The 130214-nt window shown below is 42.9% G+C and overlaps 3 protein-coding genes across 3 annotated transcripts; all 3 read left to right on the top strand.

Annotated features, from left to right (window-relative positions):
• Nucleotides 1-17080: 17080 nt before the first annotated feature.
• YJEFN3 (YjeF N-terminal domain containing 3) lies at nucleotides 17081-48074 on the top strand (the record flags this gene model as incomplete). Its single annotated transcript, XM_081314296.1, has 6 exons — nucleotides 17081-17145; nucleotides 29056-29164; nucleotides 32905-33015; nucleotides 38603-38716; nucleotides 43882-44032; nucleotides 47875-48074. The coding sequence occupies 6 exons, from the start codon at nucleotides 17081-17083 to the stop codon at nucleotides 48072-48074; spliced, it is 750 nt and encodes a 249-aa protein (XP_081170422.1).
• A 3409-nt stretch (nucleotides 48075-51483) lies between these two features.
• On the top strand, nucleotides 51484-83445 carry LOC308659841 (cartilage intermediate layer protein 2-like; the record flags this gene model as incomplete). Its single annotated transcript, XM_081313865.1, has 9 exons — nucleotides 51484-51643; nucleotides 61567-61668; nucleotides 63048-63311; nucleotides 67368-67559; nucleotides 72282-72440; nucleotides 73294-73608; nucleotides 78030-78138; nucleotides 80433-80590; nucleotides 81062-83445. The coding sequence occupies exons 1-9, from the start codon at nucleotides 51580-51582 to the stop codon at nucleotides 83443-83445; spliced, it is 3747 nt and encodes a 1248-aa protein (XP_081169991.1). The 5' UTR covers nucleotides 51484-51579.
• Nucleotides 83446-102625: 19180 nt separating this feature from the next.
• Nucleotides 102626-129804, top strand: CACTIN (cactin, spliceosome C complex subunit). The gene is made up of 10 exons (XM_081324429.1): nucleotides 102626-102785; nucleotides 105148-105628; nucleotides 108133-108228; nucleotides 113371-113516; nucleotides 119349-119511; nucleotides 120909-121023; nucleotides 122609-122801; nucleotides 125613-125750; nucleotides 127316-127587; nucleotides 128920-129804. The coding sequence occupies exons 1-10, from the start codon at nucleotides 102667-102669 to the stop codon at nucleotides 129408-129410; spliced, it is 2214 nt and encodes a 737-aa protein (XP_081180555.1). The 5' UTR covers nucleotides 102626-102666; the 3' UTR covers nucleotides 129411-129804.
• The last annotated feature ends 410 nt before the right edge of the window (nucleotides 129805-130214 follow it).

Below are 130214 nucleotides of genomic sequence, written 5' to 3'. Positions count from 1 at the left end.
AGAAGACAACTGGTAACCAATGCAGCTCACGGAGCAGAGGTGTAACATGGGAGTACCGGGAGACTCCTAACACAACTCTCGCGGCTGCATTCTGTACCAGTTGGAGCCTCCGAGTGGTCCTCAAGGGCAGCCCCATGTAGAGAGCATTGCAGTAGTCCAGACGAGAGGTCACGAGCGCGTGAGTGACCGTACATAAAGCATCCCGGTCTAGATAGGGCCGCAACTGGCGCACCAGGCGAACCTGGGCGAAGGCCCCCCTAGTCACAGCTACTATATGGTCTTCCAGAGTGAGCCGTGAATCTAGAAGGACTCCCAAGTTGCGAGCCCTATCTATGGGGGGGGTAATAGTTCACCCATGGAAAGAGATGGAATGTTCTGAATAAAAAGTCTACAAGAAAACCACCAAGCTGAGAGAGTACCAGGACCCCACAGTTCAACCCTGAGCTACAAATATTATCTTCTATTGATTCCTAGCTGATATGTCGGTCAAGAGGTAGAGATAGCTCTAATTTGCACACACTTATTAGAAAATTTAGACTTTCTGGATGCCATAAAACTTTTAACTGTGGACAGTGTCTGTGTATGAATGGTCTCTGGCATTTGACTTGCCCAGGGGTGCATTTTGTGAATGAAGGTATTTAAATCTCTTAAAAGCCTGTATTTTAACCCAGCTTCCCTCTATGTTCTTTCTTTTAAACAAAAAAATGGATCTGCTCTTCTGTAGCAATATAGATAGAGCTACTACATGCATTTCTCTGGCAGAGAAGCCAAGGCAGAAAGCATGCTGTCTTATCTTAGAAATAGCGGTAGGATTGATGGACAAAATGTGAACCTACAATATTTGAATTTAAATAAAAGGGCTTCAAAAGCAAAGAACCTGTGTGCATTTGTGGGGATTTGTTTTCCTGAGGGATCCAAAATTAAGCAAACAGGAGTATTTATTTTAAGAAATAAAGTTGGCTGTTGTAGCTATACAAAGTCCCACCTCTTTTCACGTGTGCCATAAAAAGGAGGCAGGGCTTGCGTTGTGTGGTTGCAGCTGCCAACATTTTTTTTGACAGCTGTCACAAACGGCAGAGGTTGTGTATCAGGGTAGCGAAGAGTGCACCAAGAAAGATTTCACTTTGTAATTCAGGCAGTTTCATTCTGAGAGAGGAGAGCAGCTGAGAAAAGCTGTATAAAAACAGTCTGTGTTCATGACAACATGATAAGCAGAACACCAAACACATGGCTCATTATGAGTCAAAGTATGAAAATCACAAAACACACCATTTACCTTTAAGCTTCAATGAAATTTAAAACCCATGATTGAGCACGAAAACTGCTGGTAGCAGTCGCAAGCAACTTTGCTACATAGGTAATCTTGATTTACGATGACAAGTGGAACTAGAATTTCATTTGCTAAACAAGGCTGTTTTAAATGAGCCACACTTTTTTTGCCACAATTCTTAAGTGAATCATTCAGTTGTTGAGCAAATCCAGCTTCCCCCACTGACTTTGCTTGTCGGAAGTTAGTTGGGAAGGTCACAAATGGCAATAGCATTTAGACTTACATACCACGTCACAGTGCTTTACAGCCCTCTCTAAGCAGTTTACAGAGTCAGCGTATTGCTCCTCCAACACTCTGGGTCCTCATTTTACCAACTTTGGAAGGCTGGAAGGCTGAGTCAACCTTCAGCCGGTTGGGATTGAACTCCTGGCAGTGGGCAGAATTAGCTTGCAATATTGCATTCTAACTTCTGCCTCGCCATGACGATCACATAACCCTGGGAATCTACAACTATTGTAAATACAGGCCAGTTGGCTAAGACCTGAATTTTGATCACCTGACCATGGGGATGCTGCGATGAACATAAGTGCAAGAACCAGTTGTAAGTCACTTTTTCAGTGCTGTTGTAACTTTGAACGGTCACTAAACAAATGGTTGTAAGTCAAGGACTGCCTGCATTTAAGTGCTATCCACCCACTATAGCTGGTTTACTTAACCAGGGCTTATTCAATAATGCATTATGGAGCCTGCACACAAAGCCATCAGTCATGGTTTACAACCCTAGCAGCTAAATTCCCATAGCTCCTTGAAGCCCTAAACTGAATTACATGATGTTTTGGGCTGTCTTTCCTCCTGATGTTGCTAAAATATAGTTCTTGCTGTTTTATCTTGAGGAGCCTGGAAAGCCACAGCTGCCTGTTGCCTACTCCCTGTTTAAAAGTAGGGCAAGGCCTGGGGCAAGGCTCCAGCTTAATTGTGCCAGCAACTCCACCCTTTCAAATTTTAACAGGAGAGGCATCTGTCTCATAATTTGCAGCCAAGAAAGCAGGTGTTGGAAGCTATTCACCTGGGAGTGTTTTTCAGCAGCTCTATATTGGAGCAGCAGAGAGACTTTGGTTAACGACTGGGGGTTACTCCTGCTGCATTTGTCTAACATGCTGGGCTAAATGATGGTTTGTTTGTGGCACTCTGCCTGACAAGCTTCACCATGCTAACACTGCAATTTCTTAGCTTTGTACCGCACAAAGCCATAAATTAACCACACAGGCGGGATTTCCTGAACACCCTGGGCTAAAGTATGCTTGGGAAGTTTCTGTGTTATGCAAAAGGAGGGTTGTGTTGCATGAGTTCAGCCAAGTTAATTCAGTAGGCTTGTAACAATGCTTGTAAAGTCAGTGCTGGACTGTGTTCACAAATTCAGCTGACTACGTTTGAGTTTACTCGAACCCAGCTTTGGTGGTGGTTTATGGTCCAATATGTTGTGCAAACTAGGAAAATTAGATTGAGCCAGCCTTATCTCATGGAAAAATGTGTTTGTAGAACTGCAAATTAGAAGGGACCTTGCAAATCATCCTTGCACGTTGCAGGAAATTTATGTTGTATAAACACAGTTTTAATACAGTGGAACAATCTGCTGTACTTATGGAAGTCTTGGGTTGTCAGCCTTGCAAAGCAGTCCAGATAAGAAACACACCCAGAATTACTAACTCTCTAACTTTATGGTTGGCACATTAATCGATAATTAATGCGCATTCTGTACAGTACATTAACAGAATCTAGCAAATCTGAAAGTATATCTCTTCCCTCCTCACTTTTATAGTCCATGAAACTAGGAAACTAGGAACTCATGAGATGTTTGCCATACCCTCATTCCTTTTGTGGACTCAGATTTCATTAATAAGACCACTGTGCAATCTGCAATTCTTCCATCAATCTCCTAAAATCATTTCCCACATACTATTACAGGTAGTCCTCAACTTAGGAACACAATTAAGCCCAAAATTTCTCTGCTGTGTTGCTGTTTATCCTACTCAGCAACAATATGAAAAGGCTGATTATTCTTTAGCCTCAAAAATCAGTTTGCATGCTTTGAGTCAACTCTGCGTTTTGAATCACACCTTCAAACATTCCCGATTGGCTTCTGGGTGAGAACTGGAAAATTGTGTGATTGATCATCCTTAACATTCAGAGACACAAGTTGCTATTCCACATTCCACTTCCTGCAAATCAAAAATGGCAATATACACATAGACTTAGAACTTGACTTTCTGTCTATGGTAGGGTTTGTCAACCTTGGCAACTTTAAGATTTCTGGACTTCAACTCCCAGAATTCCACAGCTAGCAGCTCTTAAAGTTGCCAAGGTTGAGAAACATTGATCTGCAATGTAAAATGTAGGATCTTAAAATCTGAGTTGCAAAGATATCTATTTGGGTAATAAAACCTCTACCACAAAACAATCAAACTCAGAGAGTACCAAGGATTCTATACTGATGGACGAATTCAAATTTTCTGTATCACTTTGCTGCCCTTTAGTGATCATTCAGATGATCAGCAGCCCAGACAGGACAGGTCTAAAATAATATACAGCAATAAATGGGTGAACAAGCTTGTGACTCAGCAGCATGTGTGAATCTAGTCTTTTCTAGCCTGGTACCAGTTGTTCTAACATGCAACTTCCAGAATTCCCAGTCAGGTTTAGTCCCAATGCATCTGGATGATGCTGTGCTGAAACAAGAAGTGAAAATTGTTGAGCCTTGGTGGAGCAGTGGGCTAATGCCTCCTTAAGTAACACCAGCTGCCTGCAATTAGTGCAGGTTCGAGTCCCACCAGGCTCAAGGCTGACTCAGCCTTCCATCCTTCCCAGGTAGGTAAAATGAGGACCCAGATTGTTGGGGGCAATAAGCTGACTTTGTAATAATGCCGCTTGGGGGGGGGCGAAAGCCCTAATAAGCAGGCATATACATAGAATGAAGGCTATTGCTAAGCACATTAGTTTGTGCTTAAATTGTAAGCCGCCCTGAGTCTTCGGAGAAGGGCGGGATATAAATGGGATTAAAAAAAAATAGTTCAAATATTTAATTATACCAGAATAGCTGCATTGGACGCTAGCTATAGGCTATATCTGCAACCAACATAAGCACAGTTTTAAAGTCTTGTCCTTCTCCAAAAGGGGACAACATTGGGATAGCATCTCAGGATAGTCAGCAGAGGCATATTACTGCTGATATTTTAACCGCTTTCCAAAAACACAGAGAAACAGATAAGAAGAAACTCTTTCAGTGTATTCCAATTATGCCTGTGCAAAGCATGATGAACACAGATCCATGCCTGGGAAATACATCTGAAAATACTGAGATTCTAATCAGCAGTAATCCAATAACCTCCTTTGTTGTCATTATCAAATGGATGCTGGCCTTTCTGCAGCATTCAGGATATGGCGTATCTTTCTCCAAGTTTTGTATACTTGGAAGGACAATTCACTTTTCCTGCTGATTGAGATGGGAAAAAAGGGCTTCCTGTTTGCAGAAACACAACCCAGGGGGAAATAGTATTTCCTTTGTTTAAACCAGGGCTTTTTTTCCTCATAGAACGCTCAGAACGGTGTTCCAGCACCTTTTTTTTGCAAAAAAAAAACCCCACAGTTCCCTTATTGGCTTTCCTAAGCCTATTGCAGGGCTAGGCAATCTTGGCCCTTTTTTATGACTCGTGGACTTCAACTCCCAGAAATCCTGAGCCAGCCATGCTGAGGGGAAAGGGAGAGGTTTCCAAGCTGAGACATGCTGGCTCAGGAATTCTGGGAGTTGAAGTCCCTGAGTCATAAAAGAGCCTGCACTAGAGGAGGACATTAAAATTATTTACAGGATTACTTCTTTAGGAACTAAACTTTTAGAATCTAAAACAGCTAATTCAAAAAAGCCAACAGGAAAGAACCTCACATTTTTCATCTGCTTCTGTCTTTTGGAAGGTAAAATTAGATAACAAAATAATCTATTTCTTATGTTAACGTGTCTGCAATGAAATCAAAGGTAACAGGAAAGAAATGAGAAACATTTTTCTCAATGTAATATGTCTAATTTAGCTGATTCTAGAAAAAAAAATAGTATCTTTTGTACACTCTTGAAAACTATTTTGAATCTAAACAATTCTTAAGAATGAAATATTCTTAATTTGGACTTTACTTTTACTGTTTGGACTGTTGTGTGTTTTGAAAAACAGATTATTTAGAATCTAGTTATGTTGCACTTCAGTCTTTAAATAATTAACCTAGTATATACATAACAATATATGATGTTTTCCCTGGTGAGCTTAACATCAATAACAACATTTATTAAAAAGGCTAAAATAATTTCTGGTGGTATTATCTGTATATTAAAATTTTGGACAAGCAGTGATCATGTATCCTAGCAAAAGATGTTACATATGTGCATAAGCGTAGTCAGTAGCATATGCCTTTTTAAAAATATAAAACATGCAAAGAAACAAAAATAAGTCCAAAATATCTGTATTACATCCAGAAATGCCAACTTTGCAACCAATATTTCTCATCCATAACTATGGCACCCTAAGGATACCTGCATACATGCAAATGCTTCTCTGGGATCAGTAACACAGCAGGGATTGCTTTTTCCTTCCAGTAACATATACCTAAAACCAGTTTATTGCATTTGGCAATTGTACTAAAAAAATAATAATCTCATTGTCAACCAATATAAATAATTTAATTTGAAATCAAGTGAAAAATTGATTTAAATTATTTTATTAAAACAAATTAATGGCAATTCTTTTATAAGAAGTTGCCTCAAACAAAATGAGTTTGACATGCCTGCTCTAGATAGTTGAATGCTCCAAAATAAATTCTAGACCAGGCCTCTACATGCAGCCTACCAAGCACCCTTGGACAGAGCATAGACTTTTTTTTTAAAGTAATAAAATCACCACCACTGCCCTGAAAGTCATGTTGCCTAGTGCCTCCATGGCTTACCATGACCACGAGCTCCAACACTGTAGATGCTCCTCTAGTCACCAAATCATTGATTAGCCCACCAGCATTCCTTTGCAGACCACAAAGATTTTTAATTTATCAGTGTGGGCCTTTCCCTTCTATAAGTTGCACAGATCTCTTCTAGATTTTCCTCTTGCCTTTCCGAGTTAACTCCTTGGTCTGTCATTGAGCAAGAATTGACTTTGTAGGGAAGCATATTATCATTTGATATATATTTAACATATGTTCTACCTTTATTTACCAATTATATAATATTTGTATGCAATCCACATGGCGAGGTTTGGGGCAACTTACAATAGAAAAAAATATTTTTAAAATCATAAGATTAAAACATGAAAACAGGGCTTTTTTCTCATACAACACTCAGAATGGCGTTCCGGCACCTTTTTTTGCACACACAAAAAAAGCTTTTGCACAAGCTATGCTACTCTTTCTATTGGCTTTCAAAAGCTTATTGGCTTTCGAAATCCAATAGGAATTGCTGCTGAGCACGCCAAAAGACCTGGCTGGCAAACGTTGCACCGGCTAGTTGTCTGCAGCGAAAGCAAGTAGGCAGGAACTTTGCATCCCTCCATGCTGCCCAACTACACCATCTCAACTAGGTAAGTAAGAGAGGACAAGGAGTGGGAGGTAAGATCTGCGGAGTCCATGTGCACTCCTTCCTTGTGCTCACCCGTGTCAGCCAGGCTGGTGGCCTACCTGGTGCTGGCCCTGCGCCACCGTCGCCTGGCCCTGCGTGCCTAAGTGGCCGCCCTGCATCACCTGGCCCACACCACCTCCACTGCCCGCCCCGCACAACCCCGCCATATAGAGCGGGCTCTGCTGCTCCCACAGCACCAGCTGCGCCGGCTCCAGCCCAAGGGGGGGAGCCCACCGCCAACACCCTTTGCACCTGTGACTGCAGCAGCGCCGCCCCCCACCCCCCGCCTCCTGCACCCGCCAAGATGAGAGTTCCAGCACCTTTTTTTTTTTAGAAAAAAAGCACTGGTTTAAACACAAGCAAGGAGGTGGATTTTCCCATCAACTGTACTTGGTTGTTACCCTTTAATTATGGCAGAGTGCCTCTGCCATAGCTTCACATAACAACCCAGAGTAGTCCTTTGGTTACAGCACACAGTTATCTTAGGCAAGATCAGGGGCCTCCAAATTTGCCAACTTACCTATTTTACAGTGATCTTGGAGACCAAGGGCCACAAAAGCTATCAAAATCTGTAAAAACAAACATCCTGTCTTATCTTTCTATATGCTACCAAAATTTTCCCTGTAACCTTTAACTGGGCCAAATGGTGCACCTGCGTAAGGCAAAACCTTTTGAAGGAAAGTAACTCAAATGGGCTAATTTACAGAATGCATCCAAAATCCAGGACCCACGTCTCCCATGGAATTAAAATTTGACAAACTTTATAAACAAGAATCTGATCTACTAATGGTCTTCAAATCTGATCTACTTGTGGACTTCAACTCCCAGAATTCCCCAGCCAGCCCCAGAATTCCTCAACCAGCCAGCTCGGGGAGCTGAAGTCCACAAGTCTTAAAGTTGCCAAACTTGGAGACTCCTGGACTGGATAACCAGTGACTTGTTGAGTCATCATTCCAGAGATATTTCCTTACCAGATTCCTCAAGGCCTTCAGCAATGACAGAACTTCCTATGTACTGCAACTTCACTGAAAAAGTTGAGACATATTCAGAGATGGATCTGCATTGAACGAAGCCCATGGTGAACTTTATAACACAGTCAAACATCCTCACAGGAACTATTTTATGACATTTTGTATTATGTCATAGTATGCTTTATGATAGTTTTATAAACTTTGCCAAATTTTAATTCCATAGGAGTCCCGGGTCCTGGATTTTGGATTCATTCTATAAATTAGCCCATGTGAGGTACCTTAATTCAAAAGGATTTGCCTTATGGTGCATCGTTTTGCCCAGTTAAGAGTTACGGGAACCAGAATTTTACTAGCATACAGAAAGGTGGATGGGATGGTTGTTTTTATGAATTTTGATAGCTGTTATGGCAGGGAGGATTTGCCCTGATGTTTTGTAGAATTACCATGTGTGGGCTGCAGAAATCCAAACTATCACTAGGTAAAGGTAAAGGTTCCCCCGCACATGCGTGCTAGTCGTCTCCAACTCTAGGGGCCGGTGCTCATCTCCGTTTCAAAGCCGAAGAGCCAGCGCTTGTCCGAGGACGTCTCCGTAGTCATGTGGCCGGCATGACTGGACGCCAAAGGCGCACGGAACGCTGTTACCTTCCCACCGTAGTGGTCCCTATCACTAGATGGCAGCAAACAGAGATGGAAAACTGACTATAGTTTATTAGCTTTTGCAGTGATCTTTCCAGCCCAGTCTAGTTATGCTAATAACTTATTGTATTCATGTATTCCTGGTTTTGATTTTTTTTTATTTTGGTTTAACATATTTGAATGGTCCATCTAGACTCGTAGGGGTAGGCAACCTTGGCTCTTTTATGACTCGTGGACTTCAACTCCCAGAATTCCTGAGCCAGCATGGCTCAGCTTGGAAACCTCTCCCTTTCCCCTCAGCATGGCTGGCTCGGGAATTCTGGGAGTTGAAGTCCACGAGTCATAAAAGAGCCAAGGTTGCCTATCCCTGATAGAATCTAGACTAGCATTCTTTTTGCACACTGGTGCATCCCTTGTCTTGAAAACGACATAGGAAAGAAAGCAAAGGGCGATGTCATTATCATCCCCCCCTTCCTCCCACCCTCCCTCCTCCTCCTCCTCCTCCCCCCTTCCTCCCACCCTCCCTCCTCCTCCTCCCCCTCAACCAGAACAATGCATACGGCTCTTCCCTCATTAACTATATCAGGGGTCTTCAAACTTGGCCCTTTTATGACTTGTGGACTTCAACTCCCAGAATTCCTCAGCCAGCTTTGCTGGCTGAGGAATTCTGGGAGTTGAAGTCCACAAGTCATAAAAGGGCCAAGTTTGAAGACCCCTGAACTAAACTCTCCTACCGTTAGGCCGCGGCTCCTTTAAGAAGGGGACGAACTACGTCACTAGACTGCTAATAACTCCTCTTGCGTTACCTTCGTAAGCTCAGAAGGCTGGCTGCTTTAACGTTCCAAATTCGAACGTCGTTGATCGGCGAAAGGGCGTGGTCTGTCAGAAGACTTGGAGGCTACTCGCATTCGCTCTGGTTGTTTTGTAAACAGGTCTCGGGTTAACGGGGCCGCGCTAGATAAGCCATCTTACAGTCGTCTTAAAACGACACTTTTTTTAAAGGAAGTTAAAGGGGGGAAAAAAAATCTCCCCTCCCCGTTTTCTCTCCTGCACCTCTGAGGGTTCGCCTGCCCTAACGTGTTCCAATGTGCGGGTCTTCGGTGTGTGCTTAGCGGTCTTTTGTTATTTTGTGGGTTAAGCCAAGTTCTCTTCCGTCTCTAGTGCAGGGACAAGCATATTCATATTTACGCGTATTTATCATACAATCCCGACAGGTCCAAGGTATAAAGAGTACTGTATGGACTTCTGTATTTTTAATTTTAAGAACGGGAGGCGCTCCCCTCTGCACGAGATCTAGCCTTCGGCTATCCCATGCTAATTTTATTTATTTATTATATTTTTATACCGCCCTTCTCCCGAAGGACTCAGGGCGGTGTACAGGGCAATAAATATAAAAACGGAATACAAAAGTTAAAAAACGATTAAATATTAAGCCCAAGTTTAAAACAGTAATTAAAAACGTATTAAAACCCCAACCCTAACCCATCAAACCAGGTCAGACTGCTCGAATAAATAAGTTTTTAGATCGCGCCGGAAGGAGCAAAGGTCGGGGGGGCCATCCGGAGCTCAACCGGCAAGCAGTTCCACAGGTCCCATGCTAATTTGTCAGGGGGATAACAGAAAATCAGACCTTAGAAGGTTTCTAGTCCAGCCCCCCTGCTCAAGCCGGAGATCTTGTACCATTTCAGACAAAAGCCTATCCAATCTCCTCTTAAAAACTTCCAGTGATGTAGCACCCACAACTTGTGGTGGCAAGCTGTTCCATTGGTTAATTGCTCTCACTGTCAGGACATCTCTCCTTCTTTGTAACTAATTTCCATGTATTGCTTCTTGTCCTGCCTTCAGATGCTTTGGAGAATAGGTCAAGGTTGACTCAGCCTTCCATCCTTCCGAGGTAGGTAAAATGAGGACCCAGATTGTTGGGGGCAATTAAGCTGACTTTGTAATAATGCCGCTTGGGGGGTGTATGAAAGCCCTAATAAGCAGGCATATACATAGAATGAAGGCTACTGCTAAGCTTGTAAGCCGCCCTGAGTCTTCGGAGAAGGGCGGGATATAAATGGAATTAAAATAAAATAAATAAAAATAAATAAATATTGGAAGACATCTAGCTCCTTATTTGAGGGGACCTTGGTGCTCTCTGATTTTGGTTTCCTTGCAAACGTTTCTTTACCCCAACTGTGTAGCAACTAGGTGCCAACTTGTGAACTAGCACTGACAATGTTATCTAATTTGGATAATAAACATCCAAGCTCAGAGAGCACCAAGGACCTGTCATTTCATCCCTGGGCTACCAATGTTCTCCGTTATGAGTAGCTCCGTATGTATGTATGTATTTTATTTATTACATTTATATGCCGCCCACCTCACAGTTGAGCAAATCTTTGCAGGTCTTAAAACTGTTCCCTGTTCCCCTTCATGACTTTGGCTTGGTTCTGTTTGGCAGTATTGATCATTAAAGAGGCAGTCCTTGAGGAGAAAGGAAGTCCATCTAAAGTTAGAACAATTAATCAGTGGAACAACTTGCTGGAGGTTTTTAAGAAGAGACTGGACAGCCATTTGTCTGGAATGGTATAGGGCAGGGGTGTCAAACTCAATTTCATTGAGGGCCACATCAGCATTGCGGTTGCCCTCAAGGGGCCGGGTGGGTATGGCCAGGGTGGGCGTGGCCTACTGGGTGGGCGTGGCTAGAGTGCGTATGGCCTACTGGGTGGGCGTGGCCAGCTCTACATCGTTCGCATCAAAGGTGCCTATGGGGGCCTGGGCAGGAGTGGGACAGATCTGAGGGTCTCTGGCAGAAGGAGGGTCTCTGGGCCAGGGCCAAGGCAGTGGGGGCCGTTCCCTCACTGTTTCCAGGATGGCTTCGCGGGCCACATGAAACCACTTCGCGGGCCGGATCCAGCCCCTGGGCCTTGTGTTTGACATGTCTGGTATAGGCTTTCCTGCTTGAGCAGGAGGTTGGACTAGAACAGGGGTAGGCAACCTTGGCTCTTGACTTGTGGACTTCAACTCCCAGAATTCCTAAGCCAGCCATGCTGAGGGGAAAGGGAGAGGTTTCCAAGCTGAGCCATGCTGGCTCAGAAATTCTGGGAGTTGAAGCCCACGAGTCATAAAAGAGCCAACGTTGCCTACCCCAGGGCTAGAAGACCTCCAAGGTCCCTTCCAATTCTGTTATTCTTTTATTCTGTAAGGAGGCTATGAAAATTATGGGGTTCAGCGGCACCAACTGGGAGCTGAGCTGGTTCCTGAGCAGTCCCTTCTTCTTCCTCCCTGGTGCCTCATTGCTTATCTTTACTCCACCAGCGCTTCATTCTACCTTACCCTCAAAATAGATTGTATTCCCCGATGCTTATTCTTTGACTTTTCTTTGTTTACTAAAGTAGCTTGTTAAGACACGCAGTGGTGTTGCTGTGCTTTACTAATGAAAGAGAAGATGAAAGGGCACTTTGTACAATAATACTGTATGGGGACCCAGTTATATGAGGGTGTCATCTGGAATTTGTCATGATACACTTATCTTTTCTGTAAACTTTCTCTTTACTTCAAAGACTGTCTTCTGAGAGATTCAGCAGATGCTATCCAACGCTTTTGAATATGCTAACACCCACGAGACCTCATAAACTAGGACGTTTCTTTGAAAGAAGTCCTGTGCTGACATAGTACACTTGGTGGAATTGTTAATATAGACTAGAGGGATATCTAGAGCTAGAGTATTACTGGCAAAATTCATTGTATTATAGCTGAGGAAATGCTTTTGACCCTTTTAAGTATTTGAGGGCATGCGTGGTAAGAAAATATGGAACAATTAGAGTTTGATAGTGGTCAAGTGTTCAACTATGGTGCTGGAGAAGAATCCTGCGAGCCCCTTGGACTGCAAGGCGATCAAACCGGTCAGTCCTAGAGGAGATCAACCCTGACTGCTCTTTAGAAGGCCAGATCCTGAAATTGAAACTCAAATCCTTTGGCCACCTAATGAGAAGGAAGGACTCACTGGAGAAGAGCCTAATGCTGGGAAAGGTTGAGGGCAAGAGAAGAAGGGGACGACAGAGAATGAGGTGGCTGGATGGAGTCACTGAAGCAGTAGGCGTGAGCTTAAACGGACTCCAAAAGATGGTAGAGGACAGGAAGGCCTGAGGAACGTCATCCATGGGGTTGCGATGGGTCGGACACGACTTTGCAACTAACAACAACAACAACAACAAAGTGGTCAAGAGTTTTATTCAACAAAGTCTGGATTGGACTCCGGCTTAATCGTATCCTTATTTTTAGGAAAAATGTAGAGCCATTTGAACTTTGATGTTGGAGAAGTCTCCTGAGAATATCATGGACAGTCATGAAAAGAAATCATTGAACAAATCCAACTCAAAATTCTCACTTAGAGGCACAAATGACCAGACATAAAATTGTTCTACTTCAGACACATTATGCAAAGACTTAGGTCTGTGGAGAAGTCTATAGTATTGAGAAAAAGGATGGAAAGAAGAGGATGAACAGCAGCAAGGGGGAATGCAAACTGATTATGGGGGTAGTGGATGCACTACTGGAAGACCTGAAGGACAAATTGGGAATAAATTATCCTATCTTCAGTCCTACGAATAAGAAAGTACTCCCTCTTTGAGTTCTATGATTTTATGTATCAGGACACAGTAAAAATCATCTGGTCCTTAGTTCTTAAAAGTAGGTAGATAGAACCTCAGATGAACAACAACGCATGACATATTACACCATGTCATCATTTACTTTACAACAAGAAAAGTTGACAATGACTGTATGTAATTGCCAGGAGTCAACTTAGACTTGATATTCAAAAGCACTCAAAGAGTTTGGTTGGACCACAGTGTGGTGCGGCAGAATTTGCTTGCCATTTCTACAGCCATTCCTACCTTAGAAATCGTGAAAAGCAGTTCCTGAATTCAGGATCTGGAAATACTTTCCACACCTTTTTCTAATTGTCAACTCTCAAACACAGAAGGGAATGGCTAGGTTCATGTGTTAGGCAAAACTATGGTTTCTTTTAGCCAGGGTATTTTAGGGAAACTATGATGGATCTTATTCACAGATAATACATAAGATGTACAGTACAATACAATCTTGTCTGGAACTCAAGGAACATGATGGGTTAGCACAATATGTGAAGATAGAGAAAATCTAGGATAAATGTGGGCTAATCCTATACCTGTTGGTACAGATGTAGATTATTCTGCACAAGTGATCCTGGATAGTCCCTGCTCATGTACATCAGCATCAAGGAATTTAATCCAAGAATATAATAAAAAACAAAGAGAAATCGTAATTGCAGCAAGGTGTATTATTTAATGCATTAAACATCATAACAGGCTCCAACAATTATGTACTGCAGACAGTTAAATCAAGATAATAGAAAATAGCTTGTCTATTTATAGGTTATGGAATAAATGCAGAAACTCCAGTTTCTGGAGGATGGTTTTCACTACATTTAACTGATGAAATCACACATGTTGAAAAAGCAGCAAAACTTTACTCTTTTACACATGTGTATTCCCTTAAGATCTTCTAACAGATGTTCTTTGTGGGTTGTTTGTGATCTTGTAGCGGAGCTTATCTTGGTCCTGTCTGGAACTAGACAACACAGGTGGCTGATTTGTACAGACCATCTTTGTTTCCTGCAGACTCGGGAAGAAGTGGCTGACATGGGCACAGATTACAAAAGCTTCACAACAGTAAAGGCAGATTGCTAAAATAAATTTTAAGCAGAGCAAGTCTCTGATAAAGAACATGAAATGTTTTGTGGAGAGATTGACAATTAACCAGTGGAACAGCTTGCCTTCAGACATTGTGGGCGCTCCATCACTGCAAGTTTTTAAGAAGAGACTACTAGACAGTCACTTGTCTGAAATGGTAGAGGTTCTCCTGCTTGAGCAAGGGGCTGGACTAGAAGACCTCCAAGGTCCCTTCCAGCTCTATTCTTACTCTTATTCCTACTCTACTCTACTCTACTCTACTCTACTCTACTCTACTCTACTCTACTCCATCCATGTATATCCCGAGACCTTTTGCAAACTGCCTACATACACAGATAGCAAGAGTCTGCAACTGACGGGGGAATTCTGGAAGCTGAAATCCACACATCCTGACCTCTTCAAAGAAATTATTTCTAAAGCTTTTCTCGTGTGCAAATCATCTTGTTTCCTTCCACCAGGAGTCACTCTCAATTCACAATTCTTTCTCCATGGGTAGCGACTCACACAGTCTGTGTCTCCTCCGAGCTGGGAAGAACACGTTTGCAAGCATTGCTTGTTCAGACAGAGCTGAGATTTTTCTGAATAAAATCCTTCAGTGCTGTTGATTAATTACCCTCACCTTTCTATTTTAGGAAGTCCCCCTCCTTTTTAAAGCCCTAGTCCGCAACCTGTTGTAGGAACTGACTGACAGTGTCCCATTCATTGAATTTTAGAGAAGTGAGGGACCAGATTTCTCAGTTTGGAATAAAAGCATATGTATTACTGAACAAGAGCCCTAATTTATGGGTTACCATCCGCCCCCCCCCCCGCACTTTTTGAGCATGGGAAAACTAATCCACATAGTTTGTAGCAGGAACATGTTCTGCCCAGCTCTGATTGGCATGGACCTATGATGCCATTTGTACTTTTTTATCTTGCAGATTGTCTTTTGATGCAGGTTGGCCCTTAAAAATATGTTTTTTGTTCTAGAAAGAGAGAGAAAGAAAAAAAAGATAAGCACTTTAAGTGGAAAGAACACATAAGGGATACCTGTAGATGGTGGAAGTGGAGAAAAAAAGTTTATCAACTGTAAAAAGGTAAAGGTAAAGGTTCCCTGCACATGCGTGCTAGTCGTTTCCGACTCTAGGGGCCAGTGCTCATCTCCGTTTCAAAGCCGAAGAGCCAGCGCTTGTCCAAGGACGTCTCCGTGGTCATGTGGCCGGCATGACTAGACGCCAGAGGCACAGAGAGCGCTGTTACCTTCCCACCGTAGTGGTTCCTATTTTTCTACTTGCATTTTTACGTGCTTTCGAACTGTTAGGTTGGCAGAAGCTGGGACGAGTAACAGGCGCTCACTCTGTTACGCGGCACTCGGGATTCGACCCGCCAAACTGCCGACCTTCTGATCGACAAGCCAGCAAACAATTTGCAAGTGAACCAAGTTAGAGGAAAATATGAAAATTTGCTTAGGTGTCACGTAAGCCAGATGAACTGTGGACCGTGTTCTCACAGATTTATACCGACTGAAAAATACTTATGCAGACTTATACAGCTGCCACATTCCCCCCACCACTAACCATGATCATTGCATTTGGGACATTTTGCAACAGGTTGATCTTTATGGCTGATTGCATTTAACCACCACCACACAAAAAAAAAGTAAAAAAAAATGGGTGCAGTAAAATGATGCCTCAACTTACAACTGCAAAGGCTTACAACTAATTCTGGGCACAGTTATAGTCATGAGTTGAGGATTATCTGTAATAATATCTCTATTTGGTGATTTTTGCAGCTTGCTGACTCTGTCTCTGTGTGTGGGGGTGGGTGGTGTTGGTGTTGACCTGATTCTTTCTCTCTGTGAACGCAGCTGCTTGGCTTCCCCCATTTTGCTCACTATTGCACTGTTACTTCATTCTTTTTCTTGAATCTTCTCATTAAGCAGCAAGTTGGTTAAAAACTGATCAGCGGAAATGAGAACAATAATAATGATAGCAAAGGTTGATGTTCTAAAAGAAGCATCTGAACAGAAGTAGAATACATATAGGGCTATTTAATTAGATTGTCTAAGAATGTGGAACACTCAAACAAACATTATGCCTTTGTTACTATAAATAAGTTTAAACCAGGGGAAGTAAAAAATACATTATCAAAAATTTCCATTTGGGGGTCAGTTTTTTCAGACCTGTTGTGTAGCACATCTGCCACCTTAAGGTGACGTTCAAATCATTTCCTAGGTTCTTGCTACAGGTAGAGCCCCCAATTAAAAAAACCCTATCAATTCTTTATGTCTCAAAGTGCCATTTGGGTGACCATTAGGCTGACGTAGGATCCTATGCAATGGTCTGAGTGGCGATTGATCTTATTTCCATCAAAGTTATGGTCTGAAAAACCTGGGCAACTTTCCAAGACCACCCCATAGACTAGAGGTCTCCTGGGCATCTGCCACTCCACCTTCTCTTCCAAATCTTCCTTGCCAGCCTGAGTTAGAGAGCAGAGGATGCAGAAGATAAGCCACCCTAATCCCCCCCCTTTTGAGAACAAAAAGGGTTAACTACCTCCCCTCCCCCCAGCTCTGCTTTTCCATTGGGTGACTGCAAAGCATTTTTCCCCCCTTTGATTTCTTCAGAAAAGCCAGCCAATCAAGCGCCATTGTGCTCCTGGGGTGCCCACATTGGTGAAGCTGCCAGCCGGGAAGGAATTGTTACCGCTGCCCATTTCATTTCATCTCTTCTCATTACTTCTCTCCATCTCCTGTCAGCCCTAGAGGAGAGAAGGGAGGAAGCTGTCGAGGGTCTTTTGGGGGCCCCGGGGGGGGGAGCAGGCTCCCCAGGTGTAAACTTGGAAAGCCAGCCTTCCTGCCATGGAGAAACCCACTTGCAACTCGACTCACAGCAAGAAGGCGATCCAGCCCCTTCATTATCTTAGGTAAGTGGTTGTGCACTGAAAGGAGTGAACCAGTGCCCTGTTTCCCCCCTCCCAGCAGGGCTCCTGTGCCTTCTGGGATGGGAGGCAGAGGGGGGGGGTGTCACTGTGCCTGTTTTTCTGAGTTCAAAGGGATGATCTTAGTTTGGATGCTCATTGTCCCAGGGTACCCGCATGGGAGTATCCTAGCTGGAAAGGGGCGTTCAGACACCACCTGGGTTATTGAGGAGCCCTTGATGGAAAACCGGGGCTTGGACCAAGAGGAAAATCAGTCTGGTGAACGTTGCATCCTATTTGCATGTGGGGAGAATGTTATTTTGGGGTTGCATAGTCATTCCCTGAGCAGTGGGGGATAATGCACTGGTTGAGATGAACGAAGAGCAAAATTGTTGTTAGTTTCTCCAATACGAATGAGCAAATCAGTAAAATATGATAGTATCAGCTCTGACCCCTTTTTTCCCCTCCCCCCCTCCACTTTTTTCCTTACACACAGTTGCATGGTGCAAGTGTCATTATTGTGCTAGTGGTTAACATTTTCGAGTAGGACCGGGGAGCTTCCCGCTTGGCCCCTAAGTTTGTTGTTGAGTTTGGGGGGGCCTGTCCCCACCGAGCTAGGCTGAGCAGAGTAGAAAGGAAGGATGCAGACTAAAAATAACTGGTTAAGTCTCTTTTGCACACCTGACATGCATTCACGAGCGATGCACGGTGCAGAGCAGAAGGATGCAGTGGTCACTGTTTGCAAGTTTTCTTTCTCTGCTTAGTAGCTCCACAAACACATCCCCCAAACCTCTAAAAACAAAAGAGGAGATGGCTTTTTAACACCCCCCTCCCCCATTTCCTGGAGCAGGATGGCAACCAGAATTGTTCCACCCTCTTTGCAATTTGACAGGAGAGTTGTGTGAATAGCTTGGTGTACCCCCTTGCCACCGATCACCATAGTGACCATCAGGAAGCCACGTTCATGAGTGAAATGTGGGTGGTGAGGTGTGCAAGGAAGGGTGGGGGGGCATTTTCTTTCTAATGCTTAACCATTTGGTTGCTGGCGAAGGCTGGCATCCTTCTGAATCCAAGCTTATAGAGTTGATTTTAATTTTAACTGCTGGCTAGAATTTTGTCTTCCACGGATTTCCCAGAATAAGATGTTTCCAAACCAGAAAAAAAACCTGCAATGGTGGGGGGGGGGAACCCAAAAAGAAAATATCTTTCAAGGGAGAAGAAAAAGGATCGGCACCCCAAAGCTCACACATTTATATAGAATAGGTCGATGCACTTCCATGCAGTTAGATGCACTTTCATGCAGGACTGCAGTTTGCAAGAGGGCCAAGAACTCCCTGCCGTTGAAACAGTCTTGAGCAAAATGCAAACAACGACGCTTAAGAAAGAAATCTTTTTTTAGGAGAAATTCTAGGATAGGGTTCCCTGGTTTTGCAGCAAAATGGGGAGGAAACACCCCCCCCACCACCACACTCTGGACATCTCACAGTTCTACAAAACAGCTTCTAGGGCTCAGGGAAGAGACATTGTGGTGGAAGGTTCCTTTTAAAAATAAAAATGAAGTGTTACTGTTATGATGGGCAGCCCAGGGATTAGATATCCAGAGGTACAGAGAACCAGTGGCTTTAGAGCAAACAGAAGCAATCAGGAATCTGCTTGTGCACTGCTGCTGCATTGTTTGAATCGGATTACTTCTCTTTAAAAAAAATAATCCTCCTGTTTCCCCCGTTACTGTAGCAACAGATCCAAAGGATCTATCGAGCTGGAATACTTGTTTTGGGGGGAACTCTTTTTCAGAAAGACAAAAAAAAGTCTCTGGAAGTGCTTTCCAGCGAAGTGGGTGACAGAGAAGAGTGCAGATGGTTCTTTTCCAATTGCATCAGCTGGAGATTATGGGAATCAAAGTCAGATAAGGGACGATGATATACAAATGAACATTAGTGCAAATAGTCCTTGATTTATGATCACAATTGGGACCAGAATTGCTGTTGCTAAGCAAGTTGTTAAGTGAATGTTGTGGTCATTAAGCAAATCCATCTTCTCCCATTGACTTTGCTGGTCAGGAAGGTCCTGAGGTCCTGCAAGCATCATAAATACAGCTGCCAGTTGCCAAAGCCTGAATTTTGGTCACACAGACGTGGGGATGTTGCAACAGTCATAAGTCACTTTTTTCAGCACCATTGTAACTTTGAGTAGTCGCTTAACTGAATGGTTGTAAATTGAGGACCACCTGTATTTTTTGTAACCATTTCATCCAACATTTCACATGTCAAAGCAGTGATTATTTTTTTTAATGCTCATATTGTTATGACCGTATTTTGAAGTCCCTAATTTTTGAAAACTCCATCCTGCCCCCTAATTGTCTGTTTATTCTGTAACCACAGCGACTTTTATTCGTTTAACATAATTTGCCCACAGATTCAATGATCAATGAAGTTATCAGTGATTCAGAATCAGCTGCAGTGCATGAACATGGCTGGCTAAGCATGAGTTGATGCCTGACAGTCCATGAGCATTGATTCATATGGATATGCACCTGTCGTGGAAAAACCCAATGGAAAAGACAAGAGACAGCAGCACAAAACAATAATTCTTACTTTTAAGATTCAGGGGTTTATTTTGCTAATGATTTGGAACATAGCAAGCATAATAACACAACATCACTTACATTAATAACCCATTGCAATGAGGACCAAATGGCAATAGCAGATTCCAAAAGGACAGCCAATGGCAAATCAATCAGGTCCAGTCCCAACCCTTTATACCCTTTCTCGTTCTAAGACTGTAGTCAGATGCTCCGCTGACTTTTCCTGACTTTTTACTGACCTTCTGCTGAATATAACTTTCCACATATACCTGTGTATATTGGAACCCGCATCCATCAGCTACTTTCAGTTACCTATTTCTTACTGTTCCAGTTCTTATGTTCGAAATATATTTGAAACAAGCAAGCTTAGCAAAATCATATTAAATAAAATACAATTGCAAAGTGCAAAATGAAGCATAGCACAGTCTGGTTCAATACTTTGTCCATGAGGCCTGATTCAGTTTACCTGGGCCTAAACCTTGCATAAAAGAACAATAGCCAATATTTTCATTTTCCACACACCCATCCATCTCTTTAACTCTTAAACACCCAAGGGTTGTGGCAAAGGAGCCGATCTTTCCTGAATAAGAAACCTGCTCAACAGATGTGCAAATTAAATAGACAATCATAAGGACAAAATTGTGACAATAATTTACTTGAGAATGTGGGAGTCACAGAAGACCCCTTGTAGGCATAGAAAGCAGATAACAGAGTTGGAAGAGACCTTAAAGGTCTTCTAGCCCAACCCCCTGCTCAGACAGAAACCCTATACTATTTCAGACATGTGGTTGTCCAATCTGTTCTTAAAAACTTCCAGTTTTGGAGCACCCACAACTTCTGGAGGCAAATCATTCCACTGATTGATTGTTCTGTCAGGAAATTTCTCCTTAGTTCTAGGCTGCTTCTCTCCTTGATTAGTTTCCATCCGTTGCTTTTTGTCCTGCCTTCAAACGCTTTGGAGAATAGGTTGACCCCCGTCTTCTTTGTGGCAGCCCCTGAGATGTTGGAACACTGCTACTCCATAAGTGGTTCACAAGACTGGCAAATGTTTAGGAGGGAGACAAGGGAAAATGATGAGGAATAGTTAAGAAATTATGGGCAACGTATCTCACATTTATTTATTTTGTTCAGCGTATGGCATATCATACATGGACTAGCTAGATTCCTCCTAGATTAATAAAACACAATAAAATGTAAATATTAAAAAGTATGTTCAAATACCAATGTCTAGGCCATCTAACCATTGAAGCGCAGCATCGTTTATATGAAAAAAAAAATCAGATACTGGACCGGTATATGCCCTCAGCTTACATCCAGTAACAATGTGATCTACAGCAGTAGCCCCTAAGCTTTTGAGTGCCTATGGAGGTTGGTTTTTCTGCGGACTGGTGTGTGTGTGTGTGTGTGTGTGTGTGTGTGTGTGTGTGTGTGGTTTCTCGTGTTGCCCAGATCCCGCTCCTGCGTGGATGGGGCTTTGCTTGCTTGCGTGGCCTGGTTCCTGGTGGGTCGTGGACCAGTGCTGGTCCATGGAATGGGGTTGGTGACCCCTGATCTACAGTTTGACATGGGACACCACAGTTACACTGAGGGGAGGATACAGTGAGTTCTGGCAGACTTGGTGTGAAGTGTGTGTATAGGTACATACCTCTCAACTTTCAGCTTACTATTTCTTGCAAAATTGTGTAAGCCCCCCCACCCCAAGGCTTTTTAATTAGAAATATTAGAGTAGGCGGAATATTGACTAAACGGCCAACACGCATAGTCCAACTAACAGCTCGGCACATTCTGTACGTTCCCTCTGGCTTTCCTAGGGACTGACATATATTGTGCACAGAAAAGATAAATATGCTTACAGGTAGTTCTCGACCTATGGTACGTTCATTTAAAAACCATTCAAAGTTATGATGGCATTGAAAAGAAGTGATTTGAGACTGGTCCTCGTTTGACTGTTCCAGCAGTCCTACAGTCACATGGTCAAAAATCGGTCACATGGCAACCAGACTGTATTTAGTACCGTTGCAGCCTCCTGGGGTCACCTGATCTCCATTTGTGACCTTTCCAGGGAGCTTTCGACAAGCAACATCAGCGAGGAAGCTGGATTTGCTTAACAGCTGTGGGACTTACAGGTAAAACTCGAAAAATTAGAATATCGTGCAAAACTTCATTTATTTCAGTAATGCAACTTAAAAGGGGAAACTAATATATGAGATAGACTCATTACATGCAAAGCAAGATAGTTCAAGCCGTGATTTGTCATAATTGTGATGATTATGGCTTACAGCTCATGAAAACCCCAAATCCACAATCTCAGTAAATTAGAATATTGTGAAAAGGTGCAATATTCTAGGCTCAAAAGTGTCCCACTCTAATCAGCTAATTAAGCCATAACACCTGCAAAGGGTTCCTGAGCCTTTAAATGGTCTCTCAGTCTGGTTCAGTAGGAATCACAATCATGGGGAATACTGCTGACCTGACAGTTGTGCAGAAAACCCTCATTGACACCCTCCATAAGGAGGGAAAGCCTCAAAAGGTAATTGCAAAAGAAGTTGGATGTTCCCAAAGTGCTGTATCAAAGCACATTAATAGAAAGTTATGTGGAAGGGAAAAGTGTGGAAGAAAAAGGTGCACAAGCAGCAGGGATGACCGCAGCCTGGAGAGGATTGTCAGGAAAAGGCCATTCAAAAGTGTTGGGGACTTTCACAAGGAGTGGACTGAGGCTGGAGTCAGTGCATCAAGAGCCACCACACACAGACGGATCCTGGACATGGGCTTCAAATGTCATATTCCTCTTGTCAAGCCGCTCCTGAACAACAAACGTCAGAAGCGTCTTACCTGGGCTAAAGAAAAACAGACCTGGTCTGTTGCTCAGTGGTCCAAAGTCCTCTTTTTTGATGAGAGCAACTTTTGCATCCCATTTGGAAACCAAGGACCCAGAGTCTGGAGGAAGAATGGAGAGGCACACACTGCAAGATGCTTGAAGTCCAGTGTGAAGTTTCCACAGTCTGTGTTGATTTGGGGAGCCATGTCATCTGCTGGTGTTGGTCCACTGTGCTTCGTTAAGTCCAGGGTCAACGCAGCCGTCTACCAGGAGATTTTGGAGCACTTCATGCTTCCTTCTGCAGACGAGCTTTATGGGGATGCTGACTTCATTTTCCAGCAGGACTTGGCACCTGCCCACACTGCCAAAAGCACCAAAACCTGGTTCAATAACCGTGGGATTACTGTGCTTGATTGGCCAGCAAACTCGCCTGACCTGAACCCCATAGAAAATCTATGGGGCATTGCCAAGAGAAAGATGAGAGACATGTGACCGAACAATGCAGAAGAGCTGAAGGCCGCTATTGAAGCATCCTGGTCTTCCATAACACCTCAGCAGTGCCACAGGCTGATAGCTTCCATGCCATGCCGCATTGAGGCAGTAATTGCTGCAAAAGGGGCCCAAACCAAGTACTGAGTACATATGCATGCTTATACTTTTCAGAGGTCCGATATTGTTCTATGTACACTCCTTGTTTTATTGATTGCATGTAATATTCTAATTTTCTGAGATTGTGGATTTGGGGTTTTCATGAGCTGTACGCCATAATCATCACAATTATGACAAATCATGGCTTGAACTACCTTGCTTTGCATGTAATGAGTCTATCTCATATATTAGTTTCCCCTTTTAAGCTGCATTACTGAAATAAATGAACTTTTGCACGATATTCTAATTTTTCGAGTTTCGCCTGTACTTAATTGTGGCCAAAAGGATCGCAAAATCAGGTGCACCTCACTTAACACGCACATCGCTCAGCAATGGAAGTGCCGTCTCAGTTATGCTCGTAAGTCGAGGACTATAAATTCCCAGTCAACTTCTATATCTCTAGGAAGTCTTGATGAACGTGCATATCTCTGATGTATTTTGTCCCTAATTCAGGCAATGGTTACAGACTCCCTGCTTAACACATAATCTCCAAAAAAAATGAAACATTAAATTGCTGCAGGCTGGTTTTAAATGAGAGTGAGCAGGTTATAAATGCAATAAATAATTTGTTTTGCCTCAGGCTCAGAAATAACAACCACAGTAAAGTCTGCAATGTTTAATCATCCTCCAGAAACTCTTCTAGCTCCTCTCATTCAGCTAAATAGTGGAGAAGAGCATCCATGTATACAGCTTTATTTAAAAAAAACAAAAAAACTACTACTACTACTGCTTAGGGACTGCTTGCTGGTCACCTGGACAGTGTGAAGAATGTAAACCAGCCTAAAGCAGAGAGAAGATTTCATCTTATGTTCCTGTAGCAACAGCCCTGATGCTTACAGGGGGAAAAAAACCCAATTTCTTTCTGTGCTCTAATGTTCCGATGCTGTGAAAGGTGGAAGGAAAGATAAGAAGAAGATGACCAGCGGCAATTGGATGGACTCGGTTATAGTGGCAATGGGGCCACCATTGAGAGACTGAAGGGACCACCTTAGGGATAGATCTCTCTGTGTGGTTGCTAAGAGTTGCACTGACTTGATGGCACATAGTCAGTCAGTCAGTCAGTCGTCAATTACTCTGTTAGCTGGTCATTAGTAAATAGCTGAGAAGGAGGAGATGGACAGTTGTCATCTGCTGCTCTGCCCCTTTATCTCCACCTCAGTTGTCCTTTACGGAACAGCTGTGTAAGTGGCAAGAAAGGGGGGGTAGGAGGAGGGTGTGTGTGCTTTCTCTGTTCTCACACATGCATGCATGTATTGTTTTCATTCAATCATTTAATATTATTGCACTTCCTATGGCTTAGCCACTCATTCACAAACAAGCTAACCTAACCTTGTTCAAAAGTCAGCTCCGTGTCCTGGGCAAACTCTAGTTTGCGAGGCTGGGTTGATCAACTGGCAATTATAGGCCTGCCCCACCTCCCCCTGCCCCACCCCCAATGTTGAAGCCATTAGTGTCAGCCTTCCAAGATAAACCAGACAAGAAACCCAACCAGATGAGATAAATCCTGCACGGGGTTGGACTAGAAGACCCCCGAGGTCCCTTCCCACTCTGTTATTCTGTATTCTGTACTTTATTGTAAGCCTGCATTAATGGAATCTTGCAAGTCTGAGAGTACAAATCTCCCACTGACTCTTTTCAGAGCCTGATAAGTTAGAGAGGATTCTTCCTGAGTTTTTCTCTGAGTTCTTTCTGTGGCTGAGGACTCCCTCATTCTTGTCTATTCATTCCCTAGGCATCATCTCTTTCTCCAACTCTCATGCTCTTTCCCACATACCATTACAATCAGATCTCCCTGAAACCATGATGGCTGGAAACTGATAGCATCATGGTTGGTTTTTTTACTGTTCTGAATGAGAACGTCATGAAAACTATACTGTAGACTTGTGAGAGATTGTGGGATGGAGGTTTCGGGGAGAAGAGGCAATAAAGAAACAGGGCCCTTAATGCATTCAGCAGCCCAGGCGCGGGAATACAGCCAGGTTTTTAGGACCTTACAAAAGATTGGGCCTTTCTGATCTCTGAAGGTTTGGTTAACTTATTCCTAAATAGGTGTTTTCCTATGTAAATTACATCAAACAGAAATCAACTTCCTCCTCTTATTTTAAAGCACCATGCACATGCCTACCCTCTTCTCTGCTTCATTCCATCCACTTCAGCCCCCTTGCCCTTCCACCATCATGTCTACATTCCCATTTCATCTCAGCACTTCTCTTCTGGCTAGTAGGCTCCTAGCTCTGGCACGGTGAGCTCCTTTTGTCTCTTCCTCCTACAGTCTTTGACTTCTGTATCGCCCAGTCTTGGGACCTCTTTGAAAGCTTGTGGCATCCACCTTGAAAAGTTTCTCAATTCTCCCCCATGTCCCATAGGGAAGACCTACCGGTATGACCGTGTTTCTCAACCTTGGCAGCTTTAAGATGTACGGACTTCAAGTCTCAGAATTGAACTCTGGGAGTTGAAGTCTGCACCTCTTAAAGCTGCCAAGGTTGAGAAACATCAATCTTCGAGCATGGATGGCCTGTGGACCAGAAGCTTCTCCGGTGAGTTCTGGAAGGAAAGCAAATGCAACCAGTTTGGGTGATCACACTTTGAGATCAATGAAATAATCTTCGCTCCCAGATTTCCATTTGATCCTTCTGCACTTATTTAACGCTGTTCCCATAGATTAGTCTTCCGGAAGTGGGTCCCCAAGGCTGCCTCCAGACCCAGCTCATTTTGCTTTCCCATTTAGGTTACTGTTTCCTAACAATGATGGTCAGTAATATGACCTTTCTCCTTTTTGATCCCTTGTGTTGAATGTACTGACATATATGAACAATTCTTTCCATCCCTCACCCCGGCCCTTACACTGCCTGCCAGGGATTTGGGGGGCTGTGAGCCAGGAGTAGAACAATTGGAGTATTGTCTCCATTTTTGCCATGTACAAATTCCTGTCTGTGGCTTCTCTCGTTCCAAAATGGAAAGCCCAGAGGTAACTCTAAGGGAAGAGAAATGGGGTGAGGGGAACAGTCTGTACCAGTTTTTGTCCAGAAGCCAGATGACCTGATTTTGGCTTGTGCAATTAAAATGAATATATGTATAATATATTCACACACACACACACACACACACACACACACACATTACACACAGATGCACGTACACAGCCAAATGCTTTTTATTGCCTAAATGCAAGCCTAATTAAAAGGTCAGTTCTACAGGTTGAACAGAGAAACATGACAGATTGAGGGCATATATACAGGAGGATAGCCATTGCTGCATTTTCACCCAGTGGTAAATGCCCAACTGTTTTAATAAGGGGGGGGGGAAAGTCTTCAGCTGTGTTACTTTATCATTCACTGAACAAAATTATATAGTACTGTATGTGAACATCTGGATAGCTGGTGTAGAAATACGTTATACAGGTAGTCCTCGACTTACGATTACAATTGAGCTCAACATTTCTCTTGCTGAGCAAAACAGTTGTTAAAGGAATTTCCCCTCATTTTACGTCCTTTCTTGCCACCGTTGTTAAGCAAATCCCTGCAGTTCTTAAGTTAGTGACACGGTTGCTAAGTGAATTTGGCTTCCCCATTGTCTTTGCTTGGCCGAAGGTCACAAAAGGTGATCATGTGTCCCCGGGACACTGCAACCATCATAAATATGAGTCAGTTGCCAAGTGTCTGGATTTTGATCACGTGACCATGGGGATGCTGCAACGATTGTAAGCCTTGGTGGAGCAGTGGGCTAATGCCTCCTTAAGTAACACCAGCTGCCTGCAATTAGTGCAGGTTCGAGTCCCACCAAGGCTCAAGGTTGACTCAGCCTTCCATCCTTCCGAGGTAGGTAAAATGAGGACCCAGATTGTTGGGGGCAATTAAGCTGACTTTGTAATAATGCTGCTTGGGGTGTGTGTGAAAGCCCTAATAAGCAGGCATATACATAGAATGAAGGCTACTGCTAAGCTTGTAAGCCGCCCTGAGTCTTCGGAGAAGGGCATGATATAAATGGAATTAAAATAAAAATTAAAAATAAAAATAAGTGTGAAAAATGGTCATAAGCCACTTTTTCCCTTGCCATTGTAACTTTGAATGGTCACTAAAGGAACTGTTGTAAGTTGAGGACAACCTGTGGGCATTTTCAGATCACTGGGCCATAAAGCAGCACACAAGGTGACACTGGTAGCAATTAGACACACAAATCATGTTGAAGTTGTTGTTTTTTTGTGTGTGGTGTCTTTCCAACGCAAATGTCTACCACACTGATGTAGAGCAGGAATTTAAGCAAAGAGTGCATTTGGTTGTTGAGGCGTATTTGGTTGTTGAGATGCAAATGGATAAGACAAGGAAATGGCCAGTGTCAGTAGGATAGTGATGATAGTAATTAAATTTATTTTAAATCTGATGTCAATAAATGTAACTGAATTAAATTCAAGTAATATGATTACTCACAATCTACTTAATCTTTCTTTTATCATATGGAAAATAACAACTAAACATAACATTTGGAGTTTTTTTAAGTGTGGGCCACACTTAAATCACTACCACATTTGTAACACTAACCAACTGCACTCAATATGTTGTCCTCAATGGAACTGGATTCTACATGGACAGAAATATGCAATGGCATACCCCAAGGCTCTGTCTTAGGCCCAGGACTCTTTAATATCTTCATTAATGATTTAGAGGAGGGGATAGAAGGAGAACTCATCAAATTTGCAAATGACATGAAGCTGGCAGGAATAGCCAATACTCCAGAAGATAAACTGGTACAGAAGGTACAAAAGGATCTTGACAGACTTGAAGAATGGGCCCTATTTAATAAAATGAAATTGAATGGTGAGAAATGTTTCTTGCCTACGTTTGGGCAGAAAAAAAACATATGCAGAGATATAGAATAAGAAATACTTGGCTCAATAGTAATAACTGCAAAAGGGATCTTGGAATTCTAGTGGACAATCACTTAAACATGAGCCAGTAGTGTGTTGCAGCTGTCAAAAAAGGCTAATGTGGTCCTAGGCTGTTTTAACAGAAAGACAGGATTAATATCACATGAAGTGTTAATACTACTTTATGATGCCCTGGTAAGATCACACTTGGAATATTGCATCCAGTTTTGATTGCCATGATAGAAAAAAAGATGTTGAGGCTCTAGAAAGAGTGCACAGAAGAGCAACAAAGATGATTAGGGGACTGGAAGCTAAAACATACGAAGAATAGTTGCAGGAAATGGGTATGTCTAGTTTAATGAAAAGAAAACTAGGGGTGAGGTGAAAGCAGTGTTCCAATATCTAAGGGGCTACCAGAAAGAAGACGGGGTCACCCTATTCTCCAAAGCACCAGAAGGCAAAACAAGAAACAATGGATGGATACTAATCAAGGAGAGAACCAACCTAGAACTAAGGAGAAATTTCCTGACAGTTAGAACAATTAATCAATGGAACGACCTGCCTCTCGAAGTTGTGGGTGTACTATCACTGGCGGTTTTTAAGAAGAGACTGGACAGCCATTTGTCTAAAATGGTATATAGGGCAGGGGTAGGCAACCTCAGCTCTTTTATGACTCATGGACTTCAAGTTGAAGTCCATGAGTCATAAAAGAGCTGAGGTTGCCTACCCCTGGTATAGGGTTTCCTGTTTGAGAAGGGGGTTGGAGTAGAAGACCTCCAAGATTCCTCCCGTTATTCTGTTACTGCCTATGTTTGTCCTAATATCTGGAATTTACAATTAAACTATCCCTGAATGTGGACATTCTGTCAGATCATTTGGTAAGAAATGCATCAGACTATTCCTCCAGTGCTTTGATTACAGCCTAGCTTTTGAAAGAACACGCAAATGGAATTTTCGGGAGAAATGTAACTGTGGTTCCCCTTACCCTTCCTTCTTCTGCAGCAGAGCGGAAGCCACAGCTATTGAGAAGGAGCTGCTAGAAGAGTTTAAATTTGGACATCAGCAGTTAATTGAGATCTGGGGTCATGCATCTGCCATGGCAGTGACCAAGGTGAGTTCAAAGTATTCACAATAGCTAACGAAAGCTTTCCAGATTACTGAATATAATGCAAGGAACCTCACTATGAAGGACCTGCTTCAAAGAATCTTAGTTGGCTGCCTGGCTGTAAGGGTAGCTGGGCAGCTGGATCTAGGCCAGAGTTTCCCAATGTCAGCAACTTTAAGAAGTGTGGACTTCAACTCCCAGAATTCCCCTGCCAGTCAGGGGTCAACTTCCTTTCTGGAAACTGAAGTCCACATATTTTAAGGAGGAGGTAAGGGTGGAGGGATGTGGTGGCTCAGTGGGTTAGGACGCTGAGCTTGTCGATCAGAAGGTCGGCAGTTTGGCGGGTCGAATCCCGAGTGCCGTGTAGCAGAGTGAGCGCCTGTTACTCGTCCCAGCTTCTGCCAACCTAGCAGTTCGAAAGCACATAAAAATGCAAGTGGAAAAATAGGGACCACTACGGTGGGAAGGTAACAGCGTTCCGTGTGCCTTTGGCATCTAGTCATGCCGGCCACATGACCACGGAGACGTCCTTAGACAAGTGCTGGCTCTTTGGCTTTGAAACGGAGATGAGCACCGGCCCCTAGAGTCGGAAACGACTAGCACGCATGTGCGGGGGAACCTTTACCTTTAAGGGTGGAAAGTACAGATCTAGGAAACAGCAACAGTGATTTCAAGTCAGGGTTGTTGAGGAAATAGTTTTAGGTTTAAGGAGAAAAGTGACTGCATGTAGATAGAACAGAATATTTAGATGGTTTTGTGGGAATCAGTTTTTATAGGTAGACCTTGACTTACAACCAGAACTGGGATCAGAATTTCCACTGCTAAGCAAGGCAGTTGTTAAGTGAGTTGCCTGTGATTTTACAACCTTTTTGGTTGCAAGTGTGAGAACTGGATCCATGTCATTTTTCCCAGTGACTTATTGAAAAGTGTAACTTTGGTCACTAAACAAATGGCTGTAAGTTGAGGACTATCTGTAGATCCTCCTAGTTCTGAACCTATGTACCATTGCAGAGTTTTTGTTCCTTCCCCCTTGGATAAAAATAATCTAAGGACTGTAGGAAACACAAACTGCTGCCACATTTCAACGCAATTGCAATTTCCCTTAATTTCATCAAGCAAAGAACACATGAAAAATGATTGATTTCCAATGACTAATTGAGATTCTAAAACAAGGTGTGCCAAGCCAAGCTTCTGGAATTCTTTCTGAACCCTTTAGCGACAGTGGCCATAAAGAGGCCTCTCCAGTTTTCTGCATAACAAGATTTTCTTCTAGGACCTAATCAAGGTTCATGCATACACATTGCTTGTCTGCAAGCATCTAATCAAGGCATGTGTAGCATCTGTGTAGGTGTGCTTGCTAATGCAGGTGCACCTATTACTTTTGCTCACACGACTAGAAGTGAGAGGACTTGAAGCCATTGCCAAAATCCCAAATCACCACCCAACCACCTCTTTCACAGAGGTGCACGGCTAGGCTTTATCAAATTTAAGAATTTTAAGACATGTGGACTTCAACTCCCAGAATTCCCCAGCAGGAGTTGAAGTTCACATGTCTTAAGGTTGACAAGTTGAAGAAAGACTTCAACTAGGCTGATCAACTCCATTTTCAAACTAACTCTTGCCAGATTTTCCTCTATAAACCCAATCTGGTTCCAAGCAGCATACATAGGAGTGGTGGTCAAAAAAGGCAAGATGTTGGTCGCAGCAATGTGATTAAAGCCCCATCCCTTTATATGTTTGTTTGTTTCCTGATTTAACCTCCTGCAATAGATAGAGTCTCAGCAGGTTACAGTCTTAAACACAAACCACTGCAAAGCATTTTTATAACCATCAATAATAATTGAAAATAAATAATAATAATAATAATACAGTCCATCAAAAGGCAATAAACCCAGAAGGAGCCATCTCTAATTCAAATACTGTTTAAATCTCTGTTTTTAAGCATCTCTGCAAGCCTAGGAAGGTAAGGGTTTATTGGATTTTGGAGAGAGAGGCAGGGAAATCTGTAGCCTTGGCCCTGTCAGAATGACAGTGTTTTCTTCTGCAGAGGAATACAAAATCGGGAGACCAAAATTGGAGGACAAGTAGCAATGGCAAAATTGTCAGTTTATATATCCATAACAGAAGCTAACTCAATTTAAGCATGAATAGCTCCCATAGTTGCCACACACAGCCAGACAAATAGAGATATTTGGAGCAATATTTCTAAGAAGACAGTCATGAGACCAATAAAAAATAACAAATAACATGATTTAAGCAGATATTCACTGCAACCCGCAGCGCTCAGTGCCCATTGTAAAGTACAAATATTTAGGTCAGTGGTTAGTAAACAAATGGGGAGGGAAGGTAAGACAGCATCACTAAAAAAAAAATCTATTTAAAAGAAATCAGAAAAATTTGCTGAGCTTCACCTTGCAGAAAAGAGACGTGTAGGGAAACTGTTACAGGTAGTCCTCTGCTTATAGCCATCCATTGAGTGACCATTTGAAGTCAGAACAGCATTGAAAAAAGTGGCTTATTACTGTTTTTTACATGTACAACCGTTGCACTATTCCCATGGTCACGTGATTAGACTTTGGCATGTACTTATGACGGTTGCAGTGTCCCGTGGTCATGTGGTCACCGTTTGTGACCTTCTGACAAGCAAAGTCAATGGGGAAAGCCAGATTCACTTAGCAACCATGTACTAACTTAACTGCAGTGATTCACTTAATAGCTGTGGCAAGGAAGGTTGTAAAATGGGACAAAGCTCACTTAACTATTTCACACAGCAACAGAAATTTGGTGTTCAGCTGTGCTCGTAAGTTAATAATAATAATAATAATAATAATAATAATAATAATAATAATAATAATAATAATAATAATAATAATAATAATATGATGATGATGATGATGGTGGTGGTGGTGGAAGGGACCTTAGAGGTCATCTAATAATAATAATAATAATAATAATAATAATAATAATAATAATAATAATAATAATAATAAAGTTGGAAGGGACCTTGGAGGTCATTTAGTCCAACCCCCTGCTCAGGCAGGAAACCTTATACCATTTCAGGCAAATGGCTCTCCAGTCTCTTCTTAAAAACTTCCAGTGTTGGAGCATTCACATCTTCCGGAGGCAGGTTGTTCCACTGGTTAATTGTTCTAACTGTCATCTAGTCCAACCCCCTGTCCAGTCTCTGCTTAAAAATTTCCAGTGTTGGAGCATTCAAAGCTTCTGGAGGCAGGTGGTTCCACAAGTTGAGCCAAGTGTCCACATTTTGATCACATAGCCACGGGGATGCTACAATGGCTGTAAGTGTGAGAAACGGCCATAAGTCACTTTTTTCTGTGCCATTATAACTTCAAATGGTCAGTAAATGAATGGTTGTAAGTGGAGGACTACCTGTATTCAGTCAGCATTGCAACAGCATCAACTGTTTAGCCAGGATTGGAGAATGTATAATTGGGTATCATCGTTTATTTAATTGTATAATTCAATTTGTTATACCGGCTGATTCCCTACCACACTGGGAGACTTTTTATCAATTTCATGAACTTCTTTCATTTGCTAAGTTGAAGAAATGTAGTATATAGTTTGTGTGCTGTGACCTGTGTTGTAATTCTGCCCTCTTCCTGATCTAAGCTTTAGTTTTAAGAACGCTGTGAACCTGAACAATATTCTTCTTCTTCTTTTTGGGGTGGGTGGGTTTGGGGGGTTTGTGCACCTTCATTTGCTGTTTTTTTTTTTGTTTGTTTCAGGTTTTTCCCCGGCAGTCTTTCTCAAAGAAGCAGCCGACACTGCTGGTGATCTGTGGTTGTGAACAGAATGGGGCAATCGGGTTGGCATGTGCCCGGCATCTGCGTGTATTTGTAAGTATCCAATTAACTCTGAATGCCATGGGGATGAACCACCTATAGATCGTGGAACAGATTTATTTATATCTTGCTTTTATTATTTTTATAAATAACTCAAGGTGGTGAACATACCTAATACTATCCTCCTTCCTCCACTTATTTTCCTGACAACATCCTTGCAAGGTGGGTCTGAGAGAGAGTGACTGGCCCAAGACCATCCTGTTGGCTTTCATGTCTCAGACGGAACTAGAACTCACAGTCTCCTGATGATTGGCCCAAAGTCACCCAACTGTCTTTCATGCCCAAGGCAGAACTGGAACTCACAGTCTCCTTGTGATTGGCCCAAAGTCACCCACCCAGCCAGCTTTCTTGCCTGAGGTGGTACTAGAACTCACAGACTCCTCTTTTCTAGCCTGGTTCCTTCACCACTAGGCCAGTGAATGAATTGTTGTTGTTAGCTGTGAAGTCATGTCCGACCCATCGTGGCCCTATGGACAACGTTCCTCCAGGCCTTCCTGTCCTCTACCATCTTCTGGAGTCCATTTAAGCTCACGCCTACTGCTTCAGTGACAGCATGGGTCTTGCCGTGCACAAGCTATTTATATTCCTGCAAAGAGTTCCCCTGGCTGAGTCTCTGCCCCACTACCTTGAGCTTTTTAAATGCAGATTCTTCCAATCAAGACTCCCTCCAAAATCATTTATCTGCAGTTATCTGCATTAAAGCCAACAATGCTATCGAGAAAGCTTGCCCAAGGCTTTCTGACTGCTGTAGCAAACTTTGTAACTTGCTCAATGGCAAACATTTCTCACCCATTAGCAGGATTGCTACTACCTTGGTGTCCATATACTGTATTCAGGACCAAACAGGATACATTTATTTTAATTGTACATATTTCCCTTAAAAACTACATTTGTACAGTTGCTATTAAGCCAAGAATTGTATCACATAATTCATTGATTTGGCAATTGAATAGATCATGATGTTCCCATGCATTTAGTAACTCCAGAAGTCCAAATTTAGATTTGTTTGCTTAAGAATAAGGATTAAACAAATGTTCCTGCAATCCTGTACAATATTTAAAAATATATCTTAAATGGACAGATTACAAAATTTGGATTACAGAATTTCTGAAGACCACCACCAACACCCTAGCTTTAAATGTCTTTACAGAATCTTATTTTCCGAGGCAAAGAGGTCTTCTTCTCGGTATAAAAGGCCCAGATATATTTCAGAATCTAACACATAGATTTCTGATTGTTGGATTAAAACCAAGATGAAATGTTCAGGGTCTTATGTAACCAATAAAAGTGCTGGAAATGATCTTCTGAACTTCTCCTATGCTACCAATTTCAGATTTTTAATGTGACAGAAAGAAAATAAATAAATACACAGGGAAACTGATGTAAAACAATTTCAATTAAATCAAATTTTATTTTTGCTGTGGTCCCCTCACTTTTTGCTACTCTTCCTCCAAATATTAATTAAACCTTTCCCTGCTTAAATTTATGAGATTAGCCCAGAACATTTAGATCAGTGTTTCTCAACCTTAGTGACTTTTAGACAAATGGACTTCAACTACCAGAATTCCCTGGCCAACATGGCTGGCTGAGGAATTCTGAAAGTTGAAGTCCACTAATTTTATACTTGCTAAGGTTAAGAAATCCTGGTTTAGATACTGTCACCTAGCAGGGCTAGAATTCTTAATATATAGTTCTATCATCAAAGTATTGATAAACTCATCTATCAAAACAAGGCTTTGTTGATAGATAAGCAGTTATCCCCTTCATGGATTACTGCCTTGTCGTGGCGAAGGGGCTTGTGTAATTCAATGAAGCTATGAGCTATGCCGTGCATGGCCTCCCAAGACGGACAGGTCATAGCAGAGAGTTCTGACAAAACATGATCCACTAGAGAAGGAAATGGCAACCCACTCCAGTATCTTTGCCATGAAAACCCCATGGACAGTACCAAAAGGAAAAAAGATATGATGCTGGAAGATGAGCCCCTCAGGTTGGAAGGCGTTCAATATGCTACTGGGGAAGAGCAGAGGGCTAGTACTAGTAGCGCCAGAAAGAATGAAGTGACTGGGCCAAAGCCAAAAGGATGCTCAGCTGTGGATGTAGCTGGTGGTGAAAGGAAAGTCTGATGCTGTAAAGATTTTTTCTCCATAGGAACCTGGAATGTAAGATCCATGAATCAAGAAAAGCTGGACATGGTCAAACAAGAGATGACAAGACTGAACATCGACATCTTAGGAATCAGCGAACTAAAATGGACAGGAATGGGTGAATTTAATTCAGATGACCATCAGGTATACTACTGCGGGCAAGAATCCCTCAGAAGAAATGGAGTAGCCTTCATAGTCAATAAAAGTAGAAAAAGCAATACTGTCTGAGGAAGCTTTGCAAATAGCTGAGGACAGGAGGGAAGCGAAAGGCAAGGGAGAAAAAGAAAGATACACCCAATTGAATGCAGAATTCCAGAGAATAGCTAGAAGAGATAAGAATGCCTTCTTAAATGAACAGTGCAAAGAAATAGAAGAAAACAATATAATAGGGAAGACTAGAGACCTCTTCAAGAAATTGGAGATATGAAGGGAACATTTCATGCAAAAATGGGCATGATAAAGGACCAAAATGGCAGGGACCTAACAGAGGGATTAAGAAGAGGTGGCAAAATTACACAGAAGAGCTATACAAGAACAAGCTTAACGTCCCTGATAGCCACGATGAGCTGGTCACTGACCTCGAGCCAGACATCCTAGAATGTGAAGTGAAATGGGCCTTAGGAAAGCTGAGCAACAACAAAGCTAGTGGAGGTGACAGTATTCCAGCTGAGCTATTCAAAATCTTAAAAGACGATGCAGTAAAAGTGCTACACTCAATTTGCCAGCAAATTTGGAAAACTCAACAGTGGCCACAGGATTGGAAAAGATCAGTTTACATTCCAATTCCAAAGAAAGGCAGTGCCAAAGAATGTTCAAACTATCGCACCATTGCACTCATTTCTCATGCTAGTAAAGTTATGCTTAAAATTCTACAAGCTAGACTCCAGCAGTATGTGGATCGAGAACTACCAGAAGTACAGGCAGGATTTCGAAGAGGCAGAGGAACTAGAGATCAAATTGCTAACATATGCTGGATCATGGAGAAACCTAGAGAGTTCCAGAAAAACATCTACTTCTGCTTCATTGACTATGCTAAAGCCTTTGATTGTGTGGATCATAACAAACTGTGGCAAGTCCTCAAAGAGATGGGCATACCAGACCATCTTATTTGTCTCTTGAGAAACCTATATGCGGGCCAAGAAGCAACAGTGAGAACTGGACACGGAACCACTGATTGGTTCAAAATTGGGAAAGGAGTCCGGCAAGGCTGTATACTGTCACCCTGCCTATTTAACTTATATGCCGAGCACATCATGAGAAAGGCAGGGCTAGATGAATCAAAAGTTGGAATTAAGATTGCCGGGAGAAATATCAACAACCTAAGATATGCAGATGTTACGACTCTAATGGCAGAAAGTGAAGAGGAACTAAAGAGCCTCTTGTTGCGAGTGAAGAAGGAGAGTGCAAAAGTTAGGTTGAATCTAAACATTAAAAAAACCAAGATCATGGCATCTGGCCCTCTCAATTCCTGGCAAATAGATGGGGAAGAAATGGAGGTAGTGACAGATTTTATTTTCCTGGGCTCCAAGATCACCGCAGACAGGGACTGCAGCCAAGAAATTAAAAGACATTTGCTCCTGGGGAGGAAAGCCATGGCAAATCTAGACAGCACACTAAAAAGCAGAGACATCACCCTGCCAACAAAAGTGCGTATAGTCGAGGCTATGGTCTTCCCAGTTGCAATGTATGGCTGTGAAAGTTGGACCATAAGAAAGGCTGAGCACCAAAGAATTGAAGCCTTTGAACTATGGTGCTGGAGAAGGCTCCTGCAAGTCCCTTGGACGGCAAGGCAATCAAACCGGTCAGTCCTAGAGGAGATCAACCCTGACTGCTCTTTAGAAGGCCAGATCCTGGGGTTGAAACTCAAATACTTTGGCCACCTAGTGAGAAGGAAGGACTCACTGGAGAAGAGCCTAATACTGGGAAAGGTTGAGGGCAAGAGAAGAAGGGGACAACAGAGAATGAGGTGGCTGGATGGAGTCACTGAAGCAGTAGGCGTGAGCCTAAATGGACTCCAGAACATAGTAGAGGACAGGAAGGCCTGGAGGAACGTTGTCCATGGGGTCGTGATGGGTCGGACACGACTTCGCAGCTAACAACAACAACAAAGAATGCAATAAGATTTGTCTGGCATGATCTGTTTTTGAGAAACCCATGTTGGCTTTTGGTTATGAATTTGTTTGCCTCTAGGTGTTTGCTGATTTGTTGCTTGATTATCTTTCCCAGAATCTTCCCAGGTATTGAGGTCAGACTGATAAGTCTGTAGTTTCCTGGATCCGTTCCCCCCCCCCTCTTTTTTTTTTAAGATGGGAACTTCATCAGCTTTTTTGCAGTCCTCTGGAAAATATCTCTTTGAGACAAACTAAAGAGAATGATCTTTCCTTTTTGGGAGCGCTAAATGTCTTTGGTATTTGAAATCTGTCAATCCAGTTTCTCACCATTTCATATCTGAGTAGACAAAACTGCTTGAATTGATATCCAGTTAATACACCTGATGGTGCATAAAGAAACTCTCATTAGGAATTTCCCAGTAGCAGTTTGCAATTCTTCTTTCATTATTTCCTCACCTATATTCTCTTCTGTCTCCTGCCTCTTGAATTTTAATTTAATTGGAATGATTTCTGGGATTAAACACATTCACATTACACCACTTTACAATGCCTTGGTAAGGCTACACCTGGAATACTGCATCCAGTTTTGGTCACCATGATGTAAAAAAGATGTTGAGACTCTAGAAAGAGTGTAGAAAAGAGCAACAAAGATGATCAGGGGACTGGAGGCTAAAACATATAGCGAAGGGTTGCTGGAATTGGGTATGTGTAGTTTAACTAAGAGAAGGGTGAGGGGTGACATGATAGCAGTGTTCCAATATCTCAGGGGCTGCCACAAAGAAGAGGGAGTCAAGCTATTCTCCAAAGCACCTGAAAGCAGGACAAGAAGCAACGGATGGAAACTAGTCAAGGAGAGAAGCAACCTAGAACTAAGGAGAAACTTCCTGACAGTTAGAACAATTAACCAGTGGAACAACCTGCCTCCAGGAGTGGTGAATGCTCCAACACTGGAAGTGTTTTTAAGAAGAGACTGGACAGCCATTTGTATGAAATGGTATAGGGTTTCCTGCCTGAGCAGGGGTTTGGACTAGATGACCTCCAACGTCCCTTCCAACTGTTACTACTTCTTCTTCTTCTTCTTCTTCTTCTTCTTCTTCTTCTTCTTCTTCTTCTTCTTCTTCTTCTTCTTCTTCTTCTTCTTCTTCTTCTTCTTCTTCTTCTTCTTCTTCTTCTTATTATTATTATTATTATTATTATTATTATTATTATTATTATTATTATTATTATTATTATTATTATTATTATTTTATTAGCTTTGGTTATAATGAGGGAAGTGATTGCCCATGATGCTTATCTGCAGTCATCTCTTGTTTTCTGTTCCAGGAATATGAGCCAACCATTTTCTATCCCAAAAAGTCTTCTAATCCTCTCTACAGAGATTTCACCACACAATGTGAAAAGATTGACATTCCTTTCCTTTCCTACTTGCCAACTGAGGTAAGGCGAGACACTTAATCGCATTTGGGAAAGGAAGCCAATTACAGTAAAAATCCTCTTATTTCTAGCTTTCACACGTATTAATGGTTCTATTCTACCTTCAGAATTATGTGGGCCGAGACTTACATTTTAGCATCTCAGCAAGCACAGGCAGTCCTTGACTTACAACAATTTCTTTAAGGACTGTTCAGAGTTACAACAGCAATGGAAAAAGGTGACTTATGGCCATTTTTCCCCAGCACCATTGCAGCATGGCTATGGTCATGTGATCAAAATTCAGATGTTTGGCAACTGGCTCATATATATGACCGTTGCAATGTACCATGGTCACATCATCAGCATCTTTTGAGACCTGACAAGCAGAGTCAATGGGGAAGCCAGATTCACTAAACAACTGCAGTGATTTGCTTAAAAACTGGCAAGGAAGGTCGTAAAACGGGGTAAAACTCACTTAACAATTGTCTTGCTTAGCAACAAAAATTTGGGGCTCAGTTGTGGTCATAAGTCAAGGACTACCTGTAAAATGATCTAGATCTCTTTTTCAAAAGATCTGTAGTTAGCTTCTGATTAGAAAGACGTTAGGATGGATATCTCACCAGCTTTTGTCCTCTGGATGTGTTACAGTTTCCATCATCCTATAGGTGAAAGCTGTTGCAAGTAAGACATAGTTGAAGAGCACCAGATTGGGGATGTAGAGTATGTTTCTCTCTTTCTGTGTATCATAGAAGCTCATTGTCTTCGTTATATGTCCTGAGCCATCATTTCCACCTCAATCTGCAGTTTTCATGTGATCCGAATTTGAGGTTGACTCAAGAGTATTTTGGTTATATTTTAGCATTCATTGCACGTGTTTGACTTCCCCAAATTATAGTACTCACCTCAGTGCAATCATACGTATGATCCCATCATTGCTGTTTCAGTGCACACTTCTGCATCACTGAATCTACAGCGCAAAGCGCACCTGAAATGACAGTGTGGAAGAAATACCCCAAAAGGGATTTCAAGGGAACCTTAAGATGTCACTTCCAGAATTAGTTTTAGAAGTATTAAAGGATAAGCACAGATAATCTAGTTATTATGATTATCCTGGTTTCTCAGTAATTCATCAGATTAAGTCATTCTCAACATTACGTTCTCTACATTTAATAAGTACTGTATATCAGCTTACCCTATTAACAATGATAAACTGGCAGAATTTTGGAGGCCCTTTGGGTGTCCCCTCAGAAGGCGAGGGATGGGATACCTGGCCTGGGATTTAAATTATACATGTTTGGATTATATTGGAATTATTTCTTTAGGGAAGGCAGTTGCAAATGTTTCTGCTGAATTAGAAAAAGCCTTTAGTACTTCTGCTCATGCCTTGCATGGCTTGCAATATGAGGCTGAAGGCATTGACTGTGCTAGTCTAGATGGCTGTGTGGTTTGGGATGGTCTTCTGGAGTGTGCAATCTAGTAAATTCCTCCTGTTGGGTACAGATGCATGAGGATAATAAGGTTGAAACTGATATTAATAAGCTGTTCAATGCATCTACTCTTTTAGGCGTGACCGCACAACACACCCGCAGTACAAATACGCCTTATTTAGCAACTGCCTTGCTTAGTGATTGTTCACAGTAAAGACTTTATGAAAAATAATTTTGAGACCAATCCTCGCATGACTACCATTGCAGATCTGCAAAGCAAAGGAAAGCTGAAATAATATCATAATCACAGTCGTGTCAAAGGTGTGGTTTTTTCCCCCAAAAGGCAACTGGACTGTTTTTTCTGTGAGGAAGACATTTCGCTTCTCATCCAAGAAGCTTCATTGGTTCTGGTAGGATGGTGGGGGTGATGGAAGGATTAGTTCTGTCAGGATGGGGGGTTGGGCTGGGTTGGAAGGGTCATATTTCTTTGCAGTCATCTGATCGTTAGCACTCTCCCTGAGAGCTTTTGAGGCAGTCCAGTTGCCTTTTGAAAAAGCACCTTTGAGACAATGATGACCTGGATGACTGAGAATCTCTACAGGTATTAAGCACAGTCGTGAGTTTTCTTGGTGACGGTTTTGCTTAATGATCCAGTTTAATAATTTAATAATTTAATAATTTAATTTGTATACCGCCCTTCTCCCGAAGGACTCAGGGCGGTGAGCAGGGCAATACATAATAAAAACAAGATACAAAAATTAAAAAGTAATTAAACAGCAATGCCCGTAAAATTAATACACATTAAAAGTTAAGACCGATTTATAAAAACCCAACCCCATCCCATCAGTTTCCAGTACCAATTGTGGTTGCTAAATGAGGACTACCTATAATTTATACCTGAATCTTCCTGGGACCTCTTAAGGCTGAAAAATATTTCTTGACAGTAGTTATCTCTGACTTAGATTTTAATTCCATATGTCTGTTTTACATGATGTTCTTCTCATACCAAAATCGGTCTTACCTGCAGGTTATCACCGGTCCAGATCTGCTGGGGAAAGGACCGTTATAGAAAGTCTTCTTGGTGTTATCATGCCTCTACTTCTAATAAACTTGAATGTTATGGGACCAATAAAAAGAGGGAGAATGTGCTTGAAACAAATGAATATTAAACAAATTGTATGGGATTTTAGCATCAGGAGAGAATTTTCATGACCTATTTTGCTCTGAGTAAGCTTTGTAGTCTATAGCTCTGTAGATAATTTGTTAATTGCTCTGAATTCTTTGAAGAAATGGATGCCTTTTGTGTGAAATATCCAGACTTGAGGATGTAATAGCAGTTGCTTTCTTATCTTTTCTCTTTCTCCTGTTAATTCAGGGTTATTATGTTAGCATGACTGATTCCTTTATTCTGTGCTGTGGTTAAGCCAACAGATTCAATATTTATGCTACTGAAAAGTGTAAAATTGAAACACATCCATTTTAATGGGTATTTGTGATCAGTGAGCCTGTGTCCCTGTATACACTTCTGAGTATTGTAACTTATCACTTAATTTTTATTTTTATTTATGTATTGAGAGAATTCTGTATATGGCTGCCTACTCACTCAGTTTTAACGTTGGGTTCATGCGTTTAAAGCTTCATTAGCATTTCATGCCTTTTAAAAAATACACATGGATATCTATCTATCTTATAAATATTGTATTCATTCTCTTATATATTATTTTGCAAGCTATTATTTTTCCTGATATTTTGCTTCCAATAATTGGTAAAATCATGTCCATTTAGGACCTGAAATTTTATTATGCATTGGAAACCACCAAAAAGGGTTAAGGAAATCCTTACAATTTCTTTGCATCTCCATGTAAATATGGCACCCCCTTGAACAATGTTGCCAATGGGCCTGACAAATCCAGAGTGGGATGAAGCCTGTCAGGGGAGTGGCGAGTTATTGTTTTTGTGGTTATAGATTAGGTTTTTATTTTTGTAAGCTGCCCAGAGTCACTAAGTGTGAATGGGCAACCATATAAATTTTCTAAATAAACAATGTATCCGACTTCAACTCAACAATTTCTATTTGATTTCTCAAACAAACCAGAGTCCAACCAGCTTCTTCAAATCTCTTTTGTCTAATGCTGCTAGTTGTGCCTTCTTGGCGAGAAACTTCAGGAAAAATGGTTTTGACCATGGATTCAGTTTAAAGCATTCCAAAAGCATTATCCTCTGAATGATTGCTGGATTCTAATGTTTTCTTGATTCTGGCATGGATGCCTCCATGCAAAGGGAGGCAGAGAGGAAGAAAATTGTTTTCAAGGTTTTGGCTTTGCAATTTTACTTCACCTCATGAAACTGAATTTCCTTTCTGTAATCTTGTGGTATAGAAGCCACCCAGAAGTCAAGTGAAAAACAAGTTTTGTGAGAATACAAAGATCTTAAATCAAATAAAAGTTTACAACTGTTGGTAATGGTAAAAAATAATACCAGGCTACGCAAAACATTTGCTGTTTTTCCTCTTATCCAAAGAGAATTGCAGAAATGCATCTGCTAAATATTCTTGCCATCTAATTTATCACACTAATTTCACTGACTGACAAGCTAGTTTGGTTTTATGCATTTCCCTGTTCATTCCTTCATTAGATTCATGTCCAGTTTTCCTCCAAGAGTTCAAGGCAGTGTAGTGAGCAAGTTTTTCCTCATGTGAGTTGCTTGAGTTAAGAAATAGGCTGCCTGAGCTAAGAAATAATGAAGGGTCTATATTCTATAGCTGTGTTTCTCAACCTCGGCAACTTTAACATGTGTGGACTTCAACTCCCAGAATTCCCTGGCTGGAGTTGGAAGTCCACACATCTTAAAGGTTCTGGAACTCGAATTCTGAAACTTGAAGTCCATACATGCTGAAGTTTTTTTTTTAAATCCCATTTATATCCCGCCCTTCTCCGAAGACTCAGGGCGGCTTACAAGCTTAGCAGTAGCCTTCATTCTATGTATATGCCTGCTTATTAGGGCTTTCACACACCCCCCAAGCAGCATTATTACAAAGTCAGCTTAATTGCCCCCAACAATCTGGGTCCTCATTTTACCTACCTCGGAAGGATGGAAGGCTGAGTCAACCTTGAGCCTGGTGGGACTCGAACCTGCACTAATTGCAGGCAGCTGGTGTTACTTAAGGAGGCATTAGCCCACTGCTCCACCAAGGCTCTCAACTTTGAAGTTGCCAAAGTTGAGAAACACTGAACCCAGAATGATCCTTAGGTAATCAGGAATTACAGACGTTCTCTTCAAGCATTCAGAGATGCTGTTTCCTGCACTGTGTGGGTGCATTGGATCAAGTTACATTTTGTCTTCAGATCTTCTTATCAATGCAAAGGAATTCAAGATATTTGGGGTAATGAGTTGTCACAGTCTCTCTTCCCCATGAGATGTTACAATGCAATAGACATATAGTGATACCACGGCCCAAGAGAGAGATTTCAGGTTTGGCTTGGTGATGACATTCCTGAAATGAAATTTGCTGAATGCTAACAGTGATATCAGAATTTATTTGTAATGTAGCCAATGTAACGCAATGTGAAGGTAAGAAAACAAACAGAAACAGATGTTAAGTTTCCCGTGCAAAGGGCTAAATATAAAACTGGATGCATTTTTTTTATATATAAAAAAAACCCTGCACAATGAATTCAGAGTAAGCTTGTTTAGGAAATAATATGGAAGAGTTTGGAAGGCTAATATGGCACTGAATACAATTTTTTCCTTTCCTTCTGGCAGGTTCAGCTAATCAGTGATGCATACAACCTGGTGGTTGATGCCATGCTTGGCGTAGAAGACAGCCTGGGGGAACTGTCCGAGCCCTACTGCACAATCTTGGCCACTCTCAAACAAATTCGGATTCCTCTTGTCAGCCTGGATGTCCCATCAGGTGTGTAGATGGGAGCTCTGATCCCCCCTTGTTCCCCTGAACTCAGCCATTTGCATTCAGCTGGCCCTGCCATGAAGCAGCGGGAGGCAGCCACTATCCTAGGTATCTGCTTTTGATGGGCAGCCATTTGTTGGACATTAAATAATGGAGGGGGTGGGGGTCCCACTTAGGTACTACAATCATTTAAGCCTCTTCAGATTCTTGGAGCTCAATCCAGCTGGTCTTTTGGGAAGTAGGTGGCTATGTCCCAATTGCCCATCCCGCCCTTTGCTGCCATATTCATTCATTCATTCATTTTGCTAGGCTTATACGATAATAATAATAATAATAATAATAATAATAATAATAATAATAATAATAATAATAATAATAAGAAGAAGAAGAAGAAGAAGAAGAAGAAGAAGTTGGAAGGGACCTTGGAGGTCATCTAGTCCAACCCCCTGCTCAGGCAGGAAACCTTATACCATTTCAGGCAAATGGCTGTCTAGTCTCTTCTTAAAAACTTCCAGTGTTGGAGCATTCACCACCTCTGGAGGCAGGTTGTTCCACTGGTTAATTGCTCTAACTGTCAGGAAGTTTCTCCTTAGTTCTAGGTTGCTTCTCTCCTTGACTAGTTTCCCTCTGTTGCTTCTTGTCCTGCTTTCAGGTGCTTTGGAGAATAGCTTGACTCCCTCTTCTTTGTGGCTGCCCCTGAGATACTGGAACACTGCTATCACGTCACCCCTCACTCTTCTCTTCGTTAAACTACACATACCCAATTCCAGCAACCGTTCCCTATATGTTTTAGCCTCCAGCCCCCTAATCATCTTTGTTGCTCTTCTCTGTACCCTTTCTAGAGTCTCGACATCTTTTTTACATCGTGGTGACCAAAACTGGATGCAGTATTCCAGGTGTGGCCTTACCAAAGCATTGTAAAGTGGTATTAGTACTTCACTTGATCTTGATTCTATCCCTCTGTTAATGCAGCCTAGCACTGTGTTGGCTTTTTTGGCAGCTGCAGCACACTGCTGGCTCATATTGAAGTGATTGTCTACTAGGACTCCGAGATCCCTCTCACAGTTACTACTATTGAGCAAGGTACCACCTATACTACACCTGTGCATTTGATTTTTCCTGCCTAAATGTAGAACCTTACTTTTTTCACCATTGAATTTCATTTTGTTAGATAGTGCCCAGTGTTCGAGTCTGTCCAGATCCTTCTGTATCTTAAGCCTATCTTCTGGTATCTTCCTCTACCTACGACCATCCATTTAGTAATCATTTCACCTTACAATGCCATTGACAAAAGTGGCTTACAACCAGTCCTCATGTTTATGACTGTTGCAGCCTCTCCATGGTCACGTGATCCAAATTCAGCAACTGGCAAATATTTACGATGATTGCAGTGTCCTGGAGCCATGCGATCGCCATTTGCAACCTTCCCAGCCTGCTTCTGACAAGCAAGGTCCATGGGGGAAGCCGGGTTTGGTTAATAGCTGCAGTGATTCCCTTAACAACCATTGCAAAGAAAAATAATTGAAAAATCAGGCACCACTCACTTAACAATTACCTTGTTTAGCAACAGAAATTCTGGTCCCCACTGTGGTTGTAGATTGAGGACTATCTGTTTGGTGTTCCTCTCATGTCTAACTCTAAGTAGCATACAGATTTCCAGTCAACAATAACGTTAAAAGCTAACAAGTACGATATACCTATATAAGTCATTCAACACCAAGGAACATAACTCATATACCGATTCAATATCCTGCTGAAACAAGAATAACACTTCAGAACCTGAAGTTCAGGTAAAACAACCAGTCTTATTTATTTTATGGAAAGATAACAGTTTAAAGCAGGGGTCTTCAAACTTGGCCCTTTTATCACTTGTGGACAGGCTGGCTGAGGAATTCTGGGAGTCAAAGTCCACAAGTCATAAAAGGGCCAAGTTTGAAGACCCCTGCTTTAAAGGCTTATGTATTAGGAGCTAAAGGAAGCCCTTCTTCCAGGTTGGGCACAAACTACTGGAGGAAGGTGGTCCTGCAAGTAATCAGATCCTAAACAATAAAGAGCTTTAAAGGTGACAATTTGAATTGCAGTAAAAAAAAATCATCAGGTATCCCTAAATGTTTGGGCCACTGCTTCTGGGCCAGCTGATAGTCTTCAAGAGTAGCCTCATTATAATAATCCAAAGTGACATGAAGACAAATATCATTTGTCCCAAATGTTTGAAAACTGATGGTAGACTACTCCTGTACATGGAATTTCAGTTTTGCCATATTCACTAATGTCATTTGATAGATGTGGAAGAATTTAAATTTACAGGACTGTCTGCTGCCAGGAACGACTTCCCATCGCCCTGTGCGCTCACACAGAGAGGGTCTCCTCAGGGTGCCGTCGGCCAGACAATGTCGGCCGGCGACCCCCAGGGGGAGGGCCTTCTCTGTAGGGGCGCCTGCCCTTTGGAATCAGCTCCCCCGAGAACTTCAGATGGCCCCAGATCTCCAGTCCTTTCGTCGCGACCTAAAGACATACCTTTTCCAACTGGCCGACTTGGACTGAAGATGGGGGTTTTAATATTGTTTTAATTTTATTGGTTTTGTAAATAATTAATGGGGCTTTGTAAAGTTAATCTTTTTTAATATTTGTATTTACTGTTTTTATTGTTGTTTTATTGTTGTTAGCCACCCTGAGTCCTTTGGGAGATAGGGCGGCATATAAGTCCCATAATTAAATTAAATTAAATTAAATTAAATTAAATTAAATTAAATTAAATTACATTACATTACATTACATTACATTACATTACATTACATTACATTACATTACATTACATTACATTACATTACATTACATTACATTAGGACAAAATGCTCAGTGCTGGCTAGAGATTCTGAGAAGTAGTCTGAACACTTCTGAATACCAGGTAGGAGGAAAACTGCTTGAGAGGATAAATTTCACAAACATGGAGCCTCTATTAATGTTGCCCCACTTCCCAATCACCATCCCCACTTCCCTGTTCTTTCAAAACATGACATTCCCTGGTTCTCCCTCATCATCATTTTAATCCCTTTTCCACTTCTTCCTTCCATCCCTTTGCCAAGTTCCAGCTTGGCTCGTTGGCATCTGCGGTGGCTGTCTGAAGAGGCAGTTCTTTTGAACGGCAGAGCTTGCTGCAAGAAGGAATCAGTTTTCCTAAAATGAGACATGATGTCATCTTCAGACACGTTTTGCTGTGTCTAGAGAGTGCAGTAGCCTAAAACCTGCTTTCACCATCAAGGGAAGGAATTTCTTCTGTGGAAGAACAAACAGGCAGACGAGACATGAATGGGAATAAACTTCTCCCCCCCCCCCCTAAATGTTCAAATTTCTTTCCACTGACAGTGGTATAATCAGAACTTAATTTAACTGAAGTTAAATTAATGGAACAAGAAATGTGATATCCATCGGCACAAAGCTTTGGTCTGTTTTTAAACAAGCTGGCTGGGGAATTTTGGGAATTGAAGTCCACACATCTGGAAATGACCAAGGTTGAAACACGCCTTACTACACCATCCCTGCTATTCTGTTTGAAAATCTCCAGTGAAGGGATAGAAACCATTCCATGCAATCACCAATTCTACTGTCTGACGGATGTTACTGTCAAGGTCTGCCCCCACGTGGGATGTGCAAAGGCCAATAGTACAACAAAACTTTAGCACCTAGAGTTTCCTTTAATTAAAGCTGCAAAAATGAATTATTGAAAGAAAAATAGAGAACAACCCACCCACCCCCACCACCCACCCCCGCTGGGACTATCTGGATAATTAGAACTCAGATCAGGGGGTGTTCCTGCTTTTTGCATTATTTTTGCTCTTTCTTTACAGGTTGGGATGTGGAGATGGGCAGCAGTGATGGCATCAGCCCCGATGTTCTGGTCTCCCTGGCGGCCCCAAAGCAATGTGCCACAAGATTTATGGGCAAGCACCACCTGGTGGCTGGGCGCTTCCTCCCCTACGATGTGCAGAAAAAATTTGAACTGAATTTGCCAGAATACCCTGGCACAGAGTGTGTGGTTTCTCTGTAGAGCAGGGGTGTCCAACCTTGGCAACTTTAAGACTTGTGGACTTCAATTCCCAGAATTCCCCAGCCAGCCATGGGAGTTGAGGTCCTCAGCTCTTAAACTTGCCAAGGTTGGACACCCCTGCTGTAGAGCTTGGAATCGTCCAGCAGTTTGTGGCTTCTGGATATCTTGGCCCTGCTGAGAACTCCCTGGTTTGCTTCTCTTGAATATCAAAATGAGATCCCCAGTATTAATTAGTTCCATATCTAAGGTTTGGAATGTATAATAGTATTGTTTAATCCATTGTAAAAAAAATCTGGCAAATCTATTTGGAAGAAAGGGAATGCTCAGACAACTGAGCCACCTAATGGCACCCTTCTGGAAAACGTGAATTAAAAGACACACACATAAATTCCTCTTCAAATAACTGTTATGAAACCCAGTAAAATTCAAGCCAATTTTTTTTTATAATCTGCAAGTAAAGAGATGGAAAAAGACTTTTGCTTCCATCTAGTGATCATTTTATTTTTTTTGCAAATAAATTTGAGGCTCCCAGAATAGTTCTTACAAATAGCACATACCGTAATCTAAAAGGATCTAATTTATCTGGAGTTTTAAAAGGCTTTCCAGAAATATCCTTCAGTTGGGCAGTCTTGGGATGATTTGCATCTGTTTACATCTGTAACTCTCCCCAAAATATCAAAATATTTTTTGTACACAACCTTAATGTGCGTGGTTTGTAATGGAATTTCCCAGAGAAACACTTTGTTAACACAAATGTTCCTGATGTCAGATTTGTAAACTTTTCCCAATGCGAGCTTTTCAAACATAAATATCACAGATGTGAGCTCTTCTCTTCTTCTTTTTTAGACAAAACAAAACTTCTTTTTGTGCAGAATTTACTGAATTGCACAGTTGGAAGTTTAACTGTGGGAAGGCTGATTAAGACCACAACTAACGAAACATCCAGCACCAAGTCAAGTTGAGCAAAGCAAGAAGCCATTAAACTGTGCAAAAAGTAGGAAAAGGAAGCTCTGGATTTAAACTGAAATGAGTATGACAGAGAAACTGCATTCTCCCAGAGAGAGAGGCAACCAACCGCTTATTTTGGTATTCAGTAGAGATTCTTGTCTAGATGCAACTTTGTCAAGCTTTGAGTAGCTGCTGCCAAAACTGAGCCAGAGAGTGTAAATTTTCCTCAAGAGCTTACAAGGGTTGTTGTTGGAGCGAACGTAACGTGTGCTTTCTTGAATTGTACAAATAATAAAGTTGGGGTATGGAGTAATAAATAGACCAGTACAAAATCTGTGTGTAGTTCATGCCAGAATGAGGAATATGGTAAGACTAATAGATGTAACAGAACACTTATTCTCCTGAGGGATAATGAACAAGGAGCTATTGTAAAAACTGAATTTGGAGAATTTGAGTAGTTCACAACAAACAAGGAATGAAATAAGGATTCATAGTGTCTCCATGTCTCTTTAATTTGGGGTAGACCTCGAGTTAAGATCATTCATTTAGTGACCAAAATTACAACAGCACTGAAAAAAAGTGATGTTATGACCTTCACAACATCCTCCAAATCATGTGATCAAAATTCAGGTGCTTGGCAACCATCATGTATTTATGATTGTTGCAGCATCTTGGGATCACATGATCACCATTTGCGACCTTCCCAGCCTGCTTCTAACAAGCAAAGTCACTGGGGGAAGCCAGATTTACTTAATGACCATCTGAATCACTTTATAATAGCAGTGATTTGCTTAACCATTGTGGCAAAAAAGTTGTAAAATTGAGTGTAACTTAACTGCCTTGCTTAGCAACAGAAATTCCGATTCCAATTGTGGTTGTAAGTCAGGACTACCTGTATCTGGACTTGGGGTGGGTGGGTGGGTGGGGGCTATCTGAGAGACAGCTTATCTCCAGTCGTCTCTGCCTACCCAGCTGGTTCAGCAGGATGAGCCTAACAGTACGTGGGAATAATCTTGGGAGATGAGAGAAGAGCCACAGACTAGACAACTTTCATGTAAAAGTGATCTCAGTCCACAGAAAGAGACAGGGGAGTTGTGAGAAGCCTTTCAGAAGGGACCCTCCAGAGATAAGGAGGGAGAGGAGAGGAGAAATATTTTCAGACTTGCACGATTCTGTTAATGTGACCTTAGCTAGTATTCATTGCCCTGCTGCTTCTCTGGATTATCTCTGACAGTGGGTGTAAGTTGGATCCCGTCAATTAAATAATGTTATATTTTAGGTAACATATTAATGTTGGTTCTCTCTTTTATCTATCTATCTATCTATCTATCTATCTATCTATCTATCTATCTATCTATCTATCTATCTATCTATCTATCTATCTATCTATCTATCTATCTACCTACCTATCTATCTATCTATCTACAATATCTCTATCTTTAACATCTATATATATCATCTATATTTATTTCTCTATCCTATTATCATCTCTGTTTATCATCTGTAGTTCTTTATTTCTATCATCTATCTATCTATCTGTCTGTCTATCTATCTATCTATCTATCATCTATCTATCTATCTATATCTATCTATCTATCTATCTATCTATCTATCTATCTATCTATCTATCTATCTATCTATCTATCTATCTATCTATCTATCTATCTATCCTCTGTTATTCCTTTCTATTTATCATCTGTATCTATCTCTCTAACATCTACCATCTCTAGTTATCCTATCTACAGTATCTCTATCTTTAACATCTTTATATATCATCTATATTTATTTCTCTATCCTATTATCATCTCTGTTTATCATCTGTATTTCTTTAATTCTCTATCATCTATCATCTGTCTGTCTGTCTGTCTATCTATCATCTATGTCTATTGCTTCTATTTGATAGGAAGCATTTCAGAAGGGATCCTCCTTGCAAAACACAGAGAGAATTCATCACAATGGAGCTGTGCTGTCCAGATAGTTTGACACAAACTTTTCAAAAAGTGTTCAGTTCCCCCCCCCCCACAGACAAAGCTATTGGTGAGCAGGTTTGTATAATGACAGCTTTTAACTGCCACTTCAAAAGGAATCCAAAGGTGTCTCTTCCCTCCTCCCACCCTGCACACAATTTTAAAGTCACATCTACCAGGACAGCTCTTTAGCATGACCTCGCTTCACATTAGCTCATTTGTGGTTTCATTGCCTTCCAACTTCTGTCCAATTTTAGCAGCCCACACTAGAATAGCTTCTGTTGAAGCCTTCCCAAAAACAATAATAATAACAGAAAAATCCCCTGATATTCTTCCAAGTGCTGCTCAGGTTGAAAAGCTCTGGGTTCTGCGTCTCTCTAATTTCTCCTGACCAGGCAATCTATCCAAGAAGGAGTCCCAACCAATGAAGGCTGAAGGCTGAGTCCTATAAAAACCTGTTGTTTTGCTCAGCCTAGGATCTTTCTAGCTCAGCTCAGGATCTCAGCCTACAAGCCCTCCCCAGACCAGCAGAGAGAAGCTTTCTGACCCCCACGCCTCAAAAGAAGACCTTCTGAAGACAAGCTGGAGCAATGACAGGACTCAAATTAGCCCTTGTCTTCTTTTCTTTTGTCTTCATCTGTGTCTTGGCTCAAGGTATTGGTACATCTAGATGTGTGCCTGTATTTGTGTGTATGTGGAGAGAGAGAGAGAGGGGGGGGGACATTTTTCTGTCCCTCCCCATACCACATGACAGCCTTTTTAGCAATTTGCATAGCTACCTAGGAATTAAAATGGCAACACGGTCCACGAATCTGCGAGAACAGGGAGAAGAACAGCCTTAATTAATTTCATTGTCTTCTGTCCTCACCTTCTTGCTCCTATTTTTCCCCACAGCAATAACTCTGACATAGGTAGGTTGGGTTTGCAAGAGGGCTGAGGCTAATTTACCATGCAGCTGCAATTAATGGAGAGTTGATAATTGTGCGTAATAGCTAGATGATATGAGAGAGAGAGAGAGAATCTTTTTTTTCTTTCCAGTGAGATCAGAAGTTTTTTTAAATCCCATTTATATTAAGTTGAGGTTACATAAGGAAGAGGCCCCTCCCTATCATTTGTGACCAGAATGCACTACCATCAGAGGTAATGAGAGTGAGCTGTTGTGTGTTAATAAAAGGCAAATATGCCCTTAAGGCAAGCTGTAGCTGACTTGAAATGGTGACTAGCCTTATTTATGGTAGAGAAAGATCTAATAATACAATGATTAAGCATGGCCTTGATAAAGACAAATAATTATTGAGGAGGATGGGATGAGGGGAACATTCTACTGAACTTCGAAAAGGCGTCTTGTTGCCCAGTCTATGAACTCAGATTGCTATACTGGACAGATCTCCTGGTCTCTTCTATGCAGATCACCTCCTATATTAGTTTTAGATCTATCATTATTTAGATCTATTTATTATAAACAAAGGGAGAGAACTCTATTCATTTCAGCAGATTACTTCCTAAATTGCGTGAGTCAGTTCCTGGATACCAAAAGTCAGATGCATCCTCCATGGGAACAGGTTGTCTGGTTCCAAATTTTAAATACTGTAGTGGGGGAAATCAACCACAGGTATCCTGATCCAGAGGAGACACCAGTTAAGACAGACCCATGATCTGATCCAGACCCTTTCAATGTCATTTTCCCATCATGATTTTAATGCAGGTGATTGTTTAGTAAAGCTAAGCAAAGGGGAGCATTGAGACACAGATGACATCTTAAACTTCTGAGCTTGAATCCATGAGACAGCAGATAACTATGCTGGCATAATTTGTACTGCCTAAAGTCTGATCCCTCTTCTGTCCCTAGAATCACAGCTGATCAATAGTGTTGCCCTTGTTGATTTTAATGTGGAAGATGTTAAGGAAACAATTGGTGGATATTTCAGGCTTTCCCTCTCCTGCTGAGTGTCATCTGCTGACAGGAAAAACAACCAATCTCATTAATGTGTGGTGGGTCAGGCAAATGCAAGCAGGTATTTAGATGAGCTGGTTTAACCACCAGTCAAGTTGCCTAAGTAATCTGGGTCTAGTGCTCTTTAAAAAAGAGTACTAAACCCATCTTTAAAAATAGCCGAGGCATGGAGGTATTTAGCTCTGGTATAGGGAAGGAAGAGGTGAAACAATTGCTCAGCCCTGGGAAAGCAGAAAGCATGAGAAAGTTTTAAAATGACCATGGACAATATTGTCCTTAGCAAGGTGATGACAGGCTTTGAAGCTATCCTACAACAAAGTAGCATTTCTGGACTCCCTCTGGTGTTTGTTTCTTGACCTGGCCTTCCCTGAAGGACTGATGTGGCTGATTACAGCCACGGGGGAAGGATGCAAGGTGAAGAAGTGGGGAGCTACAATGAGTGAGCTCCATTTTCAGAGCGTAATGTAAGGAAATATATCAAGTAGCAGAATCTGGAAATAGCTTCTGTAGCAGTAGTGCTACTGTAAGAGGTGACCAGACTGAGTCCGAGGGAGGGGTCAAACATGTCATTAGTCCTCTAGTGTTTGTTTCTTGACTTGGCCTTCCCTGAAGGACTGATGTGGCTGATTACAGCCACGGGGGGGGGGGGGAAGGATGCAAGGTGAAGAAGTGGGGAGCTACAATGAGTGAGCTCCATTTCAGAGCGTAATGTAAGGAAATATATCAAGTAGCAGAATCTGGAAATAGCTTCTGTAGCAGTAGTGCTACTGTAGGAGGTGACCAGGCTGAGCCCGAGGGAGGGGTCAAACACGTCATCAGTCCCTTCGCGCCCACAAGAGTTCTAACTCCAGCCCACTTGAATTCCATTGACTCTTATCTATTGCCAATTTGCTTTGTCTGTTAGTAATTTAGATTCTTGTAGAGAGCTTAAGCTTGCAATAAACCTTTATATTTATTTGAACTGCCTGGATTTTCTGATTCCTTGTGCTTGATAGCTACCCTGCCCAAAGAAATAAAACCAGCAAAGAAAGGACAACCACTCAACGCCCTTGTTAGGAAAAAAACCTGTGTGAAAATTATAAATGATCTTTGGTTCCAGAATCAGCAATAGGCAAATGGCAGAACCCAATTTTCTTTACCATCTTAATTTGACCAGAAGTGGGTTAACACTCTCTCGGGAGAGTTATTTTTGTTTTTAAAACGCTGTACTAAATTCTGATTTTAGAACTAGTCTGAGGTTCTATCCAAAGAGTACCAAGTCTGAGTAAGTCAGAGTACAGAAGGAGTCTTGCGTGTGTCTTGATGGCCTCTTCAAAACATGTTGAAAGAGGGCAGTTCCCTCTTCAGAACCAGATGTTGTGAGCCCAGTGGGCAGAAGGGAGGGGTTGGAGGAGCTGAGCTAATTAATTAATCAACACCCACCTGCCAAAAACAGCCAATAAGGAATGAAAGAAACCCTAAGCTTGAATAGGTAAAATTGCATTCTGTTTCATATTTGTAGAATAAATTACAAAAACATGAAAGATCCTAAGCACCAGCTTTCTCTTTGAATAAAATCCAGGTAATCTGTGATGTTGGATTCTGCCAAGATTTGTAAGTGATGCTCTCTAGGGAAGAGCTCCACTTGTTAGTATATTGGGTGGCACTGTACAGATTGTCTTCTACCCCCAAAAGGAAACACATTGCACACACTCACCCCAAAGAGAGAACAACTCAGAAAGAACAGAGCAAGGAGATTCAGCACACAGAAAAGGAAATTCAGAGAAGAGCAACTAAGATGATCAAAGGCCTGGAGGCTAAAACATACAGAGAATGGCTGTGGGACTTGAGTTTGGATAAAGAAAAGAAGAAATAGGGGAGACATGATAGCAGTTTTCCAGTATCTGAGGGGCTGCCACAAGGCAGAAGGGGTCAGGTTGTTCACCAGAGCACCAGAGGGAAGGACGAGAAACAGTGGTTGGAAACTGATCAAGGAGAAAAGCAACCTGGAATTAAGGAGAAACTTAAGTGAGGACAATCAACCAATGGAACAGCTTACCTCCAGAAATCGTTGGCGCTCCATCACTGGAGGTTTTTAAGAAAAGACTAGAGTAGGTTCTCCTGCTTGAGCAGGGGGCTGGACTAGAAGACCTCCAGGGTTCTATTCTATTCTATTCTATTCTATTCTATTCTATTCTATTCTATTCTATTCTATTCTATTCTATTCTATTCTATTCTATTCTATTCTATTCTATTCTATTCTATTCTATTCTATATGATAAACTATAGTATTTGCTATCAGCCAGTATGTTAAAGGCAGCATCTGGAAAGGTCTGGTTAAGTTCATGGAGGATCAGGCTATGAATGCTATTAATAGCAACTGTTTATTGCCTTCTGATGCAGAAGCAGCAGGGTTTGAATATTGGTTGCTGGGAAGCAACATTTCAAGCGGGTTCTTGGCCTCCCATCTGGGTTGGCAAGCTTTCCAAATGCATCCACTTGACCAGTGTGTGATGGCAGAGAATGCCAGATTAGATTAATTAATTAATTAATTAATTTTATTTGTATACCACCCTTCTCCCGAAGGACTCAGGGCGGTGAACAGGGCAATACATGTTAAAAACAGAATACAAAAATTAAAAAAAGATTAAACAAGTGCCCAGAACTCTTAAATAGATTAAAACGCATTTAAAAGTAATAAAAACCCAACCCCCTCCCATCAGGCCAGGCCAGCTTGTTCAAAAAGATACGTCTTTAGATCACACCGGAAGGCCTGATCCACTAGGGTTCTTCTTATCTCAATAAGATTCAAGGTGCTGGTGATGACCTATAAAGCCCTAAATGGCATGGGTCCGGATTATTTATGGGAGTACCTTTTGCTGGTGTTAACTTCCCATCCTCCGGTGCGCTCCCACAGAGAGGGCCTCCTCAGGGTGCTGTCGGTCAGGGAATGTCAACTGGCGGCCCCCAGGGGGAAAGCATTCTCTGTGGGCGCGCCTGCCCTCTGGAATCAGCTCCCTGTTGAGCTCCGGATGGCTCCCGACCTTTGCTCTTTCCGCCGCAACCTGAAGACTTGGCTATTTGAACTTGCCGGCCTGGACTGAGGGACTGGGATTTTAGATTTTAAATTTTAAATTTTACATTTTAGAAAGTGTTTTATTGTTTAGGGCTACTTGGTTTAATTTATTTTAATTTTTGTATATTATGTGTTGTATATAGTGTTTTAATTGCCCTGTATACTGCCCCGGGTCCTTTGGGAGAGGGGTGGTATATAAATCCAAATAATAAATAATAAATAAATAAATATAATTTTGAATATAATACAATAAACAGGTAGTCCTCGACTTACCACCCTTTATTTAGAGACCATTCAAAGTTACAATGGCAGTGAAAAAAGTGACGACCAGTCCTTGTCATAGCACCTTCACAGTCATGTGATCAAAATTTGGGCACTTGGCAACCAGTGTGTATTTACTATAGTTGCTGGGTCCCAGGTACATGTAGTCGCCATTTGCAACCTTCCCAGTGGGCTTCCTAGAAGCAAAGTCAATGGAGGAAGCTGGACGTATTTAACAACTGCGTGATTCACTTAACAACTGTAGTGATTCACTTAACTGTGGGAAAAAGGTCATAAAATTGTGTTTGACATCGCAGTTGTGATTATAAGTCAAGGACTATGTGTTTCTCATCTTACCAGGGAAGGAAATGGCTGGATTATCTGTGTATGTGTGTATTGGTGTGGAAGAGGTGGGGGTGGGGAAATCAGTGTTAATTCCTGGCAAATGCCTGGAAAAGTCCCTGCAGTTTTCTTGCCAAAATTTTAGAAGTGGTTTGCCATTGCGTCCTTTCTAAGGCTGAGAAAGAGTGACTGGCACAAGGTTGCCTTTCACGCCTTGGGTAGGACTAGAACTTACAGTCTTCTGGTTTCTAGCCTAGTGCCTTAACCACTTTTCCCAAACTGGCTTTCCATCAAACAGAATAGGAAGATCCCCTTTGTGAATGAAGTTGGATAGCTGTTATGTATTAGGGTTAAAGAAACACATGTATAACAGTCACCACTAGGAGGCGTTGAACTGTAACCGTTCTGGCGGGAAATGGTTTGGCGGGAAGAAGAGGTTCAATCTGATTGGCCTACTGCATACCTGGCAAGGTATATAAAGGGCACATGTAACCCTAGCCAGCCAGTACAGTTATGGTCACCTAATAAAGAGCTGTTTGACTGTACTCATCTGCCTGGCATCATTCATACTTTTCAGAACCCACTACACAACAATAGCCATCAGCAGACTTTCATCTAGATTCTTGCAGTAAATAGTGGGTTGATTCTAAGGCCTTTTTAAGGGCCCTTTTGAACCTTGTAATTCTAGAATGTTCTTTGACCATTCCTCATAGGGATGCTTGTCTATTCCTCCACACAGAAACAGCAATATGTTTAAATATCTGTCTTGCAAACATTTCTCCAAAGAACCACCTGTTTCCTACTTTGCATGAAGATATGATCACATCAGGATTGAATCTTGGTGTTTTTTTAATGCCAGTTGGGACCACAGCACCCACGGGAGTTAAAAAAAAAAGACTAAATAACTGCTTTAAAAATGTCGTCCCAGCCACCATTGTGACTTTCCTGAACTCTCTGGGGTTGCTTCTTCTGAAAAAGTAGAGAGGGCAAAATAAAAATATAGCACATTGAGGGGGAAAAAGAGACATGTGCTTTTTCTTTTGGATGTTTTACTCTTCCTAGAGAGGTTTTTATTTTATTCTTTCTTCCTCTGCTGACATTTGCTCAGTTTACATCTCTGAATTGAGTGACCTTCAAGGTGAGGTAAATTTCAAATTCACAGCATGAGGTTTAGCTGGTTCCGGAAGATTCCTAGCATGGCTGCACAGCAGGGATAAGCTGTCTGATACATGTAGGGCAGGGGCTTTGTTGCTTTGCTCTGCAGTCCTGCAGTCCCTGTCACTGGAATCTTGTCCTTCTTTCTTCCTTTTAATAATCAATAATGTCTGAATAAGGAATAGAAAAAGGAACCGACATTTAGCCTTTAAAGCAGGGTTTCTCAAGCTTGCAGCTTTAAAATGTGTGGATTTCAACTCTTAGAATTCCCCAGCCAGTATGAGAGAAACACTCTTTAAAATAATTATGAAATGAGCAAAGTGGCTTTCCTCAACCATTTAGTTATTGAAGTTTAAATCCAGATATCTTTGCTGATATCACTACTGTATTAAAAATAAATAAATTAAGGATTAAAAAAACATTCCATAAATAGTTTCTAGATTAAAACATTCCTATAACAAGCCCTTTAAAATTTCAATGTATCCTGAAGGGTTTTCATTTTAATCTGTTACAAAGTTGATATTGTCCTGCCAATCTAAATGAAATAATTATTTCTTTCATTAAGATTATCAACTTTTTTTTAGTAAGACATTATCCAAATATTTCCACTGGTGGGCATGTTGTGTCTTTGTAAAGATAGATTATAACTTGCTGTAAAGTAAATACAATACACAGTAGTTGGGTCACCTCGATAAGACATTTGACTTTGTAATTAGGCTCTGTGATTTCAGCTGATGGGAAACTCTAGTCCCAACAGTATTGAAGGGGACAAGGGTAGAGAAGTCTTAGTTATAATTACATAAGCCATAATAGTTTTCTTCCAGTTTATATGGTACTACAAAACAAGCCAAAGAATGTTCAAACTATCGCACCATTGCACTCATTTCTCATGCTAGTAAAGTTATGCTTAAAATCCTACAAGCTAGACTCCAGCAGTATGTGGATCGAGAACTACCAGAAGTACAGGCAGGATTTCGAAGAGGCAGAGGAACTAGAGATCAAATTGCCAACATACGCTGGATCATGGAAAAAGCTAGAGAGTTCCAGAAAAACATCTACTTCTGCTTCATTGACTATGCTAAAGCCTTTGATTGTGTGGATCATAACAAACTGTGGCAAGTTCTTAAAGAGATGGGCGTACCAGACCATCTTATTTGTCTCTTGAGAAACCTATATGTGGGCCAAGAAGCAACAGTGAGAACTGGACACGGAACCACTGATTGGTTCAAAATTGGGAAAAGAGTCTGGCAAGGCTGTATACTGTCGCCCTGCCTATTTAACTTATATGCAGAGCACATCATGAGAAAGGCAGGGCTAGATGAATCAAAAGTTGGAATTAAGATTGCTGGAAGAAATATCAACAACCTAAGATATGCAGATGATACCACTCTAATGGCAGAAAGTAAAGAAGAACTAAAGAGCCTCTTGTTGCAGGTGAAGAAGGAGAGTGCAAAAGTTGGGTTGAAACTTAACATTAAAAAACCCAAGATCATGGCATCCGACCCTCTCAATTCCTGGCAAATAGACGGGGAAGAAATGGAGGTAGTGACAGATTTTATTTTCCTGGGCTCCAAGATCACCACAGATGGGGACTGTAGCCAAGAAATTAAAAGACGCTTGCTCCTCGGGAGGAAAGCCATGACAAATCTAGACAGCACACTAAAAAGCAGAGACATCACCCTGTCAACAAAAGTGCGTATAGTCAAGGCCATGGTCTTCCCAGTTGCAATGTATGGCAGTGAAAGTTCGACCATAAAAAAGGCTGAGCGTCAAAGAATTGAGGCCTTCGAACTATGGTGCTGGAGAAGACTCCTGCGAGTCCCTTGGACTGCAAGGCGATCAAACCGGTCAGTCCTAGAGGAGATCAACCCTGACTGCTCTTTAGAAGGCCAGATCCTGAAGCTAAAACTCAAATCCTTTGGACACCTAATGAGAAGGAAGGACTCACTGGAGAAGAGCCTAATGCTGGGGAAGATTGAAGGCAAGAGAAGAAGGGGACGACAGAGAATGAGGTGGCTGGATGGAGTCACTGAAGCAGTAGGCGTGAGCTTAAATGGACTCCAGAAGATGGTAGAGGACAGGAAGGCCTGGAGGAACGTTGTCCATGGGGTCGTGATGGGTCGGACATGACTTCACAGCTAACAACAACAACAAAACAAGCATGGCAGAAAAGATGGGGTTTTTCAGAAGCCTCTTTGAAGGAGAGTAGCCGGCCCAGTAGCAATGCCTGATTTGCCAGGTGAAGGAAGAAGGAAAAGGAACTATATGTCTTTGGGTCAGCTTCTGGATGCCATTGGGCATTCTTTAAGCAGACTTCAGGACATTTTTTATTTATTTATCAGACTGAGCTTATTTATTAGAACTATACCCTGCCTTTATCAGCAGTGTACATAGCACTCCCTCTCCACAACAACCTTGTAGAGTAAGTTGCGCTGGGGGGGGGGGAGAAGGACTGGCCCTAATTCAGCCAATGAGCTTCCATGGCTGAGCGAGGATTAGTACCTGGGTCTCCCTGCTTCTAGTGCAGGATCTTCCCCATAAACCTAATGGCTCCTGAGCAGAGAGGGAGGGACTGGACCAAAATCAGCCAATGAGCTGTCACAGCTGAGGGGAGATTAGCATCTGCTTCTAGCCCAGCGCTTTCACTGCTACACCTGATTGACTCTTGGACTGAGAGGGAGGGAGTAGCCCAAAGTCAGCCAGTGAGCTTCCATGGCTGAGAGGCGACTAGCATTTGAGTTTCTCTGCTTCTTGTCCGGCACCTTCCTCAATATAGCTGATGAAATTCCATCTCAGTCTAGCGCCAGTGGGCACTGTTATTATTTTTTAATGGCAGTGCTTTGATATAATGAATCTTAAACAGCTGAGTTTTATGGTCTTCAATTTACCCAACTGATCCCTTGAGTGCTCTGTTTGGTAGCAAGAGTGCATCCTCGTTTAATACTGTAAATCAAAAGTTCCCATGACTCCACCGATGGATCAGACAGTCTGCTAAAGGGAGGGGGGGCAATTTGTTTTAAATGTATATCTATAAACATATTTTATGACTGTAAGCCACCAAGAGTTACCCTCCGGTAAGATTTTATTTTATTTTATTTTAATTCCATTTATATCCCGCCTTTCTCCGAAGACTCAGGGCGGCTTACAAGCTTAGCAGTAGCCTTCATTCTATGTATATGCCTGCTTATTAGGGCTTTCACACACACCCCAGTGGCATTATTACAAAGTCAGCTTAATTGCCCTCAACAATCTGGGTCCTCATTTTACCTACCTCGGAAGGATGGAAGGCTGAGTCAACCTTGAGCCTGGTGGGATGCGAACCTGCACTAATTGCAGGCAGCTGGTGTTACTTAAGGAGGCATTAGCCCACTGCTCCACCAAGGTTCTCTGTTGGTGGATGGTCGGCCAATAAATTTCATACATACATACATACATACATACATACATACATACATACATACATAAATTTGTAGTCCTATAATGAGCTTTGGTTGTTATCCTGGGGGCAAATAAGGAGCCCTTCAGAGAACTCCCTTTTAATTTCATCTCCACTTGTGGATTACAGTTCCTCATCTGTCTGCCAATCAAAAACTGTAAAGCTATTTAATAAATAATGCAGTTGGATTTCCAACCAGGACTGGATGGTTTAGCTGAATAGGTAAACACAGCCAGAATACAGTTGATTGGTGTTGGCCTAGGAGTGTTTTCTAAACCCAGTGAGGTACCGGTATATATTATTCAGTAAACCACAGCTTAACCACAAGGTATAAAAATATTATTTTTTATTTGAACTTTTGGTTTTCTTCACAGATCCGCAGATGAAAAATGACTCTAAGGCAGCCAAGACAAAACAATTGCTTAAACAAAAGAAAAGGATAAAAGCCAGGACACGTCTTGATGAAAAAACAGTCGGTGGGTCACCTTTTTAAAAATATGAAGGCTAATGCATGATTTGAAGAAATAAGGATACACAGGGCTGCCCACGATGACAAAGAGTCAATATGGTGGCTGTGACTGGGCAAGCACAGGCCCACCCCTTTTTAATGTGTGCGATGTCGTATATATAAAAAGGGCAATGTTTTGATTGCAGTTGTGGCCACCATCTAGACTTTTTTGACCTCCCTGGTGGACACTCCTCATGTTGCAAGCTACACTTCATCTCCAGCATTCCCTTCTATTGACTTCTGTCTTTTGTTTAGTTCTTCTCAATTCTTTCTTTGATTTCTTTTTAATCAGGCTTAAACTAGAAAAGAACATAGATAATTCCAAAAATGGAATTAAGAGCTTTCTGGATTGGTTGTTTTTTTTTACAACTGTCCTTCTCCTCTTATAAAACATGGCTTTGAAATCATGAAAAGATGAAGTTTTATTTTCAACAAAAGCTTTTTAGTATTAGGAAAAAATTCATTACAGGTAATCCTCAATTTACAATCTCAACTCAACCCAAAGTTTCTGTTGCTAAGCAAGACAATTGATAAGTGAGTTTTGCCCCATTTTATGATCCTTCTTGTCACAGTTATTAAATGAATTACTCCAGTAGTTAAGTTACTAACATGGTTGTTACTGAATCTGGCTTCCCCATTGACTTTGGTTGTCTAAAAGCTGCAAAAGGTGATCACATGACCATTGGACACTACAACCGTCATAAATATGAACCAGTTGCCAAGTGTCTGAATGTTGATCATGTAACCACGGGGATGCTGTCATGGCTAAGTGTGAAAAACAGTCATAACTCACTTTTTTTCGGTGGCGTTATAACTTTGAACGGTCACTAAACAAATGATTGTAAGTCGAGGACTACCTGTATAGTAAGAATCTGGGTTAACAATTGCTGTGTTTGCATAATATACATGTGAACCACAAGTGTCCTTAGCATATACAATTGATATAACAACGGATTTCTTTTTCCATCATTGCTTATTGTTATATTTTATTTATTTTTGCTGTGAGACACCCCGAGTTGTGAGTTAGGCATCATTATAAATGTGAAACAGAAATAAAGTGGAGAAAGCCCATTTGCAAACTACCTCTTCTGCCCTTCTCAGTGCATATTATGAATTTATTTTTCTCTCCCTTGTTTTGGTCTCTTGTCCTAATAAATGGGGATGCCAAGAAAACCCCACTTCTTGAAATAATGCTTGGGCTTCTCTGTGAACCCACCAACTCTTGCTTTCTGTGAAATGGGCCTCCTTCTAAATGGCCTGGTGTGGAAAGCCCTGTTGTAGAGTAGCAGCCCTCCACACACCACAAAAAGTCATGGGAGTCTTTTTTCCATCCACTCCTACTTGCAGGGGAATGGACCTCTTGGTTCAATGTGGACCATCCTGGAGGCGAAGGAGATTTCGAGACGCTGGAGGCCATTCGATTCTACTACCCCAAGCGCATCTGTGCCCGGCCCTTCTCTATCCAAGCCCGTACCACGAAGTGGGAGCTGCCCCAGGAAGTGGGGGAAGTCGTGCGCTTCAGCCCCCAAGAAGGCTTCCACTGCCTCAACAAAGAACAGCCCAGCAATAAGAGTTGCTCCAACTATCACGTTCGATTCCTCTGCCCTGTGGGTAAGTGTGAAATAATAACAGTTTATCAATGGAACAACTTGCCTCCAGAAGTTGTGGGTGCTCCAACACTGGAAGTTTCTTCTTACTGCAAAAACCATTTGTCTTAAACGGCGTAGGAAGTTGGTGTAGGAAATGGTACAGGAACCTCCGGAAGTTGTGGGTGCTCCAACACTGGAGGTTTTTAAGAAGAGATTGGACAGCCGTTTGTCTGAAATGTTACAGGGTTTCCTGCTTAAGCAGGGGGCTGGACTAGAAGACCTCCATGGTCCTTTCCAAATCTTATTCTGTTATTCTGTTATTAAGGATCTCCTGTTGGAGCACGGGGTTGGACTAGAAGACCTCCACGGTCCCTTCCAAATCTTATTCTGTTATTCTGTTATTAAGGATCTCCTGTTGGAGCAGGGGGTTGGACTAGAAGACCTCCACGGTCCCTTCCAAATCTTATTCTGTTATTCTGTTATTAAGGATCTCTTGTTGGAGCAGGGGGTTGGACTAGAAGACCTCCACGGTCCCTTCCAAATCTTATTCTGTTATTCTGTTATTAAGGATCTCCTGTTGGAGCAGGGGGTTGGACTAGAAGACCTCCAAGGTCCCTTCCAAATCTTATTCTGTTATTAAGGATCTCCTGTTGGAGCAGGGGGTTGGACTAGAAGACCTCCACGGTCCCTTCCAAATCTTATTCTGTTATTAAGGATCTCCTGTTGGAGCAGGGGTTTAGGCCCTTCTGTAATTCTGTCTGATTTTTATGGTCATGGCAACTCCAATGCTAAATGCCAAACCAAAGTGTTCATTTCTTTTACCAGTCTGGACTTTGGGCCTCTGAATCTGTACAGCCTGGATGACAGAAGGGAAAGGGTGATATGCTTGAGACCTTTAAATATATATTAAGGATGGGAATAAGGTTCTAGAAAGCAGTATTTTCAATATTAAGTAAAAATCAAGAACATGGGGACATAACTGACAGGAGGGAAGTTCAAAAGTAACACTAGAAAGTATTACTTCACAGGAAGCTTGGAACAAACTACCAGCAGAGATAGTGGGTCAGTCATCAGTAACTGAGTTTAAACATGCTTTGGACAAACGCATGTCCATCATCTGACAATTAAGAAAAAATAAAAAACAAAAACCCTCAAAGGCAAACTGGATGGACCCGTAGGTCTTTTTCTGCCATCAGTTTTGTATGTTTCTGTCTTGCCTCCCTGCTCTGACTTACACTTCGCAAGTGCTCAAAAGGCCATGTTGGGACAGTTATTCGTCCCCATTCTACATTGCAGGGTTGTTGTGAGAAGAAAAGAGGAAGACCTATAACTAAGAGAGCCTTCCGTCTGTGCCCACAATGAAGTTCCCTTCTCTTGCATTTAAATAGAAGCAAAGATGCAACCCAGCTGTTATTGAAAATGCTCAGATTTTATCCAAATGTTTCCATTTATTATGCCAAATCTATTGAAGTAATCATGAACCTAGTGGCCCCGTTTATACAATCCATCTGACCTATTTGTTAAGTTAATTCTGTTTCTGGGTTCACAATATGCTGAATCACAAACTAATCCAATGTGGGGATACATGCAATATGGTTGGCCACAAAAAAAAACAAGTCTGTTGAAATTTAACAGTTTGGTACTATTGCCACTGCTGTACTAAGTAGCTTGTATAAACTGAGGCAGGAAGTGAAAGGCTGAGTAGAAAACTGAATATAAATTTCTTTAGTCATCATCTGACATTCTAATTACTGGTATACACAATCAGTTGAAGCCCTTAGATTAGAGCAGGGGTGTCAAACTCGCCACGTCAGGTGACGTGTCACGACATATCACTTTTTCCCCATTGCCGGAGCTGGGGTGGGTGCAGTTTCAGCATGACGCATCCAGCCCACGAGCTGGCAGTTTGACACACCTGGACAAGAGCAGTGTTTTTCAAAGCTATCAACTTTAAGATGTGTGGACTTCAACTCCCAGAATTCTCTAGCTAGGTTGAGGGTCCAATGCAAATCCTTATGCTCAGACTAAATGGCATAAGTTTGTTTGAGTAGGCTGGACCTTACAACATTCTCTCCTGGTGAACTCTGCCCCTAGACATAGTCTGGAGATTCCCAAAATTTTGGGGATGAAGTTTAATTATCTTTCATGAAGAGTAGCATGAAAAATCTAGGCTTTCTTGAGCAGCCCAGGATATTAACAAGGCAACTGATGGGAGCCATTTAATTAGTCATGTGATTAGTTCCCCAAATTCTGGTGACTAGGGGGAGATCTGGAAATACAGACATTTTTAAAAGTAGTTTTTGATCATTCCAATATCCCAAAGGTGTTTTTTCAAGAGGCAACTGGACTTTCTTGTTTTTCTTTGAAGACGTTTTGCTTCTCATCCAAGAAGCTGCTTCAGCTCTGACTGGATGGTGGGGGAATGGAAGGATTTATACTCCTTGCAGACAGCTGGTCATTTGCATTCTTTTAGAGAGTCATTGAGGCTACTTGGAGGTTTGTCCGTGTCCTCAAGGTCACCTGAGTAGTGCAAATGGGTGTGGAGCCTTCTTGGAACTGCTGAAAGGACTGTGTGTGTGGAGCTGTGCTTCCTGCAGGATGTTTTCTGCCCTGTGTCCCTTGAACACAGGCACAGGTGTTGGGGATGAGTCTGTGTTGTCTGTGTCTCAAACTGAAGCGCTAAGGGTTCCTGTAGTCTGCAATTTTTGGAAATCCGTTCATACTTGAAAAGGATATGCAGAGGTACTCTTAAAAAAACACAAGAGCTTGCACAGAAAAACAGGATTGTGAGAGTAATGAATTGTGTACAGCAACCACACAGATACACTGAGTTGTGTAAAGAGTTTACTTGTAGGATAAAGTAATAGCACAGTCCAAGAAACAGTCCAGGTCATATTTTTTTAATCCCATTTATATCCTGCCCTTCTCCGAAGACTCAGGATGGCTTACAATTTAAAGCACAAACCAATGTGCTTAGCAATAGCCTTCATTCTATGTATATGCCTGCTTATTAGGGCTTTCGCCCCCCCCCAGCGGCATTATTACAAAGTCAGCTTATTGCCCCCAACAATCTGGGTCCTCATTTTACCTACCTTGGAAGCATGGAAGGCTGAGTCAACCTTGAGCCTGGTGGGACTCCAATCTGCACTAATTGCACTACCTGCACTAATTGCAGGCAGCTGGTGTTACTTAAGGAGGCATTAGCCCACTGCTCCACCAAGGAGCAGATACTTAAAGTATAGCCGATAGCAACAATCCAAGGATGATCCACTACAGAGTCGTCTTACCAGGCAGTAAGTCAAAACACATTAATCACAGTTCTTCAGGTTCTGCATACAGTAGCAAAGCAAACCACAAACCACGACAAACAGTAATCAATAGCAGAGACGTGAATTGTAACAGAGAGAAAGAAGCCATGTCTCTAGCTCCCTCTTATGGCCATTAGGGACATTGCTGACCAATCAGCAGAAATTATAGCGCAGTGCATTCACTATTAAAGGTATACATTACAGCTTTAACTGCAACCATACAGTCTTGGTTTATATATTGCCAACCCAACCAGTTAGGCAATAGACATAGTCCTAACAATACTTCCGCACCATTCAAAGGGGGTTCGTCTCAAAGCGTATGGCTAAATGTCTATGGAGATTCTCAGTCATCCAGGTCATGATTGTCCCAAAGGTGCTTTTTCAAGACTTTCTTGTTTTTCTTTGAAGATATTTCGCTTCTCATCCAAGAAGCTTCTTCAACTCTGACTGGGACAACCATGACCTGCATGAATCTCCATAGATGATTGTTCCATTACCTACCAACATCCCACTTTTTCTTGGATCCATGATGACAGCCAAGTCTACCTCCCTTCTAATGGTAGTTACCCTTTCCCCCCCCCCCAAGTAAACAAAGAAATATGGGTGAATAACTCTTTAGTATTCTATTTGTACCCAAAGAAATATAACATAATCTAAGAAGAAAAGCTTTGGTCATCATTTGTAAAGAGTTTACTGCCCAAACCGTCACGGTTTTAGACACAATTCACTTTCTGAGTTTCTTTTCCCTTTAATTTTTTTCTGCCCAACAGATCCTGTGCAGAAGCCAGGATGGTCAAGTTGGTCTCCCTGGAGTGCCTGTTCCCAAACAGCATGTGGCCTCAGCGGCATCCAAACCAGACACCGGACCTGTCTGAAGAAGTCTGCACCAGTCCCGGGACACCTGTCAAAATGCCCTGGGAAATCCATGGAACGTCGGTCCTGCAGATCTGAACCCTGCCAAGGTTCATTTTAGTCCTCAATCTATTTTAATTTCATATTGGGGTTGGTGTGTGTGTGTGGGGGGATGGAAACATGAGGATCTGGTGGCAGATAAAATATTTTGGATCATTTTTGACAAGGAATTCAAACAAAGTTTGTATAGTCTCTCTTATTACCAAAATGGAGGAATATATTATTAAACTCTTCCCACCCCTCATTTTTATTTCACCCCCTGACATTTTCCCACCCACATCCTATCTCTGAATTCTTTTTTTTTTTTTTGGCACCTTCAGGTCAGTTTGGTGACTGCCTGGACAGGTTCCCTGAAGTTTTCTTGGCAAGATTTTGGAAGTAGTTTGCCATTGTCTCGTTGCTAAGGCTGGCCCAAGGTCACCCCCGCTGCCTTTGGGCCCAGGGCAGGACTAGAAGTTTCTAGCCTGATGCCTTAACTGCTACACCAAACTGGCTCTCGAGGTCCGAAATGCCATCTAGATATTTTTCCCTGTGAAACCAGTGGCATTTTTCAAGACAGGAAACTCTCTACTTGCCTGGGTAGTGAACGTAGCTTTACCACGCCATGCCTGGGGTCACGACATCACCTGCAAGGAATGTTAGCAATGGCCTTGCGGTCTCCAAAGGGCCAGAGAGCTTCTGTTCTTATGGGCAAAGCAATTCCTTTTTAATTAACATCATCCCTGCCAAGGTTTCCTGCCAAATACGTTTTTGGGCAAGCATTAAACATTTTTGTCCAGAAGATCTGACACTCGATCCCTTGTTCTGATGGGGCTAAGAGGTGAATCTGACCCTAAGTACACACACATCTATCAACTTTGTCTAAATTCTTTGTCAAAAAAAATGATCCAAAATATCAGCCAGGCACAGTGTGTTTTCTTGAGGTTGGTGATGGGAATTCCAGGGATGGCAGTTGACCTGTGATGCCCAACTAGGGGTTCCAAGTGAGAAAAGCCTGTGCCACTAACAATAAAAAATTGATCAAATAGTTTTTCCAATTGCTGCCCTCTTATAATTTGCTACTCAGTCTTTCTTCCTTCTGAACCTCTGGGTCAATCGGTTTAATCCTGCCATTGCATTTATTTTATTTATTAGATTTTTATTTATTTATTTATTTAATGGGACTTATATGCCGCCCTATCTCCCAAAGGACTCAGGGCGGCTAACAACAATACAATACAAGTAAAATACAAATATTTAAATTAAAATTAAACTATATCTATAGCCCCAACTACAACCAATAAAAACCTTAAAACCATTTAAAAAACCCTTTAATCTGCTCAAGGCACCAAACATACCTACGTCCTCCTTCTTGTTCCCCCACAACAACCCTGTGAGGTGGGTTGGGCTAAGAGTGACTGGCCAAACTCCTGCTATACGGGTAGCCCTCAACTTATGACCACAATTGAGCCCAACATTTCTGTTGCTCAGTGAGACAGTTCTTAAGTACGTTTGGCCCCATTTTACGACCTTTCTTGCCATAGTTGTTAAGTGAATGATTCCAGCTGTTAACTTAGTAACGCAGTTGTTACGTGAATCTGGCTTCCCCATTGACTTTGCTTGTCAGAAGGTTGCAAAAGGTAGTCAAATGACCCAGGGACACGGCAACTGTCATAAATGTGAATCAGTTGCCAAGCTTCTGAATTTCGATCATGTGACCACAGGGATGCTGCAACGGTCATGTGAAAAACGGTTATAACTCCCTTTTTTCAGCGCTGTTGTAACTTTGAACAGTCACTAAACACACTATTATAAGTCGAGAACTACCTGTATTTGTGTAATGCAGCCAGTATGGAATTGCATTTGGAACACAGCAACAATGCAGAAAGAGAGCTGTGTTAGTCTTTGGTAGCCAAAATGAAGTAGTAGTTATACAACATACGCTTTTTAATAAAATTTGTTGAGCAGAAAAGGTGCTACTAAACTAGAGCCTGATTTTAGTTGATTTGAGGCCAGTCACACTCTCTGTAAGTAATCTACACCATTGGATTAAGGTAAAGGTAAAAATCAGAAGGAATACTATTTATCCCTGCAGTTCCTGGAGCTAAGATGGGATATCAGTCTAATGAATAAAGAAGTATCATTTTGCCAAAATGTATTACCATTTATTTTTCTGAAGACACATTTGCTTCCTCTTCCTAAACTTATTTTAAATGGGTTTCTTTTACACCTAATGTATCTTACGTTATTCTTATGTACTGTGTTTTGTAGACTCACAAATTCAGTCCTTCCTCTTTTTGCCACAGTCTGTCACTTTTGCTACTACATTATAGTCTTGCTCTTCAGCCTTAAAAAAAGCCTCCCAGAGTGGCATGCAAAAACCATGATTAAGGTATCTCTTGCTTTTAGACTTATACTAGAAAAGGTCCAACTCAAAAGGAAATGGAGTTGGGAGGGTAGAAGAAGAAAAAAAGTTGAACATTCATTCCTCATTATGATTTTGTACCTCCTGCTTCTTCTCTACCCAAAAGTTGCTGCTAAATGGTCCTCTCCTTTGCCAACCCAATTTATCTGTCCGATGTATGTATGTATAAAAAAATTATATAAATAAAAACTTTTGGAAAAGTGCAAAGAAAAGCAGCTAAGATGATTAAGGGCCTGGATACAAACACATATGAAGAACAGTTGCAGGAATTGGATAGGGCCAGTCAAGAGAAAAGAAGGACTAGGGGTGACATGGTAGTATTCCAGTATTTGAGGGACTGCCACGAAGAAGAGAGGGTCAACCTATTCTCCAAAGCACCAGAAGGCAGGACAAGAAACAATGGTTGGAAACTGATCAAGGAGAGAAGCAACCTGGAATTAAGGAGAAACTTCCTAACAGTGAGGACAATTAACCAGTGGAACAGCTGGCCTTCAGAAGGTGTAGGTCAGTGATGGCGAACCTTTTAGAGACCGAGTGCCCAAACCGCAACCCAAAACCCACTTATCGCAAAGTGCCAGTGGTGCATCGGCATTGTGGTGCCCTTGGGGGGGGGGAGCAGGGAGGCACCTCTGAGTGCCGCCTCTGACACGCAAAAACCAGGGGCGCAAAAATGGGCCACCGTGCTGCAAGGCACAAATACAGGGGCCGCGGGGTGCAGATACAAGGTGCTGCACCACGCAAGAATGAGGCAGGGCTAGTGAGTATCATGCAGGCACTAGCCCCGCCCCCTTTGCAGCACGTGCATGCGCACGGCCCCGTGCGTGCAGGCACGCATGTAAAATGCTTCCCCCTCCCTTCCAGTCCGCCAATCGACAATGGTTGGTGACCTCTGCTCTACTCGAGCTTGCTAATCGGCTGCTTCGACTTCTTTGTGCTGGGCAGAGCTCCTTTTCTGGGCGGCGGCGGTGGCCTGATAGAGCTGCTGGTGGTGGCAGCGTGCGTGCCAACAGAGAGGGCTCTGAGTGCCGCCTCTGGCACGCGTGCCATAGGTTCGCCACCACTGGTGTAGGTGCTTCACCACTGGAGGTTTTTAAGAAGAGACTAGACAGCCACCTGTCTGACATGGTATAGGGCAGGGGTAGGGAACCTCGGCTCTTTTATGACTCATGGACTTCAACTCCCAGAATTTCTGAGCCAGCATGGCTGGCTCAGGAATTCTGGGAGTTGAAGTCCATGAGTCATAAAAGAGCCGAGGTTGCCTACCCCTGGTATAGGGTCTCCTGCTTGAGCAGGGGGTTGGACTAGAAGACCTCCAAGGTCCCTTCCAGCTCTGTTCTGATTGACTGAAAAGGTGGTACAACTCTCCAGTGGCATTTAATAACGTGGTAGGCAGACATTCTCTTAGGGAAAAACTCCAGCATTTTCTCTGTTCAAAATGTGAGTCTGGGGCTTTGGATTGGAGAAACAAGCCAACTTCTTGTATCTTTTTGCTTACCTTCTCAGGAACAAGAATTGCTGTTCCAAAATTTGTTGGGAGAGACATTGAGGCTTTACTTGGTTTCACACACATGGAGATATATATATTTGCACAAATCATAGAATAAATTCATAACAAAAGAAGAAACCAGAAGTGTTTGTGGCTTGGGAGCAGAGGCTGGAGAGGAAGGAAAAGAAAAGCGGGACCGTTGTCAACGGTTCCAAAAGAGCTTTGCAATGCAAGACAGGGCAGGGTGCCCAAAGCCACTTTAATGTTCGTGCTTTAAGAGGCGAAATGTTTCTTGTGCCAAGAGATCTGACCTTCCAAAGTAATCTTCACATCCTTCCTTGACGTTGGGACTAAAATCTGAAGAACATCAATATAATATGCATTCACAAAAAAGGTTTTTTAAGTGATGGGTACCCATGGATCTCTGTTTTGTTTAGAGAAGTACATATACACCCAAAATTGGCATGTTATTATATGAACACACCTCAACTAAAACTCTTTCATGGGATTTCTAAATAAACGGGGACAAAGGTGACCAGCAAGTTTTCTTGATCACAGATTTTGAAGCACAATCATATTCACATCTCCACAGGCACACAAGCTGTTGATTGCCAACAGAAGAGACATTTGTAGCACATGGCTGAACTGTGGGGTCCTTGGTGATATTTGAAGAGGTTTCATTACCCAACTAAGTAACATCATCACTGCTCCAAAGCTATTGATTTCCAGAGGACTCAGTCCAAATAAAAATGTGTAGGGCTGATGTCATGTGTGTCAATTTCAGAAAATTGACACACTTGACACAATTTCAGTTGGACAGGTTGTTCCATGAAGGCAAATGCGCCATTGATTATTAGTAACAGTGGCTTCTCTCGCCCTCAGAACTCAAATGGAGCCAATGGGGAGCCTGGAGTCCTTGCTCAAAAACATGCGGCAGTGACGGGAAGCACGTGCGTCGTAGAAGTTGTCAAAAAACTAAGCACTCACATTGTGTGGGGCGTCCCCTGGAGGTGCAGACATGCTCCAACGTACCTTGTCCAGGTAATGAACCTCTCTGAATGGATTTAAGCTTTATTCAAAGGTTATGTGACTCGTAGGCATATTTCTGTGGCCCTCACTGTCCCCACCACAAATTCCAAAAGGCAAAGTTTCTGTTAATCCGCACGTCGAACACTTGACGTAGAATTTGCAGGATGAATACCAATGTATGATTGTAAGCTTCCAAAAGGTGGGGGGGTGGGGCAGGCCTTTTCCCCACTGTCCCCCCCCTCCCCACCTTTCGGAATCCTCCCCTTGGTTCCGGGATAATTAGCAAAGGGGAAATCGATGTTTGTTTTTTATGCTCACAGCGCAAAGGAAGAGGTTACAATCATACACTGGGGAATACACCCTGAAAGGCTCGCCTCGGTGCCAGAAAGCTTAAGTGCTCCTGGTTACTTAGGATACAAAACAGGACCAGGGCAATTTCAGACAGCAGCACAAGGTAGGCCAAGGTGCTAATTAGCTAATCGTGATTGCAGAGCTGAGCTGATTTGCACCTTTCAGGGAAGTGCAGCCTGTACACAAAGAAAAGCAGTTTAGGAAGAGATAAGCTATCTTTCCTCTGGAAGGGAAGAAACTCTCCCTGAGAGAGAGAGAAGAAAATACAAAGGATATAATTTAGGCAGTCAGGTGCAGGACAGGCAGCTTTCGGCCTTGGTTGAAGAAAAGTGCCTCCACATTCCCTAATTTTGCCACATCATCATCCATGCTTCTTGCAAGCCCTTTTCTTGGGAATCGCTGCATCTCTCATGAAAAGCTAGCAGACCTCGATTCCTTGTAAGTCCCCATTTGCTCCTCCCCTTCTCTAACAAGCCCTGACTCTTAATGCACCCTCTTGGTTCTCTCTCCTTAGCTTGCCGGCTCAGCTGCGCCATTGGCATCCCCAACAAAGACTGTACTGGCTGCATTTGTCCCAACCACACACTCTTGGGCAATGTACGGAGGGCCGATGGGATGCCCCTTGCCAATGCCCAGATATCCCTCGCAGGCCAGCCTCTAGAGCCCTTGGCCCAAAGCAATCGTTGGGGCCAGTTCACCATCCGTGGCATCTGTGCTGGCAATAGCACCGACGTCAGTGCTAAGCTTGAGCGCTTTGCACCAGGTAGCGCCTCAACTGTCGTCAACGGCTCTGGGACCTCTGTGGTGGAGATCATACTCCAGAGACTGGGTAAGTGTTAGACACAAAAATAGACACAAATTGAAATCCATTCTGTTTGAGTTACAAATAGAAAAGAAGTTTATTAGACTTCACAACAAAGTCTAAAAAGTAACAGTTTGCAAAGCATGTTGGATTCAGGAAGGCAAACAATGCAATGTAGCCAAGCTCTGAACCACACCCCCAAATTCCAAAATGACATATTATTATACATCCTATCGCAACACCCCATTCCCTCCCCCATGGCCCCATTGGCTTAGGCTTTGGAGGTTACAATCTATCAGAAGCGCCTAAACAGAATACATTATCTCTGCCCCTGTTTGCTTACATTATACTAATAAGATCCCTCTCCTACTATCCTGTTTACTCAGACCATATATGTACATGCTTATCAATTCTAGAGGAGAGATGTCTCCCATCTTCTACACCTGCCAGGGGTACCAGGCACCAGAAGGTGCTTATAAACAATTCCTAGATGATGACTCACACTGGGCCCCATGGTAACTCCTGTTCTCCCCCTCCCTCCATTTGAGGCTTGTATTTTTCCCCATATACTCAAAGCATCTACTCAGGCAATTGATTATAAAATGATTATTATAAAATATAAAATATGATTACATGATAATACTAAGGTAAAGGTAAAGGTTCCCCCACACGTGCGTGCTAGTCGTTTCCGACTCTAGGGGCCGGTGCTCATCTCCGTTTCAAAGCCGAAGAGCCAGCGTTTGTCCGAGGACGTCTCCGTGGTCATGTGGCCGGCATGACTAGACACCAAAAGCGCACTGAACACTGTTACCTTCCCACCGTAGTGGTCCCTATTTTTCTACTTGCATTTTTACATGCTTTCGAACTGCTAGGTTGGCAGAAGCTGGGACGAGTAACAGGTGCTCACTCTGTTACGCGGCACTCGGGATTTGACCCGCCAAACTGCCGACCTTCTGATCGACAAGCTCAGTGTCCTAACCCACTGAGCCACCGTGTCCCTATGATAATACTAAAAGCATATATATTTGTATTTTTAAATTTCCTCACTACTTCCAGTTATTTTCCACATAAGTGCAATGTGGAGCCAGGCTGGAGAGGGAATAAAGGGGGAGATGTCAGCTGGCAGGGAAGAAATCTCCAGAAAGCACCAAGAGTGGTTTCATCTGCAGGAATAGTGAGTCTTGGGTGGTATTTAATGTGGCTGCCAATCTTAAAAGCTGCCAACATTAAAGCCCAATGTATAGAGAATGACAGGCTCCCTGAGAAGCTGATAAAATTGATTGATTGGGGCTCCTGATCAAGCAAAAAAAGACATCCCTTTTTCCCCCCAATGTGGCATTCTTGGAACGTGCTTGGGATCTTCCAAACTGTGTTTTAGCCACAGCATGAAGATGCCCTGGAGGCCTCTTTTTTTGGCCTTCTACCCATGTCATTGCCTTCATCTCATCCTTAGCCCATGATGGGGATAGGCATAACTCATTTTGGTCATTCCAACTCTAAAGGAGTATATTCAGGAAACTTAAAGACGGCAGGACAAACATGTTGTCGAATAACAGAAATAACAGACTTGGAAGGCAACTTGGAGGTCTTCTAGTCCAGCCCCCGACTCAAGCAGACGACCCTATACTATTTCAGACAAATGGTTGTCCAGTCCCTTCTTAAAAACCTCCAGTGTTGGAGCATTCACAGGCAGGTTGTTCCACTAATGGATTGTTCTAACAGTCAGGAAATTTCTCCTTAGTTGTAGGTTGCTTCTCTCCTTGACTAGTTTCCATCCGTTGCTTCTTGTCCTGCCTTCAGGCGCTTTGGAATACGTTGGCCACCTTGGAATGGGGCTGTGTGCATCCCTTCCTCCGGGGTCCTCTCTTTCCTTTCTTCAACGCATAGCCACTGGGTGCTTTGTACCTTCAGCTCCAGACAGCCAGTGGATGGGGAGAGGAACTTCATGGCAAGATAAGCTGCCCCTCAGCGGCCTAGTAGCTTGTTTTGAGATGGGACTTGATGGGCCATCAAGGGATGTGCCCTTTCTCAAAACAGGTCACCGGACAACTGGCGGATGGCTTGTTCTGAATGATTTAGTTGTCTTTTCAAAGGGTTATAGTCCAAGGGTAGGCAACCTTGGCTCTTTTATGACTCGTGGACTTCAACTCCCAGAATTTAATGAAGAGAAGGGTGAGGGGTGACATGATAGCAGTGTTCCAATATCTCAGGGGCTGTCACAAAGAAGAGGGAGTCAAGCTATTCTCCAAAGCACCTGAAAGCAGGACAAGAAGCAACAGATGGAAACTAATCATGGAGAGAAGCAACCTAGAACTAAGGAGAAACTTCCTGACAGTTAGAACAACTAACCAGTGGAACAACCTGCCTCCAGAAGCGGTGAATGCTCCAACACTGGAAGTTTTTAAGAAGAGAGTGGACAGCCATTTGTCTGAAATGGTATAGGGTTTCCTGCCTGAGCACGGGGTTGGACTAGATGACCTCCAAGGTCCCTTCCAACTTCTTCTTCTTCTTCTTCTTCTTCTTCTTCTTCTTCTTATTATTATTATTATTATTATTATTATTATTATTATTATTATTATTATTATTATTATTATTATTATTAATTATTTCCTGAGCCAGCATGGCTCAGCTTGGAAACCTCTCCCTTTCCCCTCAGCATGGCTGGCTTGGGAATTCTGGGAGTTGAAGTCCACGAGTCATAAAAGAGCCAAGGTTGCCTATCCCTGGGCTGTACCAAAACAAGCCCCCAGGCCACAGGTAGGAGGGGAAGGCTGTGGGATAAAAAACACTTTATCAGACATCCCCAACTCCTATCCATTTGCCATCAGCTGTCATTTTTCAATCAGGACAGCCAATCAGGCTGCCAGGCACGGTAGGAGCATGCAGTAATTTGGTTTTCTTGCTTTGCTGGACAGGCCCTATATAAATAATCCTCGACTTACGATAGTTCCTTTAATGGATGTTCGAAGTTACAAAGGCACTGAAAAAAGTGACTTATGACTGTTTTTCACGCTTATTGTATGACAGTTGCAGGATCCCCATGGTCTCATGATCAAAATTTAGACACTTGGCAACTGTCTCATATTTATGACGGTTGCAATGCCCCAGGGTCATTTGATCACTTTTTGTGACTTTCTGACCAGCAAAGTCAGTGGGGGAGCCAGATTCAGTTAACAACCATGTTACTTACTTAACAACCACAGTGATTCACGTAACAACTGTGGCAAGAAAGGTCGTAAAGTGGGGCAAAATTCATTTGACAACTATCTCAGTTAGCAATGGAAATTTGGGGCTCAATTGTAGTCATAAGTCGAGGACTATCTGTACCTGATCTGCAGGGTGAAGAAGGCCCCCAATTAAATATGGGAAGTTTGCTTTACTGTGCAGCTCCCACCCACCCTATAGATTAGCTGGTTCCAGATTTTGATGAAGAGCTAAAGCCTTTGTCTAATTAATGGTTAGACAAGGGTCTAATTAATGGTTATTTATTTGACTTTTTTAAATCTTATCTTTATTATGATTTATAAATCATTCAAGGAAGCAAACATACCTAATACTCCTTCCTCTTCCTATTTTCTCCATAACAACAACCCTGTGAGTCGGGCTGGGCTGAGAGAGAGTGACTCGCCCTAAGTCACTCAGTTGGTTTTTCATGTCTAAGGCAGGACTAGAACTCATGGTCTCCTGGTTCCTAGGCCAGCACCTTAACCACTAATATTCTCTGTATACGAGAAATCAAGGCACCATAAAACTGGCAGAAAGCTGGAATAGAGGCTACAGAGGCGGCAGTGGGACTGGCACTGAGGGCAGCAGAGGTGATCTTCAGAGTTGGGCAGAGGGCAACTGAACTCTGGGTCAAAGACCACTGGACCTGGCCGCTGAATTAACCCATTTCTCTCAACAGATTGGCTGGTGAGGCAACCCAAAAGCAGGCTGCGTTTGTACTTGGCCAGAAAAATAACAACCCCCAACCTTGTGAAACAGTATATGCTGTGACAGCATCTGCTAGATGTAAACTTTGTTGTGTAACGCTTGAAAGCCGTGAAAACTGACAAATTACACACGGCTCAATTCCGGAATTAATGTTGGAAAATGTCCTAGCTAAATTGGAAGTTGGCTAGCCAGTTTGGAGCCATAGCCAATCCATAAAACACTGAAGGAAGGCAAAGGGAAAACTCATCATCCATAAATTGCCTGTTTTGGTGAAACAAATTTACTTTTATCAGATTAATGTTTTTGTTTGTCCCTTCCCTTCCTCGTCCTTTCCATCTTCCTTCTTCCCTTTTTCCTTCCCTTCTTTCTTCTTCCCTTCCCTCTTCCCTTCCCTTTTGTCTTCCTTCTTCCTTTCTTTCCTTTCCCTCTTCCCTTCTTCCTTCTTCTCTTCCCTTCTCTTTTTTCTTCCCTTCTGTCTTCCTTCTTCCTTCTTCCTTCCTTTCAATCCATGGCAGAACAACTTTACATGGTGACCAGTCCTGGATCAAAAGTGAGGATGGTTGGAGGAAAAGTGAGGTTCTGCTGTAGTGCCCAAGGCAACCCTGAACCCCAAAAATATTACTGGTGAGTCCTGCTGAAGGTGGAAGTCAGGAGAGCAGAGAAAAACTCACACTAGAAGTTGTGTCTGACTCATTCTCTTCGAATAAAAAGCTGAAGTGATGGAGGGAACAAAAAAAAGGGGGGAGGGGTTCCTCAACCTTTTTCTCTTGCTACTATCATTTTTGCCTTAGAGTCCTCTCTTTGTGGGAGGAAGTTGTAATCACAACCTTGGAACTTGCACAACTTGCTCTCGTTTTTTTTAAACGTGAATTTGCTGTGTATTATCCAGCAATAATCTCATCAGACATCCCTGTATGATACGTCAGGGCTATGCACCATTTTGCAGATGAGAAGACTGAGGCTGGAGCTGCAGGTAACAAACAGGAAAAACTGCATCCCTAACAGGTGGAAGGGAAGTTATCGAGTTTTCTGCATCTCTTCGCTGCCATCTAGTCATCAACTGTTATTTTGCAGCGCAGATTTCAGGCTGAGGAAGATTAGCAGATTTAACATTTCATGGGAAAATCAAAATTCAAATTTATTTCTCTTTCAAATTTAAACTTGCCATTCTTAATGGAGACTCTCAGACATTTGAGAGCATCGGATTAAGAAACAAGCAAACAGAGTAAGATTGGGTCAATTAAAACACAAGCCCCCAAAAAAGAACTGTTAAAAAATAACGTCAGTCTATCCTGACACCGGTCATTCACGTGAAATCCTCTAAAACACGGGTGTCAAACTCGCTGCGTCACGTGATGTGTTGCGGCATATCGCAACTTTTTTTTTGCATTGCCGGAGCTGGGGTGGGCGCAGCCTCCGTATGATGCAAGCAGCCCGCAGGCCGGCAGTTTGACACCCCTGCTCTAAAGCAGCTTTTCAGTAGATGCCAGATAACATTTGTAGAAACCTGGGACACCCTGATCAATCATTGCTGTCTCTGGCCGCAGCCACTTCTGAGTCCAATAAAGGCTGCCAGTAAGAGCTGCCTTTCTTTCCCCCAAAACCTAGCTAGGTTTTATGAAGCCAAATACATTAAACTATTCCATATATACTTCTTTAAAAACAAGACTATAAAAAGTTGAGATTATACAATTGGGGAACATGGATCAAAGCATTTCTGAAAATGTCACCAAAATATCCCATGTAAAAAATAAAGGAACTCTTTATCTGAGTGTTTTTGCATAGAGGCTCGTGCGTGCGCATGCACGCGCGCACACACACACACACACACACACAAACAGAGGATTGCAAAACATTTCAAGTTATAGGTTGAACTGAGGTAAAAGCAATTTTGAAGCCAGGATAACAAGAGAGAAACCTGGTTCTTTGGCTCTGTTCCCTTTCTGCCCTACTGCCACACCGCTACTTCATCAAGCTTTCTTAATCGAACAAAAGACTCTTTTTAAGAAATTTCAAAACCAATGGCAGGGTGAGCTAAAGGTGAGGATGATGGTTGGAAATGAGGCTTTGTCTAGATACACTTTTTCAGTTGGGAGAACCAGAATCCCTGGGTTTGGGAAGTGAAAAGTGGAGAGCAGTGAATGATTTGCTGTATAGTCAGTAGGAGCTTGAGCTTTTTTCTATTATAGTTTAACAATACAAAGATAAAAAAACTAATACAAATTAAGAAAAAATTAAAAAGTGAAGAAAAAGAAGAGCAAAGATATGTGTACGTATATTTTTATATATATATATATGTGTGTGTGTATGTATGTATGTATGTATGTATGTATGTAAAAGGGACACGGTAGCTCAGTGGGTTAGGACACTGAGCTTGTCGATCAGAAGGTCGGCAGTTTGGCGGGTCGAATCCCGAGTGCCGCGTAACAGAGTGAGCGCCTGTTACTTGTCCCAGCTTCTGCCAACCTAGCAGTTCGAAAGCACATAAAAATGCAAGTAGAAAAATAGGGACCACTCCGGTGGGAAGGTAACAGCGTTCTGTGTGCCTTTGGCGTCTAGTCATGCCGGCCACATGACCACGGAGACGTTCTCGGACAAGCGCTGGCTCTTCGGCTTTGAAACGGAGATGAGCACCGGCCCCTTTCGTTGGAAATGACAAGCACGCATGTGCGGGGGAACCTTTACCTTGTGTATGTGTGTGTGTGTGTGTGTGTGTGTAGATATAGATAAATGATATATAGAGATGGATGGATGGATGGATGGATGGATGGATAGATAGATAGATTATATGACTGCCCACTCCCTCTAGACGGCTTTTGAAGGTTTAGCGAGTGGAACTAACCAAAGAAGAAGGTAATTTCTGCCAATTCAAATATAAGTTGGATTTTTTTTCCCTTTCCGCCTCTCTCCCTCTCTAGGTATCACAATGGAACACTCCTGAACTGGAAAATGTACAATTACAGTGGAAGCTTAGTGTTACATGATTTGAAAACTCACCAAGCTGGCTTATACCACTGCAAAGCCAGCAATGACCACAGTTCAATCAAATCCTCTGCTGCCCATTTGACAGTAATAAGTAAGTAGCTGCTTTTTTGTGACAAGACCTTCTTGCAATATCTGGTTTCAGGATAATGCGGTTTGTTTGAGCTTGGCTCAGTATTGGGTGAGCATAGCTACTGTGGTATATGAATCATAATTTGTTTGATTCCTTAAGGCTGCCCACCTGACTGCAACTGTGGGCAGCTTATAAAGAGTTGAAAGACCGTAACAATTTTTGTGTGTTTGTGCCTTTGAGTTCAGTGTTGAATTTTACAGGATTCCCGTACGTTTTCAGATTGAAATCTTTCTCGGTGCTGGAGGCCATCTACGTGCACTATTACCTTCTCATGAACCAAAGATGGACTGAGAAGCCTGTCTGCTACCTACCTCTTGTGATATCTCAGCAACCCACTTTTGCCTGTCACTCATATCTTCTGCTAAGTGTCAGGAATCTAATACATCTGTGTCTTTACAGGACACCTAATCTCATCCTCTTTTTTTCTTTCAGGTCCAGATGTTCCAGCATGTAGAGCCCAGCCAGAAGAACACCTCATAAAACTCCCTGATGATTGTTTTCAAGAGGCAACAGGTTCCTACTTTTACAATGTGGGTCATTGCCCCAGTACTCCCTGTGCTGGAAACACTTCAGATGGCCTGCGGTGCCAAGACACTACACAGCATTGTTGTGGAACACAACGCATGGAAGTGAGAGAGGTCCATTGCACAGGATACATCCTTCCCATTAAAGTGGTTGCAGAGTGTGGTTGTGCCACCTGTATTTGGCCCAAAGTCCTGGTTCGGGGCAAAGCATCAGCAGCTGACAATGGTGAACCTCTCCGCTTTGGTGAGATCTACCTGGGTGCAGAGAAAATGGGCTTCACTGGTTATAAGGGCACATTCACTATAGAGGTGCCACCCAACACAGAGAGACTCGTGGTCAAGTTTGTGGATCGGATGCAGAAATTTGTAGATGCCATCAAGGTTTTCCCACTTGACCAACGTGGTGGGGCTGTTTACCAGGAAGTCAAACTGATGAGGAAGAAGAAGCCCATTGACCTGGCATCAATGGAGTCTAATACCATTCCATTGGGAGAAGTACCTGGAGAAAATCCTATTGGGGAGATAGTCATCCCACCTGGATCTTTCTTCAGATCTGATGGGCAGGTCTACAATGGGACCGTCAAGGCAAGCGTTACTTTTGTGGACCCACGTGACACTGGTACAGTGAGTACTGCCTCCAGTGACCTGAATTTCATCAATGCCGAAGGGGATCTCTTCCCTCTCAGAACATATGGCATGTTTTCGATGGATTTCTGGGAAGAAGAAACACACCAGGGCTTAGAAATTGGGCGCGTGGAGATAAAGATGGATACTGACCTCATCAAAACGCTGGAACATACAGAGAAAATGAAACTCTGGTCCCTCAATCCTATAACCGGCCTGTGGGAGGAAGAAGCATCTCTCAAGCTGGCCAAGAAGAAACGCAAGAAAAGGGAAGAGAGAAATTTCTTGATTGGCAACTTGGAAATCCGGGAAAGGCGACTATTCAATCTGGACGTTGCAGAAAACCGTCGCTGCTTCGTCAAAGTCAGAACATACATCAATGAAAAGTTCTACCCTAGTGAGCAGCTGGAGGGAGTTGTTGTGACTCTCATCAATCTTGAGCCCAGACCTGGTTATCCTTCTAATCCTCGGGCCTGGGGTCGATTTGATAGTGTGGTGACAGGTCCCAATGGTGCATGTTTGCCTGCTTTCTGTGATAGTCAGAGGGCTGATGCCTACACAGCCTATGTCACAGCAACCATGGGAGGAGAGGAATTGGAGGCTGTTCCTTCAAGCCCGAAGCTCAACCCTCGTGCGATAGGTGTTTCTCAGCCTTACCTCAACAAGCTTGGCTACCAGAGAACTGATCATGAGGACCCTGCCCTAAAGAAGACTGCTTTCAAGATCAACCTTGCCAAACCCAACCAGAACAACATTGACGAGACCAACGGGCCCATTTACGCCTATCGAAATCTGAAGGACTGTGATCAGGCCCCCGTCACAGCCAACCACTTCCGATTTTACCGAGTGGAAGAGGACAAGTATGAATATAATGTTGTGCCTTTTAAAGAGACCGACCTGACCACTTGGACGGGAGACTACCTCTCCTGGTGGCCTAACCCTCAAGAATTCCGGGCCTGTTATATCAAAGTGAAGATTAATGGGCCACATGAGTACACGGTGAGGTCACGAAACGTGGGTGGCAGTCATCCAAGGACTCGGGGACAACTGTATGGCCTAAGGGATTCCCGCAGCATCCGGGACGTTAACATACATAACAGCTCGGCAGCCTGTGTTGAATTCAAATGCAGCGGGATGTTGTTTGACCAAGGAATGGTGGACAGGACTGTAGTATCTATCATCCCACAAGGGAGTTGCCACCGTACCGCGGTCAACAGCTACTTGAGGGAGTATCTAAGCCGTCACCCGCCTGTAGTGGAGAATAATGACACCAGGGCTTTCACCATGTTGGCACCAGTAGATCCCTTGGGGCACAACTATGGCATCTACACCGTGACTGACCAGAATCCACACCTTGCCAAGGAGATTGCAATTGGGCGCTGCTTTGCTGGCACCTCGGATGGCTTTTCGCGTGAGATGAAGTCCGATCAGGGCACAGCTCTGGCTTTTACCTGTTATGAAAAGCCAGTCGGGACAAAGAGCTTCTTCCAACGCCTGCTTGAATCCCCATCCCAGACGCTGACCGAGATCCGCCGTGAGATGGGAGCCAATGAACAACGCCGGGGCCCTTCTCAAGTGGTGGCTTACCCATCTGGATTACGGACCATGTTTCCTACACGCCGTCCAAGCCGCCGAAGAAGAGTGGGTACTTCTCCAATCCAACAGTGAGCAGCGTGAAGAAACATTTGTTAATCTTTGCGATCCAGACGCCCCTCGGCAGCTCCTCAGGATGGGTATCCGAGTGGGCGAGACTGACTGCAGCAGGTTTTATTCCATGACCTTCAGAATACATCTTGAAATGTACCACGCCATAAAGTACGTTCTGGCAATCTCCACAATCCAATGTCATAAATTCCCCTTCCAGGTCCTAGCTGCTACGTCCTGAGACTAACTACTATTATACCACCTGGAGGGGCATTCATAAGGGGTCAAAGTCAAGATGGCTCCCACCCCTGTGCAATCAAAGCCAAGCCCCTTTATGCATAATGTAAAAAGGGTGGAGTTTCAATTGCACAGACCCACTCCCCATCCAGGCTGACCTCTACGCTATTGTATTCTTTTTTTTTTCCCCTAAGGAAAATGGTTTCTCATGTAACATTCCTTTATCAATTCTCTTTTCTGCTCTGCTCGTCATTTTTCCGGGATTACAATTTAGCTACAACCTGGTTCAGAACTGAAGTATGCGCGACTAGCTCTTTTCATTCCCCCCCCCCCCACTACTGGCACACGTCTTTGCCTTCCTTTGCATCACTGCTCAATCGACATGCCTAGATAAAGAGATTTAACACGCATGGAGCATCTCTGGCCTTTGCAGTTTAACATTCCTCCTGTCAGTCCCACGTCGTCAACACAAAGCGGCAGTGAAACACTATACAAGCAGTTCTTGACTTATGACTGGTTGCTTAGTGACTGCTTGAAGTTATGATGGACCCTGAAAATGGGACTTAAGACCCAGATTCAAAATTCTAACATCCAGGGCACCCACTACAATCATGTGACCGCATTTTGGGCCCTTAGCAACTGGCTCTGCATTTATGGCCATTAGCAGCATTCACAAGACCATAATAACCGGAAACTGGTTATTTACTTTCAGGATCCTACAAACACCGCAATGGGTTCACTTAAAAACAATGGCATTTCCCTATTATTAAATTCAAATGTCTTAATTCTCAGAAAATTTCTAAGTTAATATCAGAAGACATGCATTGTTGGGCAATTTCCGAGGTTCTTTTTTCGTTGTGTTTTAGTAGTGTGGGTAAACACCCCCCACAAAAAAGGTTCTTGTCATATAGCACATACACTGATTTTTCTTAGCCTGAGGGTGTTTGGAAAGTGCACAAAGAATCCACACAGAAAAGTGTTGGAAATTGTCCAGTTTTCTGTTCTTTTAGGTTTTTTGTGCACTTTCCAGATAGCCTCATGCTGAAAAAAAAAATCAATGTATGTTCTATATGGCAAGAATCTTTTATGTGTGGTGTTTAACCACATAGCTAAAACACAACAAAAACAAAAAATAAATTTTTAATATGTTCCATCACATAATACCAAAATTGCTTTTTTTGTAATGTTTTATTAACAAGTACATAAATGTGTACCTATAATAGGTAGTATGGATGGGGATGTGGGAAAGTATAATAAAGTATTGGGGAAAAAACATGCTACACTGCGTCCCCTTCCTGCTCTGTTATATCTTCAGATATTAATAAAACAAAGTAAGAGAGGGTTGCTAATAAAATTTCATCTTTGGACCATCTGATGTGGAACCCAAAATTTGGGTCCATGTTTGGATTTGAAGGCAGGAGACAAGGAGAAGAATCTTTTACAATAATGGGATGTTGAACATTGTCTTCATGAGAGGTTTCTGTTTCTCTGCAGCCAGGAAGCTACGTTAGATCTCTACGTTATTGTAAAATATATGGTTCTGTTTTATCCACAATTAGTGGACCTGTGCTTAATTCCCCCCCCCCTGGTTTTCTCAAGAGGAAACCAAAGGTTATTGACTGGGTTGGACACGAGAGGAAGTGGAAATCTCTCAATTCTCTGCTTTCTGGAGTTACAGGTAGTACTCGACTTACACAGCTGCTTGGTGACCGTTCAAAGTCACAACAGCATATGAAAAAAGTGTCTTAGGACTGTTTTTCACACTTACGACAATTGCAGCATCCCCATAGTTACATGATCAAAATTCAGACACTTGGGAAACTGACTCATATTTATGACGGTTGCAGTATCCCGGGGTCACGAGATCACCTTTTGTGACCTTCTGACAAGCAAAGTCAATGGGGAAGCCAGATTTCACTTAACAACCACGTTAGTAACAATTGCAACGATTCACTTAACAACTATGGTAAGAAAGGTGGTAAAATGGGACAAAGCTGAACAACTGTCTCACTTAGCAACAGAAACGTTAGGCTCAATTGTGGTTGTAAGTCCAGGATTACCTGTGTACGTCCAGCCACCTTTGGTCCCCTAGACCAGAGGTCCACACCCTTTTGGGCACCAGGGACCAGTTCCATGGAGAGAGGTTTTTCCACGGACCGAAGGGTGCATGGTTTTGTGTGCTTCTTGCATCCCACAGAGGAGCTTTGTTTGTTTGTGTGGACCAATTGCTGGCATGCCGTGGCCCGGTACTGGTCCACGGACCGGGGGTTGGGAACCCCTGCTCTAGACTGAGCTTTAGGCTTTTCAATCAGTAAAAATTTGGTGAGTGTTTTTTTTTTTAATGCTATTCATGGAAAGATGTCCCGATAGGGACTTTAAAAAGGTAAAGGTTCCCCTGCACATGCGTGCTAGTCGTTTTCGACTCTAGGGGCCGGTGCTCATCTCTGTTTCAAAGCCGAAGAGCCAGCGCTTGTCTGAGGACGTCTCCGTGGTCATGTGGCCGGCATGACTAGACGCCAAAGGCGCACGGAACGCTGTTACCTTCCCACCGTAGTGGTCCCTATTTTTCTACTTGCATTTTTACGTGCTTTCGAACTGCTAGGTTGGCAGAAGCTGGGACGAGTAACAGGCGCTCACTCTGCTACGCGGCACTCAGGATTTGACCCGCCAAACTGCCGACCTTGTGATTGACAAGCTCAGCATCCTAACCCACTGAGCCACCGCGTCTCTTTTGATAGGGACTTGGTCTCCTCCAAAAAAACTGTTTAGGCTGCACTCGGAGGAAAAAGTAAGCATGGACTGGTTTCAGCTAGACATTTTCCTCCCTGAAAATTTAGCAGAACTGACTCCCCCACCTCTAAACAGAGGAACTTGCCTGCTTGTCCACCTCCACCGGGTGGGAGGAATCGAGCTTTACAAGACACCTCTAGCTCAGAGCCTGCGGTTTGGCATCCTCTGTGCCTCCGTTTCTCCATCCTGCTCTGTTTATCCAGGAGCAATAACGAGAAAAGCAGGCCAGGGTGTTAGAGGAAGAAGGCAGAGAATTCCTGGGGTTTGGAAAGCTCTTTAGTTGGCCTCAGCTGCTCTTGCACCTACAATAGCACAAAAGAAAAGAAAGGACCAAAATCAACCACCCGCTCCTCTCCAGCTTCCCCATTGTTCTTGCCAAGGGCTAACCACTATTACCTGCCTTGACATGTGGCCTAAACCCAATACAAATGTACAAGTTGTTGGCTGCCTCGAGTTGGCCCTCCTTGCTGGCATCCTTTGTTGCCACAAAGGAACAACGGCTCATCCAGATGCCAACTTGCTGGTTTCTCCCGGCCAGGTGGTGCTTGCTAGCTGAGGACAGAGGCTTAAGAGAGAAGGAAAGAGAACACACATACACACACTGGTGGGCACTCACAAATACTGCCCCTTTGTGCAGCACAGGGGCAGATATTGCGGTGCTCAGGGGTGCAAAGATGCTTTTGGATACCTCCCTTGGGGTTTGCTGAGCTCTCTGCCCTATCTTTGTTTGTAGGTCATCCTTGACTTACAACCATTTGTTTAGTTCAAAGATTCAGCAGGACTGGAAAAAAAGTGATTTACAACTGGTCCTCGCACTTAAAACTACCACAGCATCCCCACAGTCACATGATAAAAATTTGGATGCTTGGCAACTGCCATGTATGAATAGAACAGAACAGAACAGAACAGAATAATGGAATGAGAATAGAATGGAATGGAATGGAATGGAATGGAATGGAATGGAATGGAATGGAATAGAATAGAATAGAATAGAATAGAATAGAATAGAATAGAATAGAATAGAATAGAATAGAATAGAATAGAATAAGTTGGCAGGGACCTTGTTAGGTCATCTAGTCCAACTCCCAGCCAAGCATGAGACCCTACACCAGTGATGGCGAACCTTTTAGAGACCGAGTGCCCAAACTGCAACTCAAAACCCACTTATGTATCGTCGTGTGCCGGGTGCGCATGGCCCATTGGGTGGGCATGGCTAATTGGGTGGACATGGCTGCAGTGGTAACGGCAGACTGGGTGGAACTAAAAAGTTCAATCAATCAATTCTAACTTTGCGAGATCTGCGAAAAGTTGAAATTGATTGATGGAACCTTTTTTTTTGGTACACGGCGGCGGAGGCCTAAAGGTTTTATAAAACCCAGCTGAAGGCCTAGGACTGGGGTGACAGCGCACGTGCCCACAGAGAGGGCTCTGCGTGCCACCAGTGGCACACGTGCCATAGGTTCACCACCACTGCCCTACACCATTTCTGAAAGATGGCAGTCGAGTCTTTTCTTGAAAGCTTCCAGTGATGAAGCTCCCACAACTTCTGAAGTCAACCTGTTCCATTGGTTGATTGTTCTCACTGTCTGAAAATTTCTAGGTTGAAGCTCTCCTTGATCAGTTTCCATCGTTATTCCTTGTCTGGCCTTTGGAAAATAGGTTGACCTCCACCACTCTGTGACAGCCCCTCAAATATTGGAACACTGCTATCGTGTCTCCCCTGGTCCTTCTCTTCACTGGACTAGCCATGCCCACTTCCTGTAAGCGTTCTTCATAAGTTTTAGCCTCTAGTCCCCTAATCATCTTTGTTGCTCTTTGCACTTTTTAACAACACTTGCAGCATCTTGAGTCACATAATTGCCTTTTGTGACCTTCCCAGCTGGCTTCTGACAAGCAAAATCAATTGGGGGGGGGGGGAATGTGGTTTGTATAATGATCACATATTCATTTAATAACTGCCTTGCTTAGCAATGGAATTGTGGTCATAAGTTGAGGACTATCTGTATTTGTTTATTTGAAGAGTCTTGCAAATACATTTTTAAAACACGTTTGTGTGATGAGCAAAACATCATATTCTAAGATCAGGTAAGAAGCAGTAAACAGGGATGTGGGGTAGGTAGATGGTGACTATTACCACAGTAACAACCCCAGGCAATGCTCATCTTCTGCCGCAGATAAGGCTTATGCAGTCACAGACCAGTTCAAAATTTAAAAAATGCTAAAAATAAAGTTATGAAAACACGATCAACGACAGCCAGTTGCAACTGAAACTAGTTCTGGAAAGTCCCCCACCCATCGAAGAAATGTGTACATGTGACACACTTGTGTATGTGTGTACATATATGTACATGTAGAATCTGCCAGAAACTGTGGAAGGGCCAGGACAAGGCAAAGTGCTACCGACTGAATTAATAATGACACATTAATGCTAATTATCTGAAGATGAAAATATCCAATTTACAACATCAATTTTCCCTCCCTTACATATACCAATTCCTTTCTCGCACAGAAAGCCATTCTTATACACTGAAATACACGTTTTCTTCCAAGAGAAACAGCAAAAAACAAAAACAACGAGCAGGATTTATATTGGTAAGTGAAAGAATTAATTGGAGGGAGATGGAAGGAATGCAGAAATAAGCCGATTTAGGTTTGGACAGAAATGGTTAAATTCATCTCTGCTCTATTTCCAATGCAACTTCCTTTGGCAGCTGTCACCTGCAGCCAACTGTATTTCCACCAACTCCCTTGTTTCCTTCTCAGCAAATATGTAATAATGTCTCTTTGCCCCACAATTCACAGCTAATTATGGGAAGCGCGAGGAACCACATTTTTCTGATTGAGAATACACACGTCCTGCACAGCTAGAAACCAGGAGATTGTGAATTCTAGTCCTGCCTTAAGCATGATAGCCAGCTGAGGATCCTTGGGCCAATCACCAGAAGACTGTGGATTCCAGTCCCTCCTTAGGCATGAAAGCAGACTAGGTGACCTTGGGCCAATCACAAGGAGACTGTGAGTTCTAGTCCCACCTTAGGCATGAAAGCCAACTAGGTGTCCCTGGGCCAATCACAAGGAGATTGTGAGTTCTAGTCCCACTTTAGGCATGAAAGCCAACTAGGTGATCTTGGGCCAATCACAAGGAGACTGTGAGTTCTAGTCCCACCTTAGGCATGAAAGCCAACTAGGTGTCCCTGGGCCAATCACAAGGAGATTGTGAGTTCTAGTCCCACTTTAGGCATGAAAGCCAACTAGGTGATCTTGGGCCAATCACAAGGAGATTGTGAGTTCTGGTCCCACCTTAGGCATGAAAGCCAACTAGGTGTCCCTGGGCCAATCACAAGGAGATTGTGAGTTCTAGTCCCACTTTAGGCATGAAAGCCAACTAGGTGACCTTGGGCCAATCACAAGGAGACTGTGAGTTCTAGTCCCACCTTACGCATGAAAGCCAACTAGGTGTCCCTGGGCCAATCACAAGGAGATTGTGAGTTCTAGTCCCACCTTAGGCATGAAAGCCAACTAGGTGTCCCTGGGCCAATCACAAGGAGATTGTGAGACCGAGTCTGAGTCCTAGTCCTGCCTTAGTCATGAAAGCCAGCGGCATGACTTTTTAGGCCAGGAGTGTCAAACTGCTGGCCTGTGGGCTGGATGCATCACGCCAAAACTGCACCCACCCCATTGCCGGCAATGGGGGAAAAGTCGCGATACGTCACAACATGTCACATGATGCTGCGAGTTTGACATTCCTGCTTTAGGACAATCACTCTCTCTCTCTCAGCCCAACTCATCTCACAGGGTTGTTGTTACGGGGAAAATAGGAAGAGGAAGGAATATTAGATGTGTTCACTGCCTTATTTATAAAAAATAATAAAGGTGAGATAATAAATAAAATAAACATACTGATAGTTGCCAAGATTATGGTGGTTCAGACTTTATGAATGAATGAATGAATGAACCTTTATTGTCAAAGTACAACCGTGTATACACTGAGATTGACTGAGCCTCCCTTCGTGCCCCCACCACCACCACAACTCACAGTGACAACAAACTCACCATCTTTACAGATGTCCTCAGCCTTCTCACACTTGGAATTTCCAGGCAGGGCCTGGAGAAACAATATTCTTCCTATGCCTCGTTTCCCGATGCCAGGCATCTGTGTGTCTTGCTCCCACCCTCAGCTTTTCCATTGGAAATCCTGAAATCTTTGGTGAGAGAACACAATCAAGAAAAGGCACTTGTGATGCAAGGCCCAGACAGACTTCCCTGATTGTAAATCACTCTGAAGTCAATACAACTGCGTGGAATGGGATAAAATGCTGGACCTTACCTGTAACTGCTTTGGCCCATGATCTACTGCCTAAAGAAAGCATGAATTGGATTTCCACACATCTGGTGAGCTCTAAGAGCATCAGTTTGGTCCAGTGATTAAGGTGCCTGGCTAGAAAGTGTTCGAGAGTTCTAGTCCTGCCTTCGGCATGAAAGACGGCTGGGGGACTTTAGATCAACCATTCTTTCTCAAAACCCAACACACCCCACAAGGTTGTTGTTGCAGAGACAACAGGAGGAGGAGGAAGCATACCGCCACCAACAATTTGGGTCCTCATTTTACTGACCTCAGAGGGATGGAAAGTACTGCACTACAGCATTCTAACCACTGTGTCATCAGGGGTCTGTGTGTTGACCGCCTTTGATTAATTTATAAAAATATTAAAGGCGGATTGCATGCAAACAAATAAAAATAAATAGACATGAGAAGGCTACTCTGGAAGATTTGGAATGGAGCTGTATCACCATGCCTTGGGAATGCCTTGTTTTCCCAGTCAACCATTAAAACAGATCCAGGCTTTGCTCTGTTCCATGTGAATTCCATGGCGGTTGTCTGGACAAAGCCTGACAGTAAAACACCCATCTCTCACCCTTGGACAAAAGATCGCACAACAGGAGACAAAGAAACCCTTCAGGATGAAATGAACTGGGAAAAGTTGAACATTTTTTCTTCTCCCGAGGGACGTGATTTGAGTTTAAATGGATGGATGTGCAAACATGCTGATATTTCAGTTTGTGATTCAGCTTCTCTTTATTAGAAGACGAAGTCATTGGGGGAAGAGAACAGATCCATGGGGAGCAGGCAATTAGCTCAGTCTCTCTCTCTCTCTCTCTCTCTCTCTCTCACACACACACACACACACACACACAAACACACACACACACAGAGAGAGAGAGAGAGAGAGAGAGAGAGAGTTGCAATGATCAAGTGGATCAGAGCAAGGCAGTAAAATGAATCAATGGAAACAGAATCTCAAGATTTATTTAAATATTTTGGGTTTCTTGAACCATGGGTTTCAGTGGGGAAAAAAAGGAATTGGAATCAAAGAATATTGAGGGTTTTTTTTCCACACACTCCTATTTCCTGGATTTTTGATTTAACTTAACTAAAAACCCCAGAGAAAATTAAATTGACCGAAACGGAAACTAGAAGAAAGTTTCAGAATATGAATGAACTAGGCTAGTTAAGAGGCTTTTGAAAACCCTAGGAAACAATCAAATGAGTTCCTCCTTTAATCTGAAAGGTTTCTGGATAGGGTAGTAGAGCAATGTTTTTTTCAACCTTGGCATTTTTAAGTTGTGTAGATTTCAGCTCCCAGAATTCCCTAGCCTGCCTGCTGTCTGGGGAATTCTGGGAGTTCAAATCCACATATCTTAAAAGTTGCCAAAGTTGAAAAACGCTGGTCAAGAGACAGTAATTCATACATGGCCCAAAAGAAGGCAATGAGGATGATTTATGACAAGTTGGGCTAGAAGGTAAGACTCACTTCCAGGAAGTTTCTCTGAAAGTTCTCAAAAGCAGATCCGTCTAATGTTCATATCACACTTGGCTTTAAAATAATGTTGGTCTTTTCTTATAACTGTATGTCTTCCCTGCTCCGGTGGCTTTGTATAGGATAGGTAGTCCTTGCTTCACGCCCATTTGTTTAATGTGTGTTTCAAAGTTACAGTAGCATTGAAAACAGTGACTAATGACACTGTTACAGACTTAACAGAAAAACAGAATTGGAAGGGACCTTGGAGGTCTTCTACTCCATCCCACTGCTCAAGCAGGAGACCCTATGTCATTTCAAACTGGCTGTCCAATCTCTTTTTAAAAACCTCCAGTTATGGAGCATCCACAATTTCTGGAGGCGAGCCATTCCGGTGATTAATTGTTCTCACTGTTGGGAAATTTCTCCTTAGTTCTAAGTTGGGTCTTTCCTAGATTAATTTCCATCCACTGATTCTTGTTCTGCCTTCAGGCGCAACTTACGACTGCTGCAGCATCCCTGCAGTGACGTGATCCAAATTTTGGGCACTTGGCAATCAGCATGTGTTTATGAAGGTTGCGACATCCCTAACTGCACAACATCACAACATAATGTGATTGCCATTCGCCATTTCCCAGCCGACAAATGGGAGAAGCCAGATTCACTTAACAACCGTGGCAAAAAATGTTTATAAAATTGGGCACAATTCTCTTCATGATCATCACGCTTAGCAGTGGAAGTTCTGGAACCAACTGTAATTTTAAGTTGAGGACCACCTGTATACAGCACGCTGGGGAAGGTTGCATCAGACGATTGGTCTTTCCAAGTCTGTGTAATTGGCAATGTGTCTGATAAATCTAAGTGGAGGGATGCCTTTTCCAACCCTGGCTACCAATTTGTTTTGCTGCCAAGCTTGGAATGGAGCTGGGTCAAGTGACTGTTTCCTCCAACTCAGGACTGTAACTTTTCAAATTTCCCAAGCCAGCTCCAACTCCTGCCCTCTGCTTATGAAATTCTGGGATCCAGTTATCCAATTAGTCACAGAATCTCCAATTATTTCTCCGGTTACCATAGTCATTATTGGAAGATTGAATTAACCAGCGCCTTTGTTAGAGGACACGCCTCCGATCACATTCAGAGTGGTGAAAGAACACTGGAAAATTCAGTAGCCGAAGACCCTGTCAAAGAGAAAATAGCTTGTAATATAATTGTCTTGGATGCAGAGTAGGGTCCAAGGCCAGCTGGCCATCAGCAAGAACACATTCATTTGAAGTAGTTGAAGCAGAAGGCAGATTTCTTAAGAAATGTACGACTGAAAAGCCTCACTTCTGTTTAAATTTCATCATGAAGAGAAGAAATTGGGAGCAGGAGGAGGCCTTTTGCCTCTTACATACAAAGAAGGGGAGGAGGAGGAGGAGGAGGAGGAAGAGGAGGAGGAAGAGTGACTGTTACAACTGCACTGAAAAAAAGCGACTTATGACCATTTTTCACACTTACGACTGTTGCAGCATCCCCATGGTCACGTGATCAAAATTCAGATGCTTGGCAACTGGTTCATATTTATGACGGGTTGCGGTGTCCTGGGGTCATGTGATCACCTATTGCAGAGTCCATGGGTAAGCCAGATTCCCTTAACCACCATATCACTAACTTAACACTTGCACTGATTCACTTAAAACTCTAGCAAGAAAGGTCATAAAATGGAATAAAACTCACTTAACAAATGTCTCACTTAGCAACATAAATTTTGGGCTCAATTGTGGTCGTAAGTCAAGGACTACAGGTAATTCCCTGAGTTATGAGCATTCGCTTAACACTCGTTCAAAGTTACGTGATGAGCGCCCCCTAGTGCTTACAAGCAAGTCCCAAAGTTACAAATACGGTATTGCAGCACCACGGCAGTCGTTTGCCCTTATGAGCAAATTCAGTGGCACTGCAACATTCACCCTATTCTCCCCCACTACTCCTCACAACTACTCCCTTCCTGCCGCGCCGGACTCACTTAACTTAAAAAAATCCTCTCTGCCGCGGTTTCTTTCCCTTTGAAGGAGTGGAGAGTCGGCTTGGAAATGTTTTTTGTACTGAAAATGGAAGGCTCTGGAGTCCGTGATCTCGCGCAAGTGTTTGAAGTTGCGCCAAATCATGGACCTCAGAAACTTTCATTCTCTATGCGAAAGGTCCCTGTCTCCTGCTCCTGCTCCTACCCGTAACTACTTTCTGCCTGACAGCAAGCCTGAAGCCTTCAACTGAGGGAGAAGGCCAGGCCCCTCGCACCCACATCCAGCCCGCCGGAGTTCACTGCACTGGGGGAGAAAGTGATCCCATTGTCCCCGGAGCCTCCCTCCAAGCGGCCCAGAACGGAGGCCGGGAGAGGCTTCTGCATGCCTCTAGAGGCTGGATCCAGCCCTCGGAGGACTGCTCCAAGCTGCTGCCGCCCAGAACGGAGCTTCCAAGGACCTGATCCAAGCCTTGCAGGCACTGTTCCGGGTACAAACAGCTAGGAAAACCCCTCCTTAGGCTTGGATCAGGCCCTTGGAAGCTTCCGCGCCCCACCCCCACAGCCTGATCCAGGCTCCGGAGACCTTTTCCAGACCTCTGCTGCCCGGATTTGCTTCTGCGCCCCCACCCTCCCACAGCCCAATCTGGGCTCCGGAGGCCTTTTCCAGGTCCGATCAGGCCACGGCGGGGGTGGGGGGGGATGGGGTAAGTATGGAAGTGTTCCCCAACCTCAAATCCAGGTAGCAGCGGACTGGAAAAAGCCTCCAGAGCCCGGATTGGGCTGGGGGGGGGCACGAAAGCCTCCCCCAGCCTCAGATCCAGGCAGCAGAGGCCTGGAAAAGGCCTCTAGAGTCCGGATTGGGCCGTGTGGGAAGTGCCAAAATGTTTCCCGGCCTCAAATCCGGGCAGCAGCAGGAACTGGGGCAGAGAGGAGATGGATCTTTTCCAGGTGAGTCCAGCGCAGGAGGAAGGGAGGGGGAAGCATGCGGTATCTTAGTGGGTTGGGGAGGCCTTGCGGGCCTGTTCTACCACTAGGTCCTCCATGGCCTTCCCCATCCTGAGATGCCTCATGTTCGCTTAACGAGCCGCATGCGTTTTAAGGAGAAAGGGAGTGATCTCGTACCTCGAAGGAGATTCACTCTACAAGTTTTCGATTTACGAGTGGAATGGGAAGGCTCCATTACACTCGTAACTCGAGGACTACCTGTACTTGTATTTAAATATCCTTATCAAAATTCATATACATTTTTTTTCTTCACATTTATCCTATTTTTATAACATTTTCTTTGAACTTTCCCTAACATGTGCCCATTTGCACATGGGTCCATGTTTTTTTATACCTCTGGGTGCATAAATATAAATAAATAAATAAATAAATAAATAAATAAATAAATAAATAAATACATACATACATACATACATACATACATACATACATACATACATACATACATACTCGGTGGCCTGGAGAAACAATTAAATGTAGAAAAATGTTGATTTTGAAATATAGCTACATTTCGATCTATGTCTTCAGGAAAAATGCAAAACAGGGTGTGTTAAAATGAAAATCTAATTTCTCCCCCAACTCTAACAATAACAACTGGGCATGACTCAAACACCCTTCAGGTTCCAAAATTGATTCTGACTTGTTCCAAGTACAACCAAGACAGAAAAGGCTGTGCAAATTCCACTCACAGTTGTTTTTTAGATGTTCTTTTCAAGATGTGCATAAATCAGGCTGTCTCGTATTACCGCTCTGGGGGTATATCATTTACAACCACAAGCCTGGTTCCAGGAAAAGAAGACTTATCTCAATTTTTTTCAAGATTCCCTGGCATCTTCAACCATCCCAATGTTTGTAGAATAAATATTAAAAATGGCATTGCTTTCAGAAACACTTTGATGTTAGCAGGACAGCCATTTGTAAACTTTCAGGTGCTCCAGATGTTTCGTTAAAGAACTGGGCTCGAAGGAAGGAGAGCTTAAAATACATTTTTGTTTGGTGTTCGGGGGCAGGAAACTCGAGATATTTTCCTCTGATTTATGTTATATATATTTTACTCCCACAATGCCACTCTTTTATGAAATAAACAAGGTTCTAACAACTACTCAGTCTCCCCTTAGCCAGGCCAGACCAGACCAGGAAATCAAATCCACAGAAGGCTAAAACTACTTTTATTGTGATAGGCTGTAATGAGGGCTTTTTTTCTCATAGAACGCTCAGAACGGAGTTCCGGCACCTTTTTTGGAAGGGACCTTGTAGGGTAGGCAAGGCAGGTTGTATGACGTGTGTGAGTTCCGGCACATTTTTCTTTTACAAAAAAAGCACTGGCTGTAATTACCGAATCTTGCAAGCCTCCCCTTCTGATTGTGCCTTACCCTCCTTCTTATAATCCAGTGAATCAGGAAGAGGTGTTTGCTTGAGCTGCTTCTCAATATTATTGCATAGTTCTGGATTTAAAAATGTTTCATCCCCTTTCACCTAGGGCAGGGGTAGGCAACCTCGGCTCTTTTATGACTCGTGGACTTCAATTCCCAGAATTCCTGAGCCAGCTGGCTCAGGAATTCTGGGAGTTGAAGTCCACGAGTCATAAAAGAGCCAAGGTTGCCGACCCCTGACCTAGGGAACAGTTCCTGCACATCTGCATCGAGGTCATTTTCCTCACTCTCTATATACAGACAATCAGCCTCCAACACCTGCGCTACAGGTAGTCCTCAACTTACAACCATTCATTTAGTGATCATTCAAAGTTACAACAGCACTGAAAAATGTTGACTTATGACCATTTTTCACACAACCACTGCAGCATCCACAGAGTCATGTGATCAAAATTTAGGCGCTTGGTAATTGCTATGTATTTATAATGGTTGCAGTGTTCCTGGGGCCATGTGATCACCTCTTGCGACCTTCTGACAAGCAAAGTCAACAGAGAAGCCAGATTCACTTAACAACCACGTTGCTAACTTAACAAATGCTGAAGTTCATTTAACAACTGTGGCAAGAAAGGTCATAAAATGCAGCAAAAACTCACTTAACAACTGTCTTTTGGGCTCAATTGAGGTCGTAAGTCGAGGACTACATATACTACATTTTGGAGCTGCAGTTGGCAAAAATCAGGGTTTTTGTATCATTCTAAGGCAAGGCCAATTCTGAAAATTCCAGTCATCAAAATATAATCTACAGTCGGGAAATAACCCTAAAAGGCAAAAATCCTAGATTGCTCATACGTATGATGTATTTTATATCTTTGCCATCACCTGGATCCCATACATGGGGAGGTCCCCATAAACTTTCAGGGTCTAGGTGGTGGTGTGGTGGTTCTTAAAAAAAGTCAAGGGGTCTCCACTGTGCAATTGAGGCCTGACTCTTGTACATGTATCAATGCAGATGGCTGAATACATTTTATTCAGGGCAGCAACAATAATGAATTAAAATACGATGTCATGATTTATTCCAGAATTTCAGGTTGGCATTTCCATTCTCAATAAAAAAAACCACTGTTTTCATTCCACCATAGGTTTGATCAGCCAGAGATCAGACTCCTAATATAAATAGGGACAGAATCATCAATTTTACATCCAATCGAGTTTCCAGAAGAAGAAACCAGCAAAACATTTTAGCTCCCAAAAGCAACTCTTCCATCTTGCCTCGGTGACCTTCGATGCACCCACAGAAAATTGCAAAATCAGGAATTTAAGTCTGAGGCTGGTATTTTGATTTGAACAGATGTGAAGTCCATCTCCGGCTAAAGTATTTTTGAGCGTAAAGAATGAAGGCATCTATCTTCATATTTCTTCTGCATTCTTCCCTTTCTGCCTTCTCCTAGGAAGGGATTTAGACCTAGAGAAACTTGCTCGTGTTTTCGTAGCATCACCCAACCATCACCAAAGTGATTTAAAGCCTATTTCTGTTGCTGTTATTTTGGCACAAAGATGGTTGGATTGTTCCAGAAGAAGGAAGAAGTTGCTACCAGGAAAATAACCGAGTCCTAACTTTATATGCAGAAAATTCAGTGGTATCATTTCATCCAATCTTATGCTTCACAAAAGCTTGTGCCTTCTAATACAATTTGTTAATCAGAAAAGGTATAACCAGACTCTTTCTGATGTGAGGCTACTGTAGAGTAACATGGCTCTCCTGCAGTGTTTCTTTTGACTAATTCAGTTAACACGAGAGAGCAAAAAACTCCAGTAAAGAAAAGACTACTTAACTCAGTCTAAAAGAGGGTTAAGGTCCCACTAGCACATCTCCCCTGCAAAAATTCAGCTGACCACTAGATGGCTGGAGAAACACAGCAGTATGTTATGCTGTGGCTGCCATCTAGTGGTCATTGTGATTTTGCAGCCCAACTAGTTTAACAAAATAGTACAGTAAGGGGAAGAGCCTTGGTGGAGCAGTGGGCTAATGCCTCCTTAAGTAACACCAGCTGCCTGCAATTAGTGCAGGTTCGCATCCCACTAGGCTCAAGGTTGACTCAGCCTTCCATCCTTCCGAGGTAGGTAAAATGAGGACCCAGATTGTTGGGGGCAATAAGCTGACTTTGTAATAATGCCGCTTAGGGGGTGTGTGAAAGCCCTAATAAGCAGGCATATACATAGAATGAAGGCTACTGCTAAGCTTGTAAGCCGCCCTGAGTCTTCGGAGAAGGGCGGGATATAAATGGAATTAAAATAAAAATAAAAATAAAAAAGTGATGGGGTGGGGAGCAGTTTTATATGGATTACATTGCCAAGAAAAAGGGAAAGTGTGGAATTGCCAGAGCAATCATTTACAACATCTGCTATTAAATAATTTTATGAACAGGTTATTTATATAAACAGTAGAATGTACTGTCCTTTTAAGAGAATATTTGCAGGCATTTGCAAACCAGGCTAGTACAGCTGCAGTCATGCCAGCATATTGCCAGGCTTGTAAAAAGCTAAGATTTCATTGGCCAGATCATCTTTGGTGTTTCTAGAGTAGCTATTATTGGCTACTATTGCTTCTTAGATTCTTAGTTTAAGTGGAAATGGAGCAGGGTAAAATCTGGTGTCCTTTACCTGAAGTCATGGCTCACCTCCTTTTTTGAGTGAGATGCTGCTCCATCTGTTCCAATATCAATCTGATATTGCAATATTTGCCAGAATGGTGAGCTCCCATTAGGGGAAGGTAATGTCTGTGCCATTTTCCACCATTCTTTCCCCAGGAAATATATTTGCAATATTATTAAATTTCAACCTCAAAGATTATATTTTGATTCAACTAACATAAAAGGGAAAGAGAATAGCAAAACAAATTAAAAGTGGGAAAAATGTGGGCACCATGTTAACTTTTCTTTCTCAGCCACACTTTTTCCTCACACCTTTAAAATAAGTTGTGGAACGGGGGAATGGGGGAAAAATCAAGATGGTGACTGTGATGATGTAGTTACAGCTGCCATTTTGAATTTTTTGACCTTCCCTCCAGCTGCCCCTGCCTGAAGTATTCTTTCAAAGTGAAGATAAGGGAGGCAGTTGCTTGAAAAGATTGGTTGGCATTTCTGATAGGCAACACAAGGAATTGTGTGCCCAATGAAAGAATCTCCCCCACCCCACAAGACCCAGGTAACTCTGACCTTCCTGAAGACCTGGTTTTTTCCTCAGGATGCTAGTGGAGTCTGCTATGTCATTAATAATAACAATAAAATATTAAACGTGTATGCCACCAGACCCTTAAAACTCTAGGCATCTATAGCTGTTTTTAATGCCATACCTAACCAGTACTTTGATGTTGTAAGGAAGCTACTTCCAACCCTGCACGTTAAAGAAACAGCCTTAGGATTCAGGCTATTTATTACCTGTATATTTAAAACTGCAATAAAAGAAAAATTGTGTGAGAAGAGTGAATGTATTTACCCCACTTGTATAAATCTAGTTCCTGAAATAATCCATTTTTAGGATCGGCATAGTAATCCTAGTGTAATCAGCTTGCTCAATTAGAATGATAGCACACTAAGCTGTAAAAAAAATCTCAACTACAGATAGTCCTCCACTTACAACCATTCATTTAGTGATCCTTTGTAGTACTGAAAAAAGTGACTCATGACCATTTTTCATACTTATGACCATTTAAGCATCCCCATAGTCATGTGATCAAAATTTGGATGCTTGGCAAACTAGCTTGTGTTTATGCTGGTTGCAGTGTCACGGGGTCATGTGATCACCTTTTGAGATTTTCTGACAAGCAAAGTTAATAGAGAACTGCAGAAATTCACATAACAACTGTGGAGCAAAATTAACTTAACAACTGTCTTGCTTAGCAATAGAGATGTTGGATTCAATTGGGGTTGTTAAATCACAGACTACCTGCACTAAATGGTTAACCTTAAACAAGCTTGCAGTCGCAAGATCTTTGACTTGGTTAAGCATTCTGTGTTAGCCACTTGCACTGGTTCAACATGCTAAATTTGGTTGTTATGTTTGTGGCTTAGGGTGTCATACAAACTGTCTCTTTGACTGATACAGAGTTAAATATACTGTGCAAACTCAAAAAACATGGATTAATTCAGTCATGAGATATAACCTGTGATGTGCAGGGGGTTGGACTAGAAGATCTCCAGGGTCCCTTCCAGCTCTATTCTGATTGTTTGAGGAGACTTAAATTAAGATAAGGGGTCTGGAGACTAAACCGTATGCTGAACGATTGAGGAAATTAGGTATGTCCAGTCTAACAAAGAAAAGGACAATGGGTGACATGATAGCAGTCTTCCAATATTTGAGGGGCTGTTACAGAGAACAGAGGATAGATGTGTTGAAAGAAAACTCTTCATCAGGGTCCAGTCCAAGCCGGGAATAAACAAAATGGAGACTGCTTTAGAAAGAAGATTGTAGTTTATTGAAGAGGAGAGCCAGACAGAAAGTTGGCTCTGGGAAAGATGACCACATGTAGCTCGGAGTGGTGAGTTTTTATATCTTCTTGGGCTTTTGAGGTTGTTTCCTGTTCAGGTTTGAGGCTTTGTATTTCATTTGCCATGTACTTTGACCTGAGTCTGAGTGTGCCCTTTTGGTATTGGCGGGCTAATTCTATCATGTCCCCAAAGATCGTGTCTTTTAGAGTTTGGGTGGGTTATGTAGATTTTAGGGGTCTTTATCTTCCTAATCTCATCAGCTTCTTGTTTTCTGGCTCCAACCTTCCTAAATGGATTATTACATCTGAATTTCTAAAAGCTGGTTTCTGCTGAGATTCTGCTTGCGGCTATTAAGAAAAACTGGGCTTGCTTTTCTGCCTTTAAGATCCTTTGGGGAAACTTCTTTCTCTAGATTCTTCCCACAGATGTAATCTCCAAAGCTACCTGAAGGCAGAATAAGCAATGGATGGAAGGAAGATCATTAAAGAGAGATCCATTAAAGAGAGAATTAAGGAAAAATCTCCTGACAGTAAGAACTATCTCACTGTTCAGTGGAACAGCTTACCTCCAGTTGTTGTAGGTGCTCCATCGCTGGAGATTTTCATGAAGAAACTGGACAGCCATTTGTCCAGAATGGTATAAAATTTTGTCCTTGAGCAGGTTGTTGGACTGGCAGACCTCCAACCCTATTATTCTATGCTCTAAGAAAGCTCTGTCTGATTGAAAATGTTTGTTTCTTCTTAATCAGCCTAGTCTAATGAGAATAATGCATAATCTTCATATATGCAGCTGCCTGCAATTAGTGCAGGTTCGAGTCCCACCAGGCTCAAGGTTGACTCAGCCTTCCATCCTTCCGAGGTAGGTAAAATGAGGACCCAGATTGTTGGGGGCAATTAAGCTGACTTTGTAATAATGCCGCTTGGGGGTGTGTGTGAAAGCCCTAATAAGCAGGCATATACATAGAATGAAGGCTACTGCTAAGTTTGTAAGCCGCCCTGAGTCTTCGGAGAAGGGCGAGATATAAATGGAATTAAAATAAAAAAATTAAAAAAAATATTAGTCCCAGGACAATAATGGTGACTTCTGCAAAGCTATCTGCAACTAAAAGTTCTTTGTTTCATCCTTTCTCTTCTCCAGATCCTATATGAATTTATTCCCAATAATTTTATTTATTTATTTTATTTTATTATAATGATGAATCTGATGTTTGTTTAAATGTTGGAGTTCAGCTGAAGAGACACATGGTATATAGGGCCTCCTGCTTGAGCAGGGGGTTGGACTAGAAGACCTCCAAGGTCCCTTCCAATTCTGTTATTTAGAGCCTAGAAAAAGGTATATAACACGCTGCCTCAACAGTTATCTTTTTCTCGCCACAGGCATCTGTTTTTCACATTCCCTGTTCCTCTAGAAAGAAAACCAGCAAAAATTGCGCTCTCAAATTGAACTAGGGTCGAACCCGTTCAGGCACTGCAATGGCCACCCTTCATCGCGACAAGAGAAAGGAAGGACCTCTTCGCGAAATAGGAAGTGCCCAGGGGGACAGTCCTGGAGTGGCCATGGGGTCCAGGTCCAGGTCCAGGTCCAGGTCTAGAGAACGGCGTCGGCGGAGAAGTCGATCTAGGTCTGAAGAGCGAGAAAGTCGGGGAAGGAGAAGAAGAAGAAATCGGGAAGGGAGGTGAGATGAACGAATGCGGTTCCAAGATTCATGATCATAGAAGTGCAGGATCATAGAGTTACTCGAATGTAGAAAGGCTTTAGGAATAAGCTCCTGGTGGGTGCTTCTTGTCTAGAGTGAATAACTTGTATTTAGGGAGCTGCACTCAAATGAAAGTTTAACGGTGAAGATTTTAAAGCCCAGGTCCTGCTTCCTATCCTGTGAAGTTTGGATAAGAATGGAGCAGTTTTTAAGGGGTAACGGCTGTGGAGCAAGTCCCTCTGAGTAGCTATGACTTTGAAGGCAGAATCTGCTGCCTTGCATCCCCAGCACTCTTGAGAGTGAAAATACGAAACTGCATATTTCATGGTAGAACTCAGTAAGTTCTACCTTTAGGCCAGTGTTTTTCAATCTTGGCAAGTTTGAGATGTGTGGACCTCAACTCCCAGTATGCAGGTTGGGGGATTCTGGGAGTTGAGGTCCATGCATCTTAAACTTGCCAAAGTTGAGAAACAACATACTAGACCTCAAAACCCAATTGTCTCAATAACAGTCATAACAGTACCCACTGCTTTTACTGTTACATTATCCATATATGAGATTTTTTTTAGAAAGAGAGACTTTAGAATGTAATACAATACAGGTAGTTCTCATATAGCAATCACAATTGGTACCAGCAACATTGTTGTTAGCAAAGAAGTTACTAAATGAAACTGTGACTGCTTAGGATCTTGCTTCAGCTTTCCTCTGTTTTACAGATTGCAAACATTGTAAATGCAAGAATTGGTTGTAAAGTTACTTTTTCATCACCATCATAATGGTCATTACATGAGATAAGTCACTAAACGAGGATTATCTGTATAACCAATTTTTTTCCCCACTGGAGTCTTACAGGGCATTTGTCTTCATTACACTCTATTAATAGAGCATAAGAATCTAATTTGCTGTCTGAATTAGGTAACAAGAAAAGGAAAGGGAAGTGGAAGCTTAATAAATTAAAAGCATGTGCAGTTATAGTTATTGGAGACTATTTTACAGAATAATCTGATGTGGGGAATAAATGTTTGTAATCTCATTTCACTATAAACCATTTGTCACAATGAGAGAAAGCTTTCTGAGAAGTGTCCAACTTCTCATTATAAGCAGGATTTTATGGACTCCCTTATTTCAACTATGACAAATTAAGAACAAGCAGGTAATCTGCTGAAAGTTGGCATCATCGTCCTGTGCGCCCCCACAGGGAGGGCCTTCTCAGGGTACCGCTGGTTAATGAATGCCGGCGGGTTATTCCCAGGGGGAGGGCGTTCTCTGTGGGTGCGCCTGCCCTATGGAACCAGCTCCCCACAGAACTTAGGACTGCCCCCGACCTTCGCTCATTTCGCCGGGACCTGAAAACTTGGCTCTTCGATCTGTTTGGTCCAGACTGTGGGGTTGTTAATTTAACTGGGTTTTAGATTTACTCTTGGGGCTTGAATTTAATTTAATTGTTTTAGTTGTTTTTAATTTTTTGTATTCATGGTTTTAACTGCCCTGTAAACCGCCCTGAGTCCTACGGGAATAGGGTGGTATACAAATCCAATAAAATAAATACCGTATTTATCGGCGTATAACACGCACTTTTTCTTCCTGAAAATAGGGGGCAAATGATGTGTGCGTGTTATACGCCGATATAATGTTAATGACCCATAGTTATTTATTTGAAATTTAAGTTTTTTTCCTGAAATTTCCTTTTTAAAATGAGGTGCGTGTTATACGCCGGTGCGTGTTATACGCCGATAAATACGGTAAATAAATAAATAAAGTCAGTCTTATGTCAACCTTAAGGGGCCATAGGAAAAAGCCAGGGAATAATAAATTGAAAGGTATCAGTGTTTTCAGATCAAGTCACCTCAATGTAAATAGCTTGGACTTTGTCTGCATCAGATGGCGCGTAATTGTTTTACAGTAGATTTTGTGGGAGATAAATTCTGGGCCAGTTCAACAAGATCTTTGGCAATTCAGGTTGGTGGGTGTAATGTATTGATGAATGCTGATTTAGCTGAGGCAATAAGCTCTTAAGCCGAATGCAAAAATGTAAATATACAACAAGGATGAGGAAGATTTTGGGGCCAAGGGCCGCTTTTAACAGTTTGGGGGACTGAAGTCTTCAGAGTGCATGGGGTTACATCACAAAAGAGCAAAGACTAGGACGGGAAAGGATTTTGTTCTTTTTTTAATTGTGATGTGCCTATTCTAAAACTTAAAACGCAACTTTTCCTCTTTTTTCCTACCACAAAGCCTTATTGGTTTGCATCTGTTAGGCTCAGAGGGGGCTGTAAGGATCACAAAGAAGCGCCTCGGAGGCCATAAGTCTTAAACTAACATCAAAGCTTTTATTTTTCAGCTCAGAGGAAGAGAGCCAAAAATGGGGAAAGAAAAAAGGAAAAAGCAAGGACCAGCGTCACAAGAGACATTCTTCACGTCACCGGGAGTGGTCTTCCAATTCAGAATCCTCTTCAGAAAAAAGGGGCCATAAAAGCGAGAGGAGGGGGAAGAAGTACCGGAAGCGTTCTGAATCCAGGTCCTCAGTGTCTTCCATGACATCCCAATCGTCCTCCCACTCACAGAGCTCCAAGGGTGACTTCGGTGAGCAGCTAAGCGTCCAGGAACGCTTGAGATTGAAAGAGGAGAAAAAAAACCAAAAGGAGTTGATGAAGGCTCTTGAAACCCCTGAAGAGAAACGGGCCCGACGTCTAGCCAAGAAGGAGGCCAAGGAACGAAAAAAACGGGAGAAGATGGGATGGGGAGAAGAGTATATGGGTTACACCAATACCGACAACCCTTTCGGAGACAACAACCTACTAGGGGCTTTCATCTGGAGCAAGGTAAGTCCTGAATTCATGTCTACCATCTCAAGACAGGTGGTGCAGGGTAGCAGTGAATCATCTCAAGAGAAACACCTCTGTAAGGTGCGGTTTCTTGCTCATAATCTGATTCATCCTTCAGGGTTGTTGTGAAAGCTGTGGAGTGAGAGGTTAAGATTAGACAGTAATAACAACAGCAACAACAACAATAATAAAAAAGTTGGAAGGGATGTTGGAGGCCATCTAGTCCAATCCCCTGCTCAGGCAGGAAACCCTATACCATTTCAGGCAAATGTCTTTCCAGTCTCTTCTTAAAAACCTCCAGTGTTGGAGCATTCACAGCTTCTGGAGGCAGGTTGTTCCACTGGTTAATTGTTCTAACTGTCAGGAAGTTTCTCCTTAGTTCTAGGTTGCTTCTCTCCTTGGTTAGTTTCCATCCGTTGCTTCTTGTCCTGCCTTCAGGTGCTTTGGGGAATAGCTTGACTCCCTCTTCTTTGTGGCAGCCCCTATTGGAACACTGTTCTCCTGTCACCCCTCGTGCTTCTCTTCATTAAACTAGACATACCCAATTCCAGCAGCCATTCCTTACATGTTTTAGCCTCCAGCCCCCTAATCATCTTTGTTGCTCTTCTCTGTACTCTTTCTAGAGCCTCAACATCTTTTTTATATCGTGGTAACCAAAACTGGATGCAATATTCCACGTGTGGCATTACCAGGGCATTGTGAAGTGGTATTAACACTTCACGTGATCTTGATTCTATCCCTCTGTTAATGCAGCCTAGCTTTTTGGCTTTTCTGGCAGCTACAGCACACTGCTGGCTCATATTTAAGTGTCCACTGGTAGTCCAAGATCCCTTTCACAGTAATTATTGAGCAAGGAACCACCTATACTATATCTGTGCATTTGGTTTTTCTTGCCTAAATGTAGAACCTTACTTTTTTCACCATTGAATTTCATTTTGTTAGATAGTGGCCAGTGTTCTATTCTGTCAAGATCCTTCTGTACCTTAAGCAGACAGATAGACCAACCTCCTTCCTTGAGAAGTCTTCCTCAGCCTGGTGCCCTTCTAGAAAAGTGTTCCATTTCAGTTCCCATAATCCATCATTTGTGCCCTATGGCTGTGACTGAAGAATGGTGTAAAATATCTGCCAAACACCAAGCTGTGGAAGACTATCGAAAATCACAAGTACAATAAAACTTCAAATTAATATGGGAGTATTCCAGAGGAAATAGATGAAATTTGTTGTTGGTGACATGAAAGGGGTGGAAAAACCTGGAAGTATATGTTTGGGGCAAATCATATTCTCAGATCAATTATTTTACCCAGGCAGATGGGCTGCTCTTGTCTGATGCAAAGAATGTGTACATAATCTCAAAATGTTTATTCAAGCCTTGGTGAAAATTAACAGAGGGCAAATACTGCCTTAAAGTAACGTTCACTATAGCATAAGTCCACATAGACCCATGATTTAAAAGGTTGTTTCTTACATTTCTTATTTCAATAATATTCCATTCAGGTACAAAGTTAATATTATAAGATTATCATTGGCTAAAATGCGTATAGAGAGCCTGTTTGGTGTAGTGGTTAAGGCACCAGGCTAGAAAGCAGAAAATGGTGAGTTCTAGTCCTATCTTGTGCACGGAGATGGGTGACCTCGGGCCAGTCATGCTGTTTCAGTTTTAGGAAGTAGAAGACAAGGGGGAAAATCACTTCCAAAATCGTGCCTAGAAAAATGCAAGGACTAGTCTAGGCAGTCCCAGGAGTCAACATTGATTTGAAGATACTCATAAACAATATCTAAAGCTTTATTTAACTGAACTCTAGGCACACGAGAAAGCCAGTTTGGTGCATTGGTCAAAGGCTGGGCTAAAAACCAAGAGACTGTGAGTTTTACCTTAGCCAAAAAGCCAGTTGGGTGCCTTTGGGCCAGCCTTGCTCCCTAACAATGCTGGGAAGAAGATGTCTGTGGAGATTCTCAATCATACAGGTCATGGTTGTCCCAAAGGTACCTTTTAAAAGGCAGCTGGACTTTTTTTGTTTTTTCTTTGAAAACATTTCGCTTCTCGTCCAACAAGCTTCTTCAGTTCTGCTGAAAAACTAAGAAGCTTCTTGGATAAGAAGCGAAATATTTTCAAAGAAAGAAAAAATGTCCAGTTGCCTTTTGAACAACATCTTTGGGACCTGGGAGGAAGAAGACAATGGCAAATCACTTCCAGTGTTGTCAAGAAAACTACAGGGACATTGTTGCCAGTTGAGCCTGACCAAAACCTACCTTCCTTCCTTCCTTCCTTCCTTCCTTCCTTCCTTCCTTCCTTCCTTCCTTCCTTCCTTCCTTCCTTCCTTCCTTCCTTCCTTCCTTCCTTCCTTCCTTCCTTCCTTCCTTCTTTCCTTCCTTCCTTCCTTCCTTCCTTCCTTCCTTCCTTCCTTCCTTCCTTCCTTCCTTCCTTCCTTCCCACCACCCTTTTCTCTGATATTAGTTTGACTCTTAGGGTTTGGTGGTTTGTGGGTTGTTGTTTTTTTTAGGCTTTGGAAAAAAAGGGAATTGGACACTTAGAGGAGAAAGAACTGAAAGATCGGAACAAGCGGATCCAAGAAGAAAATCGCCTTGAGTTGCAGAAGGTAAGAATCAAAATAAAATAAAGGGAGAGAACCCTTTGAATCTTGCACTGCTGTTTTAACCAAGAACCACTTTTTTAATTCCAAGATATAAACTTGCAGTGTACATCGGTGAACTGACCCAAATTATTTTTCTGTATTTTAAGTTCTTTCGGTTATCATTCAGATAGCACATTTCACTTCTGAATTTAAGGTACCACCTTTCTTAAGACCTACATTTTCATACGGAATGGTCCAGATACATGGAGTGATATCCAAGACAAAGTATACATTTTTTTCCTAATCAATGTTTTTCTAGCTGAACAAATTCCAAATGTCTGACTTTTAGCCATTGCAGAGAATTTTGAGAGATAAAAGTCCTGTTTGAGAAATCCTGAAATAGGGACCTAGGATATTTTATTTGTAATGGAACTAATTACAAATATTTTATTTAACAGTTTATTTTATTTACCCATTAAATTTATATGCCGCCCAGTTCACTTTGAAGAAACTTAAGTTAAGACAAGCTGTTTGCTCACACAGCTTGTCTTAAATTATTACAGTGATGGCGAAACTTTTAGAGACTGAGTGCCCAAACTGCAACTCAAAACCCACTTATGTATCGTCGGGTGCCGGGTGGGCGTGGCCCATTGGGTGGGCGTGGCTGTGGTGGTAACTGCAGACTGGGTGGGACTAAAAAGTTCAATCAATTCCAACTTTGCGAGATCTTTTTTTTTCCTGCGAAAAGTTGAAATTGATTGATTGATTGAACCTTTTTTTTTTGCACATGGCAGTGGAGGCCTAAAGCGAAAAGGTTTTATAAAACCCAGCTGAAGGCCTAGGACTGGGGCGATGGCGCGCGTGCCCACAGAAAGGGCTCTGCATGCCCCAGGTTTGCCGCCACAGACTTATTAGATGTTATAAGGGGAACAAAGCTACTGAGATCTTAACTTTATACTCAGAGTTAATTTTATGTATTTTTTGGAATGAACCATTTTCTTTTGGGAAATGCAGATGTTTCTTCTTTATAAAAATTTCCATTAAAGAAATTTTTCAACGACAGCAGTGAAATTCTGGTTTCATGTTGTTGGGTTGAACAGAAGAAGCTGTGTTGTATAGAATGAAACTGCAGTTTTGTCAAACTCAATCTAAATGATTGGTGACATCAACCCTTCCAGATTTGCAAACAGCTTTTTCTTATACTTTTTCTAAAATGCCAGAAATTAAACCAGAGATATTGATCAGAAATTTATCTGGAATCAGCATTTCCACTTTGGGACAGTTGCCATTTCAAAGATATAATGTGTTTTATTTCCAATAAACATCATTTTTCTCCACGTTCAAATGGTAATAGCACTTAGACTTATATACCGCTTCACAGTGCTTTACAGCCCTCTCTAAGCAATTTACAGAGTCAGCATATTGCCCCCCAATAATTTGGCTCCTCATTTTATCAATCTTGGAAGGCTGGGTCAACCTTGAGTCGGTCAGGATTGAATGTCTGGCTGTGGGCAGACTTAGTCTGCAATACTGCATTGTAACCACTGCACCACCATAGCGCCAAAGAAGCTTTTAGTTTCTTTGAATGTAGTCTTCAGAGTTCGCAAAGAGGCCTAGCCTTGTTTTTCCCCCCATATCAATGTACTTTAAATTTTTCCACTCACTATAACTACAGCTAGTTCTTTACTTATGACCACAATTGAGCCCCAAATGTCTGTTGCTAAGTGAGACATTTTATTAAGTGAGTTTTGCCCCCATTTTACGACTTTTCTTGCCCACAAACGTTAAATGCAATTCTTAAGCTAGTAACACGGTTGTTAAGTGAATCTGGCTTCCCCATTGACTTTGCTTCTCAGAAGGTCACAAAAGGTGATCACATGACCCTGGGACACTGCAACCATCATAACTATGAGTCAGTTGTCAAGCGTCTGAGTTTTGATCATGTGACCATGAGGATGCTGTAATACAGGGGTCTGCAACCTTTTTTTTTCTATTTTTTTTTATTGAAGAGTTTTAAAATACAGTTTTCCTTTAAGAATCCCCCCTTCCCCCTCCCTCCTCCCCCCTCCCTACCTCCCCCCCTCCCCCCCTCCCCCCCCCCGACTTCCCAGAGCTAAATACAAGGTATATATATAAAAAGCAATCATAAACAATCATATACTAACAATTATAAACTCTAAAATCCATCACTCTAGCTTATATAAGATAAAACAAATAATAATAATATTGAATATATATATAAAAAAAAACTAAGATAATAAAGGAAAAAAAAAACGAAAGAAGACTTATTCAAATGCTACATAAAACTTCTTAACCCTATACTTGTTCTGGATAAAATCAATCCATTTTCTCCATTCCATAATATAGCGTTCTTGCGAATGATCTTTCAAATAGGCCGAAATCTTCGCCATCTCTGCCAGGTCGGAAACCTTTAAAGTCCACTCCTCTATGGTCGGCAGTTCCTCTTTCTTCCAGTATTGGCCTATCAAAAGTCTTGCCGCCGTAATTAAATTCAACATCAACTTGGTGTCCACAACTGTGGCATCTGTAATTATTCCCAACAAAAAAAATTGCGGACAAAACTTTAACCTCTGTTTAAAAATCTTCTGCATATTCCACCAGACTTGTATCCAAAAAGCCTTAACCTTTTTACATGTCCACCATATGTGAAAATATGTTGCATCTTCATCACCGCACCTCCAACATTTAGGCTGATAATTCGGATACATACTTGCAAGCTTTTTGGGATCTAAATGCCATCTATAAAACATTTTGTAAAAATTCTGTCTTAAATTTTGAGCTTGTGTAAATTTTACGTTCCTCACCCAAATCTTTTCCCACGTGTCCATTGTGATAACTTCCTGGATATTTTGGGCCCATTTTATCATACAATCCTTAACAAGCTCTGTTTCTGAGTCAATCTCTATCAATGCAAGATATATCCGTTTGATATGTGCTGGTCCCTGATTCCTAATTTGCTTTATCAAATTTTCATCAGTCATTGTAAATCCATTTTTCTGGTCTTCTTTCCACCTGGCCCGTAACTGAGTATATTGAAACCAATTTTGAACAACCTTCTCTTCTCGCAAGAGGCTATATGATTTCAAACACCAAACATTTCTTTCCAAACTGAGAATCTCCTTGTACGTAGTCAAATCATGTTTGAAGCCAGCATGTATATTTTCTATTGCGTGTTTTGGAATTGCCCACAATGGTATCTTGCAACTTAACTTATGTCTGTACTTCTTCCAAACTCTCAACAATGCCTGTCTTAAAATATGCACCCTAAACACGTTGTCTACCTTCTTATCATACAACAAATATGCATGCCAGCCAAACAACAAATCGTGGCCCTCAAGATTTAATAACCTCCCTTGCGTCAAATTAATCCAGTCACTTATTCCTACTAATGCAGCAGCTTCATAATATAATTTAAAATTAGGCAATTTAAGGCCACCTCTCTCACGAGTATCCTGCATAATCTTAAATTTAACTCGTGGTTTTTTCCCTGCCCACACAAATTTATTGATACCTCGCTGCCATTCCTCCAGATTAGAATCTTTCTTAAGAATCGGTATCATTTGAAATAAAAATAAAAATGTAGGCAGGACATTCATTTTTACTGCTGCAATCCGTCCCAACAAAGACAATTGCAATTTTTTCCAACTCTCCAAATCTTTTTTGAATTTTCCCCCATAATTTTTCATAATTATTTTTATATAGCTTTGTATTAGAGGGCGACAAAATCACCCCCAAATATTTAACCCTTTTAACAATCTCAAATCCAGTTAATCCTTCTAAAAGGGCCTTTTGCGGTGTTGTCATGTTTTTGGCCAAAATTTTTGTTTTTTGTACATTAACCTTAAATCCAGAAACCTTCCCATATTGTGTTATTATCTCCATCAGGTCCACAACAGAGTTCTCTGGCTGGGTCACTGTAACAACCAGATCGTCTGCGAATGCTCTCTGTAGTCCTGATCTCCAATTTGAATCCCCTTAATTTTTTCTGAATTCCGAATTTTAACCAATAATATTTCTAATGTTAACACAAATAACAAGGGCGATAACGGACACCCTTGCCTTGTGCCCTTCTCAATATTACATGCTTCTGTCAAGCTATTATTAACTATAATTCGGGCAGTTTGTTTTTGATATAATGCCCTAATCGGTTGTAAAAAATTTTCCCCAAAATCCATTTTATCTAAAACTTTCAACAAAAATTTCCAATTCAATTGATCAAAAGCTTTTTCAGCATCTAAAAAAATTAGCACCGCAGCAATCTGGTTGTTCCTTTCCAAAAACTCTAACACATCAACTATATGCCTCACATTATTTTTCATTTGCCTACCACTAATAAACCCTGTTTGATCCCCATGAATCACCTGTTGCAGAACCCTCATCAGTCTATTAGCCAAAACCTTAGCAAATATCTTGTAATCTGTGTTTAAAAGCGATATCGGTCTATAATTTTTAACTTGAGTAACATCTTGGTCTTCCTTCGGAATCAAAGAGATAAAAGCTGTTCTCCACACCATGTCCATAGAAGTACCTTTGTTCATATTAGTTTCAAAAAAATCCTTCATCCGCTGTTTGCATTCTTCCACATTTCTCTGATTTCTAAACAAATTCTCATTTACGCGCCACGAGCGCCTGTCTCTTTTCTCCTTGTAAGACTTGTGGACTTCCGCTCCCAGAATTCTGGGAACGGAAGTCCACAAGTCTTAAAGTTGTCAAGGTTGCAGATCCCTGCTGTAATAGATGTAAGTGTGAAAAATGGTCATAAGTCACTTTTTTCAGTGCTATTGTAACTTTGAATGATCACTAAATGAACTGTTGTAAGTTGAGAACTATCTGTATTGACATCAGCATGCTAATGGGAGCCTTGCTCATTTGCATAAGACATTTTTCTGGTTCCACGTGTTTTCAGAAAACCCACATCTCTGACCTCAACCTGGGATGTCATCCATGAATTCTGATGCTGAACTTCAGGATCAGGGTCAGGGTCCAATACTGCTCTGCTCCGTGTCTCTGGAGCAGTCTTTCTCAACCTCAGCAGCTTTAAGATGTGTGGAGTTCAGCTGTTGAAACCACACATCTTAAAATTGCTGAGGTTGAGAGTCACTGCCCTGGAGTGTTTCTAATCCCTCCCTTCCCCACATATACCAGGTGAAGCAGCTCCGCCTGGAGCGAGAGCGGGAAAAAGCCATGAGGGAGCAAGAGCTGGAGATGTTGCAGCGGGAGAAAGAGGCGGAGCATTTCAAGACGTGGGAGGAGCAAGAGGACAATTTCCATCTTCAGCAAGCCAAGCTACGGTAAACGGGGACAATGGATGGAAGCTAGGTCTTCAGGGGACAGAGAAATTAAGTTCCCAAGTGTAAAAGAATAATAAAACCACTTCTTGAAGTTACTAGTCCACAGCATAATTCTCAGATCTGATCTGCCAGTATATTTCTTTGAAGTCCGAGGGAAGCAAAAACCTTCCAATATGATCAGTTGAAGAGCAGGGGAAAAATTGATCGCCTAACGGTGAAACAACTAGTTTGGAATTTCTTGGGTTCTCCAACTGCTAGGATTTGGGGGAATGGTTTTCTTTAGTCAAGAAGACTCCACAGTACTGGATCAGATGGATCAGGAGCTTGACTTGAGCTTTCCTTCATATTTTCCATCAAATCCAGCTTTGTAATGATATTTACAAGCATAAGAACTCTTTGAAAGAGCCGCAAACTAATCTTAGTGAGGTACTAGGTATTTTATATATATGTGTGTGTGTGTGTGTGTATACGTATACATACATATATATACATATATATATACATATACTGTGTATGTATATATATATGTATACTGTGTATGTATATATATATATATGTATACTGTAATATATGTATATGTGTGTGTGTATATATATATATATACACACACACATATATATACACATATACACATATACATATACATATACATATACATCATATACATACATACATACATACATACATACATATATATATATATGTGTGTGTGTGTATATATATATATATATATATATATATATATATATATATGGCATTATAGTGAATCTTGAATTCAGTGGAAACTTCCCATTAAGGTTGTAAGTCCATAAAGTTGTAAAATGGATCGATCACCCATGTGACCAAGCTGAACCTTTTTTGTGACTGCTGTTTAATGACCAACATACTCATGAAGCAAACCCATGACTTGCTATGGGCCAGTTTTGCTGAAATCTGGAAGTAAATGCTGGTTGTTAGCAAAAATGTTGTAAAATGTGGTCATGTGACCATGAGTCACTAGAAACAACAATAAATGCAGACCGGTTGCTGAGCCCTGACGTGGTCATGTGACCATGGAGGGGGGTGGCAGTCAGTGCTTTGAACCAGGTTGTTAAGCACCTGGGGGGGGAGGTAGGTCTGTTGTAACATCGATCAGTCGTGGAATGTCTGGTTGTAAGTTGAGGATTGCCTGTAGTTATACAATAACGTATAATATGTTAGCTAATATTAGGCATGGTATTAGATGTTCTGATACTTAGGCTAGTTGATCTCATCATCAAAGGGTTGTGGGCTGCCCCTGGGAGCATCCAACCGAGTGGCAGTAGGTTGGTGGATGGCCCAAATGTTCCACTCCTTACCTTCGAACCTCCTGTTGGACTTTTTAACTATTGGACTGCCCTCTCTGGATTTGCTCGGACTGTATGTACCGATATTCCGATACGGACTTGCTCGCCCTCAGGGGTGCCCCCCTCTCCTGGGTGCGTCCCGCCCTCTTTTCTATCCCCAGTCTCGATGAAGGGCCCAATTATTGGGACCCTGAGAGATGGCTGGGTAAGGCCAGGGGCTCTCGATATAAATTTAATAAGAGGCCCCTGGTTAATTTTTTAGTCAAATTCTTAGGGGGTTGGGGAGGGGGGTGGGGGGTAATGGTTGTCTGGCTGTGGGGGGTGGCCATACAACCGTGTTGCAGGCCAGGCCTGGGTCTGACGGCGTTCGGGGGGAGCGGGTTGTGGTTACATCTGGGGCTCGGGAGCGGGTCGTGGGATTACCGATTCCCACGACACTGGGGTATGGCAGCAGGCGTATGGACAGAGGGCCGTATCGTTACCGGGAGGGCCGTCTCCGCTGTTTGCAAGCGGTGAGGCGCTCCGACCCTCTGGTTCTTCCCCGAGGTGCCGGGAGCGAAGATGTGCAGCCTCCTGAGCTCCGGCTGGTGTACCTGAATGCCAGGTCCGTGGTTAATAAGGCTCCCCTTGTGCGGGATCTGGTGGAGGGTGAGCATGCGGACCTGGCTTGTATCACCGAGACCTGGTTGGGTCCAGAGGGTGGGGTCCCTTTGGTTGACATTTGCCCACCAGGTTTCCGAGCGTTACACCGGCCTCGGGCTCAAGGTAGGGGCGGAGGAGTGGCGGTTGTTATTAGGGAGACCTTATGTCCGTGGGAGACCACCGTTCTTCAGATAGTCGGGTGTGAGTCTCTCTTTTTGAGGTTTGGTTCGGGGGCGCAGTTGGGCTTGCTGCTGGTGTACGTTTCGCCTAGTCACACAGCGGCAGCCCTGCCCGTACTACTCGATGTCCTCTCCGGTTTGGTGATTGAGTTCCCCAAACTTCTAGTTTTGGGTGACTTCAATCTGCCATCCCTGGGAGGGTCATCTGAGTTAGCCCGGGAGTTCATGGCTTCCATGACGGCCATGGACCTGACGCAGGTAATTTCTGAACCAACTCATGAGGGAGGCCACACCCTTGACTTGGCTTTTTTATCTGGACGGTGGTTGGATGATCTTGGTGGGGGCTCTCCATTTATTATGCCCCTGTCATGGACCGATCATCACCTCCTGCGGCTGGTCTTCCGTCTTGCCACCCCCCACCGTGGGGATGTGGAACCAACTAGATGGTACCGCCCCAGACGCTTAATGGACCCTCTCGGGTTCCAGGCAGCGCTGGGATCCCCACCTGCCTCCGTCGCTCACAGCTCGGCGGATGCCTTAGTGGAAGCCTGGGAAAGGGCAGCCACTGAGGCACTGGACCGAGTTGTACCCCTGCGGCCCCTGACCCGGTGCAGATCCCATCGAGCTCCATGGTTCTCCGTGGAGCTCCGGGAGATGAAGCGTCGGAAACGGGGCCTAGAGAGCTGCTGGAGGTCCAGCCGATCCGAATCCGACCGGTTGCGGTTAAGAACCTATATTAGGTCTTATCTCGCAGCGATGAGGGCAGCGAGGTGTAATTACTTCTCTGCCCTCATCGCGTCCGCAGATAATCGCCCAGCCGCCCTGTTTAGGGTGACTCGCTCCCTCCTTAATCAGGAGGTGAGGGAGGATCCCTTGCAGGGTCGTGCCGAGGAGTTTGGTCAACATCTGTCGGATAAAATCGCTCGGATTCGGACCGGTTTGGACTCCAGCTGGGCAGAGTCTGACGATCAGGACACGGGCGGTCTTGTCAATGTTATCTGGGAAGAGTTTGATTCTGTGACCCCTGATGAAGTGGACAGGATTATGGGGAGGTTGAGCTCCACCACATGTTTATTGGATCCGTGCCCTTCCTGGCTGGTTTATGCAGCCAGGGAGAGGACACGAGGCTGGTTCCAGGTGGTGATATCTGCTTCCTTGAGTGAGGGTAATTTCCCCACCGTCTTGAAGGAGGCGGTGGTGAGACCTCTCCTCAAGAACCCTGCCTTGGACCCAGCTGTCTTGAACAACTTTCGTCCAGTCTCCAACCTTCGCTTTCTTGCGAAGGTTGTTGAGAGTGTGGTGGCGCATCAGCTCCCTCTGGTCCTGGATGAAGCGGATTATCTAGACCCGTACCAATCGGGTTTCAGGCCCGGGTACAGCACGGAGACGGCATTGGTCGCTCTGGTGAATGATCTCTGGAGGGCCCGGGATAGGGGATATTCCTCTGTCCTGGTCCTATTAGACCTCTCGGCGGCTTTCGATACCATCGACCATGGTATCCTGCTGCGGCGTCTCAGGGGATTGGGAGTGGGAGGCACAGTTCTTCGGTGGTTCTCCTCCTATCTCCTGGGACGTTCGCAGTCGGTGTTGGCAGGGGGGCAGAGATCGGCCCCTAGGTCTCTCGTTTGTGGAGTTCCTCAGGGTTCGGTTCTCTCGCCTCTCCTGTTCAACATCTACATGAAACCGCTGGGTGAGATCATTCGTGGTTTTGGAGTTGGGTATCATCAATATGCTGATGATACCCAACTTTTTATTTCAACCCCAAACCACCCCAGTGATGCCCTCGCTGTGATGTCCCGTTGCCTGGAGGCGGTTCGGGTCTGGATGGGGAGGAACAGACTTCAACTCAACCCTGACAAGACTGAGTGGCTGTACATTCCGGCATCCCGGGACATTCAAAACGTTCCATCACTTTCTATGGGGGGTGAGTTTTTACCCCCCGTAGATAGGGCTCGCAACTTGGGAGTCCTCCTGGATGCACGGCTTACCTTAGAAGATCATGTAGTAGCCGTGACCAGGGGGGCTTTCGCACAGGTTCGCCTGGTGCGGCAGTTGCGGCCCTATCTAGACCGGGATGTCCTGTGTACGGTCACTCATGCGCTCGTGACCTCTCGTCTTGACTATTGCAATGCTCTCTACATGGGGCTTCCCTTGAAGACCACTCGGAGGCTCCAACTGGTACAGAATGCGGCCGCGAGAGTTGTCTTGGGAGTTTCCCGGTACTCCCATGTTACACCTTTGCTCCGCGAGCTGCATTGGTTACCAGTTGTCTTCCGGGTGAGGTTCAAGGTCTTAGTGATGGTTTTTAAGTCCTTACATGGCATGGGTCCGGAATACCTCGGGGACCACCTGCTGCCGGCGTCGACTCCCCTCCGCCCTGTGCGTTCCCACAGAGAGGGCCTCCTCAGGGTGCCTCCAGTCAGAGAATGTCGACTGGTGGCCCCCAGGGGGAGGGCCTTCTCTGTGGGCGCTCCGGCTTTGTGGAATCAGCTGCCGGTTGAGCTCCGGATGGCACCGGATCTCCGCTCCTTCCGGCGCGGGTTAAAGACCCATTTATTTGAACAAGCTGGCCTGGCCTGATGGGGAATTACTTAGGGTTTTAATATTTATATATATATATTATTGTTTTTATTGTGGGCAATAATTTAATTCTTTTTTAACTTTTGTACTTTTGTAGTTTTAAGATATGCCCTGTTCACCGCCCTGAGTCCTTCGGGAGAAGGGCGGTATAAAAATTTAATTAAATAAATAAATAAATAAATAAAGATTGCCCCATCCACTGATGTTGCACTAATTGGTAGCACTTAAGTGGCTTTTGACAGCTTATCATGATGCTTCTGGAGGAAGGAAAAACATCAGCCTGAAAAAAATGAAGATTTAAGTATTCAAATACTTAAAGTATGGCAGTTTTACTTTGTGCAGCAGAAATGTGGATACTATTTGCTTAGGATCAAGAGGAAATGGAGGCATTTCAGATGAGATCTTTCAGGACAAACCTGTCATTCCTTTAAGCGTTTGATGACAAAATGAGGATGACAAAATGAGGACCCTTGATAGGCAGATAGACAGGCAACAGCCCACAATTAAAAATATGATCCAGCAATCTTGCCTTTGTTGGCTTGGACATGTCTGCAGGATGGACACAGCATGCCTGTCTAGATGACTATAGAAAGTGATGTCCACTTAATTGGAAAGTTTTTTTAAAATATCGCTCCTTCCCCAAGACCTGAATCACAGGGTTACACTTTAATATCATAAAACCTGTTGTATCAACTTGGGATAAAGATCATCACTATAAGAGGTACCTCCGTGGCTGCCATACCGTTCCATTGGGGATGCCTTACAGTTTGTGGTCTGTCCTGCCAGGACTGGAAAACCTGAAAGAATGAATGAATCCTACTGTCTGCATGCCGCAATAACGTTGAACAGTTGGTACCAGCAATTATATTCAGAATTAAAACAGAAAGTTGCCTTACCTGCAAGGGCATTTTGTCCGTTGCACCAAGGTTGTCTGCTCTGATCAGTAAGATGTTTCTGGAGGGTAGCAAGGAAAATTCCTTTCTTTGGAGATGTCTGAGATCTAACTTTGGATACCCACTAGATGTAGAGCTATTGAACCCTTCCCAAAATCTTTATCCTGAGCTCCATTGCTCTGACCCTTCTCCCTGGATATCCCTTTCTGACAGCTCCAAAATCCGGATCCGAGATGGGCGGGCCAAGCCAATTGATCTCTTGGCCAAATACATCAGTGCTGAAGATGATGACTTGGCAGTGGAGATGCACGAACCTTACACATTTCTAAATGGACTCACCGTCTCCGACATGGAGGATCTACTAGAAGACATCCAGGTATCCAGCCGATGGTGGCCATCCTGTTCTTTCAGGAGGGAGAGAAAGGTCTTCTTGTCCCTGATTCAGATTTTGTCCAACTCAGCTTTCCTCTCCTTGGTGGCTTGCAAATATATTAAGGCTCAAATACCCAGCCATCTGGAAGATAACAGGTATTCCTCAACTTATGACCATAATGGAGCCTGCCCATGATGGTCGTAAGTCACGACAGTTGTAAAGCGGGTCACCCATATAACCAACCTGATTTTATGACTTTTTTTGAGCTGGTCATTAAACAAACCCGTTATTCGCTATGAGCTGGTTTTGCCATAAACCAGAAGCAAAGGCTGGTTTTCAGCAAAAATGTCGTAAGTCATGGTGGCATTACCATGGAATGCTGCAAACGGTCATAAATGCAGACCAGTGGCTGAGTGGCTGATACCATGTAATCACAGGGCTGTGGCCACTGGAACTTTGGAACCAGGTCATCAAGGCCCTTTTGGGAGGTGGGGTAGCTGTCCTAAGTTTGAATGGAAGCCAAGTGGCCGGTCATAAGTCGAGGACTACCTGTACCAGACTGGAGGAGGCTGGGCTAGTTAACAATTGCAATTTAATACAACCATGAAACTTGTAACTAAACAATTTGCCTTGTCCAGATGACTATAAACAAAAGGAGAGAATAAATGCAAATTATTTTAAGAAGCTATTTTGCTACAGTATTTTCTAGTTTCTTTTCTTTGCTTCTCTTTCTTTTTTCTAGTTTAATTTTTTTTCAGATACTATGTTCCCACCCCCATTCTCTCCTCCCCATTTGGCACGAGAAAAATAAAACCTTTGCAGATATGCCTACTGTCCCTGTTGTTATAACATCCATTCCTCCCTCACTTCAAATTCCAAGAAGAGATAACAGTTGAAAACAAGCATTGTAGCTGCTTCTCTTTCTTTCCTTCTTTCTTTCTTTCTTTCTTTCTTTCTTTCTTTCTTTCTTTCTTTCTTTCTTTCTTTCTTTCTTTCTTTCTTTCTTTCTCTCTTTCTCTCTTTCTCTCTTTCTCTCTTTCTCTCTTTTTTTCTCCTTTCTTTCTTTCTTTCTTTCTTTCTTTCTTTCCTTCTTTCTTTCTCTTTCTTTTTTTCTCCTCCTTTCTTTCTTTCTTTCTTTCTTTCTTTCCTTCTTTCCTTTCTTTCTTTCTTTCTCTTTCTTTCTTTCTCCTTTCTTTCTTTCTTTCTTTCTTTCTTTCTTTCTTTCTTTCTTTTTCTTTTCTTTCTTTCTTTCTTTCTTTCTTTCTTTCTTTCTTTCTTTCTTTCTTTCTTTCTTTCTTTCTTTCTTTCTTTCTTTCTTTCTTTCTTTCTTTCTTTCTTTCTTTCTTTCTTTCTCTTCTTCTTTTCTCCCTCTTCTCATCTTTTTTCCCCTATTGTTTCAGGTTTACATGGAGTTGGAGCAAGGGAAGAATGTGGATTTCTGGAGAGACATGACCATCATCACTGAAGATGAAATAGCCAAACTCCGGAAACTGGAGGCTTCTGGGAAAGGACCAGGTAGGGGCAGAAAGACAAAAAATTAGGACTTAGTTAATTCCAGCCAAAGATAGTTCCTTACCCATTGCTGGTCTTCAGCAAAATAGGGTGTTTTCCATTTTCTGAAGGCATTTGATATTACCCATCCCGCTGAACTCTAGTTCCTCTTCATATTCTCATCAATACCTATTTATTTTATATATTTGTTTGTTTAATCAAATTTAGATACCTCCCATCTCGCTATCCAAATGACTTTGGGCATTTTTTTGCAGATAAAAGACGTAAAATCATATAGAAGGAATACAATTCAAGCCAGAATTTATTTACTCCTCTCCCCAGGCCTGGCCAACTGGGGAATTTTACATTGGCAACTAATTGCACTTCCAAGACTTTTTTGGAAAGATCACACTTGGCAAATGTTGTTTCCAACAGAGATCAGGATGATCAGAGTCCCCATCATTCCTACACCATGCCTCTTTGATAGATCTCTACTTTGCTTCTGAAAAGCGTCATCTTCTCTTCTTGATTGGGCAGAGCATAGTAGACACCGGCAACAGTGTGGCTTTTATGTGTTCCTCTATTTGTTTTAACCAGGCTGTCATGGTTCCGAGAGATAGAACTGAATAAATCAGAACTCCGAGGCTTGCATCTTCCTCAAAGAACATGTTTATTGGATACAAAATATCGGCACAGTCAAAAGTGAAACCAAGTCTGAAATCCCCTCCAAAGAGTTACACTATTGCGAAGTAAAAGTTCCTACCTTGGGGCTATGCAATGACTACGTTACCCCATAGAATAGTTTGGCGGGCTTTCTAACAAAACATCCAACCCTCTTCTTCCCAGCGAGTGAGTGACCTTGATACCCACAGGACACAATATCATTTAGACTAACAGAGATACTCCATTCCCCCTTCCTATTGTGTGTGGCAACTAGAACCAGCCAGGTTCATTGACACAGGCACTCTTTACATTATTGTCAAGTTCATTTCCTTGAATATCTGAGCGGACGTGAATACTTCAATGTAGGGGCAATTCTTTCTTTTCTGTTACTTCTGTTCTATTTGAACAATCAAAGTGCATCCTTCACTCATCATATTCTGATTGGGTGAATCATCCTACCAGTGTCGAACTTTGGATCCTAGAGTTCCCTGCCATGTAGCTAAGGATTCTGGGAATTGAAGTCCAGTACTGCTGTGGGCACTCAGCTGAAGAAGACTGCTTTAGAATCTAGGCAATTTTGCTGTTTTATAATGGAAAATGTCAGGAAATATGGCTTGCTAGTTCTTTGAATAGACTTAGTGCAATTAAAATGAGCATCTGGATCATCCCATCTCAAAATACCCTGTCAAAATCCTGTAAAAAAAAAGCCGTGTCCTATTGTCTGAGATAAGATAAGATAACCTTTATTGTCATTTTTTTACTGTGGGGCACAACGGTACACATCAAAAATGAAATTTAGTTGCCCACTCTCAAAGTGGAACACATACATGATCAAGAGACACTCTTCCTGGCCACTGGAATCGATTGTCTCCACGTCCTCTTCTGACCTAACGATTTAAGGAGTATCTTCCTCCAGTCATAGGTTCCTTTTTTGTGTGTCTTGCAGGAGAGCGACGTGAAGGGGTGAATGCCTCAGTGAGTTCTGATGTACAATCTGTCTTCAAAGGGAAGACCTACAACCAGTTGCAAGTGATCTACCAGGGAATTGAGGGCAAGATCCTGGCTGGGGGACCCAACTTGGACATTGGCTACTGGGAGAGCCTGCTCCAGCAGCTAAAGGCATACATGGCACGGGCCAGGTAAATAGTTATGTACCTGATTTATATCCACCTCCACCTCCATCCGGGGGGGGTGTAGGGGGGGACAGTGGTTTATACCATGTTCCTTCCAAATGAAGCAAGACTTTCCCAAATGACTGGACCAAACCAGACTGGCTAGCATCCTGGCTAGCTGGCTTTGGTGGAAACAATTGGCCTTATCAACCATCCTTAGCTGATATCTGTAAACTTGATGGTAAAATTGAACACATGTCCCCAAAGAAAGCATTGGCCAACCCCATCCATGTTGCTACCAGGAAAACTACATGGATTTATCCATGTTGTCTTCAGGAAAATAAGCTTAGTTCAAAAGAGACTTTTAATCCAACTGGAAAGTGCAGGTTGGAGATGGAGAGGTGCCTCTTAAGATTAACTAAAGAGGCTGTTTTAGTGGGTTTGATATATTTTTTGAAGCATTCATTATATCGGAACAGCCACAGAAGAGCTCGACCATATTTGGATGATAAATGTGGGGATGGAAAGGAGGAGAATGATGAAAACGAGATTAGAAAGGGCACATTGCCAAAGAATAGTGAATATCGAGGCAAAATTTTAAGAGAGCTGTGCTGTCCCAGTACGATGCCTGTCACCTGAGCATCATTGGCATAGGGCCCTTATTCAGGAAATTGGAATCAGACTGAATAGATTTCATGGAAGGAGCATGAAGCTTGGCTGTCATTACTTGCTACAGACTCTTTCTCTCTTTCTCTCTCACACATACATAGACACACATCTGGCTACAGGAACTACAGATAATCGCCCGGCCGCCCTGTTTAGGGTGACTCGCTCCCTCCTTAATCAGGAGGTGAGGGAGGATCCCTTGCAGGGTCGTGCCGAGGAGTTTGGTCAACATCTGTCGGATAAAATCGCTCGGATTCGGACCGGTTTGGACTCCAGCTGGGCAGAGTCCGACGATCAGGACACGGGCGGTCTTGTCAATGTTATCTGGGAGGAGTTTGATTCTGTGACCCCTGAGGAAGTGGACAGGATTATGGGGAGGTTGAGCTCCACCACATGTTTATTGGACCCGTGCCCTTCTTGGCTGGCTTATGCAGCTAGGGAGAGGACACGAGGCTGGTTCCATGCAGTTATATCTGCTTCTTTGAGTGAGGGTAATTTCCCCACCGTCTTGAAGGAGGCGGTGGTGAGACCTCTCCTCAAGAAGCCTGCCTTGGACCCAGCTGTGTTAAACAACTTTCGTCCGGTCTCCAACCTTCGCTTTCTTGCGAAGGTTGTTGAGAGTGTGGTGGAGCATCAGCTCCCTCTGGTTCTGGATGAAGCGGATTATCTAGACCCGTCCCAATCGGGCTTCAGGCCCCGGTACAGCACGGAGACGGCATTGGTCGCTCTGGTGAATGATCTCTGGAGGGCTCGGGACAGAGGACATTCCTCTGTCCTAGTCCTATTAGACCTCTCGGCGGCTTTCGATACCATCGACCATGGTATCCTGCTGCGGCGTCTCAGGGGACTGGGAGTGGGAGGCACAGTTCTTCAGTGGTTCTCCTCCTATCTCCTGGGACGCTCGCAGTCGGTGTTGGCAGGGGGGCAGAGGTCGACCCCTAGGGCTCTCGTTTGTGGAGTTCCTCAGGGATCGGTCCTCTCGCCTCTCCTGTTTAACATCTACATGAAACCGCTGGGTGAGATCATTCGTGGTTTTGGAGTTGGGTATCATCAATATGCTGATGATACCCAACTTTTCATTTCGACCCCAAACCACCCCAGTGATGCCCTCGATGTGATGTCCCGTTGCCTAGAGGCGGTTTGGGTCTGGATGGGGAGGAACAGACTTCAGCTCAACCCTGACAAGACCGAGTGGCTGTACATTCCGGCATCCCGGGACATTCAAAATGTTCCATCTCTTTCTATGGGGGGTGAGTTTTTACCCCCCGTGGATAGGGCTCGCAACTTGGGAGTCCTCCTAGATTCACGGCTTACTCTAGAAGATCACATAGTAGCCGTGACTAGGGGGGCTTTCGCTCAGGTTCACCTGGTGCGTCAGTTGCGGCCCTATCTGGACCGGGATGCCCTGTGTACGGTCACTCATGCGCTCGTGACCTCTCGTCTGGACTACTGCAATGCTCTTTACATGGGGCTTCCCTTGAAGACCACTCGGATGCTCCAACTGGTACAGAATGCGGCCGTGAGAGTTGTCTTGGGAGTTTCCCGGTACTCCCATGTTACACCTTTGCTCCGCGAGCTGCATTGGTTACCAGTTGTCTTCCGGGTGAGGTTCAAGGTCTTGGTGATGGTTTTTAAGTCCTTACATGGCATGGGTCCGGAATACCTCGGGGACCACCTGCTGCCGGCGTCGACTCCCCTCCGCCCTGTGCGTTCCCACAGAGAGGGCCTCCTCAGGGTGCCACCGGTCAGAGAATGTCGGCTGGTGGCCCCCAGGGGGAGGGCCTTCTCTGTGGGCGCCCCGGCTTTATGGAACCAACTGCCGGTTGAGCTCCGGACGGCACCGGATCTTCGCTCCTTCCGGCGCGGGTTAAAGACCCATTTATTTGAACAAGCTGGCCTGGCCTGATGGGGGAACCTTAGGGTTTTAATGGGTTTTACATTTTGATTGTTTTAATTGGGCAATTATTTAATCTTTTTTTAACTTTTGTACTTCTATTTATATGCCCTGTTCACCGCCCTGAGTCCTTCGGGAGAAGGGCGGTATAAAAATTCAATAAATAATAATAATAATAATAATAATAATAATAATAATAATAATAATAATAATAATAATAATAATAATAATAATAATAATAATAACTAATTCTGTGTTCTCTCCCTCCTGGGTCACAGGCTGCGAGAGCGGCATCAGGACGTCCTGCGCCAGAAGCTGTACAAGCTCAAACAAGAACAAGGTGTGGAAAGTGAACCCCTCTTCCCCATCATGAAAAAAGAGCCGCCATCCCCAGAAGCTGCCAGTAGCAGTCACAGGTAACTATTGGGATGCTGTTCCCTGCTTCCTTCATCCTTAACACTTAAATGTTTTCATTCCAGTGCATAAAGACTCGTGTGCTTTTTCTATCTATATGCATAGCTGCTGTGTGACATGAACAACATTATCAGAGCAGTACTATCCTTCCTATGCAAGGAGAATCCTTGCTGCTTTATATAGTCCCTGGTATGTTGCTCAGTCTGGGCTCCCTTCAGGTACATGGACTTCAGCTCCCAAAATTCCCTGTGGCCCTTACTGAGAGTTCTGGGAGCTGAAGTCCAGATATCTGGAGTTACCCAATTTGAGAAAAGCTGCCCTAGTAAGTGTGTTTTGGATTATATTTATTTGTTTGTTTATTAAATTCAAATGCTGCCCGTCTCGCCATCCAAAGCAACCCTGGACGACTTACAACACAGTAAAAATAGAAATATAAAAACAATTAAGCACATAAGACAAATTAAAATTACAAGGATTAAATACAGACTTATAGATTATAAGGTAAAGGTAAAGGTTCCCCCACACATGCGTGCTAGTCGTTTCCGACTCTAGGGGCCGGTGCTCATCTCCGTTTCAAAGCCGAAGAGCCAGCGCTTGTCCGAGGACGTCTCCGTGGTCATGTTGCCGGCATGACTAGACGCCAAAGGCGCACGGAACGCTGTTACCTTCCCACCGGAGTGGTCCCTATTTTTCTACTTGCATTTTTACGTGCTTTCGAACTGCTAGGTTGGCAGAAGCTGGGACGAGTAACAGGCGCTCACTCTGTTACGCAGCACTCGGGATTCGACCCGCCAAACTGCCGACCTTCTGATCGACAAGCTCAGCGTCCTAACCCACTGAGCCACCGCGTCCCTATAGATTATAGACGCCGCTTAATGTTGTATTTGTTCAGTGACTAACATTTCAGTGTGATAGTGCTGAACAAAGAGGCTTACCACCAGTCACTGAAGTTTTGGCCACTCTAGTACCCCTCAGTCATGGGAATAAAATTCAGGTCCACATTTATGATCACCTTTTGGCTTCCCGTCTACCTACTGCCAGCTGTGACATGGTCCTGTTCACCACCATGTCCACATGTCCACATCACTGTGTGCCACTACCTTCTTTTGCACTGGTGCAGCTGGGGTTTCTCTTGAGTCCTGCCCAGAGCATTTTTTTTTTTACAAAAGAAGCCTGGTGTGCAAAAAAGCAGTAACCGTGAGAGGGACCTTGGAGTCCTAGTGGACAATCACTTGACCATGAGCCAGCGGTGTGCAGCAATAGCCAAAAAAGCTAATACAATCCTGGGTTGTATAAACAGAGGCATAGAATCAGGATCACGCAAAGTATTAGTACCGCTTTATAAAACCTTAGTAAGACCACACCTAGAACACATTGCTGGCTCAGGAATTCTGGGAGTTGAAGTCCACAAGTCATAAAAGAGCCGAGGTTGCCTACCCCTGCTCTAGGGAGATGAAAAGCAAATGAAGGTTTGAACGCGAAAAGAATGGTTCAAGTCAAAAAGCTGTAGAGGTCCTGGGTTCCCCAGTTGCTGCACTCTTTTTGCTCTTCCCCATCTTCTACTCAGGCAAATGCCAGAGGAAAAAGCCCCAGCACAGCCTGGTCCCTCCTCCGTGGAGCCTGGCCCTGAACCGGAAGCTGAAGCCAAAGCCGAGGGAGACGGAGAAGCAGTGCTGATTGAGGAGGACCTGATTCAGCAGAGCCTGGATGACTACGATGCCGGCAAATACAGCCCCCGGCTGCTCACCTCCCACGAGCTCCCCTTTGATGCCCATGTGGTGGACGCGGACGAGGATCTCCAGCGCCTCCAGCTGTCCCGGCAGCAGCTCCAGGTCACGGGTAAGGAGTGGGAGGATGGCAGGAGACTTCATCCGGGTTCCATGATGGCGGTGTCTGTGATGCAGTCAATGTGTATATGGCGCAGTGCCACAAAAGGAATTCACGTTCTGAAATGCAAAGGGCCTGGAGAGGAATAAATCTCCCATTTCCAAAATGGCCAGCTAGGCCTCCCTCCCTCCCCAGCCCCATTTGAAACATCCTTTTAATATTAGATAATAAACTAATTAAGACAACAGAAATTAAAACAAATAACCCCTGAATCCAGAAGGAAGACGAGTAGATTTGTCTCATTCATCGGAACCATGACATAGTCCTTGACTTACGAACATAATAGAGCCTGGAATTTCTGTCATAAATCATGACCGTCACAAGTTGAGGCACCATGTGATCAAACTGATTTTATGATCTTTTTTGTGGTGATCTTTAAGTGAGAATGCATTTCTATGGGGTTCCCCCCCCCCGAAAGTAGTCAAAAAGGCCAATTTCTGGCAAAAGACATAAATTGCATCACATGACTGTTGCAATAAGCTGGTGGCCAAGCATCTGAAATGCAGTCTTTGTGCCAGGATCAGAACTCCAGAACTGGGTTATAAGTACCTTTGAAGGAGACCATTGTAACTTCAAATGGTTGCTAAGCAACCAGTTGCTAAATGAGGCCTACCTGTATTGCATTTACTATCAGAATCCTGGATGGGAAAATTACAGAAAGCCTCTTGATGGAGACATTTTAAGGAGCCTCCTGCTGCTATTTGCATGCCAGACTTTTAAATATTAAAAAAAAAAGTAAGAAGGTAGACTTGACCATCATTTCAAGTTTTTAGCATAACTCAAACCTCACCCTTCACATGTCAGGGCAATTGAAATCAGATCTTTAATTTTAAAAATGAGCCTGGAAACCAGTTTGATTAGAAATCTGTTTTAAGCAAGCTATAAAATTGAACATGTTTGTTCTAGTCTGTCAGTCCCCTAATCAAAACTACTTGATATTTTATTTATTAGATTTGTGTGCTGCCCATCTCGTCTAGAGGCAACATAATGTTTATTGTGGTTGGGATAGAAGTCCAAATCAATATGAAATGTTTATTAAACTTCAGCTACTTTAATGGTGGAATACAATTGGGTGACAGCTTACTGCTGTGAAATCCCATAGTGAAGGTGTTCAGATGTATTTGGGCCTTCTGTTTCTTGCCAGTCACAGGGGCTAAAAAATTGTAAAGATAAAACAGATGACCTCCAAGGCCCCTTCCAACTTTATTATTGTTAGATGTTTAGGCATTCTGTGGCCAGTTGTGCACAAGGCCACCCACCAATCCCAGTGTTCTCCCCTTACAGGTGATGCTAGCGAGAGTGCTGAGGATATATTTTTCCGCCGGGCCAAAGAAGGGATGGGAGCTGATGAGGCCCAGTTCAGCGTGGAAATGCCCTTGACCGGCAAGGCCTACCTGTGGGCTGACAAGTACCGTCCTCGCAAGCCGCGTTTCTTCAATCGAGTGCACACCGGATTTGAGTGGAACAAGTATAACCAGACCCACTACGATTTCGACAACCCCCCGCCCAAGATTGTGCAGGGTTACAAGTTTAATATCTTCTACCCGGACCTGATTGACAAACGTTCCACCCCAGAATATTTTCTGGAAGCTTGCCCAGACAACAAGGACTTTGCCACCCTGCGCTTCCATGCTGGACCTCCTTACGAAGATATTGCCTTCAAGATAGTCAACCGAGAGTGGGAATACTCTCACCGGCATGGCTTCCGCTGCCAGTTTGCCAATGGCATCTTCCAGCTCTGGTTCCACTTCAAACGCTACCGTTACAGGCGCTGAAGAGGTGACCGAGAGTGGGTTGATTTTAGGAAGGGACAAACATGGTGGATAAGAGAACTGGTTCCTTGAACAGTGGACCAAAATGGCGGCCTTCAAGATAGGAACATCAGGCTGTACAGCTTTTCTAAAGTGTTAGGACCACTACTGTCAGAAATTATCTTTTTAAAAAAATGTTTCAAGGTTGCCCTGATGTTAAGCAGCCATTCAGTTCTGGGGGAATTGTCTTTCTGGCAGTAGATGGAGCTCTTTCCTCTGCTAGGTGGAAAGGCTTATTTAGTGCCTAACCAAGGTGGCTGATAGCTTGACTGAGATTATCCTTGTTTTCTGAGAATGTATAGATATGGGAGGCTGAGAAAAGGCGTCCAACTACGATAAAGATTTTGGATATGTGCTACTTGTTTGGTATTTTTTACTCCAATATGGGAGAACATAAAAAGGAAAAGACAGGCTTCCTATTCTAAAGAGGGCTGTAAGAAGACTCAGTTATGCAAGTATATCCACAGTCTTCTCCAGCTGTGCAGATTGTTCAGTGCTGATCAATAAACTAAGCTGAAGGATGCAACTATGAGTAGCAGCTGGTAGCTTTCAAAACGGATTAAATAAATGGTTACAAAAGAAAATAGTTCCAGATGTGGGGACGCTGTGACTCAGAGGGGTTGTTTTTTTTTTGAAAGGGGGTGGGAGTTGAATAACAAGAATGTTGTGTGGGGAGTGGGGCAAGCCACAGCAACACCAAAATGGTAAACTGCACAACGTGGTCATTACCCAAATGCCTCCATTGCATATTGGCCTCCTCACATTCTA

This window comes from Vipera berus (genome assembly GCF_964194415.1).
Source record: "Vipera berus genome assembly, chromosome: 1".
Lineage (NCBI taxonomy): Eukaryota > Metazoa > Chordata > Lepidosauria > Squamata > Viperidae > Vipera > Vipera berus.
This window is presented reverse-complemented; position numbering and strand designations above follow the sequence as displayed.

What these genes read in the sequence shown, in the direction of transcription:
- CACTIN (XM_081324429.1), top strand. Translation starts at nt 102,667, where the DNA reads ATGGGGTCCAGGTCCAGGTCCAGGTCCAGGTCTAGAGAACGGCGTCGG. An exon ending in ATCGCCTTGAGTTGCAGAAG is followed by an intron (nt 108,229 to 113,370) that starts GTAAGAATCAAA and finishes CACATATACCAG; the next exon opens with GTGAAGCAGCTCCGCCTGGA. An exon ending in ATCTACTAGAAGACATCCAG is followed by an intron (nt 119,512 to 120,908) that starts GTATCCAGCCGA and finishes CTATTGTTTCAG; the next exon opens with GTTTACATGGAGTTGGAGCA.